We start from the raw sequence: 144,179 nt of genomic DNA on the forward strand, positions 1-144,179 counted from the left end.
CATACAAGATACAAGATGCTGGGTACGAACCAAGAGATGAGCCCTCATAATAATGTGATCAAGTTGGCATCTTGAGGTTGGACTTCCAGGCCCCAGAACTGTGGAAAATAAATTTGTTGTTTAAGCCCTTCAAAAAACAAAACAAAACAAAATGAAAAGAAACAAAGAAGTATTCTCTAACACTATACTGCAACAGCAGGAGATTACCACATAGAATTCTCCTATATTTACTGCATACTTTTCTCTAGTACACCAAATAAGAGTGCATCCTTATCTGTAACATGTTTATGAATTCACTGTATTTTGATGCTCATGCTTACTTCTTGCATAAATTTAGCTACTCTTTAAGATTGTCAATAAACTTACAAAAGAAAACATAAAGTTGATATTTTCACAAAAAGCTCAACATTAAAATTATGCCAGTGCTGTTATAGTCATCTTTTATAGAGCCTTTCTTTTCCATTATTCATGCTAATTGACAAGGAAAGTTAGAGAGAGGGAGAAAGATTGGTGATTCAGTATCTGCAGCAGTCCTAGGACAATAAAGTCTGGCTAGAAAAAACAAAGCAAGGGTTCTGAAGATTCATTAGCACCGTGTCTAGTCTCAGGTGTGTGATTGTCTGAAGCCTTTAAACGTAGGAAGAAGTAGAAGTAGAGAAGATATCTTTACTTTAGTGTCAATCATGACAAGTCCATTTGGAAACGCTGAAATAGCTAGAGAATTGAGTCCTAATAGCCAGTGATGGCTCTCATAAAATTCCTAGGAAGAATAATGTCTCTATAAAAGGTAAAACTATGAGTTAGCTGGGGGAACATAAATGGATCTACCACTGTAGACAAGGGACTGGCAACTTGAGCTTTTCAGGGACATTGGACATCATGGATTGGGCTCTTGTTTCTTCTGTAGCTCCAGTTCTGCAGCTTTTTGCACAGCTGCATCAACCAGCAGCTGGAAGCTACTGAAGTCCTTGTACTCCTCTGTTAACTCAGGTTTGGGAGATGTCATAAGCAAGGATTCACTAGTGGAAAACTTGACCATTTTATTTGGCTGGGCCTTTGGGGTCAGCTTCTGGCCTGGAGACAACTCTGAATCTAGCAGCTTCTCCTCTGTCTTCTGGCCCACTGGAAGGAGGCTCAAGGGCAGGCACTGCATCTTGTCTGGACCTCGAGGCCCTGACCTGGACTGTGGAGATAAATCTGTGCTCTGCTCATGGGTCACATCAGCAGCCTTGCCTTTTTGGTGGTATATGATGGTCTGGTTGAGGTCATTTCCATCCTGTTGAAGCATTTCTGGAAGAACACGTCTGCGGGCATTGATAAACCAGTTAGAGATCTGCAGGAAAGACAAATTAGTCTGCTCAGACAGCATTCGCTTCTCTGCTTCTGAAGGGTAGGCCTTAAACCGGTGTTCATACAGCCAGTCTCGGAGGATCTTCACTGACTCAGTTGGCAAGTACCCTTTTCTCTTCCTCTTGCCCTCTAGTGAAGCAAGAACTTTATCTGGACCAGTGTCCCTATTCAATGTGACTGAGGTGCCTTCAGTCAGGCTTTGGTTACCTGCTGGGGTTTCTTCAGTGTCTTCCATACTCATGAGGCTGGTCTTCACTATTTTGGGAATTAGGAATGGCTGAGTTAGGACTAACGTGGATCTGGAAGAACCAGTGAGGAAGACATGGGGCGTTCTCTAAGGGGAAGTCTCACCTTCTGCTTCCCAAGCAGATAAACAGTGCTAGTAACTGCTTTGAGCTAGTGGGCTTTGTGATGTCATATCCTTTCTGCCCTGTATGCTGCCCCTCCCCCCCCATTTCCTAGTTCTTCTTTTACCTGTTCTTTTTTCATAGATTCAAATGTATTTATTCTTATCTCATCAATTTAAAGCTCTCCAGATTTTTCTCTGCTGTTATCACTAGTTTCTGCTAATTAATGAGTTCTAATTCTATTGGTTAAATCTAGCTTATACATAGATACATAGGTTCCTCATTCCTTTTTGACTTTACTTTGATTATTGTTCTTCCTTCTTTTTCCTTATACTTGCGTATTGGCTCATATACATATATCAAAAGTAACTTATCTATTAAAAATTAACCACAATAAAAGGAGAGTTTAAGTGGTATATTCTGACCCCTTCCTTCCATATTTAAAGCTGATTTAAGAGTAATTTTTACCTAGATATATATATTTGACACCCTGTCCCTTCAATTTTTCTTTATGGCCTTGAAATGTTCAGCTTTGATATGACTTCACTATGCCATCAGGATCTTTATGTCTATACTTTGGGCTATGACATCCAGTTTGATAATTCTCTTTGAAGCTTCAGTCAGAAGTTCTTAAAAACATGGAGCAAGATAGGACTCAAGAAATAATGGTGATTACAGATTTAGATTATTTAAATCTCTATTGATAGTTTAAATATATAGAAATTACCTCTGAAGCAGATGAAAATAGTTTATAAATCATACATTTTAATTTCAGAGAGCTGAAGACAAGTGCTGGTTCTTTCAGAACACTATGATTCACTTAGAAGACAATCATAATCTCTGACTTCTTAAGGATATTCTATGGTATTACTGATTGCTAATTTCAGAGGTTTCTCAAGAGAAAACTCCAGGTCATCAACTTAAGAATTACATATAATCTACAGTTTCTATTTGGTAAGGACAATATCATTTCACCCTTAAGAGTTCTTATTTGGTGTCACTGGGCTGGGCATCAGAATATTATCTACTAATCCTTTGGCTGTTGGTAATCTTACCAGTGCTGACTTTCATTGTTTAAAACTTATTGAAAGGGGAACCAATTGAAATACACAATCAAATCTAATAGTCCTTTTAGCAAAGCTCCCAACAAACAGAGAATGCATATGTTGGCTAAATTGGAGGTCTTCATTGCAATACTCTGTGAGTGCTACTATTTCCATTGGTCTTTTGGGTTAATAGAATGTTTTCTATTCAGAATGAAAACTAATTTCCTATAGTTATTTCCTACCAATACATGCCCAGCCCATGCTCTCTGAAACTACTCTTGTCTGCCATTATGATTTCTAGTAACATATCCTCCATCACTTGTTGCTTGTATAATATTTTTGTATTTCTGTGATTCAGGTGTCTGCTGAAGGATTGACAGAATTGCACATATTTAAAATCACTGATTTATTCTAAATGACAAGATCTACATTCCTGACTTTTATTTAATTTATTTTTTATTGGTGTTCAATTTACTAACATACAGAATAACCCCCAGTGCCCGTCACCCATTCACTCCCACCCCCCGCCCTCCTCCCCTTCTACCACCCCTAGTTCGTTTCCCAGAGTTAGCAGTCTTTACGTTCTGTCTCCCTTTCTGATATTTCCCACACATTTCTTCTCCCTTCCCTTATATTCCCTTTCACTATTATTTATATTCCCCAAATGAATGAGAACATATAATGTTTGTCCTTCTCCGACTGACTTACTTCACTCAGCATAATACCCTCCAGTTCCATCCACGCTGAAGCAAATGGTGGGTATTTGTCATTTCTAATAGCTGAGTAATATTCCATTGTATACATAAACCACATCTTCTTTATCCATTCATCTTTCGTTGGACACCGAGGCTCCTTCCACAGTTTGGCTATCGTGGCCATTGCTGCTATAAACATCGGGGTGCAGGTGTCCCGGCGTTTCATTGCATTTGTATCTTTGGGGTAAATCCCCAACAGTGCAATTGCTGGGTCGTAGGGAAGGTATATTTTTAACTGTTTGAGGAACCTCCACACAGTTTTCCAGAGTGGCTGCACCAGTTCACATTCCCACCAACAGTGTAAGAGGGTTCCCTTTTCTCCGCATCCCCTCCAACATTTGTTGTTTCCTGCCTTGTAAATTTGCCCCATTCTCACCGGTGTGAAGTGGTATCTCATTGTGGTTTTGATTTGTATTTCCCTGATGGCAAGTGATGCAGAGCATTTTCTCATATGCATGTTGGCCATGTCTATGTCTTCCTCTGTGAGATTTCTGTTCATGTCTTTTGCCCATTTCATGATTGGATTGTTTGTTTCTTTCCTGTTGAGTTTCATAAGTTCTTTATAGATCTTGGAAACTAGCCCTTTATCTGATATGTCATTTGCAAATATCTTCTCCCATTCTGTAGGTTGTCTTTGAGTTTTGTTGACTGTATCCTTTGCTGTGCAAAAGCTTCTTATCTTGATGAAGTCCCAATAGTTCATTTTTGCTTTTGTTTCTTTTGCCTTCGTGGATGTATCTTGCAAGAAGTTACTATGGCCGAGTTCAAAAAGGGTGTTGCCTGTGTTCTTCTCTAGGATTTTGATGGAATCTTGTCTCACACTTAGATCTTTCATCCATTTTGAGTTTATCTTTGTGTATGGTGAAAGAGAGTGGTCTAGTTTCATTCTTCTGCATGTGGATGTCCAATTTTCCCAGCACCATTTATTGAAGAGACTGTCTTTCTTCCAATGGATAGTCTTTCCTCCTTTATCGAATATTAGTTGCCCATGAAGTTCAGGGTCCACTTCTGGATTCTCTCTTCTGTTCCATTGATCTATGTGTCTGTTTTTGTGCCAGTACCACACTGTCTTGATGACCACAGCTTTGTAGTACAACCTGAAATCTGGCATTGTGATGCCCCCAGATATGGTTTTCTTTTTTATTTTTTTTTATTTTTTATTTATTTTTTTTTTATTTTTTTTTTAATTTTTTTATTTTTTTTATTGGTGTTCAATTTACTAACATACAGAATAACACCCAGTGCCCGTCACCCATTCACTCCCACCCCCGCCCTCCTCCCCTTCTACCATCCCTAGTTCGTTTCCCAGAGTTAGCAGTCTTTACGTTCTGTCTCCCTTTCTGATATTTCCCACACATTTCTTCTCCCTTCCCTTATTTTCCCTTTCACTATTATTTATATTCCCCAAATGAATGAGAACATATAATGTTTGTCCTTCTCTGACTGACTTACTTCACTCAGCATAATACCCTCCAGTTCCATCCACGTTGAAGCAAATGGTGGGTATTTGTCATTTCTAATAGCTGAGTAATATTCCACTGTATACATAAACCACATCTTCTTTATCCATTCATCTTTTGTTGGACACCGAGGCTCCTTCCACAGTTTGGCTATCGTGGCCATTGCTGCTATAAACATCGGGGTGCAGGTGTTTTAAAATTCCCCTGGCTATTCGGGGTCTTTTCTGATGCCACACAAATCTTAAAATAATTTGTTCTAACTCTCTGAAGAAAGTCCATGGTATTTTGATAGGGATTGCATTAAACGTGTATATTGCCCTGGGTAACATTGACGTTTTCACAATATTAATTCTGCCAATCCATGAGCATGGAATATTTTGCCATCTCTTTGTGTCTTCCTCAATTTCTTTCAGAAGTGTTCTATAGTTTTGAGGGTATAGATCCTTTACATCTTTGGTTAGGTTTATTCCTAGGTATCTTATGCTTTTGGGTGCAATTGTAAATGGGATTGACTCCTTAATTTCTCTTTCTTCAGTCTCATTGTTAGTGTATAGAAATGCCACTGACTTCTGGGCATTGATTTTGTATCCTGCCACGCTACCGAATTGCTGTATGAGTTCTAGCAATCTTGGGGTGGCGACTTTTGGGTTTTCTATGTAGAGTATCATGTCATCGGTGAAGAGGGAGAGTTTGACTTCTTCTTTGCCAATGTGAATGCCTTTAATATCTTTTTGTTGTCTGATTGCTGAGGCTAGGACTTCCAGTACTATGTTGAACAGCAGTGGTGAGAGTGGACATCCCTGTTTTGTTCCTGATCTTAGGGGAAAGGCTCCCAGTGCTTCCCCATTGAGAATGATATTTGCTGTGGGCTTTTCATAGATGGCTTTTAAGATGTCGAGGAATGTTCCCTCTATCCCTACACTCTGAAGAGTTTTGATCAGGAATGGATGTTGTATTTTGTCAAATGCTTTCTCTGCATCCAATGAGAGGATCATATGGTTCTTGGTTTTTCTCTTGCTGATATGATGAATCACATTGATTGTTTTATGGGTGTTGAACCAGCCTTGTGTCCCAGGGATAAATCCTACTTGGTCATGGTGAATAATTTTCTTAATGTACTGTTGGATCCTATTGGCCAGTATCTTGTTGAGAATTTTTGCATCCATGTTCATCAGGGATATTGGTCTGTAATTCTCCTTTTTGGAGCAACTGCGCGCCCAGGAGAGTGCGCCGAGCTCCCTAAGGGCTGCAGCGCGCACGGCGGGACCCGGCGGGACCCGGAGCAGCTCTGAGGGGCTCGGGCGGCGGCTCCGCGGAGGGGGCTGCGCGGCCCCGGGAGCAGCTCGGAGGGGCTCGGGCAGAGGAAGAGGCTCCGTGCAGAGGGGGCTGCGCGGTTCCAGGAGCAGCTCGGAGGGGCTCGGGCGGCAGCTGCGCGGAGGGGGTTGCGCGGCCCGGGAGCGTGAATCCTACATTCCTGATTTTTAATGACTCCTTTATTAATCTCCTTGAAAAGGAATATCATGGTGGTTCAAAATTATCCCCTAGCAATTGGGAGATTTTTTTCCTTTAAAACTACCTATAGGTATATAGAAAAATCTGGAAAGTAAGGTGATAAAAATTAGTAAGAAACCCTTTAATAACAATCTAAAAAAACATGATTTTGTTTCATGATGTAACCATAGAAACACTGTATAGAATCTGGTTGCCTTTCTTTAAGTTTTTGAGGATGCAAAATATGAATTAAAAAGATATTTAAGACAGTGAGGTATTCTTTTCATCCAATTCTTTAAAATTTCTAAGGAGCTCAAATTATTTAAATGATTTCTATGAGATTTTTTCTTCCTTCATTGGTTCCTCCAACATAGAATATCATGGGATCTTATTGAAAATAATGTTGTATATCTATAAGCAATGATTTATTTGCATATAACTCTGAAAAAGTGTCTTCTCATGATTGTATAATAAGTGAACATGGTATTATGCTGTAATATGCAGCTTAATTTTCAAATTATGTAAAGCACGGCAAGACTGAAGTCTTTTATACCTTGCTGCTTATCATTTCTGGTAATCTACTTATAATTCAATATCAGTTTGAGTGTTCTACTTTCTAAATTACGTTAGTCTATCTGTAGAGTTAAAAAAAGAATAGCTTAAATTTTTACTTCCAGGAAATGAAATAATGCAAAGGAAAATTGAGAAAAGCAACAAAAAGCCAAAAACTAAACCTAAAACAAACAAACAAAAAAAAACATTTCCTCAAACAAAACACAGTGATATAAAAGAAGCAAAAATTGATGCTGTGGTAATGGGACTTTGCCAAGTCTGAAAATAGAGTATGTTAAGTGCATAGACTTTATCATACTGTAAAGTATCTGGATAATTTCTGCCAGATACTTTACACTTTGAAATGGATTGAAGGAATATTCAGGAAGCCATCAAAAAACTCCCCAAATAGGGCAGCTCTGGTGGCTTAGTGGTTTAGCTCCACCTTCAGCCCAGGGTGTGATCCTGGAGACCCTGGATCGAGTCCCACGTCAGGCTACCTGCATGGAGCCTACTTCTACCTCTGCCTGTGTCTCTGCATATCTCTCTCTCTCTCTCTCTACTGAATAATAACAAGAATCTTAAAAAAAACCTCCCCAAATTGAAGGAGTGTTGACAAGTTAGGAAGAGAAAATGTAGAACGTTCTGGTAAATTCAACTAACGCTTTCTTAGCCTAACTCAGATTTGTAAGGAGATAAAATCACCAATACCCCAATTCATACTTAGTAGTAAAAATTATTCTTTTTATTTCATGAGCAAGGAAAAAGTATCTATTTTCACGACTGTATCATTGTTTAGACATTGAAGCCAATGGAATTAATAAAAAATTTGTAATATATGTAAGAAAAGGAAATAAAATAGAATGATTAGTTGATGGTATAATGAGCCATTTAGGAAATATTTAAAAATCGATTGAGAAACTATTACAAATAATAAGAGTTAGGTGATGTACCCAGTTACAAAAAAACACACTATAAACTTTAACATACACCAATAATTATCATTTAGAAAATATATTGGGGAAATTATCTACTTCATAATCATAACAAGAATAAAGATATAAAATGTCTAGGAATAAAATTAGAAAGTATTATTCAGGGATCGTACTGAAACAAAATTTAAATTCTATTTAAGAACATAAAATGAGATGTTAATAAATTGCAAAATCATTTATTTCTTGGGTAGGAAATCTCAATATTGTAATTATGTCAATTTTCTTTAAATATTTCTTTGTGTCTTTTTTCAATCAAAATACAAGTACTGTCAACCTCCTTTAACCACTTACCTTATACTTGTGGAAAAATAATTCTAAAATTAATATGGTGGGATAAATGTGTGATATATTGTGGCATTTTTTGGGAAAGAATGAAATAATGTGGAAACATTTCTCCAACTAGACAGTATACTATATTTTAAAATAGAAAGTAATTAGAACAGTGTGATATACAGGCATAAACAGATCAATGAAACAAACAGAATATGGCAATAGGCTCAAGGACTTAATGGTACTGTGTATATAATTGGTATGGCTTTTCATATTATTGATGAAGATGCCTATTCATACTGAAAATAATGGGTGTTGCCAAAAATGTACCACAAACTTTGGATACTTTCTGCCAGATACCTTAGTTTTAAATAAATTGAAGAACCACCCAGGAAGCCATCTTTAAAGTCATTATATTGATAGAGTGGTATAGGTAGAAAGTATGAAGAATCCTGGCAAATCCCTTTAATTATGAGGAATTAAGGTGAGAGTGAGCAGACCGTAGAAGAAAGGAAAAGTTGGGATAAGTGACTGGCCTGTGAAAAAAGGAATAATTTTGCTTTATCATTAAGTATGAAGTTGGGTATTAGGAATTTTATCTATTGTGCATGTGCATACACACACACACATTTTCATGCACAATTGAGATAAAGGCATCACAAGTGTAAAGATTGTTAAATGTGAATATATAAATATTAATTAGAAACTGTTGTATGAAAGATCCCAACCTGTAGCCAAACAAAAACTTTTAAAAGCATACATTTTTAAAAATGACAAATGGTAAAATATATATATTGACAATGTATATGGCAGTCAAGTTTTTAGTCTATTTATCATTTTCATGTCCCCTACAAATCAATACAGAGTAGGTCACTCAAATAGGAAAAGTGAACAAAAAATATGGGCAATTTAACAAAGAATAAATACAAATGGACAATAAATAAATTAAAATTTGATTAGCTTTCATAGTAATCAAAAGAAGCATATAAAACATTTGGTATGGTTTTCTCCTATCAAATTACCAAAGACCAAGTAGATTCTAAAGAACATATTTTTGAGAGCTATATGTTGTAATAAATATATTGATATACTTCTGGTAGTAGTACAAAAGGGCAGCCTTTTTAGAGCTGTTTTTTTAAAGATTTTATTTGTTCATTCATGAGAGACACACTGAAAGACAGAGACACAGGCAGAGAGAGAAGCTTGCTCCCTCTGGGCACCCCCAAGTGGGGGTGCCCAACCACTGAGCCACCCAGGCGTCCCTGTTTAACCCAGGATTATTCAAGAAATTGAACACAAGGAAAATATTTGATAATATTATAGAGATTAAATATACAAAACCGTTTTTAAAGAATTAAATATACTTGTAAAAATTAAAAACAGATTTCCAGCATAATGGGATTGGTTAAATAAAGAGATACTTCTTTACAATTGATGAGAAGCTAGCAATTAATTTTGATGGCATAGACATACATCAAGGTGGGTGAGTGTGGAATATGAAAAGAACAATTAAAAATGGCATGCAAATTATCATTGTTTAGGAAAAAGGAAAGATAAAGAAAACAAAGTACATATATACATATAAACATGCAGTGTGCTTTTGTCTGTGTCTGTGTGTTCTTGTGGATACAAAAAAAAAAATACAAAATTAAATCCTCAGAAATTTCACCAAAGGAGACATAGACATGGCCAACAAGCATATTAGAAAATGCTCCGCATCACTTGCCATCAGGGAAATCCAAATCAAAACCACAATGAGATACCACCTCACACCAGTGAGAATGGGGAAAATTAACAAGAAGGAAACGAATGTTGGAGAGGATGTGGAGAAAGGGGAACCCTCTTGCATTGTTGCTGGGAATGTGAACTGGGACAGCCGCTCTGGAAAACTGTGTGAACGTTCGTCAAAGAGTTAAAAATAGAGCTACCCTATGACCCAGCAATTGAACAACTAGGGATTTACCCTAAAGATACAGATGCAATGAAACACCGGGACACCTGCACCCCAATGTTTATAGCAACAATGTCCATAATAGCCAAACTGTAGAAGGAAATTCTGTGTCCATTGAAAGATATCTATAATTATATATATATATATATATATATATATATATATATATATATATGAATATTACTCAGCCTTTAGAAATTATGAATACCCAACATTTGCTTCAAACGTGGATGGAATGGGAAGGTATTATGCTGAGTGAAGTAAGTCAATCAGAGAGGGACAGACATTATATGGTTTCATTCATATGGGGAATATAAAAATAGCGAAAGGGGTTATAGGGGAAAGGAGAGAAAATGAGTGGGAAAAATGAGAGAGGGTGACAAACCATGAGAAACTCCTAACTCTGGGAAATGAACAAGGGGTAGTGGAAGGGGAGGTGGGTGGGGGGATGGGGTGACTGGGCAATGGGCCCTGAGAAGGGCACTTGATAGGATGAGCACTGGGTGTCATACTATATGTTGGCAAATCAAACTCCAATAAAAAAAGATATACATAAAAAATAAATCCTCATTATATTGAGAGTTAAGAAGACCACACATTTTATATAAAATTAACATTTTTGGGAAATCCTTATATATATGATCGGGGGTCAGGAAAGACTCCTCAGAATTAAATGTTATATTCCCAAATAGGTATGAAGAATGAAGAATTACAGAGCCTAAGAGCCTGAAATCCCTTAGTCTCCCAACACTTAGCAGTAGGAAGAGAGGTCTGCACAGTGGGAATCTGAAACATTTTACTACTATCAACAAAGGTGGAAAAGGCACTTGGGAAGTTACTGTGACTCTTGACTTATTCAGGAATCTTCAAGTGCCTCAATAAGAACCTGCACATGTGGAGTAAAATTGCCTATTTTTCAATATTGTTCAAAAGTTGGCTAGTGAAAGGTGGCTAATACTTCTGTCCTAGGATTCTGCTCCAGTCATCAGGCTAAAGAGAAAACACTAAGAAAACTACCTCTCTCAAATATTCAACACACTCTTACTGTTATTAATGCCTTTGAAGTTTTGAAATTAATTTTCTTATGCCATCTATCTCTGTATTCACAAGCAACTACAATAAAATGTTAAAATATGAATAAAATCTGTACTTCAGTTACTAGCATTATACAAAAGTCAAAGTCATTTTGATAAAGTGCTATTATTTTAAAGGTATTATTATGGTAAACTGACTTAAAAGCACACAGGAACTCTGTACAATTTTTCAAATTTAAGCCATAAATAATTTTAAAAAAAGGAAAAGTGGGCTGTTTTCCAAAATAATTGTACCACTTTACATTTCCATCAGCAGTTTTTGATAGCTCCATTTGATCTATATACTTGCCATCACATGCAATTGACAGTTTCTTTAACTTTCATTATTTGATGGGGTATGAAGTATATCTAACTTTTTAAAAAATATATATTTATTTTCTGAGTAATGATGTAAACAAGGGTTGCCAAATATTTTCTTTAAATACCCAAATAGTAGATATTTTTGGCATTGAAAGTCATAAAGCCTCTTAGGCACTACTCGATTCTGTAATTGTACTGCAAAACAGCCATCATGAATAGTAAAAAATTGAGCAATGCTATGTACAATATAACCTTATTTGTAAAAATAAGCTTTATTTGGTTAAAAAAGCCATAGTTTGCTGTCCTTAGAAATAAAGCATTGTTTCTTGTCCTTGGCTATCATCTATACATTTTTTAATGTTTTGTACAAGTTTCATATACTAAAAGAAATTATGTCTGTATTACTATTGAGTTATAAAGTATTTTTATTTAATTGAAATGCAAGTAGCTTAGTAGATATCTGATTTGCAAATCATTTGTTAAATGTTTATATTTAATTTTTGGATTTTTTATTTTTTATAATAAATTTATTTTTTATTGGTGTTCAATTTACCAACATAACAGAATAAAACCCAGTGCGCATCCCATCAAGTGCCCCCCTCAGTGCCTGTCACCCATTCACCCCATCCCCCACCCGCCTCCCCTTCCACCACCCCTAGTTCGTTTCCCAGAGTTAGGAGTTTTTATGTGCTGTCTCCCTTTCTCATATTTCCCACACATTTCTTCTCCCTTCCCTTATATTCCCTTTCACTATTATTTATATTCCCCAAATGACTGAGACCATATGTTTGTCCTTCACCGATTGACTTATTTCACTCAGCATAATACCCTCCAGTTCCATCCACGTTGAAGCAAATGGTGGGTATTTGTCGATTCTAATGGCTGAGTAATATTCCATTGTATACATAAACCACATCTTCTTTATCCATTCACATTTCGACAGACACCGAGGCTCTTTCCACAGTTTGGCTATTGTAGCCATTGCTGCTATAAACATCGGGGTGCAGGTGTCCTGGCGTTTCATTGCATCTGTATCTTTGGGGTAAATCCCCAACAGTGCAATAACTGGGTTGTAGGGCAGGTCTATTTTTTTTAATTTTTTTTTAAATTTTTATTTATTTATGATAGTCACACAGAGAGAGAGAGAGGCAGAGACACAGGCAGAGGGAGAAGCAGGCTCCATGCACCGGGAGCCCGACGTGGGATTCGATCCCGGGTCTCCAGGATCGCGCCCTGGGCCAAAGGCAGGCGCTAAACCACTGCGCCACCCAGGCTCCCCGGGGCAGGTCTATTTTTAACACTTTCAGGAACCTCCACACAGTTTTCCAGAGTGGCTGCACCAGTTCACATTCCCACCAACAGTGTAAGAGGGTTCCCTTTTCTCCACATCCTCTCCAATATTTGTGGTTTCCTGCCGTGTTAATTTTCCCCATTCTGACTGGTGTGAGGTGGGATCTCATTGTGGTATTGATTTGTATTTCCCTGATGGCAAGTGATGCAGAGCATTTTCTCATGTGCTTGCTCGCCATGTCTGTCTTCCTCTGTGAGATTTCTGTTCATGTCTTTTGCCCATTTCAAGATTGGGTTGTTTGTTTCTTTGGTGTTGAGTTTAATAATTTCTTTATAGATCTTTGAAATTAGCCCTTTATCTGATATGTCATTTGCAAATATCTTCTCCCATTCTGTAGGTTGTCTTTTAGTTTTGTTGACTGTATCCTTTGCTGTGCAAAAGCTTCTTATCTTGATGAAGTCCCAATAGTTCATTTTTGCTTTTGTTTCTTTTGCCTTCGTGGATGTATCTTGCAAGAAGTTGCTGTGGCTGAGTTCAAAAAGGGTGTTGCCTGTGTTCTCCTCTAGGATTTTGATGGAATCTTGTCTCACATTTAGATATTTCATCCCTTTTGAGTTTATCTTTGTGTATGGTGCAAGAGAGTGGTCTAGTTTCATTCTTCTGCATGTGGATGTCCAATTTTCCCAGCACCATTTATTGAAGAGACTGTCTTTCTTCCAATGGATAGTCTTTCCTCCATTATCGAATATTAGTTGGCCATAAAATTCAGGATCCACTTCTGGGTTCTTTATTCTGTTCCATTGATCTATGTGTCTGTTTTTGTGCCAGTACCACACTGTCTCGATGACCACAGCTTTGTAGTACAACCTGAAATCTGGCATTGTGATGCCCCCAGGTATGGTTTTCTTTTTTAAAATTTGCTTGGCTATTCCAGGTCTTTTCTGATTCGACACAAATCTTAAAATAATTTGTTATAACTCTATGAAGAAAGTCCATGGTATTTTAATAGGGATAACATTAAACGTGTAAATTGCCCTGGGTAACATTGACATTTTCACAATATTAATTCTGCCAATCCATGAGCATGGAATATTTTTTCCATCTCTTTGTGTCTTCCTCAATTTCTTCAGAAGTGTCCTCTAGTTTTTAGGGTATAGATCCTTTACCTCTTTGGTTAGGTTTATTCCTAGGTATCTTATGCTTTTCGGTGCAATTGTCAATGGGATCGACTTCTTAATTTCTCTTTCCTCATGGTCAATGTTAGTGTATAGAAATGCCACTGATTTCTGGGCATTTATTTTTATCCTGCCATGCTACAAAATTGCTGTATGAGTTCTAGCAATCTTGGGGTGGAGGCTTTTGGGTTTTCTATGTAGAGTATCATGTCATCTACAAAGAGGGAGAGTTTGACTTCTTTGCCAATTTGAATGCCTTTAATGTCTTTTTGTTGTCTGATTGCTGAGGCTAGGACTTCCAGTATTATTTTGAATAGCGGTGGTGAGAGTGGACATCCCTGTCTTGTTCCTTATCTTAGGGGAAAGGTCCCAGTGTTTCCCCATTGAGAATGATATTTGCTGTGGGCTTTTCGTAGATGACTTTTCAGATGTCGAGGAATGGTCCCTCTATCTCTACACTCTGAAGAGTTTTGATCAGGAATGGATGCTGTATTTTGTCAAAGGCTTTCTCTGCATCTATTAAGAGGATAATATGTTTCTTGTTTTTCTCTTGCTGATATGATGAATCACATTGACTGTTTTACAAGTGTTGAACCAGCCTTGTGTCGAGGGGATAAATCCTACTTGGTCATGGTGAATAATTTTCTTAATGTATTGTTGGATCCTATTGGCCAGTATCTTGTTGAGAATTTTTGCATCCATGTTCATCAGGGATATTGGTCTGTAGTTCTCCTTTTTGGTGGGGTCTTTGTCTGGTTTTGGAATTAAGGTGATGCTGGCCTCATAGAACGAATTTGGAAGTACTCCATCTCTTTCTATCTTAACAAACAGTTTTAGTAGAATAGGTATGTTTTCTTCTTTAAATGTCTGATAGAATTTCCCTGGGAAGCCATCTGGTCCTGGACTTTTGTGTCTTGGGAGGTTTTTGATGACTGCTTCAATTTCCTCCCTAGTTATTGGCCTGTTCAGGTTTTCTCTTTCTTCCTGTTCCAGTTTTGGTAGTTTGTGGCTTTCCAGAAATGCGTCCATTTCTTCTAGATTGCCAAATTTATTGGCGTATAGCTGTTCACAATATGTTTTTAAAATCATTTGTATTTCCTTGATGTTGGTAGTGATCTCAACTTTCTCATTCATGATTTTATTAATTTGAGTCTTCTCTCTCTTCTTTTTAATAAGGCTGGCTAATGGTTTATCTATCTTATTAATTCTTTCAAAGAACCAACTCCTGGTTCTGTTGATCTGTTCCACAGTTCTTCTGGACTCGATTTCCTTGAGTTCTGCTCGAATTTTAATGAACTCTCGTCTTCTGCTGGGTGTAGGATCTATTTGCTGTTTTGTCTCTAGATCCTTTAGGTGTAATGTTAGCTTTTGTATTTGAGTTCTTCCCAGTTTTTGAATGGATGTTTGTATTGTAATGTATTTCCCCGTCAGGACTGCTTTTGCTGCATCCCAAAGATTTTGAATGGTTGCATCTTCATTTTCATTAGTTTCCATGAATCTTTTTAATTCTTCCTTAATTTCCTGGTTGACCCTTTCATCTTTTTTTAAAAATATTTATTTATTTATTTTTTTTATGATAGTCACAGAGAGAGAGAGAGAGGCAGAGACACAGGCAGAGGGAGAAGCAGGCTCCATGCACCGGGAGCCCGATGTGGGATTCGATCCCGGGTCTCCAGGATCACGCCCTGGGCCAAAGGCAGGCGCCAAACCGCTGCGCCACCCAGGGATCCCGACCCTTTCATCTTTTAGCAGGATGGGCCTTAACCACCAAGTGTTTGAGGTCCTTCCAAACTTCTTCTTGTGATTTAGTTCTAATTTCAAGGCATTATGGTCTGAGAATATGCAGGGGCCAATCCCAATCTTTTGGTATCAATTCAGACCCGATTTGTGACCCGGTATGTGGTTTATTCTGGAGAAAGTTCCATGTGCACTTGAGAAGAATGTGTATTCAGTTGTATTTGGATGTAAAGTTCTGTAGATATCTGTGAAATCCATCTGGTTCAGGGTATCATTTAAAGCTCTCGTTTCTTTGGAGATGTTGTGCTTAGAAGACCTATCGAGTATAGAAAGAACTATATTGAAGTCACCAGGTATAAGTGTATTATTATGTAAGTATTTCTTCACTTTGGTTATTAATTGATTTATATATTTGTCAGCTCCCACATTCAGGGCATATATATTGAGGATTGTTAAGTCCTCTTGTTGCATAGATCCTTTAAGTATGATATAGTGTCCCTCTTCATCTCTCACTACAGTCTTAGGGGTAAATTTTAGTTTATCTGATATAAGGATGGCTACCCCTGCTTTCTTTTGAGGACTATTTGAATGGTAAATGGTTCTCCAACCTTTTCTTTTCAGGTTGTAGGTGTCCTTCTGTCTAAAATGAGTCTCTTGTAGACAGCAAATAGATGGGTCCTGCTTTTTTATCCAGTCTGAAACCCTGCACCTTTAGATGAGGTCATTTAGCCCGTTCACGTTCAGAGTTACTATTGACAGATATGAGTTTAGTGTCATCATAATATCTATTCAGCCCTTGTTTTTGTGGATTGTTCCACTGGACTTCTTCTTAAAGGGGAATTTTAAGAGTCCCCCTTAAAATGTCTTGCGGAGCTGGTTTGAGGTCACATATTCTTTCAGTTCCTGCCTGTCTTGGAAGCTCTTTATCTCTCCTTCCATTTTGAATGAGAGCCTTGCTGGATAAAGTATTCTTGGTTGCATGTTCTTCTCATTTAGGACCCTGAATATATCCTGCCAGCCCTTTCTGGCCTGCCATGTCTCTGTGGAGAGGTCTGCTGTTACCCTAATACTCCTCCCCATAAAAGTCAGGGATTTCTTGTCTCTTGCTGCTTTAAGGATCTTCTCTTTATCTTTGGAATTTCCAAGCTTAACTATTAAATGTCAAGGTGTTGAACGGTTTTTATTGATTTTAGGGGGGGATCTCTCTATTTCCTGGATATGAATGGCTGTTTCCCTTCTCAGATTAGGAAAGTTTTCAGCTATGATTTGTTCAAATACATATTCTGGCCCTCTGTCCCTTTCGGCGCCCTCGGGAACCCCAATTAAATGTAGGTTTTTCTTCCTCAGGCTGTTGTTTATTTCTCTTAATCTATCTTCATGGTCGTTTAATTGTTTGTCTCTTTTTTCCTCAGTTTCCCTCTTTGCTATCAACTTGTCTTCTATGTCACTCACTCGTTCTTCCACCTTGTTAACCCTCGTCGTTAGGACTTCTAGTTTGGATTGCATCTCATTCAATTGATTTTTAATTTCTGCCTGAGTAGATCTAAATTCTGCAGTTATGAAGTCTCTTGAGTCTTTTATGCTTTTTTTCTAGAGCCACCAGTAGCTTTATAATAGTGCTTCTGAATTGGCTTTCTGACATTGAATTGTAATCCAGATTTTGTAACTCTGTGGGAGAGAGGACTGTTTCTGATTCTTTCTTTTGAGGTGGGTTTTCCTTCTAGTCATTTTGCTCAGTGCAGAGTGGCCAAAAACAAGTTGTATTGGGAAAAGGAGAAAAAAAGAGGAGAAAAAGAAGGAAAGAAAAGAGAAAAAGAAAAAAAAAGGATGAAAAAAGAAAAGAAAGAGAAGAAAAAGGAAAGAAAAAGAAAGAAAGGAAGGAAAAAAAGGGTGGGGGAAGCAAACAAATCAAAAAGCAAAACAAACAAACAAACAAACAAAAAAACAAAAACAACACGAGGGAGTATCTTCTGTATTCTGTGTACTTTACGTCCCTTGAGTTCCCCTGGAAGTTGTCCGTCTAGTTGGTCTTCTGGGGGAGGTGCCTATTGTGTTGATTTTCAGGTGTTAGCACTTGGGGGAGCTGCTCTGCCTCCTGCCTGGTGCAGGGCTCAGTGGGGGTTTTTTACCCAGTGTGGCCCCAGGAGGAACAACAACAGTGGCGGCAGCCAGCTCTGGAGCCCTGGATTCAGCTCCCGCAGTAACTACAGAGCTCTTGGTCTGCAGGGCCTGGAGGCTCTGGGGGCGGGGCCGCTGATCTGCTCAGCTCGGGGCAGGAGCGTCCTTGCTGTCCTGGGCCCTCCCGGCCTCTGCCTGTCGCGGGGGGAGGCCGGATCCTGAGCTGTGTCCCAGGGTCCCTGTGCTCCCGGGCCTGCGCTGTTGGATTCGGGATCCCAGCCGCCTAGCCCCATCTCTGCAGAGCCGCTGCCTGAGCCCCTCCGAGCTGCTCCTGCATCAATGCGTGTTCGCGCTGCAGCCCTTTAGGGAGCTCAGAGCACTCTCCCCGGGGTGCTGGTGTCTGTTAGTGTCCTAGGGAGCCTGAGGGCATCCCCACCCTCCTGGGGTCCTGCTCTAACTCCCTGTGGGCGCCTTTCCGCCCGGGAAGATTGGTGAAGCTCCTGTTTCTCTGGGACGGAGCTTTCCTGTCCTGGGGGCACTCACCCTGTGACCATAGCCTGGCTCCTCGCGGGGCCCCTCCCCCTTGGATGCCTTTTGTTTCTTTATTTCTCCCCACCCCCCCGTCTTCCTACCTTGATAGAAGCACGAACTCTTCTCACTGTAGCATTCCAGCTGTTCTCTCTTTAAATCTCAGGCCAAATTCGTTGATTTTCAGGATGCAAAAAGGTTATCTTAGGTATTTTGGTGGGGACAGGTGATTTGGGGAACCCTATTCTTCTGCCATATTGCCCTGTTTATTTTTATTTGAATTCAATTTGCCAACATACAGTATAACACTCAGTGCTCATCCCATCAAGTACCCTCCTTATTGCCCATCATCCAGTTACCTCATCCCCCCACCCACCTCCCCTTCATTGATGTAGTGAAATTCTGGGACACCTGTACCCCAATGTTCATAAATATAGTTTTTGAAAATATTTGACTCAGTACCCATTTTTACGTTGTATTTACATAAAATTGTATTATGTCATATATATCTATGGTGAAGTGTCTATTCAGATATTTTGCCTAAGTTTTGATCAAGTCATTTGTTTCCTTATTGTTAAATTTTAAAAGTTGTTTGTAACTTTAAGAATCAGTCCTTGATCAGATATATGATTTGGGGGGACATGGGTGTTTCATTCGGTTAAGAGTCTGACTTTTGTTTTCCGCTCAGGTCATGATCTCCTGGTCATAGGTTCCAGGCCCATGTCAAACTGCACTGAGCCCAGGGTCTGCTTCAGTTTCTTTCTCCCTCTCCACCTCCCCCCAGCCATTCTCCAAGTTCACACAAACTCTCTCTGTAATATAAATTATATATGCATATATAGTATATAAAAATATAATATGTATATTAGATTTTTTCAAATATATTATCCAAATCTAGCTGGTCAATTCTTTCCTTCACGTATTTAACCTATGATGTATCTAAAATGTATTTGCCAAATGTAGGGTAATCTAGATCTTCTCCTATATTATTTTCTAAGAATTTTGAAGTTTTTCATTTTACATTTATGTCTGTGATCTATTTTCAGGTAATTTTTGTGAAATTGTAAGGAATTTATCTAGATATTTATTTATTGATTGATTTCCTTGCTTGCTTGTGGGTATATAGTTATTTCAGCACTATTTGTTGAAAAGACTATTGTTTTTTTCATTGAATAGCTTTAGCTACTTTGTCAAGGATAAGGTGACAATAATTTTATAGGTTGACACCTCAGACTTCTATTCTGTTCCACCGATCTATTCCCCTTTCCTTTCACCAACAGCACACTATCTTAAAATCTTTATAGCTTTATAGGAAGACTTGAAATTGAGTACTGTCAGTCTTCTGACTTTATTCGTCTTAATTGTTGTGTTGTCTATTCTAGTTCTTTTGATCCCCCATTTAAAATTAGAATCAGTTTGTTAATATCCAAAAAATGGGCATTTTGATTGAGATTGAATTTTATCTGCAAATCAAGCTAGGAAGAATTAATAGTTTCAAAATATCGAAACTATGAACATGGAACATCTCTCCACTTATTTAGTTTTTATGTGACTTCTTTCATCATAGTCTTGTAGGCTTTTTAAATACAGATCTTGTACATATTTTTGTTAGATTTATATCTAAGTATTTTATTTTGGGGTGTACTGATGCAAATGCTATTGTTCTTAATTTTTATTTCCAATTGTTCATTGCTGGCATATAGAAAGAATTTGACTTGTATAATAAACTTGTATCTGGCAACATAGCTATAATTATTTATCAGTTTCAGCAGCTTTTTTGTCAATTCTTTCACATTTTTGAATATATACAAACATGCTATCTGTGAGCAAATCCATTTTTATGTCTATCTTCCCAATTAGTATATATTTTTAAATTTTCTTGTAATTGCATTAGCTAACTACTAATATAATGTTGAAAAAGAATGATGAGAATAAATATTATTTCCTTGTTCTTGACTTTATCGTAAAAGCTCCAAGTTTTTCAAAATTAAGAATAATGTAACCTATACGATTTTTGTACATCTTCTTTATGAAGTTGATAACATTCCCTAATATTACTATTTTTCTGAGAGATTTTATCATGAATAGTTATTCCATTTCTTTCAAATGTTGTTTTCTACATTTGTTGATATAATTATTATATTATTAAAATGTTATTAATTACATTATATTATATTAATTGAAATATGATTAATATACACTTATATTAGTTTCAGGTGTACAACATAATTATTCAACAATTCTGTAAATTACTAAGTGGTAACCAAGATAATTATACTCAATCCCATTATTTCATCCATCCACCTACCCATCTGCCCTTTGATAACCACAAGTTTTTTCTCTGTATTTAAGAGCCAGGTTTTTGTATCTCTTTATTCTTTTATTTGTTTTGTTTCTAAAATTCTACACTTGATTGAAATCTTATAGCATTTGTCTTTCTCAGATTGGTTTACTTCACTTAGCATTATACCCTCTAGGTCCATCCAAGCTCTCATTCTTTTTATAGCTAATATTTTCTTAATATTATAATGTTAATACTAGTTATATATATTATGATATGATGTGATATTATATATATCATATTTTCTTTATTCATTCAAGTATGGAAGCACTTTGGTTGCAGGTTATATAACAGGTTACACCTGTTTGCAATCCTGCTAATTTTAGCAATTCTGACAGGTATAAGGTGACATCTCATTGTGGTTCTAATTTGTATTTATCTGATCTTGAGTGATGTTGAGCATATTTTCAGTTGTCTGTTGGCCATCTGGAAATCTTCTCTGGAAAAATGTATATTCATGTTTTCTGTCATGCTTTGAATGGATTATTGTTTTTTGTGTCTTGAGTTTTAGAAGATCTTTAGATATTTTGGATATGAATCCCCTATCAGATATGTCATTTGCAAATCTCTTCTTCCATTTCATAGGTTGCCTTTTAGTTTTCTTTTTTAATTGTCTCCTGCACTGTTCAGACTATGTTCCATTAACCTATCTGTCCACTTCACTTTTGTGCCAGTACCATAGATACAGTCTTGATCACTCCACCTGTGTAAAATAGCTTTAAGTCTGTAATTTTGATCCCTCCAGCTTTGCTTTCCTTTTTCAAAGTTACATTAGCTATCCAGGTTCTTTTGTGGTTCTATACGATTTTAGGATTCTTTGTTTTAGAAGTGCAAAAAATGCTGTTGTTATTTTGAAAAGAATGGAATTAAATGTGGAGATAGCTTTGGGTAGAGTATACATTTTAACAATATTCGATCTAATCGATGAGCATGGAATATTTTTCCATTTCTTTGTGTCTTATTCAATTTCTTTCATCAATGTTTCATATTTTCAGAGTACCAATATTTCACCTCTTTGATTAGGTTTTTCTCAGGTATCTTTAAGTTTTTGTTCAATTGTAAATGAGATTGAGTCCTTGATTTCTCTCTGCTGCTTCATTATAGGTATATAGAAATGCAACTGATTTCTGCAAGTTGATTTTCTATCCTGCAACTTCACTGAATCCATGTATCAAGTTTCCAGTACTTTGATGGAGTCTTTCAGGGAGTTCTATATATAGCATCCTGTCATCTTCAAATAGTGACAGTTTTACTTCTATCTCATTGATATGTATGCCTTTTCTTTCTTTGTGTTGTCTGATTGCTATGGCTAGGACTTCAAGTATTGTTAAATAACACTGTTGAGAGTGAACATCACTGTCCTGTTCCCTGCCATTGAGGGAAACATCTCAATATTTCCCCATTGAGGATGATATTAGCTGTGGGATTTACTTTTTTAATATTTATTCAAGTATAGTCAACACAAAATGTTACATTATTTCAGGGCTACAACTTAGTGATTCAACAATTCTGTACATTACTCAGCTTTCCCCACGAGAAGTGTAATCACCACCTTTCCCCATACAAAATTATTACAAGAGTACTCACTCTATTATCTAAGCTGTATTTTTAAAATTCTTGTGGCTTATTTATATTATATATTTTATTTTATTTTATTTGTATATTTTTATTGGAGTTCAATGTGGCAACATATAGTATAACACCAAGTGCTCATCCTGTCATGTGCTCCCTTCAGTGCCCATCACCCAGTAACCTATTCCCCTTCCCACCTTCCCATCCACTACCCCTTGTTTGTTTCCCAGAATTAGGAGTCTGTCATGTTCTGTCACCCACTCTGATATTTCCAACTTATTGTCTCTCTTTCCCCTTTAATCCCTTTCAGTATTTTATATATTCCCCAAAGGATTGAAACCATATAAAGCTTCTTTCTTCGATTGACTTACTTTACTCAGCATAATGACTTCCTGTTCTATCCACCTTGAAGCTAATGGTGGGTATTCGTCATTTCTAATGGCTGAGTAATATTCCATTGTATACATAAACCACATCTTCTTTATCCATTATTCTTTCGATGGACACTGAGGCTCCTTCCACAGTTTGGCTATTGTGGACATTGCTGCTATAAACATTGGGGTGCAGGTGTCCTTCCATTTCACTGCATTTGTATCTTTGGGGTAAATGCCCAGTAGTGCAATTGCTGGGTCATAGGGTAGCCCTATTTTTAAATCTTTGAGCAACCTCCACATAGTTTTCCAGAGTGGTTGTCTCAGTTCAGATTCCCACCAAGAATGCGAGAAGGTTGCCCCTTCTCCACATCCCCTCCAACATTTGTTGTTTTTTCTCTTGTTATTTTCCACCTTTCTCCTGGTGTGAGGTGGTATCTCATTGTGAATTTGATTAGTAGTTCCCTGATGGTAATTGATGCAGAGCATTTTATCATGCGCTTGTTAGCCATGAAGTATGTCTTCTTTGGTGAAATTTCTATTCATGTCTTTTGCCCATTTGATGACTGGATTCTTTGTTTCTTTGCTGTGGGTTTAACAAGTTCTTTATAGATTTTAGATACTAGCCCTTTATCTGTCATTTGCAAAAATCTTCTCCCATTCTCTAGGTTGTCTTTTACTTTTGTTGACTGTTTCTTTTGCTGTGAAGAAGCTTTTTATCTTGATTAAGTCCCAATAGTTCTTTTTTTTTTGCTTTTGTTTCCCTTAACTTCATAGATGTATCTTCCAAGAAGTTGCTGTGGCCGAGTTCAAAAAGGGTCTTGCCTGTGTTCTCCTCTAGGATTTTGATGGCTTCTTATCTCACATTTAGATCTTTCATCAACTTTGACTTTATCTTTGTGTATGGTGAAAGAGAATGGTCTAGGTTCATTCTTCTGCACATGGCTGTCCAATTTTCCCAGCACCATTTATTGAAGAGACTGTGCTGTTTCCAGTGGGCAGTCTTTCCTGCTTTGTCAAAGTTGACCATAAAGTTGAGGACCCATTTCTGGGTTCTGTATTCTGTTCCATTGATCTATGTAACTGTTTCTGTGCCAGTACAACAGTGTCTTGATGATCACAGTTTTGTAGTACAATTGAAATCTGGCATTGTGTTGCCGCCAGCTCTGATTTTCTTTATCAATATTCCCCTGGCTATTCGAGATCTTTTCTGATTCCACACAAATCTTAAGATGACTTGTTCCAACTCTCTGAAGAAAGTCCATGGTATTTTGATAGGGATTGCATTAAATGTGTACATTGCCCTGGGTAGCATTGACATTTTCACAGTATTAATTCCTCCAATCCATGAGCATGGAATATTTTTCCAACTCTTTGTATCTTCCTCAAATTCTTTCAGAGGTATTCTGTAGTTTTTAGGGTCGAGATCCTTTGACTCTTTTGTTAGTTTATTCCTAGGTATCTTATGCTTTTGGGTGCAATTGTCAATGGGATTGACTCCTTAATTTCTCTTTCTTCAGTCTCATCGTTAGTGTATAGAAATGCCATTGACTTCTGGGCATTGATTTTGTATCCTGCCACACTGCCAAATTGCTGTATGAGTTCTAGCAAACTTGGCGTGGAGACTTTTGGGTTTTCTATGTAGAGTATCATGTCATCTACAAAGAGGGAGAGTTTGACTTCTTCATTGATGATTTGAATACCTTTTATTTCTTTTTGTGTCCTGATTGCTAAGACGAGCACTTTTAGTAGTATGTTGAATGGCTGTCTTGAGAGTGGACATCCCTGTCGTGTTCCTGATCTTAGGGGAAAGGCTCCCAGTGTCTCCCCATTGAGAATGATATTTGCTGTGGGCTTTTCATATATGGCTTTTAAGATGCTTAGGAATGTTCCCTCTATCCCTACACTCTGAAGAGTTTTGATCAGGAATGGATGCTGTATTTTGTCAAATGCTTTCTCTGCATCTATTGAGAGGATCATATGGTTCTTGTTTTTTCTCTTCTTGATATGATATATCACATTGATTGCTTTAGGAGTGTTGAACCAAACTTGCATCCCGGGGATAAATCCTACTTGGTCCTGGTGAATAATCTTCTTAATGTACTGTTGGATCCTATTGGCGAGTATCTTTTTGAGCATTTTTGCATCTGTGTTCATCAAGGATAGTGGTCTCTAATTCTCCTTTTTGGTGGGGTCTTTGTCTGGTTTTGGAATTAAGGTGATGCTGGCCTCATAATATGAGTTTGGAAGTATTCCATCCCTTTCTATCTTTCCGAACAGCTTTAGTGGAATAGGTATTATTTCTTCTTTAAAAGTTTGATAGTATTTCCCTGGGAAGCCATCTGGCCCTCGACTTTTGTGTCTTGGGAGGTTTTTGATGACTGATTCAAACTCTTCCCTGGATATTGGCCTGTTCAGTTTTTCTATTTCTTCCTGTTCCAGTTTAGGTAATTTGAGTTTTTTTTTTTTTCAGAAATGCATCCATTTATTATAGATTGGCTAATTTATTGGCATACAGCTGCTCATAATACTCTTTTAAAATCATTTGAATTTTCTTGGTTTTGTTTTTTATCTATTTTTTCATTTGTGATTTTTTAATTTGAGTCTTTTCTCTTTTGCTTTTAATAAGGCTGGCTAAAGCTTTATTATCTTATTAATTCTTTCAAAGAACAGACTCCTGGTTTTGTTGATCTGTTCTACAGTTCTGGTCTCTATTTCATTGAGTTCTGCTCAAATCTTTTTTAACTCTCTTCTGCGAGGTGTAGGTTTTATTTGTTGTTCTTTCTCCAGTTCCTTTAGGTGCAAGGTTAGCTTGTGTATTTGACTTTTTTTCCAATTTTGAGGATGCTTGTATTGCAATGTATTTCCCTCTCAGGACTGATTTTGCTGTATCCTAAAGATTTTGAACAGTTGTATCTTAATTTTCATTAGTTTCCATGAAACTTTTTAATTCTTCTCTAATTTCCTGGTTGACCCTTTTGGCAGGATGCTCTTTGATCTTTTAGCAGGATGCTCTTTAACCTCCACGTTTTGAGTTTCTTTGAAATTTCTTCTTGTGATTGAGTTCTAGTTTTAAAGCATTATGGTCTGAAAATGTGCAGGTGACAATCCCAATCTTTTGGTATCAGTTGAGATCTGATTTGTGACCCAGTATGTCGTCTATTTTGGAGAAAGTTTCATCTGCACTTGAGAAGAATGGGTATTTAGTTGCGTTTGGATGCAAAGTTGTGTATATATCTGTGAAATCCGTCTGCTCCAGTTTATCATTTAAAGCTCTTGTTTCTTTGGAGATGTTGTGCTTAGAAGATCTGTCATTTGCAGAAAGTGCCATATTGGAGTCTCCCAGTTTTCGTGTTTTATTATTATCTAAGTATATCTTAACTTTGGTTATTAATTGATTGATATACTTGGGAGCTCCCACATTAGGGGCATAAACATTCATGATGCTTAGGTCTTGTTTTTGGCTAGACCATTTAATTATGATAGAGTGTTCCTCTTCATCACTTACACAGTCTTTGGGATGGACTTTAATTTATCTGATATGAGGATTGTTTTTTATCTCATCTGAAACCCTGCGTAGTTTGATGGGATCATTTAGCCCATTCATGTTCACAGTTTGCATCGAAAGATATGAATTTAGTGTCATCATAATATTTATTAACTCGCTGTTTCTGTGGATTATGTCTTTGCGCTTCCTCTTTCTTTTACATGCCCCCCTTAATATTCTTGCAAAACTGGTTTGGTGGACACATATTCTTTCAGTTTCTGCCTGTCTTGGAAGCTCTTTATCCCTCCTTCTATTCTGAATGAGAGCCTTGCTGGATAAAGTATTCTTGGCTGCATGTTCATCTCATTTGGGACCTGAATATATCCTGCCAGCCTCTTCTGGCCTGCCAGGTCTCTGTGGAGAGGTCTGCTGTTAACCTAATACTTCTCCCCATTAAGGTTAGGGATCTCTTGTCTCTCACTGCTTTAAGAATTTTCTCTTTATAATTGGAATTTGCAAGTTTCACTATTTATTTTCGAGGTGTTGAATGGTTTTTATTGATTTTGGGGGTACCCCTGTATCTCCTGGATCTGAATCCCTGTTTCCCTCTCCCAATTAAGGAAGTTCTCAGCTATTATTTGTTCAAATATGCTTCTGTCCCTCTGTCCCTCTCAGTGCTCTCTGGAAACCCAATCATACATAGATCTTTCCTTCTGAGGCTATCACTTATTTCCCTTAACCTTTCCCCAAGTCTTTTAATGTTTTTTTTTCTTTTGTCCTCAGCTTCCTTCCTTGCTGTCAATCTGTCTTCTATGTCACTCACTCTCTTTCACCTCATTAACCCTTGTCCTTAGGACCTCCAGCTTGTATTGCATCTCATTTAATTGATTTTTAATTTCATCCTGATTAGATCTAAATTCTGCAGTCATGAAGTCTTTTGAACCCTTTATGCTTTTTTCCAGTACCACCAGTAGCTTTATAATTGTATTTCTGAATTGGCTTCTTGACATCAAATTGTAATACAATTTCTGTAACTCTGTGGCAGAGTGTACTGTTTCTGACTCCTTTTTTTGTGGTGAGTTCTTTCTAGTCATTTTTCTCAGTGCAGAATAGATGCATGCACATGCTGAGTCAAGAATATCAACCATGATATAAGTAAATTTCACCCTAGATGATTCTGATGAAGTCAGAGACCAGAAATTGAAAATAAATATCAGAAATTAAGTAAAAGGCCACTAAAGTGAAAAACAAATTTTAAAACAAAGTAGTAAAAAATAAAGGGCCAAGAATCCCAAGAAGAAGAGAAAAAAAGAAAAATAAAAGGAGAAGAAAAAAAAACGGGGGGACTGGGAGATGGTGGCGGTGATGAAGTTGTAGTAGAGGGAGAATGCATTCTACCTGATGGGTTCTAGAGGTTGATCTTCTTGGTTCTGAGTAGATTAAGTTCTGTATGATAGAAGATGCCCAGTCCACAATTTATATAAACCAGAAATAATTGTAGAAAGCCCCAACACTGACCACCAAAACATAAATGAGATAAAAGAGGAGGGCAGAATGGGAATGAGGAATCTCAAAGAATGAACCTGCATGGTATACCACTTGGTTCTGGGTGCATGCTGGTCATGTTTTAGAAGGTATTACCTTCTGCCATTGAAGAAAAAATGAGGCAAACAAAAAACACAAAACAAAGCAAAAAAAAATATCATGTATATCTCCCAAAATTAAGTTGAGTATGTTGAAGGCAATCTAGAAGTGGAAAATATATCTAGGACCTGTAATTGTAGAAATTCTAAAGTCAAAAGTCAAAAAGGAAGAATGTCAAAAATGAAGAGGTGGTAAAATATTGTAGTTAATGTGGGAAAAGTGGGAAATGTGGGAAATGTGGGAAAATGTGGTCTTCTGGGGAAGGGGCTGCTGTGCTGATTCTCAGGTATGTGCACCTGGGGGAGCTTCCCTTCCCCCTGCCAGGTGCTGGGCTCAGTGGGAGCTGTTTACCCAATGAGGCCTGTGTTCCCTGGCATCCCTGCCTCTCCCAAGTACAGTGTGAAACTAGGAGGAACAACTACACTGGTGGCGGTCTCCAGCCCTGGAGTCAGCTCTTGTAGTAACTATCACAGTGTCCCAGTCCCCACTGGCCTAGATGCTCCTCAGGCTGCATGGGTGTGCTGACCTGCATGGCTTGTAGGGCATCCAGTGGCAGAAGAGTATTCAATGTCCTATGCCTTCCCTGATCCTGCCTGTCCCAGGGGGAATGCAGGATCCTGGCCTGTGTCTGCTTGGAACCCTGGGATCTGGGGCCCTTTGCTACTGGAATGAAGTTTCCGGGGCGCCTCTCCTGAAGGCAGCAGGGCACAAACCCCTCTGTCTGGAACTTCCCTCCTGACCGACTGGCTTCTCCCCATGCCCCGCTGGGTATATCAATAGCCCTTTGCCGCTATTGGCCTGCAGTGCGCAGTGTGCTTCCCCCCAGGCACACTTCCTCTATTAGTGACTGGGAAACTGGAGGCTTTACTGCCCCTCCTGCAATTCTGTTCGATTTCCCTGGTAAGTACCTTTCTATGCAGGAAGAATCTGGTGCAGATTTTTTAAAGTTCCTGCTTCTCTGGGGTTGGGCTTTCCTGTCTTGGAGGCTTTCATCATTGGGCTTTAGCCTGGCTCCTTGTGGTGTCCTTCCCCTTCTTGACTCTTTTTTATTTTTTTCCACCTTCCTACCTTGTTAGAAGTGAAAACTCTTCTCTCTGTAGTGTTCCTGCTGTTCTCTATTTAATTCTCAAGTCATATTCCTAGGCTTCCAGGATGGTTTGAAAGTTATCTAGATAAGTTGGTGGCTCCATGTGAGTTGAGGACCCCTACTCTGCCAGCTTGCCCTGACCTCTAGCTGTTGGATTTTCATTTATGGCTTCATGATGTTGAGGCAGATTCCTTCTAAACCTACTTTATTGAGGGATTTTTTCATGAATGGATGTTGTACTTTGTCAAATGCTTCTTCCTTATTTATTGAAAGTACTGTATCATTTTTTTTAAGCTTTAATTCACTTTTATTTTTCTTGTATAAAACTAGTACTGTATCATTTTGATACTTACTTTTATTTTTTTTTAATTTTTTTATTTATTTATGATAGTCAGAGAGAGAGAGAGAGAGAGAGAGAGAGAGGCAGAGACACAGGCAGAGGGAGAAACAGGCTCCATGCACCGGGAGCCCGATGTGGGATTCGATCCCGGGTCTCCAGGATTGTGCCCCAGGCCAAAGGCAGGCGCTAAACCACTGCACCACCCAGGGATCCCCCTTGATATTACTTTTATTAATGTAGTGTATCACCTTGTTTGACTTGTGAATACTGAAACACCCTTGCAACTCAGGAGTAAATCCTACATGATTGGGGTGAGTAATGTTTTTTTTCTTAATCTTTATTTTTTTGAATAATATGTTTAATGTATATTGGATATGCCATTGTTTTATTGAGAAGTTTTGCATTAATATTCATTGGATATATTGACCTGTAGCTCTTAGTAGTTAATTTATTTATTTATTTATTTATTTATTTATTTATTTATTCATTTATTTACCAGAGTAATGCTGGCCTCATACAACATATTTGGAAATTTTACTTCCATTTTTATTTTTTCTGGAATTGTTTGAGAAGTATAGGTATTAACTTTTCTTTAAATGCTTGGTAGAGGGATCCCTGGGTGGCGCAGCAGTTTGGCGACTGCCTTTGGCCCAGGGCACGATCCTGGAGAACCGGGATCGAATCCCACATCGGGCTCCCAGTGCATGGAGCCTGCTTCTCCCTCTGCCTATGTCTCTGCCTCTCTCTCTCTCTCTCTCTCTCTCTGTGACTATCATAAATAAAAAAATAAAATAGAATAAAATAAAAATAAATGCTTGGTAGAATCCCCCCCCTTTTTTAAAGATTTTATTTACTTATTCATGAGAGACACAGAGAGAGAGAGGGAGAGAGAGAGAGAGAGAGGCAGAGACACAAGCATAAGGAGAGGCAGGCTCCATGCAAGGAGCCCCACATAGGACTCGATCCCGGGACTCCAGGATCATGCCTAGGGCCGAAGGCAGGAGCAAAAATGCTGAGCCACCCAGGGATCCCCCTAGAATTCCCCTTTGAAGACATCTGGCCCTTTAGATTGTTGAAAGATTTTTTGTCTAAGTTTTCTATGTCTTCTTTTTTAGTAATCTTAATTTATGTATTTCTAGAAATTTATCCATTTCTTCAAGTTATCCAATTTGTTGGCATACAGTTTTTCATAATGTTATCTTTTTTTTAACCTTTATTTTATTAATTTATTTTTTATTTTTTATTATTATTTTTTAATTTATTTTTTATTGGTGTTCAATTTACTAACATACAGAATAACCCACAGTGCCCATCACCCATTCACTCCCACCCCCCGCCCTCCTCCCCTTCCACCACCCCTAGTTCGTTTCCCAGAGTTAGCAGTCTTTACGTTCTGTCTCCCTTTCTGATATTTCCCACACATTTCTTCTCCCTTCCCTTATATTACCTTTCACTATTATTTATATTCCCCAAATAAATGAGAACATATGTTTGTCCTTCTCCGATTGACTTACTTCACTCAGCATAATACCCTCCAGTTCCATCCATATTGAAGCAAATGGTGGGAATTTATCATTTCTAATAGCTGAGTAATATTCCATTGTATACATAAACCACATGTTCTTTATCCACTCATCTTTTGTTGGACACCGAGGCTACTTCCACAGTTTGACTATTGTGGACATTGCTGCTATAAACATCGGGGAGCAGGTGTCCCGGCATATCATTGCATCTGTACCTTTGGGGTAAATCCCCAACAGTGCAATTGCTGGATCGTAAGACAGGTCTATTTTTAACTCTTTGAGGAACCTCCACACAGTTTTCCAGAGTGGCTGAACCAGTTCACATTTCCACCAACAGTGTAAGAGGGTTCCCTTTTCTCCGCATCCTCTCCAACATTTGTTGTTTCCTGCCTTGTTAATTTTCCCCATTCTCATTGGTGTGAGGTGGTAACTCATTGTGGTTTTCATTTGTATTTCCCTGATGGCAAGTGATGCAGAGCATTTTCTCATGTGCATGTTGGCCATGTATATGTCTTCCTCTGTGAGATTTCTCTTCAGGTCTTTTGCCCATTTCATGATTGGATTGTTTGTTTCTTTGGTGTTGAGTTTAATAAGTTCTTTATAGATCTTGGAAACGAGCCCTTTATCATATGTCATTTGCAATATCTTCTCCCATTCTGTAGGATGTCTTTTAGTTTTGTTGACTGTATCCTTTGCTGTGAAAAAGCTTCTTATCTTGATGAAGTCCCAATAGTTCATTTTTGCTTTTGTTTCTTTTGCCTTCGTGGATGTATCTTGCAAGAAGTTACTGTGGCCGAGTTCAAAAAGGGTGTTGCCACTATTCTTCTCTAGGATTTCGATGGAATCTTGTATCAAACTTAGATCTTTCATCCATTTTGAGTTTATCTTTGTGTATGGTGAAAGAGAGTGGTCTAGTTTCATTCTTCTGCATGTGGATGTCCAGTTTTCCCAGCACCATTTATTGAAGAGACTGTCTTTCTTCCAATGGATAGTCTTTCCTCCTTTATCGAATATTAGTTGACCATAAAGTTGAGGGTCCACTTCTGGGTTCTCTCTTCTGTTCCATTGATCTATGTGTCTGTTTTTGTGCCAGTACCACACTGTCTTGATGACCACAGCTTTGTAGTACAACCTGAAATCTGGCATTGTGATGCCCCCAGATATGGTTTTCTTTTTTAAAATTCCCCTGGCTATTCGGGGTCTTTTCTGATTCCACACAAATCTTAAAATAATTTGTTCTAACTCTCTGAAGAAAGTCCATGGTATTTTGATAGGGATTGCATTAAACATGTAAATTGCCCTGGGTAACATTGACATTTTCACAATATTAATTCTGCCAATCCATGAGCATGGAATATTTTTTCATCTCTTTGTGTCTTCCTCAATTTCTTTCAGAAGTGTTCTATAGTTTTGAGGGTATAGATCCTTTACATCTTTGGTTAGGTTTATTCCTAGGTATCTTATGCTTTTGGGTGCAATTGTAAATGGGATTGACTCCTTAATTTCTCTTTCTTCAGTCTCATTGTTAGTGTATAGAAATGACACTGATTTCTGGGCATTGATTTTGTAACCTGCCACGCTACCAAATTGCTGTATGAGTTCTAGCAATCTTGGGGTGGAGGATTTTGGGTTTTCTATGTAGAGTATCATGTCATCGGCAAAGAGGGAGAGTTTGACTTCTTCTTTGCCAATTTGAATTGCTGAGGCTAGGACTTCCAGTACTATGTTGAATAGCAGTGGTGAGAGTGGACATCCCTGTGTTGTTCCTGATCTTAGGGGAAAGGCTCCCAGTGCTTCCCCATTGAGAATGATTATTTGCTGTGGCCTTTTCGTAGATGGCTTTTAAGTTGTCGAGGAATGTTCCCTCTATCCCTACACTCTGAAGAGTTTTGATCAGAAATGGATGCTGTATTTTGTCAAATATTTTCTCTGCATCTAATGAGAGGATCATATAGTTCTTGGTTTTTTTCTTGCTGATATGATGAATCACATTGATTGTTTTACGGGTGTTGAACCAGCCTTGTGTCCCAGGGATAAATCCTACTTGGTCATAGTGAATAATTTTCTTAATGTACTGTTGGATCCTATTGGCCAGTATCTTGTTGAGAATTTTTGCATCCATGTTCATCAGGGATATTGGTCTGTAATTCTCCTTTTTGGTGGGGTCTTTGTCTGGTTTTGGAATTAAGGGGATGCTGGCCTCATAGAACGTATTTGGAAGTACTCCATCTCTTTCTATCTTTCCAAACAGCTTTAGGAGAATAGGTATGATTTCTACTTTAAAAGTTTGATAGAATTCCCCTGGGAAGCCATCTGGCCCTGGAATCTTGTGTCTTGGGAGGTTTTGGATGACTGCTTCAATTTCCTCCCTGGTTATTGGCCTGTTCAGGTTTTCTATTTCTTCCTGTTTCAGTTTTGGTTGTTTGTGGCTTTCCAGGAATGCGTCCATTTCTTCTAGATTGCCTAATTTTTTGGCATATAGATGTTCATAATATTTTTTTTAAATCATTTGTATTTCCTTGGTGTTGGTAGTGATCTCTTCTTTCTCATTCATGATTTTATTAATTTGAGTCTTCTCTCTCTTCTTTTAAATAAGGCTGGCTAATGATTTATCTATCTTATTAATTCTTTCAAAGAACCAACTCCTGGTTCTGTTGATCTGTTCCACAGTACTTCTGGACTCGATTTCCTTGAGTTCTGCTCGAATCTTTATTAACTCCCTTCTTCTCCTGGGTGTAGGATCTATTTGCTGTTTTTTCTCTAGCTCCTTTATGTGTAAGATTAGCTTTTGTATTTGAGTTCTTTCCAGTTTTTGAATAGATGCTTGTATTGCGATATATTTCCCCCTTAGGACTTCTTTTGCTGCATCCCAATGATTTTGAACGGTTGTATCTTCATTCTCATTAGTTTCCATGAATCTTTTTAATTCTTCCTTAATTTCATGGTTGACCCTTTCATCTTTTAGCACGATGGTCCTTAACCTCCACGCGTTTGAGGTCCTTCCAAACTTCTTTTTGTGATTTAGTTCTAATTTCAAGGCATTATGGTCTGAGAAAATGCAGGGGACGATCCCAATCTTTTGATATCAATTCAGACCCGATTTGTGACCCAATATGTGGTCTATTCTGGAGAAAGTACCATGTGCACTTGAGAAGAATGTGTATTCAGTTGAGTTTGGATGTAAAGTTCTGTAGATATCTGTGAAATCCATCTGGTCCAGTGTATCATTTAAAGCTCTCGTTTCTTTGGAGATGTTGTGCTTAGAAGACCTATCGAGTATAGAAAGAGCTAGATTGAAGTCACCAAGTATAAGTGTATTATTATCTAAGTATTTCTTCACTTTGGTTAATAATTGATTTATATATTTGGCAGCTCCCACATTCGGTGCAATATATTGAGGATTGCTAAGTCCTCTTGTTGAATAGATCCTTTCAGTATGAGATAGTGTCCCTCTTCATCTCTCACTACAGTCTTCGGGGTAAATTTTAGTTTATCTGATATAAGGATGGCTACCCCTTCTTTCTTTTGAGGACCATTCGAATGGTAAATGGTTCTCCAACCTTTTCTTTTCAGGCTGTAGGTGTCCTTCTGTCTAAAATGAGTCTCTCGTAGACAGCAAATAGATGGGTCCTGCTTTTTTATCCAGTCTGAAACCCTGAGCCTTTTGATGGGGTCATTAAGCCCGTTCACATTCAGAGTTACTATTGAGAGATATGAGTTTAGTGTCATCGTGATATCTATTCAGTCCTTGTTTTTGTGGATTGTTCCACTGGACTTCTTCTTAAAGGGGAATTTTAAGAGTCCCCCTTTAAAATTTCTTGCAGAGCTGGTTTGGAGGTCACATATTCTTTCAGTTGCTGCCTCTCTTGGAAGCTCTTTATCTCTCTTTCCATTTTGAATGAGAGCCTTGCTGGATAAAGTATTCTTGGTTGCATGTTCTTCTCATTTAGGACCCTGAATATATCCTGCCAGCCCTTTCTGGCCTGCCAGGTCTCTGTGGACAGGTCTGCTGTTACCCTAATACTCCTCCCCATAAAAGTCAGGGATTTCTTGTCTCTTGCTGCTTTAAGGATGTTCTCTTTGGAATTTGCAAGCTTCACTATTAAATGTCGAGGTGTTGAACAGTTTTATTGATTTTAGGGGGGTATCTCTCTATTTCCTGGATCTGAATGCCTGTTTCCCTTCCCAGATTAGGAAAGTTTTCAGCTAGAATTTGTTCAAATACATATTCTGGCCCTCTGGCCCTTTCGGCACCCTCGGGAACTCCAATTAAACGTAAGTTTTTCTTCCTCAGGCTGTCGTTTATTTCCCTTAATCTATCTTCATGGTCTTTTAATCGTTTGTCTCTTTTTTCCTCAGTTTTTCTCTTTGCTATCAACTTGTCTTCTATGTCCCTCACCTGTTCTTCCACCTCGTTAACCCTCGTCATTAGGAGTTCTAGTTTCGATTGCATCTCATTCAATTGATTTTTAATTTCTGCCTGATTAGCTCTAAATTCTGTAGTCTCGAAGTCTCTTGAGTCCTTTATGCTTTTTTCTAGAGCCATCAGTAGCTCTATAATAGTGCTTCTGAATTGGCTTTCTGACATTGAATTGTAATCCAGATTTTGTAACTCTGTGGGAGAGAGGACTGTTTCTGATTCTTTCTTTTGAGGTGAGGTTTTCCTTCTAGTCATTTTGCTCAGTGCAGAGTGGCCAAAAGCAAGTTGTATTGGGAAAAGGAGAAAAAGAGAGGAGAGAAAGAAGTAAAGAAAAGAGAAAAGGAGAAAAGGGAAAAGGAAGAAAAAAAGAAAAAGAGGAAGAAAAAGAAAGAAAGGGAAAAAAAGGGTGGGGGAATCAAACAGAAATAAAGAAAAAAGAAAAAAAAGAACAAAAACAAACCATCGGGGAGTGTCTTCTGAATCTGTATACTTTAAGTCCCTTGACTTCCCCTGGAACTTGTCTATCTAGCTGGTCTTCTGGGGGAGGGCCCTGCTGTGCTGATTTTCAGGTGTTAGCACTTGGGGGAGCTGCTCTGCCCCCTGCCTGGTGCGGGGCTCAGTGGGGGTGGTTTACCCCTTGAGGCCCCAGGAGGAACAACCCCAGTGGTGGCGGCCAGCTCTGGCTCCCTGGATTCAGCTCCCGCAGGAACTACGGAGCTCTCGGTCTGCAGGGCCTGGAGGCTCCGGGGCGGGGCCGCTGATCTGCTTAGCTTGGTGCAGGAGCGTCCTTGCTGTCCTGGGGCCTCCTGGCCTCTGCCTTTCCCGGGGGGAGGCCGGATCCTGGGCTTGTCCCAGGCGCCCAGTGATCCCGCGCCTGCACTGTTGGATTCGCGCTCAGGGTAGTGTAGCCGCCTCTCTGTGGAGCCGCCACCCGAGCCCCTCCCAGCTGCTCCCGGCCGCGCAGCCCCCTCCGCACGGAGCCTCTTCCTCTGCCGGAGCCTCCTCCGAGCTGCTCCCTGGGCACGCAGCCCCTTCCGCAGAGCCTCCGCCCGACCCCCTCAGAGCTGCTCCCCAGTCCATCCCTGCATGCACTGCAGCCCTTTAGAGAGCTCGCCGCACTCTCCCGGAGCGCAGGTGTCTGTTAGTGTCCCAGGGAACCCGAGGACATCCCCGCCCTCCTGGGGTCCTGCTCCAACTCCCTGCGAGCCCCTTTCCGCCCGGGAAGGTCGGTGCAGCTCCTGCTTCTCCGGGATGGGGCTCTCCTGTCCTGGGGACACTCGCCCCAGCCTCAGCCCGGCTCCTCCCGTGGCCCCTCCCCCTTGGATGCCTTTTGTTTCTTTATTTTTTTTTCCCCCGTCTTCCTACCTTGATAGAAGCGCGAATTCTTCTCACTGTAGCATTCCAGGTGTTCTCTCTTTAATTCTCAGGCCGATTTCATAGATTTTCAGGATAATTTGAAGGTTTTCTAGGTAATTTGGTGGGGACAGGTGATTTGGGGACCCTACTCTTCCGCCATCTTGCCCCTCCTCCATAATGCTCTCTTATAGTTGTTTGTATTTGTGTGGTATTGGTTTTTATCTCCTCTGTCATTTTTTATTTTATTTATTTGATTTCTTTCTCTTTTCTTTGTCATTAGCCTGGCTAGGGGGTTATCAATTTTACTATTTTTTCAAAGAACCAGCTCGTGGATTCATTGATCATTTCTATTGTTATTTTTAGTCTCCATATCATTTATTTCTTCTCTAGTCCTTATTACTTCCAGTCTTCTGATGTCTTTAGGCTTCATTTATTATTCATTTTCTACCTTCTTTATTTTCAAAGTAGATTGAGGTTTTTCTTTCTTCTTAAAGTGGGTCTATATTGCTATATATTTCCCTCTTATGATTGCTTTTGCTGAATCCCAAAGTTTTTTTTCTGTCTTGTTTTCTTTTCATTTATTTCCATGCAATTTTCCTTCGTTTGTAATTTCTTTACTAGGATATGTTTTAACCTCTATGTATTTGTGGACTTCCAAATGTTTTCTAGTGATTTACTTCAAGTTTTATATTGTGCTGAGAAGCAATGCAGGGTATGATCTCAATATTTTTGTATTTTTGAAGCCTGATCTATGACCTAGTATGTGATCTATTCTGGACGATGTTATGTGTACACTTGAAAATCATGTGTTTTCTGCCACTTTAGAATGGCATTTTCTGAATATATTTGTTAAGTCCATTTGGTCCAGTGTGTCATTCAAAGCCAGTATTTGCTTGTTGAGTTTATGCTTTGATGATCTGTCTACTACTGTAAGTGGGGTGTTGAAATCCCCTACCATAATTTTATCATTATCAATTTGTTTCTTTAAGTTTCTTATTAATTGTTTAATATATTTGGATTTTCTTGGGGACTTAGTTACAATTGTTAACTCTTCTTTTGGATTTTCCCTTTTATTAGGATAGAGTGCCCTTTTCATCTCTTGATATTGTCTTGGATTTAATGTCTAGTTTATCTGATATATGTATTGCTACTCTAGCTTTTTTTTTTACATCCACTTGTAAGATAAATGTATCTCCATCCCCTCACTCAATCTGCAAGTGTATATAGGTCTTGAATGAGTACCTTTATATTCTTTTTTATCCATTCTTAAGCCCCATGTCTTTTGATTAAGGCATCTAGTCCATTTTCATTCAGAGGATTCATTGACAGATATGCATTTAGTTCCATTTTAGTACTTTTTTTGCTGTTGTTACTGAAGATTTTGTTTTTCTTGTCTTTGTCACTTTTATTCTGTCCTTTCCACTCAAAAAGTCCCTTTTAATATTTCTTCTAGGTTTTAATTAGTGGTCATGAACTTTTTTTAGATTCTGTTTGTCTGGGAAACTATTTATCCCTCCTTCTATTCTGAATGGTAGTCTTACTGGAAAGAGTATTCTTTGCTGCAAATTTTTCCCATTCATCACATTGAATAAATCATGCTACTCTCTTCTGGCTTGTAAAATTTCTGAGGGATCTACAACTAGCTTTATGGGTCTTCCTTTCTAAGTTAGAGGCTTGTTATGTCTTGCTTCTTTTAAGATTTTTTTCTTTGCCTCTCTATTTTTTTATTGGAGTTCAATTTGCCAACATATATCATAATATCCAGTGCTCATCCCATCAAGTGCCCCCCTCAGTGCCTGTTACCCTATCACCCCAACCCCCCCACCCACCTCCCTTTCCACCACCCCTTGTTCATTTCCCAGAGTTAGGTGTCTCTCATGTTCTGTCACCTTCACTGATATTTCCCACTAATTTTGTCTCCTTTCCCCTTTATGCACTTTCACTTTTTTTATATTCCCCAAATGAATGAGACCATATAATGTTTGTCTTTCTCCGATTGACTTACTTTACTCAGCATAATACCCTCCAGTTCCATCCACCTCGAAGCAAATGGTGGGTATTTGTCATTTCCAATGGCTGAGTAATATTCCATTGTATACATATACCATATCTTCTTATATTTTGCAAATTTAATTACAATGTGTCTTTATGTTGGCCTGCCTTTTTTTTTTTTTTTACTTTGATAGGAGTTCACTGTATCCCCTGGAAATGGATGTCTGTTTATTTCCCTAGATGAGGGAAGTTTTCTGTTATTATTTACTCAAATAAATTTTCTGTCCCCTTTTCATTCTCTTCTTCTTATGGGAGTCCTATAATATGAATGTTAGGTGTTTGATGGAGTCAATGAGTTCTCAACATCTATTCTCATGTTCAATAATTATTTCTCTCTATGTTCAACTAAATTATTTTCCATTATTTTAACTTATATACCACTTATTATTTCCTTTGCTTCTTCAAGCCTTTGTGTTCATTGCATCAAGCTTATTTCAAATATCGGTTATTGCACTTTTCCTTGTGACAGTTTTTTAACTCTTACTTTGTGGCAAAGACCTCTCTAAAGTCTTTCATTCTTTTCTCAAACCCAGTGAGTATCATTATGATGGTAGCTTTAGTTTATCCATTCGGCATGTAATGTATATCTGTTTTCCTTAGATCTCTGGCTGTGACCTTATTTTGTTGCTTCATTTGGGATGTGTTCCTCTGTCTTTTCATTTTTTTCTAAATTTCCATCTTCTCTGTGTAAGAAGCCTGTCATGTTTCCTGATTCTGAGAGTATTGGCTTTGTGAAGAAGAGGTCTCAGAATCTCCAGGGCCTGGTGCTTCAGGAGTTGTTTTTTGTGTGTCTGCCTGCACTCTGCTGTTGTGTTTTGGCTGCTCCAAATCTCAGGTCAGTTGTCACTGCTTTCAAAAGCTGTAAAGGTAGTTGACTCACATAGTAAAGTACACAGACAGGCAGAAAATATGAAGATACAGAGCTCTACTAGCCAAATGAAAGAATAGGACAGCCTTTTACGAAGATGGTGCTGAAGGCAAAGAAGAAAGCCCTGCCCCTCCCAAAGCTGAAGCCAAAGCAAAAGCTTTGAAAGCTAAAAAAAATAATAATAATAAAAATAAAAAAATAAAAAAACGGTGCTGAAAGGCATGCACAGTCAGAAAAAAAAAAAGAAGATCCGCACATCACCTACATTCCAATGACCCAAGACCTTGCATCTCCAAAGGCAGCCCAAATATCCTCAAAAGAGTATCCCCAAGAGAAACAAACTTGATCACTATGCCATCAACAAGTTCCCCCTGACTACTGAGTCAGCCATGAAGAAAATAGAAAACAACGGCACACTTGTGTTCATTGTGGATGTCAAGACCAATAAGCACCAGATCAAACAGGCTGTGAAGAAGCTCTATGATATTGATGTGGCCAAGGTCAACACCTTGATAAGGCTTGATAGAGAGAAGAAAGCATATGTTCAACTGGCTCCTGACTATGATGCTTTGGATGTTGCCAACAAAGTTGGGATCATCTAAACTGAGTTCAGCTGGCTATAAATCTAAATATAAATTTTTTCACCATAGCGACACCTGAGTGGCTCAGCGGTTGAGCATCTGCCTCTGGTTCAGCGCATGATCCCTGAATCTTGGAATTGGGTCCCACATCAGGCTTCCTACATGGAGCCTGCTTCTCCCTCTTCCTGTGTCTCTGCCTCTCTCTCTGTGTCTCTCATGCATTAAATAAATAAAATCTTTAAAAAATAAATTGTTTACTGTAAAAAAAGAAATAACAGGACAAAATAATAACAAGACAGCTAATTGAAATAGAAATAAGTAATAAGCCTGATAGCGTTTAATATAACGGTCTTAAAAACACTTGCCTTAAGAAAAAAAACATGAAACTACATGAAACCCTTAACAAAGAGATTAAAAAATAAAAAGAATCAATTATTGAGGAAGAATTCAATAATCAAAATTAAAAATGCATTATATGGAATAAGTGGTAGACTAGAAGAAGCAGGATGAATTGCCAACATGAAGAAGAGAGAAATGGAAAACAACCAAGATTAATAGGAAAGAGAAAAAATAACAATAAATGAAAGTATATTTAGGGAACCCAGTCACACCTTCAAGTGTAATACTATTTGCTTTTGAGGAATCCCAGGACAGAGAAAAAGATGCAGAAATTTATTTCAAGAATAATACTAAAAACTTCCTGAAAGTGTGGAAGAAAACAGAAATCCCAATTCAAGAAGTACAAAGATTCCCCCAAGAAAGTCAAACTATGGAGATCCACACTAAGATATGTAGTCATTAAAATGGCAAAAAGTAGTGATAAATATAATTTTAAAATCAGCAAAAGAAGAGTTATATACAAGGGAAACCCATAATGAGATCAACTGAATTTTTAGCATAAACAACGCAAGACAGAAGGGAGTGGTATAATATGTAAAAGACACTGTTAGAAAAAAACTGCAGCCAAGAGTACTCTATCCAGCAGGCTATTATTCAAAATTTAAAGAGAGAGAGAGAGACATTGAGTTCCCCAAAGAAAAGTTTAAAGAATTCATAACCCATATACCAGCCTTACAAGAAATGTTAAAGGGGAAAAGAAAGACCATACATATGGATAAGAAAAGTACAAACAGAAAAGCAGTAAAATTAAATATAAAAATTAGTAAAAGGATTCACAAAATAAAAAGAAATATATCTATATACCTAAAATGTTGAGGGGAAAAGGGAGTAAATAATGGGTTCAACTATAAGTGACCATCAATGTAATATAGACTAATAAACACATAAGATGTTATGTGCAAACTTAATCATAACCAGAGATGAAAAACCAGTGATAGAAGCAAAAAAATAGTAATAATGAGAAAGGAATGAAGTGCATCACTAAAGAAAGCCAGGAAACCATTAGAGAGAAGCTTAAGAGAAAAAAATTAACAGCGAAGTAAATAACCACCATAAAGCAAGTAACAAAATGGCAATAAGTACATATCTATCAGTAATCACTTTGAATGTAAATGAACTCAATTCTCCAATCAAAAGACAGGGCAAAGAGCAAAAGTGTAAGACCCTTCTATATGCTGCCTACAAGAGTCTCATTTTAGACCTTAAGACAGGTGCAGATTGAATGTGGAGAGTCAGAAAAGTATTTATCAGGGGAATGGAGTGAAAAGAATGTGGGGCTAGCAATAAATACATAGACAAAATGGACTTTAAAATGAAGACTATGATAGGAGATAAATAAGGGCACTATATAATTATAAAGGGAACAACACAACAAGGAGACATAGCACTATAAATATTTATGCAGCCAACATGGATTCTTCCAAATATATGAAATATTTAATAAGATACATAAAGGAAGTTAATAAAAAACATAAAGGAAACATATAAGAAAAATAAGAAACATAAATATGTAGTAATAATAATGGTAGGAAACTTTAATAGCCCACTTACATTAATAGGTAAACCATCCAAACAGAAAATCAACAGAGAAAAGGTGGCTTTGAATGACACATGGGACCAAATTAATCTAACAGATATATTCTAAATATTCCATCATAAAACAACAGAATATACATTCTCCTCAGAGGTAAATGAAATATTTTCTAGAACAGATCACATATTAGGCCACAAAAGGAATCTCAACAAATTAAAAAGGAGTGAAGTCATACTGTGCATTTTCTTCAACAACAACTCTATGAAACAAGAAATCAACTACAATTAATAAATTTGGAAAAGACACAAATATATTGACATTATATAACATGCTAGTAGAAAATAAACGAGTCAACCTAAAAATTAGAGGAAAAAATGAAACATAGTAGTCCAAAATCTTTGGGATCAAACCAGTCTATAATGTAAGTTTATAGCAAAATAGGCCTACCTCAAAAACCAAGAAAAATTTCAAATAAACAACCTAATCTTTCACTTAAAGAAGTTAGAAAAGGAATAAATTAAACCAAAAACCAATAGAAGTAAGGAAATAATAACAATTACAGTAGTAACTAAAAAATAGAAAGTAAAAAAAACAAACCATAACAGATTAATAATATTATGAGCTGGTTCTTTGAAAAGATCAATAAAATTGGGAAACTTTTAGCCAGAATCATCAGAAAGAGAGAAACAGACAGACAGAGAAGATTCAAATATACAAATTCAGAAAAGAAGGAAGAGAAATAACAACTGAAATCACAGAAATACATAGGGTAATGAGGTATTATGAAAAATTATATGCAAAAATTAGACAATCTAGATAACATTAATAAATTCCTGGAAACATAGACTCCCAAAACTGAATCAGGAAAAAAAATATAATATTTAAACAGACCAATTACCAGCATTGATTCAATCTGTAATAAAAAAAACTCCCAAAAGCAAAAATCCAGTACCAGAGAGCTGATTAGGTGAATATTACCAAATATTTAAAGAACAGTTAATACATATTATTCTCAAACTATTCCAAAAAAGTAGAAAAAGAAGGAAAGCCTCCAAATTTATTTTAGGAGGCCAGCATTCCCCTGATAATAAATCCCCAATTTTATTCTATAAGGCTGGCATTACCCTAAAAATAAATCCAGATAAAGACAGTAGGAAAAAAGAGGACAACAGGCCCATATCCCTGATAAACACAGATGGAAAATCATCAATGAAATATTTGCAAACAAAATCCAACAACACATTAAAAAATCATTCACCACGATCAAGTGAGATTTATTCCTATGATGGAAGAATGTTTCAATAGTCACAAATCAATCTACATGATACATCATATCAACAAGAAAATGACTGAAAACCACATGATCATTTCAACAGATGTAGAAAAAGCACTTGTCAAAGTACATTAATTCATGATTTAATTATGCATCATTGAATAAAATTGGATCTTTTTAAATGAAAAATACTTCAGATGCACAAAAAAATTTATATGTATACACACCTAGGTATAAACTTAGCCCAAGAGATAACCTATGCTCTGAAAACTATAAATATTGATGAAAGAAATGGAAGATGATGCAAATAAATCAAATTATATTCCATGTCCATGGTTTTGAAGACCAATTATTGTTAAAATGTCTATACTACCCAAAGCTATCTACAGATTTATTGCAATCCTTACCATAATACCAACAGAATTTTTATAGAACTGAGGAAATAATCTTAAAGTTTGTATAAAGTAATAAAAAAGACCCCAAATAGCTGAAACAATCTTGTAAAAGGTGCACAGAACCAGAGGTATCACAATCCTAGATATCAAAATATAATAAAAACTGTAGCAGACAAAACTGTATGGTACTGGCACAAAAAGAGACTAATAGATGAGTATAACAGAATAGAGAGCTCAGAAATAAACCCAGAATTATATGGCAAATTAATCTTTGACAATATAGGAAAGAATATGCAATGAGAAAAAGACAATGTCTCCCACAAATCCCATTGGAAAAGCTGGACAGCTACATGCAGAAATGAAACAGAACATTGTCTCATACCATACACAAAAATAAATTCAAAATGTATTAAACACCTAAATGTGAGATGTGAAACCGTAAAAATGCTGGAAGAGTGCACAGACAGTAATTTCTCTGACATAGTCAGTGTAACATTTTAAGATATGTTTCCTCAGGCAAGAGAAACAAAAGCAAAAATAAACTATTGGGACTGCATCAAAATAAAAATCTTCTGCACAACAAAGGAAACAACCAACAAAGCAAACAGGCATTCAATGAATGAGAGAAGATATTTGCAGAAGATATATTTGATAAAGTGTTAATATTCATAATATTATAAAGCACTTATAGAACTCAACTTTAAAAATAGGTAAAACAATCCAATTAAAATGGAGAGAAGCTACAGATATTTTTTGAAAAAAGACACAGATGGCAAATAAACATGTGAAAAGATGCTCAAAATCCCTCATTATTAGGAATATGTAAATCAAAACTGCATTAAGATACCTCACATCTATCAGTGTGGTTAAAATTATATATAAATATTATATATAAAATATTATATAATTTTATATAATAATATAAATAATATAATTATATAAATAATAATTTTATATTTTATATATAATATTATATATGATATTTATATATGATTATATATATATATGAAACAATAAGTGTTGGCAAGGATGTGGAGAAAAGGCAACCATCCTACAATTTTGGTGAAATGCAAACTGGTGCAACCACTGTGGAAAACTGTATGGACATTCTTAAAAAAAATAAAAATAGAATTACCATATGATGCTCTAATTCCACTACTGGATATTTACCTAAAGAATACAAAAACACAGGATGCCTCTGGGTGGCTCAGCGGTTGAGCATCAGCCTTTGGCTCAGGGCATGATCCCAGGGTCCAGGGATCAAGTCCTGCACTGGGCTTCCTGTGGGGATCTTGCTTCTCCCTCTGCCTATGTTCTGCCTTCTCTGAGTCTCCTATAAATAAATATTTTTTCATTTTTCTGGACAGGGGATATACCATCAACTCCCTGATCATCCCACGATATAAATGGGCAGGCAGAAGATTTACTCCCTGTTCTGCACAGCAATACCATTGGAACTACTGAAGCTTTCTTGAGTGGTGTGAGGGTAGGTTGGGATATTTTCCTCTGGCTTAGCCCCTCTGAAATCACAAGGGAAATTATTTTATTTGGTATTTTCCTGAAGTAGGGTGGAGATTGATAGGAATATTTTCTCTTAAAAAAAAGATCATTTATTTATTTTTATTTATTTATTTATTTATTTATTTATTTATTTATTTATTTATTTATTTATTTATGAGAGAGACAGAGCACAAACAATGGGAAGGAGCAGAGGGAGAAGCAAACTCCCCACTGAGCAGAAAACCCAACTTGCGACTCAATCCCAGTAACCTGTGATCATGACTTAGCTGGGGCAGACACTTAACCAATTGAGCCCCTCAGGCACCCCAGAAATATTTTCTCTTGTTAAGCCACCCTTTTCCAGGTCCAAAACTCTCACATATAACAAAGGCTTACACTTAGAAGAAATTCTTGGAAATAAATTTCGAACAGAAATACTAGGAAACAAAGGCAAAAGAGAGAAGAAAATCTAGATAGAACAAGAGAAAAGAGGCAGAGGAATCTCAGAAAACAACTAAATAACTTTGAACTATTTAAAACCATAAACTTCAAAGGACCATCCTGAAGAAATGTTTCTAAAAGTTCAGAAAAATAATTTTGCATTACAGGACGCCTGGGTGGCTCAGTGGTTGAGTGTCTGCCTTTGGCTCAGGGCGTGATCCCAGTCTGGGGATTGAGTCCCACATCGGGCTCCCTGTGAGGAGCCTGCTTCTCTCTCTATGTCTCTGCTTCTCTCCGTGTCTCTCAGGAATAAATAAATAATCTTTAATAAAATGAGCAAGTGGGAGTCATTGAGTTCGAATTCTGCAAGCCAGGAAGAGAGCCTTCACCATAAACTGACCATGCTGGCACTCTGATATTGGACCTCCAGGTTTCAAAACTGTAAGAAAATAAATTTATACTGCTTTAAGTCACCCAGTCAATGGTATTATGTTATGGAATTCCAAAGTAATGCAAACTGAAATGAACCCTTTTCAGTTTATTTCCTCACAGCAGACTAGGATACATTAGCACAAAGTCCCCTGTTAGCAAAGAAAAATAAATAAATACATTAATTAATTAAATAATCAGAATGGGTTTTTTTTTCCTTCTCTCTTTTTTTATTGGAGTTCAATTTGCCAACATATAGCATAACACCCAGTGCTCATCCCACCAAGGGCCCCCCTCAGGGCCCATCACCCAGTCAGCCAACCCCCTGCACATTTCCCGGTCCACTAGCCCCTATTCATTTCCCAGAGTTAAGTGTCTCTCATGTTTTGTCACCCTCACTGATATTTTCACTCATTTCCCTTTATTCCCTTTCACTATTATTTATATTCCCCAAATGAATGAGGACATATAATGTTTGTCCTTCTCCGATTGACTTATTTCACTCAGCAAAATATCCTCCTGGTCCCTCCACGTCGAAGCAAATAGGGGGTATTTGTTGTTTCTAATGGCTGAGTAATATTCCATTGTACACATAAACCACATCTTCCTTATCCATTCATCTTTCTATGGACACTGAGGCTCCTTCCACAGTTTGGCTATTGTGGATATTGCTGCTATAAACATCGGGGTGCAGGTGTCCCAGCGTTTCACCGCTTCTGTATCTTTGGGGTAAATCCCCAGCAGTGCCATTGCTGGCTCGCAGGGCAGATCTATTTTTAACTCTTTGAGTAACCTCCACAGTTTTCCAGAGTGGCTGCACCACTTCACTTTCCCACAAACAGTGCAAGAGGGTTCCCCTTTCTCTACATCCTCTCCAATATTTGCTGTTTCCTGCCTTGTTAATTTTCCCCATCCTCACTGGTGTGAGGTGGTATCTCATTGTGGTTTTGATTTGTATTTCCCTGATGGCTAGTGATGCGGACCATTTCTCATGTGCTTGTTGACCATGTCTATGTCTTCCTCTGTGAGATTTCTCTTCATGTCTTTTGCCCATTTCATGGTTGTATTGTTTGTTTCTTTGCTGTTGAGTTTCATAAGTTCTTTATAGATCTTGGATACTAGCCCTTGATCTGATACATCATTTTCAACTATCTTCTCCCATTCTGTAGGTTGTCTTTTAGTTTTGTTGACTGTTTCTTTTGGTATAAGAGAGTGGTCTAGTATCATTCTTCTGCATGTGGATGTCCAATTTTCCCAGCACCATTTATTGAAGAGACTGTCTTTTTTTCCAGTGGATACTCTTTCCTCCTTTGTCGATATTAGTTGACCATAAAGCTGAAGATCCACTTCTGAATTCTCTATTCTGTTCCATTAATCTATGTGTCTTGGGGTGGAGTCTTTTGGGTTTTCTAGGTACAGTCTCATGTCATCTGCAAAGAGGGAGAGTTTGACTGCTTCTTTGCCAATTTGAATGCCTTTTATTTCTTTTTGTATTAAAACCATCTGATCCAACGTGTCATTCAAAGCCATTGTTTCCTTGTTGATTTTCTGTTTAGATGATCTGTCCAGCAATATAAGTGAAGTGTTAAAGTCCCTTGCATTATTACCAATTAGTTCCTTTACATTTGTTATTAACTATTTAACGTATTTTGGTGCTCTTATGTTGGGTGCGTAAATATTCACAATTATATCTTCTTATTGGACTGTCCCCTTTATTATTATATAGTGTCCCTCTTTATCTCTTGTTGCAGTCTTTGTTTTAAAACCTATTTTGTTTGATATAAATATTGCTACTTTGGCTTTCTTTTGACATTCATTTACAGGATCAATATTTTTTTATCTCCTAACTTTCAAACTGCAGATGTCTTTAAATATAAAATGAGTCTCATAGGCAGCATATAGATGTGTCTTGTTTTTTTAATCTGTTCTAATACCTTATGTCTTTTAATTGAAGCATTTAATCCACTTATATTCAAAGTATTTATTAATAGGTATATATTTATTACCATTTTATTTCTTGTTTTGTGGATATTTCTGAAGATTTTTCTCTGATCTTTTCTTGTCTTCCTCTGTTTCATGATTTACTGGTTTTCTTAAGTGATATATTTGGATTTCTTTCTCTTTATACTTTGCATATTTATTACTGGTTATTAATTGGTAAGTACCATTTGGTTTCTATATAACACCTTCTGCATTTAGCAGTCTTTGTTAAATCAATGCTCATTTGTGTTTGAACATATTCTTTACTCCTCTCCTCGCCATTTTAGACATGTCGAATTTTACATCCTTTTATTTTATGAGTTCCTTTGCTGATTTTTTATAGAAAAATTCACTTTTTACTGCTTTTGTGTTTCTGTTTTTTCCTACCTTCAAACTCTCACTTTTGGTCTTTCCTTCCCACTCACAAAATCCCCACCTGCAGGGCTACTTTGTCATCATGAACTGCTTAATTTTTGTTTGTCTGGGAAACTATCTCTCCTTCTATTCTGAGTAATAACTTTGTTGGTTGGAATATTCTTGGTTGTAGGTTTTTTTTTCTTTTTTTCCTTTTGGCAATTCAAATATATCCTCTCACTCCCTTGTGGCTAGGATAAATTCTACTGAAAAATCTTCTGATAGCTTTATGCAGTTTCCTTTGTATGTAACTGTTTACTTTTCTCTTGCTGTTTTTTTTTAATTTTTAATTCTTTCTTTCTTTCTTTCTTTCTTTCTTTCTTTCTTTCTTTCAGAGAAGAGGCAGGGCAGAATGAGAGAGAGAGAGAAAGAGAAAGAGAGAGAATCTTAAGCAGGATCCATGCCAGCACAGAGCCTGATGCAAGCAAGGCTCAATCTCACAACCCTGAGATCATGACCTGAGCTGAAACCAAGAGTTGAATGCTTAATCAACTAAGCCACTCAGGCACCCCTTTCAGCTTTTAAGATTTTTCTTTATCAATATATTTTGTCATTTCTCTTGCAATATGTCTTGGTGTGAATCGGCTTTTGTTGATTTTGTTGGGGATTCTCTATGCCTCTTGGATCTGGATATCTGTTTCCCAGATGAGGGAAGTTTTCAATTATGATTTCTTCAAATAAATTTTCTGCCTCCTTTTCTCTCTTCTTCTGGGTCTCCTATAATATGAATATTATTATATTTGATGGAGTCTTTCAGTGCAATAAGCCTATTATTCTTTTGCATAATTATTTTTCTGTCTTTTGTTCAGCTTGATTAATTTCTACTATTTTGTCTCTGAGATCATTGATTCATTGCTCTGATTCTTCCAGGCTGCTAGTCATTCTATCAAATATGCTTCTGAATTCATTCATTGAGACCTGTATATGTATGCTATGTTATTCCTATGTCTGTGTTAATGATCTTACTGATGCCTTTCACTCTTTTCTCAAGTCCAGCAAGTATATTTATGATCATTATTTTAAATTTTCTATCAGTCATCTTACTTATATCTGTTACACTAAGATCTCCAGCCTTGTCTTTTTCTTTCATTTGGGCCAATTTCCTCTGTTTCCTCATTTTGTAAACTAAACATCTCTGTTCCTGCTTCTCTGTGTTAGAAAAGTCAGATATATCTTTTGTTCTTGAAGGTAGTAGCCTTAAGAAGAAATAGGGTCTTGCAGTATAGAGTTTCCTGATCCCCAAGGCCTGAAAATTCAAGAGTGTCTCCATGTGCATTATTTGCACTTTGCTGTTTGTGTCCTAGCCACTTTATCCTTCAGGCCAGTCACCTGCAGAGGCCCTCTTTGCATGTTGTGCATGGTGTTTATTCTCTGGTCTGAATGTGTTGAATTTTAACTGTGTGCTCTGATTTTTTTGAGAAATGAGATCTGTTGCTACCACCACTGGAACTGAGACTGTAATACTCCTGTATAGGCAGCACTTTGGGCAAGTCTTTTGGGGATATCCCCCACACTGGGACTGAGGCACATATGACAGGGAAAGGTATATTCAGGGGATCCCTGGGTGGCGCAGCGGTTTGGCGCCTGCCTTTGGCCCAGGGCACGATCCTGGAGACCCGGGATCGAATCCCACGTCGGGCTCCCGGTGCATGGAGCCTGCTTCTCCCTCTGCCTGTGTCTCTGCCTCTCTCTCTCTCTGTGACTATCATAAATAAATAAAAATTTAAAAATATATATTAAAAAAAAAAAAGAAAGGTATATTCACCAGAGCCGGGGGGGAGGGGCTTGGTGTAAGCAAGTTAGGCCCAGGTTGCACTATTTTACACAGGTGGCCATGTGCTTATGTTGAGGGGTGGGTGAAAGGAATAGCATCTGCCAGTTCTTTTGTTCCTAGAAGGATCTCTCCATGAATGCTACTTTTCTGGGATACACTCCAAGATGAACAAACAACTTCTCCACTGTGTTCCAGTGCTCCCACACAGTACAGCTGCGGGTTGTTTACCCCACCTTCTTTTCTAAGAGCAGCACATTGTCTTTTGGACTCTCCTTGTGCCAAGACTGCTGAGTTTTAAAACTCCAAACTTTAAGCCATGGTGGTCACAAGAACTCACAAAATTTAACTGGTGTGAGGTATTAATCTCATTGTAGTTTTCATTTGTATTTCCCCAATGTCTAAGTGATCTGGGGCATTTTTTCATATATTTGTTGGCTATTTGTATGTCTTCTTTGGAGATATGTCTGTTCATGTCTTCTGCTCATTTCTTGACTGGACTTTTTATTTTGTAGGTGTTGAGTTTGATAAGTATTTATAGATTTTGGATACTAGCCCTTTATATGATAAGACATTTATAAATATCTTCTCCTATTCCATTGTTGACAGTTTCCTTTTCTGTGCAAAAGCTTTTAATTTTGATGCTATCCCAATAGTTCATTTTTGCTCTTGTTGCCCTTTGATTTGAAGACGTGTAAGGCAAGAAGTTTCTGCAGCTGAAGTCAAAGAGGTTGCTGCTGTGTTCTTCTCTAGGATTTTAATGGATTTCCGTCTCACATTTAGGTCTTCCATCAATTTTGGGTTGATTTTTTTTGTATGGTTTAGGAAAGTGCTCCAGGTTCATTCTTCTGCATGTGGCTATCCAATTTTCCCAGCACCATTTATTGAAGAGACTGTCTTTTCCATTGGATATTCCTTCCTGCTTTGCAAAAGAGTATTTGACCATAAAGTTGAGCGTCAATTTATGGTTTCTGTATGGTGTTCCATTGATCTATCTGTCTGTTTCTATGCCAGTACCACACTATCTTGATGATTACAGCTGTGTATTACAGCTTGAGTCTAGAATTGTGATGTCTCCCACTCCCCCCCCCCTAACATTTGAGTGTGTTGCTGAATAACATTCTTTGTTTCTTTTCTGTTTGGATGATGTGTCCATCAATTTAAGTGCATTCTTAAAGTCCCCTACTATTGTTTTATTGCTATTGACTGGCTCCTTTATGTTTGTTATTTACTGTGTTATGTATCTAGGTGCTTCCCTTGGTTGCATAAGTATTTACAATTGTTATATCTTCTTGTTCAATTATCCCCTTTATAATTATATAGTGCCCCTTTTTTGTCTGTTATTATAGTCTGTATTTTAAATTTTGTTTTGTCCTATATAAATATTGCTACTCTGGCACTTTTGGACATTAATTTGCATGATAAATGTTTCTCATCCTCTCACTTTCATCTCCAAATGTCTTTAAGTCTAAAATGAATCTCTTTTAGGCAGCATATAGATGGGTCTTGGTTTTTTATCCACTCTGTCACCTCACTTCTTTATTTGATGGAATCAGTCCATTCACATTCAAAATATTTATTGATGGATATGTATTTTCTTGCCATTTTGTTACTTGTTCTCTGCATTTTTGCAGTTTTTCTCTGTTCTTTTCTTCTCTTACTCTCATGGTTTATTGTCTTTCTTTTGTGATAAAACTTGTATTACATTCTTTTTATTCTTCGAGATCTGTTACTTTCTTTTGAATTGTGGTTACCATTAGGCTTGTATATAACTTCTTATGTAAATAGTAGTTTTTATTATATTGGAGTTTTTTGCTTAAATTTGAAACCGTTTTTACTCCCAACATACATATTTTATGTATATGGTGTCATATTTTACATAATTTTATTTTGTGAGTTTCTTGACTGATTTTTACAAAAATATTTATTTTTACTGCTTTTGTGATTTTTTTTATTTTTACTTTTTTTTTTTACTTTTCATTATTTCACTTATTGTCTTTCCTTTCCATGCACAATATTACTTTTAATATTCCTTGTGTGGCTGGGTTAATCGTCATAAACTCCTTCAGTTTTCCTTGTCTGAGATACTTTTTATTTCTTCTTCTATTCTGAATGATAGCCTTACTGGATAAAGTATTCTTGGCTAGAGATTTTTCCCTTTCGGTACTTTGAGTATATAATACCCCTATCTTCTTGCTTGCAGAAATTCTGCTGAAAAATCTGTTGAGAGCCTTATGCATATTCCCTTGTATGCATTTGTCTTGTTTTCTCTTGCTGTTTTTATTTTTTTCTTTATCCCTACTTGTTACCATTTTAATTATGTGTCTTAATGCAGGCATCCTTGAGTTGATTTTGGGGTGGGCGATCTCTGTGACTGCTGAATCTGGATATTGGTTTCTCTATTCAGAATAAGGATGTTTTCAGTTATTGTTTCTTCAAATAATTTTTCTGTGCTTTTTCTTTCTGTTTTTGTGGGATCCTTATAAGGGGAATGTTATGCTTGATGTAATCCCTGAGTTTCCTAAGACTATTCTCAATTTGCATATTTTGTTGTACCTCTCATTTGCTCAGCTTGATTGCTTTCCATTAATCTGTCTTTCACATCATGACTTTGTTCCTCTGCTTCCTCTAGTCTTTTATTTATTCCATCAAGTATATTTTAAAATTTGGGTATTGAGTTCTTCATCTCTGATCATTGTATCTCTCTGTTAAGGATCTCATGATGTCCTCCACTCTTTTCTCAAGTCCATTGAGTAACTTTATGATTGTTACTTTAAATAGTCTTTCTGCCATATTATTTATATCCATTTCACTTAGGTCTATTGCTGTGATTTTGCCCTGCTTTTTCATTTAGGGCATATTCCTATGTTTCTTCATTTTCTCTAAATCTCTGTATCTTTTTTTCTGTATTAGGAATGTTACCTATGTCTCCTGCTCTTGAAGGTAATGGTCTTATGAAGAAAAGGTCCTGTAGTGTCCTGCAATGCAGCGTCTCCTGTCCTTCAGGATCTGGTGCCTCAGTGGGAGTCTCCTATGTGTATTTCATGTGTCCTGTTGTTCAGTTCTGGCTTCTTTCTCCTTGAGTCAAGTTGTCTACAGAGACTCTCTTTGCCTGTTGCAGGCATTGTTTGGTCACCAGCTAGGGGAGTCACATTTTAACAAGTTATAAACTAGTCTGATTTCAAACTGCCACCTGCCACCACTGCTGCTGGAATTGAAGCCCTGTAAAAGGCAGTAGTTGGGAAAAATGGTGCTGGGGAGATTTGCACAGGTCTTCTGTGGGAGGGACTTCTCAGTGCCAGAAGTGAGGCAAATATGGCTGGAACGTGTGGATCTGCCAAAGTGCATGGTTATATGGCTTGGTGTAAGCAAGTTAGATAGTGAGTGTTGGCACCATGCTAGTTTCAACAGGTGACCATGAATTTATGCTTAGGAGCTGTAGAGGGAAATAATATGTGGTAGCTTCGTTATTCCTAGAGAAAGTCTCAGTGACCCCTGCTTCTCTTGGACACATTAAAATGTGTAAATAACTCTCCCTTTCATCTGCTCCCTGCATTTTTCAAACTGCTGCTTCCAGGCTGTATCTCTACTAGCTGTTTGTCATGCTGTCTCTTTAAGGGCAAGAACTCAGCTTCCTAATGCCCTCCTCTGTAGTATGTCAGAGAAGAGCCCACTGATTCTTAAAATTTCAAGCTCTAAGACCAACTGGTTGCAAGAAATAACAAAATTCAATCCCTCTCACTTTTAAAGCCACATGTTATGGGGATTTGCCTTCTTTGCACAGCCTCCTTGCTAAGATAATCTGTATTTTTCTTTTCTCTGTAACCCCGGCTCCCTTCCAACGATGAACAGCCATGTTCCCTTTTGCTCTGAAACCACATTCTCACCTTCCCTACCTTTTTTGTATGTGGCATGTTCTCTACTTCAGTAGTGGAATTTGTTCTACTGGTGTTCCAGACATTTTTCTAGTTATTTACCCTGCTATGTATGTATCTAGTTTCATCCATAAGACAAGGCAAGCTTAGGATACTTACTTCACTCTGACATCTTTCTAGCCTCCTCTCCTATTGTTTGGTTTATTTAAGAATATCATATTAGTAGAATTATAGAGAATGTAGCCTTTAGGGTTTTTTTAAAATTTTATTTACTGAAGTTTGATTTGTCAACATATACTATAACAACCAGTGCTCATCCCATCAAATGTTCTCCTTAATGCCCATCACCCAGTTACCCCAACACCCCATGCACCTCCCCTTCTGCAGCCCGTTGTTTGTTTCCCAGAGTTAAGAGACTCTGATGATTTGTGTCCCTCTCTAATGTTCCCCATCCCCTAATAATCCCTTTCACTATTTTTTATATTCCCTGTATGAGTGAGCCTATATAATGATTGTCCTTCTCTGATTGACTTACTTCACTCAGCGTAATACCCTCCAGTTCCATCCACATCAAAGCAAATGGTGGGTATTAGTCCTTTCTGATGGTTGAGTAATATTGGAGTGTATACATATACCACATCTTCTTTATCCATTCAACAGTCGAATGACATCAGGACTCCTTCCACAGTTTGGCTATTGTGAACATTGCTGCTATGAATGTTGGGGTGCAGGTGGACCAACGTTTCACTACATTTGTATCTTTGGGCTAAATCCCCACTAGTGCAATTGCTGAGTCATAGGGTAGCTCTATTTTTAACTTTTTGAGGAACCTACAAACTGTTTTCCAGAGGGGCTGCACCAGTTTCCATTCCTGCCAACAGTGCAAGAAGGTTCCCCCTTCTCCACATCCTCTCCTACATTTGTTGTTTCCTGTGTTAATTTTAGCCATTCTCACTGTTGTGAGGTGGTATCTCATTGTAGTTATGATTTGTAGTTCCTTGATGGCAAGTGATGCAGAGCATTTTCTCATGTGCTTGTTGGCCATGTCTTTATCTTCTTTGGTGAAATTTCTGTTCAGGTCATCTGCCCAGTTCATGATTGGATTGTTTGTTTCTTGGGTGTTTCATTAGTTCTCTATAGATATTGGATACTAGCCCTTTATCTGAAATGTCACTTGCAAATATCTTCTCCCATTCTGTAGGTTGTATTTTAGTGTTGCTGTATGTTTCTTTTGCTGTGCACAAGATTTTTATCCTGATTAAGTCATAGTTCATTTTTGTTTTTGTTTCCTTTGCCTTTATAGATATATCTTGAAAGAAGTTACTGTGGTTAAGTTCAAAAAGGTTGTTGCCTGGGTTCTCCCCTAGGATATTGATGGATTCTTGTCTCACATTTAGATATTTCATCCATTTTGAATTTATCGTTGTGTGTGGTGTAAGGGAATAGTCTAGTTTCATTATTTTGCACATGGCTGTCCTATTTTTCCAACACCATTTATTTAATAGATTGTATTTTTTCCAGGGGATATTCTTTCCTGCTTTGTTGAAAATTAATTAACCATAGAGTTGAGGGCCCATTTCTGGGTTCTCTATTCTGTTCTGTTGATCTAGGTGTCTGTTTTTGTGCCAGTACCATGCTGTCTTGATGATCACAGCTTTGTACTACAGCATGAAATCAGGCAATGTGATGCTTCAGCATTCTTTTTCTTTTTCAATATTTGTCTGACTCTTCAGGGTCTAAATCTTAAGGTCCTTTGTTCTAACGCTGTGAAGAAAGTCCAAGAAATTATGATAAGGATTGCATTGAACATCTAAATTGCTCTGGGTAGCATAGACATTTTCACAATATTAATTCTTCCAATCCATGAGCATGGAATGTTTTTCCATCTATTTTTGTCTTCCTCAATTACTTTCAGAAGTGTTCTGTAGTTTTTAGGGTATAAGTCCTTTACCTCTTTGGTTAGGTTTATTCCTAGGTATCTTATGATTTGGGGTGTAATTATACATGAGATTTATTCCTTAATTTCTTTCTTTGGTCTCATTGTTCCTGTATAGAAATACCACTGATTTCTGCGCACTCATTTTGTATCCTGCCACATTGTTGAATTGCTATATGAGTTCTAGCAATTTTGGGATGGAGTCTTTTGGGTTCTCCATATACAGTATCATGCCCTTTGCAAAGAGGGAGAGTTTGACTTCTTCTTTGCCAATTTGAATGCCTTTTATTTCTTTTTATTGCCTGATTGCTGAGGCTAGGACATCAAGTACTATGTTGAACAGTAGTGGTGAGAGTGGACATCCCTGTCATGTTCCTGATCTTAAGGGAAAGGCCCTCAGCTTTTCCACTTTGAGAATGATATTCACTGTGGGCTTTTCATAAATGGCTTTTAAGATATTGAGGAATGCCCCTCTATCCCTACACTTTGAAAAATTTTAATCAGGAATGCATGCTGTATTTTGTCAAATGCTTTCTCTGCATCTAATGAGAGGGTCATATTGTTCTTGTTTTTTCTCTTATTGATGTGACCTATCATGTTGATTGTTTTACTAATACTGAACCACTCTTCAATCCCAGGGATAAATCCCATTTGGTCATGGTGAATAATCTTCTTAATGTACTGTTGGATCCTATTGGTTAATATGTTTTTAAGAATATTTGCATATGTGTTCATCAGGGATATTGATCTCGAATTCTCCTTTTGGTGACATCTTTGTCTGGTTTTGAAATCAAGGTAAAGCTGGCCTCATAAAACAAGTTTGGAAGTATTCTGTTCCTTTCTATCCTTTGAAACAGCTTTAGTAGAATGGGTATTCTTCTTTAAAAGTTTGGTAGAATTCCCCTGGGAAGCCATCTGGCCCTGGATTTTTGTGTCTTGGGAGGTTTTTTGATGACTGCTTCAATTTCCTTCCTGGTTATTGGCATGTTCATGTTTTCTGTTTCTTCCTGTTCCTGTTTTTGTAGTTTGTGGTTTTCCAGAAATGCATCCATTTCTTCTAGATTGCCTAATTTGTTGGCATATAGCTGCTCATAACACGTTATTAAAATTGTTTGTATTTCTTTGGTAATGGTTGCGATCTTTCCTCTTTCATTTGTGATTTTATAAATTTGAGTCCTCTTTTGTTAATAAGGCTGGCTAATGGTTTATCTATCTTATTAATTCTTTTAAAAACCAACTCCTGGTTTTGTTGAATGGTTCTACAGTTCTTGTCTCTATTTCATTGAGTTCTGCTCAAATATTTATTATTTCTCTTTTTCTGTTTGCTGTAAGTTTTACTTGGTGTTCTTTCTCCAGTTCTTTATGTACAAGGTTAGCTTGTGTATTTGAGTTTTTTCCCAGTTTTTGAGGGAGGCTTGTATTGACAGGTGTTTCCCTTTTATGACTGCTTTTACTGCATCCCAAATATTTTGGTTTTATCTTCATTTTTCTTAGCTTCCATGAGTCTTTTGAATTCTTCTCTAATTACCTGGTTGACCCACTCATCTTTTGGTAGGATGATCTTTAACCTCCACGTGTTTGAATTTCTTCCAAATTTCTTCTTGTAATTGAATTCAAGTTTCAAAGCTTTATGGTCTGAAAATATGCAGGGGACAATCCCAATCTTTTGGTATTGGTTGACACCTACTTTGTGACCAGTATGTGGTCCATTCTGGAGAAAGTTCCTTGTGCACATGAGAAGAATGTGCATTCATTTGCATTAGGAAGTAATGTTCTGTATATATTTGTGAAATCTGTTTCATCCACTGTATCATTCCAGGCCTTGTTTCTTTGGTGATGTTCTACTTAGAAGATCTGTCATTTGCAGAATGGCCATGTTGAATCTTCTACTATTAGTATATTATTTTCTAAATATCTCTTTATTTTGGGTTATTAATTGATTGATTGATTTGGCATCTGCCACATTAGGAGCATAAATATTCATGATTATTAGGTCTTCTTGTTGGGTAGGCCCTTTAAGTATGATATAGTGTCCCTCTTCATCTCTTACTATAATCTTTGATGTAAACTTTAAGTTATCTGATATGAGGATCATACCCCAGCTTTATTGTGAGGACCATTTGAAAGGTAAATGGTTCTCCACCCCTTCATTTTCAGGCTGGAACTGTCCTTAGGTCTACATTGAGTCTCTTATAGACAGCATATAGATGGGTCTTGCTTTTTTTATCCAGTCCAATACCCTGCATTTTTTGATAGAATCATTTAACCAATTCATGTTCAGAGTAAGTATTGAAAGATATGAATTTAGTGCATTGTAATACCTATTCAGTCCCTGTTTTGTGGATTATTTCTTTGGGCTTCCTCTTTCTTTTATAGGGTTCCCCCTTAATATTTCTTGCAGAGCCAGGTTGGTCCTCACATATTCTTTCAGTTATGTCTATCCTGGAAGCTCTTTATCTCTCCTTCTATTCTGAATGACAGCCTTGCTGGATCATGTATCTTTGGGTGCATGTTCTTCTCATTTAGTACCCTTTATATATCATGCCAGGCCCTTCTGGCCTGCCAGGTCTGTGTGGAGTGGTCTTATGTTAATCTGATATTTCTCCCCATATAATTTAAGAATCTCTTGACTCACACTGCTTTAAGAAACTTTTCTTTATCTTTAAAATTTGCAAGTTTCACTATTAAATGCTAAGGTGCTGAACGGTTTTTATTGATTTTGTGGGGGTGTCCTCCCTATCTCTTGGGTCTGAATGCCTAATTCCTTCCACAGATTTGGAAAGTTCTAAGCTATGATTTGCTCAAGTATTTGTGGTCCTCTCTCTCTCTCTCTCTCTTAACCTCTTCTGGAATCCCCAGTATATGTATATTCTTCCTTCTCAAGCAATAATTAATTTCCCTAAGCCTTTGCTCAAGGGCTTTTAAATGTTTTTTATTCCTTTTATCCTCAGCTACCTTCCTATCATCAGCTTCTGTGCTACTTACTGTTTCTTCCACCTCATTAACCCTAACAGAATATCCAGTTTGGATTTTATCTCATTTAATTTTTTTAAATTTATTTTTTATTGGAGTTCAATTTGCCAATATATAGCATATCACCAGTTCCCATCACACAGTAACCCAATCCCTCACATACCTCCCTTTCCACTACCCCTTGTTCATTATCCAGAGGGAGGAATCTCCCATGTTCTGTCACTATCACTGATATTTTCACTCATTTTCTCTATTTTCCCCTTTATTCCCTTTCACTATTTTTTATATTCCCGAAATGAATGAGACCATATAATGTTTGTCCTTCTCCGAATGACTTACTTCAATTAGCATAATACCCTCCAGTTACATCCATGTCGAAGAAAATGGTAGGTATTTGTCGTTTCTAATGGCTGAGTAATATTCCATTATATATATATCTACCACATCTTCTTTATCCATGTATCTTAGGATGGGCACAGAGGTTTCCTCCACAGTTTGGATATTGTGGACATTGCTGCTATAAGCATTAGGGAGCAGGAGTGCCAACGTTTCACTGCAACTGTATCTTTGGGGCAAATCACCAGCACTGTAATTACTGGATTATAGGGAAGTTCTATTTTTATCTCTTTGAGGAACTTCCACACAGTTTTTCAGAAAGCTGTACCGGTTCACAATCCCAACAGTGCAAGAAGGTTCCCCTTTCTCCACATCCTCTCCAACATTTGTTGTTTCCTGCCTTGTTAATTATCCCCATTCTCACTGGTGTGAGGTGGTATCTCATTGTGGTTTTGATTTGTATTTCCCTGATGGCCAGTGATGCGGAGCATTTTCTCATGTGCATGTTGGCCATGTCTATGTCTTCCTCTGTGAAATTTCTGTTCATGTCTTTGCCCATTTCATGATTGGATTCTTTGTTTCCTTGCTGTTGAGTTTAATAAATACTTTATATATCTTGGATACTAGCCTTTCTCTTATACGTCTTTTGCCAATATCTTGTCTCATTCTGTAGGTTGTCTTTTAGTTTTGTTGACTGTTTCTTTTGCTGTGCAGAAGCTTCTTATCTTGATGAAGTCCCAATAATTCATTTTTGCTTTTGTTTCCCTTGACTTCATGGATGTATCTTGCAAGAAATTGCTGTGCCCAAGTTCAAAAATGGTGTTGCCTGTGTTCTCCTCTAGGAATTTAATGGATGCTTGTCTTGCATTTACATCTTTCATCCATTTTGAGTTTATCTTTGTGTATGGTGTAAGAGAATGGTCTAGTTTCAGTCTTCTGCATGTGGCTGTCCAATTTTCCCAGCACCATTTATTGAAGAGACTCTTTTTTCCACTGGATAGTCTTTCCTGCTTTGTTGAATGTTAGTTGACCATAAAGTTGAGGGGGCATTTCTGGATGCTCTATTCTTTTTCACTGATCTATGTGTTTGTTTCTGTGGCATTACCACACTGCCTTGATGATCACAGATTTGTAGTACAACCTGAAATGTGGCATTGTGATGCCCCTAACTCCGGTTGTCTTTTTCAATGTACCCCTGGCTATTAAGGGTCTTTTCTGATTCCACCCAAATCTTAAGATGATTTTGTTCCAACTCTGTGAAGGAATTCCATGGTATTCTGATAAGAATTGCATTAAATGTGTACACTGCCCTGGGTAACACTGACATTTTCACAATATTAATTCTTTCAATCCATGAGCATGGAATATTTTTCCATCTCTTTGTGTCTTCCTAAGTTCTTTCAGAAGTGTTCTGTAGTTTTTAGGTTATAGATCCTTTACCTCTTTCGTTAGGTTTATTCCCAGGGATCTTATGCTTTTGGGTGCAATTGTAAATGGGATTGACTCATAAATTTCTCTTTCCTCAGTCTCATTGTTAGTGTGTAGAAATGCCATTGACTCCTGAGCATTGATTTTGTATCCTGCCATACTGCTGAATTGCTGTATGAGTCCTAGAAATTTTATGGGGAAGTCTTTCGGGTTTCCTACATACAGTATCATGTCATCTGCAAAGAGAGAGAGTTTAACTTCTTCTTTGCCAATTTGAATGCCTTTTAGTTTTTTGGGGGGCCTGATTGCTGAGGCTAGGACTTCTAGTACTATGTTGAATAGCAGGGGTGAGAGTGGACATCCCTGTCTTGTTCTTTATCTTAGGGGAAAGGCTCCCAGTGTTTCCCCATTGAGAATGATATTTGCCGTGGGCTTTTGGTAGATGGCTTTTAAGATGCTGAGGAATGTTCCCTCTATCCCTACACTCTGAAGAGTTTTGATCAGGAATGGATGCTGTGTGTTGTCAAATGCTTTCTTTGCTTTTATGGAGAGGATCATATGGTTCTTGTTTTTTCTCTTGCTGATATGATCTATCACATTGATTGCTTTACCAGTGTTGAACTAGCCTTGCATCACGGGGATAAATCCCACTTGGTAATGGTGAAGAATCTTCTTAATGTACTGTTGGATCCTATTGGCTGGTATCTTGTTGAGAATTTTTGCATCTGTGTTCATCAGGGATATTGGTATCTAATTCTCCTTTTTGCTGAGGTCTTTGTCTGGTTTTGGAATTAAGATGATACTGGCCACATAAAACGAGTTTGTAAGTATTCCATCTCTTTCTATCTTTCAGAACAGCTTTAGTAGAATAGGTATGGTTTCTTCTTTAAATGTTTTATAGAATTCCCCTGGGAAGCCATTTGACCCTGGACTTTTGTGTTTTGCGAGGTTTTTGATGACTGCTTCAAATTCCTCCCTGGTTATTCATCTGTTCCCTTTTTCTATTTCTTCCTGTTCCAGTTTTGGTAGTTTGTGGCTTTCCAAAAATGTGTCTATTTCTTTAGATTACCTAATTTATTGGCATACAGTTGCTCATTATATGTTTTTAAAATCATTTGTATTTCCTTGGTATTGGTGGTGATCTCTCCTTTCTCATTCATGATTTGATTAATTAAAATTTTTTCTCTTTTGTTTTTCATAATGCCGGCTAATGACTTATCTATCTTATTAATTCTTTCAAAGAACCAACTCCTGGTTTTTTTGATCTGTTCCACAGTTCTTCTGGTCTCTATTTCATTGAGTTATGCTCCAGTCTTCATTGACTCTCTTCTCTGCTGGGTATAGGTTTTATTTGCTATTCTTACTCCAGTTCCATTAGGTGCAAGGTTGCCTGGTGTATTTGAGTTTTTTCCAGTTTTTTGCGGGATGCTTGTATTGCGATGTATTTCCCCCTCAGGACTGCTTTTGCTGTATCCCAAAAGATTTTGAACAGTTGTATCTTCGTTCTCATTAGTTTCCATGAATATTTTTAATTCTTTCCTAATTGCCTGGTTGACCCTTTCATCTTTTAGCAGGATGGTCCTTAACCTCCACGTGTTTGAAATCCTTCCAAACTTCTTCTTGCGATTTAGTTCTATGTATAAAGTATTATGATCTGGAAATATGCATGGAACAATCCCAATCTTTTGGTATTGGTTAAGCCCTGTTTTGTGACCCACTATGTGGTCTATTCTGGAGAAAGTTCCATGTGCACTTGAGAAGAATGTGTATTCAGTTGAGTTTGGATGTAAAGTTCTGAAAATATCTGTGAAATCCTCTGGTCCAGTGTATCATTTAAAGCTCTCGTTTCTTTGGAGATGTTGTGCTTAGAAATCTGTCGATTGTAGAAAGTGCTGCATTCAAGTCACTAAGTATAAGTGTATTATTATCTAAGTATGTCTTAACTTTGGTTATTAACTGATCGATATACTTGGCAGCTCCCACATTCGGGGCATAAAAATACATGATTGTTAGGTCTTATTGTTGGCGAGATCCTTTAAGTATGATATAGTGTCCCTCTTCATCTGTTACTACAGTCTTCGGGATAAACTTTAATTTATCTTATATAACGATGGCTACCCCTGCTTTCTTTTGAGGACGATTTGAAAGTTACATGGTTCTCCAACCTTTCATTTTCAGGCTGGAGGTGTCTTTAGGTCTCAAATGAGTTTCTTGTAGACAGCAAATAGATGAATCTTGCTTTTTTATCCAGTCTAAGACCCTGCACCTTTTGATGGGGTCATTAAGCCCATTCACGTTCAGAGGTACTATTGAAAGATATGAATTCAGTGTCATCATGATACCTGTTCAGTCCCTGTTGTTGTGGATTGTTTCCTTGGACTTCCTCATTCTTTTACAGAGTCCCCCTTAATATTTCTTGCAGAGCCAGTTTGGTGGTCACATATTGTTTCAGTTTCTGTCTATCTTGGAAGCTCTTTATCTCTCCTTCTATTTTGAATGAGAGCCTTGCTGGATAAAGTATTCTTGGCTGCAGGTTCTTCTCCTTTATGACCCTGAATATATGTTGCCTTCCCTTTCTGGCCGGCCAGGTCTCTGTGGAGAGGTCTGCTGTTATCCTAATGCTTCTCCCCATAAAAGTTAGGGATTTCTTTTCTCTTGCTGCTTTAAGGCTTTTCTCTTTATCTTTGGAATTTGCAAGTTTCACTATTAAATGTTGACGTGTTGAGAGGTTTTTATTAATTTTAGGCGGGATCTCTCTATCTCCTGGATCTGAATACCTGTTTCCCTTCCCAATTTAGGGAAGTTCTCAACTATGTTTTTTTCAAATACACATTCTGGACCTCTGTGCCTTTTGGCGCCCACTGGAACCCCAATTACATGTAGATTTTTCCTTCTGAGGCTGTCATTTATTTCCCTTAACTCATCCTCATGATCTTTTAATTGCTTTTCTCTTTTTTCCTCAGCTTCCTTCCTTGCCATAAACTTGCCTTCTATGTCATTCACTCATTCTTGTTCCTCATTAACCCTCGTCTTTAGGACCTTCAGTTTGGATTGCATCTCCTTTAATTGATTTTGAATTTTGGCCTGATTAAGTCTAAATTCTGCAGTCATGAAGTCTCTTGAATTCTTTTTGCATTTTACAGAGCCACCAGTAACTTCATAATTGTGCTTCTGAATTAGCTTTCTGACTTCGAATTGTAATCCAAATTCTTTAACTCTGTGGGAGAGAGTACTATTTCTGATTCTTTCTTTTGTGGTGAGTTCTTATTTCTAGTCATTTTGCTCAATTCAGAGTGGCTAAAAACAAGTTGTATTAGGAAAAGGAAGGGAAAAAAAAGAGAAAAACAGGGGGGAAACAAAGAACAAAAACAAAAACACAAAACAATACAAGAAAGATAAAGAAAAAGGAAAAACAAGAAGGGTTATCCTCTGATTCTATATACTACAAGTCCCTCGACTTCCCCTGGACCTTTCCAGCACTGCTCAGCCAAGAACTTGCTCTTCCCCTGTCCTTCCAGCTGGTCTTCTGGGGTGGGGCCTGCTGTGCTGATTCTCAGGTGTGTGCACCTGGGGGAGCTGCCCTGCTCCCTGCCAGGTGCACGGCTCAGTGGGAGCTGTTTATCCCGTGAGGCCCCTGTTCCCTGGAAGCTCTGCTCCATCCCATGCACAAGGTCACACAGGGAGGAACAACCACAGCTGTGGCGGCCAGATCTCCAGCCCTGGATTCACCTCCGGCAGTAGCTACTGCAGTCTCCCAGTCCATACTGGCCTGGATGCTCCAGGGGCGGGGTCTCTGATCTTTACAGCTCAGGGCTGGTGGTAGCAGGAGTGTCCTCACTGTCCTGTGCCCTCCAGGCCTCCCCGTATCCCGGGGGAGAGTGCAGGATCCTGGACTCTGTCCCCCTGCGGCCGGGGCTCCGGGGCCTGGGCGGCTGGAATCGTACTCATGGGGCCACTCATCCCCTTCCATGCAGAGCCCCCGCCTGAGCCCTCACCTGAGCCACTCCCGAGGCCTCACCCGGCACGTGTTCCAGCCCTTTAGGGAGCTCGGCGGGTGGTGGGTGGCTCGCTCTCCCGCGGGGCGCACTTCCTCTGTTAGTGACCCTGGGAAACTGGGGGCTCCACTGCCCCTCCTGTGGTCCTGCCTGAGTTCCCTGGGAGCGCCTTTCTGTCTGGGAAGATTTGTAAAGTTCATGCTTCTCCGGGTCTGGCTTTCCTGTCCTGGAGGCTCTCGCTGCCCGACCTTAGCTGGTCTCCTCCCGGGGGCCCCTCCCCTACTGGATGTTTTTTTATTTATTTATTTTCTATCTCCCTACCTTGATGGATGCATGAACTCTTCTCACTGTGGCATTCCAGCTATTCTCTCTTTCAATCTCAGGCCTAATTCGTAGGTTTTCAGGATGATTTGAACCTTATCTAGGTAAGGTGGTGGAGACAGTTGACTTGGGGACCCAACTCCTCTGCCCTCTTGCCCCGCCCTCATTCAATTTATTTTTAATTTCGCCCTGATTAGATCCTAATTCTGCAGTAAGGAAGTCTCTAGAGTCCTTTATGCTTTTTTTTTCCCAGAGCCACCAGTAGCTTTATAATCATACTTCTGAATTGAATTACTAACATCATATTGAAATCCAAATTCTGAAACTCTGTGGCAGAGAATACTGTTTCCCGTACTTTATTTTGTGGTGAAATCTTCCTTCTAGTCTTTTTGTCTATTAGAGAGTGGCTGTATGAGTGGTCTGAGTCAAAATTATCAACCACAACCTAAGTAAAATACACCCTAGATGACTCCAAAGAGGTCAGACTGGAACATAAAAGAATAAAAAGAACAGAACAAAGAAAAACAAAATGACCACTAAAGTGAAAACCAATTTTCAAATCATAGTAGTAAAAATAAAAAGCTAAAAACCAAAAAGAAAGAAGAAGAAAAAAGAAAAAAGAAAAAAAAGTAAAGAAAAGAGGAAAAAGAGAAATAGAAAAAGGGAGGATGGTGGTGGTGAGTAAGTGGTAGCGGAGAGAAAATCTAGACTCCTTGAGGGGGTTCCAGAGGGTGATCCTATTGGTTCTGAGTGTTTTGTTCCTTATGTTAGAAGATGCTCAATCCAAAATTTATATAAACCAGCCATACTTATATAAAGACCCAACACTGACCACCAAAACATAAACAAGATAAAAAGGGGGGGGGGGGCAGAATGGGAGATAATATAATTTCACATAATGAACCAAAACAGAACCACTTGGTTCTGGGTGTATGTTGGTCATGTTTTAGGAGATACTAATTTCCACTATTGTGAAACAAAATGAGGCAGAAAAAGCAAAAAAACAAAGCAAATACTCATATGTCATATATCTCCCAAAATTAAATTGAATACATTGAACAGAATCCAGAAGTGAAAAATATATCTAAGATATGTAATTGTAGAAATGTGAAAGTCAAAAAGGAAAAAAAAAACCTTAAAAATGAAGAGCTGGTAAAATATTATAGTTGAAGTGAAATTGGCAATTTCTAGTTTGCTATAAAAATGAGTCATAATGGGGATCCCTGGGTGGCGCAGCGGTTTAGCGCCTGCCTTTGGCCCAGGGTGCGATCCTGGAGACCTGGGATCGAGTCCCACGTCAGGCTCCCGGTGTATGGAGCCTGCTTCTCCCTCTGCCTGTGTCTCTGCCTCTCTCGCTCTCTCTGTGTGTGACTATCATAAAAAAAAAAAAAAGTCATAATGGAAGAAGAAAAAAAAACTAAGAAAAAAAAAAAAACGGACCCTCTAGTTTTATATAGTATTTTCCCTCAGTTCTGGAGTTTTCCAGTGCTGCTTGGTCAATAAATTGGTCTTCCCTTGTTCTTCCAGCTAGTCTTCTGGGGGAAAGTTATGCTGTGCTAATTCTCAAGTTTCTGTGCCTAGGCAGAGATGCCCCACCCCTTGCCAGGTGCTGGACTCAGTATGAGCTGTTTATCCTGTGAGGCCTTTGTTCCCTAGAGGCCCTGCCTCTTCCAGGCACAAGGTGAATCAAAGGGGGAAAACAACAATGGCGACAAACAGATTTCCAGCTCTGGAGTCCAGCTCTCTGCGGGTAATTTCAGTCTCCCAGTCCGCACTGGCCTAGATGCTCCCGGGGCCGATTCCAGTGCACTGATTGGCACAGCTCACAGGGCACCCAGCGACAGGAGAGTTCTCACTGTCCTGTGCCCTCCTCGCTTCTGCCTGTCCCAGGGGGAATGCATCATGGGCTTTGTGTGTTTGGGCTTCTTGTGCCATTGGACTGTGCTCCAGGGGACCGCCTCTCCGAAAGGGAATGGGGCACAGCCACCTCCAAACAGAGCAGCCTCGCCTAACTGACTGGCTTCTCCCAAATGCCCCAGAGGGCTGCAGCGCTCCAACCCTTTACCTATATCTGACCAAGGTTTGCGTTGAGATTTCCCCTGGTCTACCCTCCCCTTATAGTGACTTCGGGAATCTTCGGGCTTCACTGTCCCTCCTGCAATTCTGCCCGATTTCCCTGCTTAGCACTTTTCCATCAGGGAAAACTCTGGCATGGATTTTTAAAGTTCTCCCTTCTCCAGGGATGGACTTTCCTGCCCTGGAGGCTTTCCTGATCTGCTTTAGCAGGGCTACTCACGGTTCCCCTCCCCCACAATTTATTCTTTTTCATTTTTTTTTTTCACCTTCCTACCTTGTTAGAAGCGAAAAATTTTCTCTCTGTAGCACTCCAGCTGTTCTCTCTTAAAATCTCAGGTCAACGAGCAGTCGGTGGCTCAGCGGTTTAGTGCTGCCTTTGGCCAGGGTGTGATACTGAGGACCTGGGATTGAGTCCCACATCGGGCTCCCTGCGTGGAGCCTGCTACTCCCTCTGCTTCTGTCTCTGTCTCTCTCTGCATCTCTCATGAATAAATAAATAAAATATTAAAAAAACAGAGAAAGAAATCTCAGTTCGAATTCATAAGTAAGTGTTCGGAATATTTTGAAAGTTATCTAGGTAAGTTTGTGGGGCCAGATGAGTTGAGACAGCTACTTCACCATCTTGCCCCTCCCTAGAATGTAGCGTTTTGACAATGTTATTGAATGGATTCATAGTCTTTTCTTTTTAGTTTTTTCATAGTTTATTCTTTTTAAATTTCTGAGTCATATTCAACTCTGCATGTACTACACTGTGTTTACTCATTTATTCATGGGTTTCCAGAGGTATTTGTGTTGTTCCTGGTGTCTCATAATTATGAATAAATTAGCTATAAACATCATTGTATTGGTTTTTGTGTGAAGTAGAATATTTATTCTACATGGGAAAATACATGTTAATGGGATTACCAGATCGCATGGTAAGTACATGTTCAAGTTTTTAAGAAACAACCTTTTTTTTTTCTCAAGTGACTGTATTATTTTGCATTTTTATATGCAGTGTATAAGAGCTCCGATTGGTTCCATAAATTCATAAGCCCTTAGTATATCATTAAAAATTATTTAAACCATTTAGGTGTATAGAGATATCTCATTGTGTTTCTCACCTGCTTTTCCATGAAAACTGAAAATGATTATTTTGTGTGCTCATTTGCCATCCATATATTTTGTTAAGTGTTTATTAATATATTTCCTCCTGTTTGTAAGTTTATTGTTTGTATGTTATTGATATCTGAATGTTCTTTTTATATTTTGGTTATGAGTCCTTTATCAGACATATGTTTTGTAAATATTTTCTCCTAATATGTATCATGTCTTTCTTTTTTATTAAAAGAATTTATTTATTTATTTATTTATTTATTTATTTATTTATTTATTTATTTATGAGAGAGAGAGGCAGAAACATAAGCAAATAGAGAAGCAGGCTCCATGTAGGGATCCTGATGTGGGACTTGATCCCAGAACTCCAGGATCACGTGAAGCTGAAGGCAGACACTCAACTGCTGAGCCACCCAGGCGTACCTGTAGCTTGTCTTTTCATTACCTTGGCAATGTCTTTTGGAGAAAAGTTTTTTTTTTTTTATAATGTCCATTATTTATTTTTATTCTCCTGTGAATATAATTTTGTTAAATATTTATAAATATTTTCCTAATCCAGCCACATAATTTTCTCTTTGCTTTCTTCTATTAGTTTTATGATTGTTGGTTGCTGAAACATTTTGAGACAGTGTGTGTGTATATAATATTAGTTTTCAATCAAGTTTACCTTATGTTATGTTATTTTATTTATTTTGGATAGAGATATCCAATTCTTCCAGCACCATTAATGAAAAGACTATTGATTCTTCATCAATTTGCTTTGAACTTTTGTTTTAAATGAACTGCCTATTTATATGTAAATCTGTTTCTTGATTTGCATCATTTTTTAACAAAGAGAAATGCATTAAATATATAGGAAAATGTATGAGCAAAGGTATAGGGGGATAAGAGTAAAGTCCCACCCTTTTGGAATAGTAAAAATAACCTGATATGGGTTTAGTGGAAACACAAATAAAAGTATAGTAATTGGATTGTTAGATTGATATAAGGTTTTGGATTACCTTGAATATGATGTTCTCTTCTGATTTTCCTTTTCAGGCAACTTGTAACAATGTATTGACACAAACAGCGAAGTATTTTTTAAGGATCATCTCCATGACCATATAGAATATAATTGAGTATGTAATTAGACTGAAAAAGGGACAGCAGTTATCATAATTTCTGCAATCAAGGTAAGAAATGATGAAGGCCTGTATTAGGGCATTAGCAGTGACAAGGAAAATTTTTAAAAAATTGAAAAGAGGTATAGACATGAAACATTTCAGATTAAAATTTCCTGGGGTCTCTTAAGTGTGTAGTTAAGGGATTGAGGCTAACAGAGAAAAGAAATAAAAAACTAAAACCAACTCCACATTTTTGAATATGACTGGGAGTTAACATGTCATAATGCAATGTACTTGAGACAAATTCATTCAAATTCTGAATCTAACACCTAATGTCATATGAATATAAACAAGTGATAAAATACTATTCACATCCCTATATATAAAAGGAGAGTATTATCTGCCTCATAAACTTATGAGGAAAGATGAAATACCATTGATGCAATAGTAGATAATTAATATATTGTTGTAACTTTGAAAATTTCTGATCTGGGGCACCTGGCTGACTAATTTGATAAAACATGTGACTCTTGATCTTGGAGTTGTAAATTTGACACCACATTGGGTATACAGGTTACAGACAAAAATTAAATATTTTTTAAAAATAAAAAAATGGTTCTACAAACACACATAATAAAAATTATACATGTGGGAGAATAATGATATATATTTGGATTTGGACATGCTGATATCTAAATATCAATATGGCAGTATTCAAGGCAATTGAAAATACATGACAAAATCTTACAACAGAATTAGAAATGTGGATTCGTATTCATAGAAATGTGACAATTGAAATTTTAAGAGTGGTTTAATTTGCTTAGGTTGGGCAGGGGCCAGAGGCCAAGAAAAGACCTTGTGGCAGTAGTTTTAAGACAACTTTGACATAAGGGGAAAATGAACAAAGAAGAGTCAGTGAAGAATGAAAAACAAGTTAGAGGTGGAATAAGAAATAGAAGAGTGCACAGTCAATGAAAGTAAAGAGAAAGAAATTTTCAAAAAGTGGCTTGTCATTAGAGTGGTATATTCCAGATTTAGATTATGTGAAGTACTGAGAATAGGCTTTTGAATTTTTATTTAGGGTTTTCTAGCTGACTTCTGAGACAACAATTTCTGTAAGTGTGATAAAGGCAGAATTCAAAATCACATAGATGGAAATCTTATCTTAAAGTAAAATAAATGCATAACTTATTCTTTTCATATGTTTGTTGATAAAAGGAAGAAGATAGATTTAAAAATGTAAATTTAGGTATTAAGAATGATGACAGCAATGTTTTCTGTTTTGCTTTGTTTTGGTCGTTGTTGTTTGTTTGTTTGTTTTCATAGGCCCACTATATATTTGATGGTAGAAAGGAATGAAGAGAGTTTAGAGATGAAAAATGACTGAAGATGAGTGAAGAATCAAGGAAATATAAAATTAACCAAATAGCAGGGTTATTTTTCAAAGGAACATGTCCTCTTAAATAACATTAAAAAAACAGAAGATGAACATGGCTTAAAGATTTTAAAAAGGGAATTTAGGAATTTTGCAAGTTTTCAGAAAAGTATTTGATATTCTTATCCTTATGTTTGAAACAGATGAAAAGCTAAAAAAATCCCTCATCTTCAAAATCACTGATAAGTACTTTCAGTATATTTAATGATGCAAATGTTCACTCTATGACACTCTACTTATCCTTGAAACCAAGGGAATTTTAGTAATTTATACTACTTTTCTTTCCTCACACCCTCTTAACAGAGCCATCACTTGTCAGCTTCAACTATGCTATGTACATATCACCTGTAGAGAATAAAATGTATTGATAATGACATATCTTTATTGGTGTCACTGATTAACTCATAGGGCAACAATAATGAAATGCTATTTGAAGAGTGAGGTATAAAAGCTGCTAGCTGCTCACAAGCAGTAAGGTTTGACATAGTTAAGGAATCAAAACAGGAAGCTCAATTCAGAGTTGGAAGATTTAGTAAGAGTTTTTAATGAGCAAAATCAATACTTTAAATGATAGATAATACTTTGTATTACGCTCATCATATTTTTAAATATTTATTTATTTATGTATTTATGTATTTATTTATTTATTTATGAGAGAGAGAGAGAGAACAGCAGGGAAGTGCAGAAGAAGAGAATCTGAAGCAGAATCCATGCTAAACATGTAGCCTGACATGGGGCTGTATCTCATGACACTGAGATCATGACCTGAGCCACGACCAAGAGTCAGATGCTTAACTGACTGTGCCACACAGGTGCCTGAGCTTGTCATATTCCTTAAAAAGAACATTGTATATGAAATAAACATTCCTTAACTAAATTAAAAGAGACAGCCATGAGTTTTCTCACTCATTTTAAGAGTCTGTAATACAAATAATTGTGAACTAGGAAAATTAAGTAAGTGACTCAAGGTTTGGTCACACAGACAATACTACAGCTGATTTTCAAACTGCATATCCAGAAGTCTTTTCTTTAGAACACAGGTTAAGTGGAGTTTGATATTGTTTCACAGTTCTTGTACTCACTGAACATTTTAGTCAACACCACCACTCCCAGCTTCTCTTCCAACACTTTGGAACTTCAGACGATTTTTACTGGAAAGGGATATAAATCTATATTTTTATTGTTGCTACCTTTTCTTTCTGAGGAAAGAAACAATTCAGTATTAATTTCACTGGAAAAAACTCAATAGGAAATAATAAAATTATTCCCTTGGCATTAAATATTTATTGAAGACAAAGTGGAAATATTCTGAAGTTACCCTTCTTAGGGGGTGGGGCACCTGGCTGGCTCAGTTGGTTTAGTGAGCAACTCTTGATTACAGGGCTGTGAGTTTCAGCCCTTTGTTGAGTGTGATTACTTTAAAATGCATTTGGTTCAGATCATGATCCTGGAGGGCCAGGATCAAGCCCAGCACTGGGCTTCCTGCTCAGCAGGAAGTCTGCTTCTTCCTCTCCTCCCATTCATGCTCTCTTTCTCTCTTGCTCACTCTCTCTCCTCAAATAAATACAAATTTTAAAAAATCATTAGCTATCTTTCTTGGTGTACTTTTTCAGATTGCCCTCAGAAGCAAGTTTTAAAAGGAGAATTTTAAAGTAGCACATTATTTATGCAAAATAAACTGATGTTTCTACTTCACTGGATTATTTTCTTATTCATAAACTTCATAAGGCATTGTAAAAACTACCTAATAGACTTTTCTATTATAAACTCTAGAAGATGGCATTAAATCATTTATTCTTATCAAAAATATGTACTATGCTGATACTATGCATCAGACACTGTTTATTCTGGATAAACAAAAGTGAATACAACAGAAATTATCTTGGCAGTATGGAGCTTATATTCCAGTGGTAAAAGATGGAAAATAAACAAATAAAAAAGCAAATATCAAAGTAATAAGAATTAAATAAAACTAGGGAAAGATATCTATTGAGTCTCATTATTAAAGAACAAATAATGAGTAAAATGGCCATATTTCTTACTTCTGCTGCTGATTAATCAATGATATTGCTGTGAAGATAAATCCTATTCCTCAAGGAGCTTCAAACTGTAAGAAACCTGACAATAAGTGAATAGTAGACTAAAAGGAATAAATTCTATAGATCATGTAACTCTTTCAGTTTCTAAATTGAAGATGATGATATATTAGAGGCCTTGCCAGAAGTATAGCATCAGAGGCAATATCTGGCCTATCCTAAACCTTTTTAATTATGAGCATGTAAAGCTATATTATTTATTATGAAATAACCCCCATAATTAAGGAACTGACAAATAATCATCATGTATCAAAATAGCTAAGCAAATTATAAATACACATTTTTAAATCCTGAAACTACCCTGCTTTATATGTAATCATTATATGTATCATAAAACATATGAAATCCTAGATGCTTAGAGATACTGAGTATCTTATACAAAGTCACACATCTAAGATAGCAGAAATATAATTAAAATTGCAATATTTCTGAGTGTAAAGTCTGTGTCTTTGACTCTACAATGTATTGTCATCCTTTCTCACTGGCAAAAGTTATGCCATAAATATATATTTGTGGTAGGAGAAGCACCTACCATTTTGTTCCTTCTGTAAAAGGAGTCAAAAGGAAAGGACAGTATAGGGATCCCGGGGTGGCGCAGTGGTTTGGCGCCTGCCTTTGGCCCAGGGCCCGATCCTGGAGACCCGGGGTTGAATCCCACGTCGGGCTCCCGGTGCATGGAGCCTGCTTCTCCCTCTGCCTGTGTCTCTGCCTCTCTCTCTCTCTCTCTCTCTCTCTCTGTGACTATCATAAATAAATAAAAATTTAAAAAAAAGGAAGGGACAGTATAAAACATGAAATAAATAGAAGTTTTATTCAGATAAATGAGTATTAATTTATTTTGGTGGAATAAAAAACACAGGCAATATGGTAAAATAGTGAGAATTTGTTTTTTTTCTTTTTTTAGTTCATTATCTACCTTATTATGACTTCTTTATTCCCTCCAGTCCCCTTTTCCTGCAACCTTGAGCAAAGCTTCCACTTTCATTATGTAGAAAATGTCATGTTGCCTTGTGGTTTTCTTTGGTATAAATATCTGTTACACTAGCTCTTACCCTCAACAAGACCAGTTTGTTAATGTTTTCCAAGGTTACAATTGCTTCATGAAAGTGAATACATATAAAAAAATATATATGACAAAAGTCTTGTATATGGAACAAAAACTTTTATACTCCCCTCAATAAAAAATGGGTAAACACAAAGGACTTATGAACAAATGTTTGCAGCTAATTTACTCATAATAACAAAAAACTAGAAACTAAATTTCTATCAAATGATGACTGGATAAAGACACTAGTATAGCCATAACTACATTGCAATAAAAATGAATAAACACTGATACATATAACAACATGAATAAATCTCAGAAACAACATGTTTAAAGAAACCAGTTAAAAAGCAATGCCTTTTGCATTACTCCATTTTGCATTATTCCATTTACATAAAGATCTAGAAGTGACAAAATGATTTATATTGATAGAAACCTCATTAGTGGTTAACTGCATTAGGTATGTAGGAAATAAATATAAGTGCCAAAACTCATGTTATTTTTATTTAAAGATTTTGTTTCTTTATTTGAGAGAGAGAGTGTATGAGTGAGGAAGAGAAGGATAAACAGGCTTCCCGCTGAACGGAGAGCCCAATTCTGGGTTTGATCCCAGGATCAAAGTAACTTAGGGAGAGTAGCTACAATTATGGATTAGTAGGAGGATCGTAGGCGTTTATCATCCCTTGAACACAACTAGATAAATATCAAAATATTCTGAATACACAGGAAATCATTCTGAGGATTGACATAACAAACTACACAACTAAAGGGAGAGAAGAGACCACATCATGGAAGGTAGGAGGTGCAGAGAAATGGTGTGGGGAAGAAATGGGTCAAGGGTGCTACAGAAGGGAAGGAGCACCGATTAGGGAGAGAGGAGCACACAGGGGGATCACACAAGGAAAACACTTTCCCAAAGACATTGAGGAAATGAGAGGGGATGATTTTCATGAGATTTTGCCACCAGTAAGGCTCAAAGGCTGGAGTTTTAGACGTCTATGTCTTGGCTGGTATAGACCCCAGAAAGCATTTCAGTGTTCTTGTAGAGAAGGCAAGCAGGTAACCTCAGACAGATGGAAATATCTGAGGCTCACCTAAGACACACTGGAAGAGATGGCTCCCTCTTCTTGAAGCACATCGGAGAGGGGTGCCATTTCCTATTCTGGGACAAAAGAGTGTGTGGACACCTTTTCTTCCCTTCCACCTTTCAGCATAGGTACAGAGACACCTCCCAAAGGTGGCCAACCTGGACACTGGCTCTTTAGTATGCTTTGTTCCAAACCCCATGTTATTGTACTCTAGTGTAACTGCCCTTCTGCATCTAACTTGAATCAATCTCAGTGTGGCGAGACACTGCCCCAGAAGACTAGTGAAGGCTCAGGCCAAATCAGGTCCTTAAAGTTGGGAGTTTTAAGTGAGCCAACCTAGATGGGGTAGGGAGCCCAAAGTGCACTGCACTTCTCCAGGCAGGCAAGCAACCTGGACACAGTGTGAAAACAGTGATCTGAAAAATACCTAATATTCATTTGGGCTAGGTTTTTCTGAGAGGGCTTCCCTGACAGCAGCAAGCATAAATTCCTCTCCAGGGCAAAGAAGCTGGCTAGTACCACTTACGTTCCTCATCTGTCAGCATAAACTAACTTCAGTAAACAGTACAGCACCAACAGTGGCTGCCTAAACTGTTTACACCAAGCCCTGCCGCTATGATCTTTACTGGTACTGCTTTTCTCAGGCAAGTGTGTCTGAGAAATAACATAGCAGGCCCCTCCCCCAGAAGACAGAACAAACCCCATACTTACCACATCTACTGACTATAGAGTTCTACAAAGCTTCAGCTCTCCTGGAAATAGCATCAGGTTCCTTAACAAGCAAACCAGAGCACACTTAGTAAAAACTCACCACACTCTGATCAAGTTCTAATCCCACTGCAGGGACACCTGGGTGGCTCAGTGGTTGAGCATCTGCCTTCAGCTCAGGGCATGATCCTGATGATCCTGGAGTCCTGGGATTGAGTCCTATATTGGGCTCCCTGCATGGAGCCTGCTTTTCCCTCTGCCTGTGTCTCTGCCTCTCTTTCTCTGTGTCGCTCATGAATAAATAAAATCTTTAAAAAAAGAATCCCCACTGCAGGGAAGGAAAAAAATCTGCAGAATACTGAGCTGAGGGAAAGAACAGCCATAAAACAGCACCAGAATGCATGTAGCTGACACCAGGCCATGGGCATTATATGACCTCTTCTTCAGAAAGCAATTACTCTCAAGAGCAGGAAACATAAAAGGTTTTCCTAACACAGAAAAGACAGAGACCTAGACAAAATGCCAAGAGTGAAGAATCCATCCCCCAAAAAAGAACAACAAAAGTCATGGCCAGGGATCTAATCAAAACCAGTTAAAGTAATATGCTTGATCCAGAATTTAAAGAAACAATCGTAAGGGTAGTAGCTGAACTTGAGAAAAGCATAGAAAATATCAGGGATATGCTTAGTGCAGAGATAAAAGAGTTGAAACCAAATAGGCTTAAATGAAAAATGCAATTATCAAGATTCAAAACCAAGTGGATGAAATGACAAGTATGTAAGAAACAGAGGAATATAAATAAGTGATAGAGAACATAGAATTATGGAAGATAATATAGCTGAACAAAAGAGGGAAAGAAAAACTTGGACCATGAAAGTATACTTAGAGAACTGAGTGATTCCATGAGACATAATAGTATTTATATCATAGAAGAAGAAGAGAAAGAAAAAGGGGCATAAGGTTTATTTGAGGAAATTATAGCTGAAAACTTAAGGAAGTTAAGAACTTGAAATGAACTTTCAAAACTAGGAAGCACAGAGACTCCCATCAAAATCAACAAGAGCAGACCAACACCAAGATATATTATACACAAATTTTAAAAATACATAGATGAAAAAATACTAAAAGCAGAAAGACAAAAGAAGTCCCTAACTTCCAAAGGCAGACAAATAAGATTAGCAGAAGAACTACCCACAGAAACCTGCAGGCCAGAAGAGAGTGGTATGATATATTTGACGTGTTAAATGGAAAAAAAAATCTGCAGCCAAGGATACTCTACTCAGCAAGGCTACCATTCAGAATAGAAGGAGAGATAAAGAGATTCCCAGATAAACAAAAATTAAAGGAGTTTGTGACCACTAAACCAGCCCTGCAAGAAATAGTAAAGGGGGTACTTTGAGTGGGAAAGACCAATAGTGAAAAAGACTACAAAGAAACAGAGAAAATCTCCAAAAACAATGACAAAAGAAGCAACAAAGTGGGACTAAGTAATGAATGGGTCAACCAGGAAATTAAATAAGATAGAAATAAATAAATAAATAAATAAATAAATAAATAAATAAATGGCAGTGAACGGGTCTAAAACTTTGGGATGCAGCAATAGCAGTGATAAGAGGGAATTATATACAAGCCTACCTCAAGAAGCAAGAAAAATTACAAATACATTAATTTACACCTAAAAAAGCTAGAAAAAGAACAACAAATTAAGCCTAAGGGCAGCAAAGAAGGGAAACAGCAAAAATTAGAACAGAATTAAATGACTAGAATGGAACCAGAACAAAATAGAAACAAACAAACAGTAGAACAGATCAATAAAACCAGGTGCTGAAAGAATTAATAAAAATGACAAACCCCTAGTCAGATTTATCAAAAAGAAAACAGATAAGAACCAAATAAATAAAATCATGACTGAGAGATATCACAACCAACACCAGAGAAAAACAATAAGAGAATATTATGAAAAATATGTGCCAATAAATTGGGCAATCTAGAAGAAATGGATGCATTCTTAGAAACATATAGACTCCAAAATAAATAGAAAGAAATAAAAAACTTGTACAGACCAAAAAGAAGCAAAGAAACTGAATCAGTAATCAATAATCTCCCAAGAAACATAAGTCCATGGCCAGATGGCTTCACAGGTGAATGTTATTAAATACATAAGGAAGAGTTAAAACCTATTCTCAAAATATTCCAAAAAAAAAAAAAGAAATGGAACAAAGATCTCTAAACTCATTCTACCAAGCTGGCTTTACTCTGATTTGAAACCAAAGATTCCACTATAAGATGAAACTACAGACCAATATCCCTATGAACATGGATGCAAAAATACTAAGAAAGTGCTAGCAAATCTAATCCAATAGTACCTTAAAAGAATCATTCACCACAATCAAGAGCAACTTATTTCAGGGCTGCAAGAATGGTTCACTATTCACAAATCAATCAGTGTGATACATCACATTAATAAAATAAAGGTTAAGAGCTATATGATCCTCTCAATAGATGCAGATAAAAGCATTTAGCAAAGTACAGCATCTTTTCTTGATAAAAAGGGACAGAGGGAACATACCTCAACATCATAAAGGACATATAGAACAACCCACAGCTAATATTATTCTCAATGAGGAAAAACAGAGACCTTTTCTTCTATAGTTAGGAACAAGACAGGCATGTATACTTGCACCACTGTTATTTAACATGGTACTGGAAGTCCTAGCCTCAGGAATCAGAAAAAAAGATAAACAAAAATCATCAAATCAGCAAGAAAGAAGTCAAACTTTCACTATTTGTGGAAGACATGATATTCTGAAAGACTCCACAAAAAATGCTAGATGTGATACACAAATTCAGCAAAGTTGCAGAATATAAAATCAACATACAGAAATCTGTTGCATTTGTATACCACCAATAATGAAGCAGCAAAAATGGAAATCAAGGAACCGATCCCATTTACAATTGGGTCCAAACCATAAGAAACCTAGGAATAACCCAACTTTAATTGGGTTAAAGAGGTAAAAGATCTCTATTCTGAAAACTATAAAACACCAATGAAAGAAATAGGAGATGACAAAATTAAATGGAAAAACACTCCATGCTCATGGATTGCAAGAATAAATAGTGTTAAAATGTCTATAATAGGGAGCCTGTGTGGCTCCACTTGTTAAGTGTCTATCTGGCTCAGGTCATGATCCCAGATTCCTGGGATTGAGCCCCACATTGGGCTTTCTTTCCAGTGGAGGGCCTGATTCTCCCTCTCCCTCTGCAGCTCCCCTTGCTTGTGCTCTCTCACTCCCTATCAAATATTTTTTTAAATCTTAAAAAATAAAATATCTCTAATACCCAATGTTATCTATACATTTAATGTAATCCCTATCAAAATACCACCAGCATTTTTCACAGAGCTAGAACTAACAATATTAAAATTTATATGGAATCCCAAAAGTCAAAACAATCTTGAAAAAGCAAAGCAAAGCTAGGTGCATCACAATTCCAGACTTCAAGCTATATTACAAAGCTATTATATAATGCTGACATAAAAGCAGATGTAGATCAATGGAACAGAAGATAAAATCCAGAAATGGACCAACACCTATACGGTCAACTAATTTTTAACAAATCAGGAAGAACTATCCAATGGAAAAGACAGTATCTTCAAATGGTACTGGGAAAACTGGACAGCAACATGAAAAATAATGAACCTGTATCAACATACACAAAAATAAATTCAAAGGTGAAATAACTAAGTGTGAGACAATAAACCATCAAAATTCTAGAGGACAACACATGTAGCAACCTCTTTGACCTCAGCTATAGCATATTCTTGCTAAAAATGTCTCCTGAGGCAAAAGAAAAAAAAGAAAAAAATAAACTATTAAGGCTTAATCAAGATAAAAAATCTTCTGCATGGTGAAAGAAGCAATCAACAAAACTAAAAGGTAACCTTCAGAATGGGAGAAGATATTTACAAATGACATATCTGATAAAGGGTTAGTATCCAAATTATATAAAAGGTTGTAAACTCAATATCCAAAAAACAAATAATCCACTTAAAAAATAGGAAGATGTCATAAATGCACATTTTTCTAAAGAAGACATTCAAATGGCTATCAGACACATGAAAAGATGTTCAACGTCACTTATTATCAGAGAAATACAAATAAAAACTACAATGAGATATCACCTCACACCTGTTAGAATGTGTAAAATTAACAATACCAACAGATATTGGTGAAGATGTGGAGAAAGAAGAACCCTCTAAAAATGTTGATGGGAATGCAAAATAGCAGAGCCACTCTGGAAAACACTATGGAGGCTTCTCAAAAAGTTAAAAATAAGACTTGTCTACGATCCAATAACCACAATACTGGGTATTTATCCAAATGATACAAAAATACTTATTTGTAGTGGTCGATGTACCCTTATATTTATAGCAGAATTATCAATAGTCAAATCATGGAAAAGCCCAATCATCCGCTGGCTGATGAATGGATAAAGAAGTTGTAGTATATATAATGGAATCGTAGCCATAAAAAGGAATGAAATCTTGCTATTTCCAATGACATGGATGGAACTAGATAATATAACAATAAGAAAAATAAGTCAGGAAAAGACAAATACCATATTATTTCATTCATATGTGAAATTTAAGAAACAAAACAGATGAACATTGTGGAGGAAGAGAGAAAGGCCAAACGTAAAGCAGCCTCTTAACAATAGGAACAAATTCAGGGTTGCTGGTGGGAGGTGAATGAGGGGATGGGTAAAATGAGTAATGAGTATTAAGGAAGCACTTGTGATGATCAATGGATGTTTTATGTAAGTGATAAGTCACTAGATCCTATACCTGAAACTAATATTACACTGTATTTTAACTAACTGGGATTTATATGAAAACTTTGGAAGAAAAAATATATGTATCTTATTTTATATAAATTATTGCTCCAACAACATTGAATTTTTGCAACATATCAGTAATTGAACTTCATAAAGAAGTTTTATTGGTACAAAATATAACATCAAATTAGTAAAAATACAACTCACAGAATAAAATAAATATTTGAAAATCATACACCTGAAAAAGAATTTATATCTAAAATACATAAATAGTTATATCTCAATAAGAAAAAGATATATATCCCAATTAAAAATGATTAAACAATCATCTAAGCTATACATACAAACTGCCAATAAGACAGTTAAAAATATCCTATATTGTTAGCTATCTGAAAAATGCAGATCAAAACCATAGTGAGGTAACCCTTCATACCCACTGAAATGGGTAAGATAAAAATACAAATAATAATAATTTTTGACAACAAAGTGAATATATTTTAACCTTGTACACTATTGGTTACAGTGTAAAATTGTGTAATGCATTTAGAAATATTTGGCATTTCTTCAAAATTCAAATATGAAGCTACCATACAACCCAGAAGTTCTACTCCCAAATATATAATCTAGGGAATTAAAGCATATATTAAAAAAAATCTGTACGCAAATGTTCATAGCATGTTATTCATAGTAGCTAAGAAATGAAAACAATTCAAATTTTCATTAAGTGAGAAATGTATAAGAAAGATGTGGTATATATATATATATATATATATACAATGCAAGTCAGCCATAAAAAAATGGAGCACTAAGATATGCTAACATGTGAAAAAACACCTAAAATGTTTTTCTATGTCTAAGAAGTCAGTCAGAAAATATTTAAAAATTCTATAATTCCATTTATATGAAATATTCAAAATAAGGAAATCATATGTACAGACAGAAAGTAGATTGGAAGATTCCTAGGGAAAATTATATCTCAATAAAGCAGTTATAAAAGTACTTGAAAAAAATTTGAAAGATTTTAATAAACTCAAGAGATATACTCAACAACATTGGACCCATGAGTAGGTACTCAATATTACTAACATTAGAGAAAATGTAATTTAAATCACAATGTGAATCTTATATTACTTCACAGACCATCAGAATAGAAAGACTGACAATATCAAATATTAACATGAATAAATGTAGTAAACGATTCATTCCTATATAGTGGTGAGTGTATAGTAATATTATAACAAATCTGGGGAAAATCGGCATTTTATTATAAAGCTAATGATAATTTGCTCTAAAGCCAGGAAATCAACTGTTTGGTATTTAATCAAAAGAATTGAAAATGTGTCCATAGAAACACTTGTCACCTGGGCAAAAATTATAATAGCAATTGTAAAATAAGAAAGAAAAAAGAAAAAAAGCCACAACTAAAAAATTGATATGTCCATTAATAAGCAAATAGGTGAGAAATTAATGGTATCTTCAAAGTAATGCCACTCAGCAAAGTAAGTAAATAAATAAATAAATAAATAAATACAAACAATTTACCAACACACATTCCGTTTATATGAAGTTTTAGAAGAAGAAAAACTAATCTATAGACATGGAAATCACATGAGTGTTTATGTGTAGTGGGAATGTAGAGATTAAACAGAAGCAGGAATGAAGTTATTAGAGTGATAGAAGTTTTCTGTATCTTGTTTGGTATCATGGTCACATATGTGTACCCATTTGTCAAAACTCATCAAACTGCATGCTTAAAACATAGTTAAATACAATAAAATGTATATATCTCAATAAAGATAATTTTTAAAATACTTGGAAGTTTGTAACACATAATAGTTATTCAAGTAGCATTACTTTCTGACACTAACCAAAACTAGTTTTATTGGTTTGAATTTTGTACAAAACACATAATTTGAAAAGGGAAAGAATTTATTGGTTAGTAGATATTTGGTATTTCTTCAAATCTTTCCATAATGGCTACTTCCTGCTTTATGCACAGAAAAAGATGGTTGAATTCATTGAATGTTTCAGCAATTTGGACCGGAAGAGCAAATGAGCACTTTATACTATGGATTGGAGTGTGGGACACATGTCACATTTAAGAGTAGCCTCTGGATAATTGTTTCAATATATCTCTATAAAGGGGGACAACATAATATTTCAGAAATAGATTGAGAATTTTAACAGACACCAAACAATGAAAATTCATTTTTGGAGTCACATAATAACTCTAGTAAGAACACATTTTCCTTCACTATTTTAAAAATATGAGAGAAGCCAAAAACTTAACCTCAGTCTTTTTTTTTAATTTTTATTTATTTATGATAGTCACACACAGAGAGAGAGAGAGAGAGAGAGAGAGAGAGAGGCAGAGGCATAGGCAGAGGGAGAAGCAGGCTCCATGCACCGGGAGCACGACGTGGGATTCGATCCCGGGTCTCCAGGATCGCGCCCTGGGCCAAAGGCAGGCGCTAAACTGCTGCGCCACCCAGGGATCCCCTCAGTCTTATTATATATGTACAAAAATCAATTTTGAGGGGTTCCTGTGTGGCTCAATTGGTTAAGCATCTGCCTTCTTTCAGCTCAGGTCATGATCTCAGGGTCCTGGGATTCAGGCCCAATATGTGTGATTCAGGCCCAAACTGTGTTCAACTGCTCAGTAACAAATCTGCTTCTCCCTCTCCTCCTGCCCCTCCTCCACTCATGTACACACTCTCCCTCTCAAATAAATAAATTAATTAATTAATTAAAATCTTTAAAAAAATAAAATATATTTTGAGTCACAGGATTTGAAAACAGAAAAATATAGAAAATCAAGTCCAGTGTGGAATTTTATTTTATGCATGGTCATTATAGAGATGAGATTTTTAGTTTTAGTAGCTTAATATTCTAATGAAAGTTATTGGACTGTGAAAGATGAGTAAAGTAGGCAGAAAGATCATCATTCAAAAATGTTTATTAGGTGCAGAATGTGTGTAGAAGACAGCACGCAAAATATTCATTATGAACATAAAAAAATTCTACATCAACCCATGCATACATGCAATGAATGTTTTTGGAGGCCCTCTATGCTACCAGACTCCATGGTAGACTACAATTACAAAGATGGATTAAACAAGTACAGTATCTGAACTCTTACACTTTCCAATGAAAATTTCATATTATCATTTTTTAAGCATATAAGCTATTTTTTAAAAATTTTATTCATAATATGCTATTATTTAATTATTAAGAATCCTGGACCATGGGATGCCTGGGTGGCTCAGGGGTTGAGTGTCTGCCTTCCGCTCAGGGCTTGATCCTGGGTCGGGGAATTGAGTCCCACATCAGGCTCCCTGTGAGGGGCCTGCTTCTCCAACTATGTCTCTGCCTCTCTCTGTGTGTGTCTCATGAGTAAATAAATAAATAAATCTTTAAAAACATATTGGATCATGTGTCATGCCACCAATCTTTAGAAAAAATAACAATCTAGGTCTTATGACAAAGGTAAATAATGCTACTATAATATGACCAACAAAAGCCCTCACAATCTAACTCCTTCCCACTACTCTAACCTCTTCTCTTTTTTTTGCTTACTTTTTTAAATTTAATTTTTAAATTTAGAGTTAGTTAAAATACAGTAGAATTCAATGATCCATCACTTACATAAAAACACCAAGTGTGGGATCCCTGGGTGGCGCAGCGGTTTAGCGCCTGCCTTTGGCCCAGGGCGCGATCCTGGAGACCCAGGATCGAATCCCACATCAGGCTCCCAGTTCATGGAGCCTGCTTCTCCCTCTGCCTGTGTCTCTGCCTCTCTCTCTCTCTCTCTCTCTCTCTGTGACTATCATAAATAAATAAAAAATTAAAAAAAAAAAACACCAAGTGTCCTCTTTAATGCCCATCCCCCATCTAGCCTATCCCCCCACCTTCCTCCAACAAAACTCACTTTATTCTCTACATTTAAGAGTCTCTTTTGCCTTATTTACCTTCCAATTTTTCTTTTCCCCCTTCCCATATGGCCACCTATTTTCTTTCTTAAATTCCACATATGAGTGAGATCATATGATATTTGTCTTTCTCTGACTGACTTGTTTCAGTTAGAATAATACACTCTAGCTCCATTTACAATGTTGCAAATGTACAGATTTCATTCCTTTTGATGCCTAACTAATATTCCATTGTGTGTGGTATATATAACTCTTCTTTATCTATTCATCAGTCAATGGACATTTGGGCTCTCTCCATAGTTTGGCTATTATTGATTGTACTGCTATAAATGGTGGGGTGGGTGGACTCCCCCAGATCTGTAGTTTTGAATCCTTTGGGTAAATATATACTTGTTCAATTACTGGATCATAGAGTAGTTCTATTTTTTTTTAATTTTTAAGGAACCTCCAACCTGTTTCCAGAGTGGCTGTACAAGTTTGCATTCCCAACAACTCTGGAAGAGTGTTCCCCTTTAATAAATTAAAGTTTTATTTATGTTTTTATGTATTTATTTTAGAGAATGAGAGAACGTGAAAGCAGAGTGAGGAGCAGAGAAAAAAGGAGAAAGTCAGAAAAGAATCTCAAGCAGACTCCACTCTGAGCATGGAGCCCAATGCACGGCTTGTCTCACAACCCTGAGATCATGAGCTGAGCTTAAACCAAGAGTTGGAGAATTAAGTGAATGAGACACCCAGGGGCCCCTCAACTATGGAAATTTTTGAACCTATATTGCCAACATTTCAAGCAACAATAGTTCCACCCTCCCTACACTTGAGTCATTATTTCTGTATATAAGAACACAAGAATAACTACAATATCATTCAACTTGGATGAATAAAGATAATGTAGAAATTAACTGACAATAAGTGGTTATACAACAGTCTTATTTCAAAGTTTCAACTATTCCTGATAACAATGAATTTTAACAGGGATATTTACTAACCTAAGTAAATTTTATGACCACCAACTAAATGTCATGGTCAATGTAGTTGTAAAATCTATTTCATCAGACAGGTATCCTAGTATGCTTCAAAATTTACAATATATTCTGCCCCTCCTAGAGATAAGACTGATTTTGATTACAATATTTTTCCTCTCATTAAGCAAATCATTGTCTTATTAAGATGTTAATATAACTATGACCTGTAATTGTGTTATATTATCAAGGACTTCCTTAGCTATGGAATATAATTAAGTGCTTGAAACTTAAAGATCTTTAGACGTTATAAGAAAAGTTAAAGTAATGGGAAGTCAACTGTTATCAGAATCAACAAATATCCACATAGTTCAGCCTCAGGCATAAATAAGAACTTCTATATAGAGATATTCCATGGTTCAGACATAATACTTAAAAGTTATTTTAAAATAATTTTTATACATTTGTATTATGCAAAGCACAAGTTTTAATGTTTTTATTTGTAAGTTAAAATTTGCAGGGAAATTGTGACTTACATTTTATTTAAAAATATTATTTCAGCAATATAGGTGGTATTTTATTTATTTATTTTATTTAAAATGAATTAGCCAACATATATTACATATTTATTTTCAGATGTAGTGTTCAATAATTCATCAGTTGCCTAAGACACCAAGTGCTCATCACATCATGTGCCCTATTAATGCCAATCATTCAATTAACTCCTCCTCCCAACCACCTCCCCTCCAGCAACCCTCAGTTTGTTTCCTATAGCTAAGAGTTTCTCATGGTTTTTCTCTCTGATACATTCCCATTCAGTTTTTCCTCCCTTACTCTATTATCCTCTGTGCTGTTTCCTATATTCCACATATAAGTGAAATCATATGATAATTGTCTTTCTCCAATTGATTTCACTCAGCATAATACCTTCCAGTTCCATCCATATTGATGTAAGTGGTATTAGTCCTTTCTGATGGCTGAGTAATATTCTAATATGTATTGATATATATGATATATATATATACTATATACATATGTATAGCTAGAATACTCCTTTGCTAATTTGAACGTCTTTTATTTCTTTTTTGTTGTCTGATTGCTGATGCTAGGACTTCTAGTACTATGTTGAACAACAGTGGTGAGAGTGGGTATCCCTGTTGTATTCCTAACATTTTAGAAAAGATCTCAAGTTTTCCTGATTGATGATCATATTCACTCTGGGCTTTTGGTAGATGGCTTTTTTGATGTTGAGATATGTTCCCTCTATCCCTATACTGTGGAGACTTTTAATCAAGAAAGAATACTATATTTTGTCAAAGGCTTTTTCTGCATCAATTGAGAAGATCATATATAGCTATTGTCCTTTCTTTCATTGATGTATGTATCACATTGATTAATTTGTGCATATTAAACCACCCCTGTACTGCAGGAGTAAACCTAGTTGGTCATGATAAATAATCCTTTTAATGTACTGTTGGATCCTACTGGCTTGTATCTTGGTGAGAATTTTGGCATCCATGTTCATCAGGAATACTGATCTGTGATTGCCCTTTTTGATGGGGTCTTTGGTTTTGGGGTCAAGGTAATTTTAGCCTCATAGAATGAGTTTGGTAGATTTTCTTCCATTTCTATTTTTTGAAAGAGCTTCAGAAGAAAAGTACTATTTCTTCTTTAAATATTGGTACAGTTATACTGGGAAGCTATCCAGCCCTGGACTCTTATTCATTGGGAGATTTTTTATTATTAATTTTATCTCCTTGTTGGTTATGGGGTGTTCAGGCTTGCTATTTCTTCCTGTTTCAGTTGTGGTAGTTTATAAGTTTCCAGGAATGCATCCGTTTCTTCCAGGTTGCCTAATTTTGGCATATCATTGTTTATAATATGTTCTAAAATCATTTTTGGGCAGCCCGGGTGGCTCAGTGGTTTAGCGCCACCTTCAGTCCAGGGCGTGATCCCAGAGACCTGGGATTGAGTCCCGCATCAGGCTCCCTGCATGGAGCCTGCTTCTCCCTCTACCTGTGTCTCTGCCTCTCTCTCTCTCTCTCTCTCTGTGTGTGTGTGTGTGTGTCTCACGAATAAATAAATAAAATCATTTATATTTCTTTGGTGTTGGTCATGATTTCTCCTCTTTCATTCATGATGTTATTTATTTGGGTCCTTTCTCTTTTCTTCATGAATACTCTGGCTAGGGATTTGTAGATCTTATTAATTCTTTCAGCTAACCAGCTTCTACTTTCATTGTTCTTCTCTCAAGTACTTCTGGGTTCTATTTCATTGATTTATGCTCTAAACTTTATTTCTCTTCTCCTGCTTGGTTGAGGCTTTATTTGCTGTTCTTTCTCCAGTTTTTTAGGTGTAAAGTTAGCTTATGTCTTTGAGACTTTTCTAATTTTTTGAGAAAGTCTTGTATTAAAATTTACTTCCCTCTTAGGACCACTTTTGCTTTATCCAAAAGACTTTGAACATTTATGTTTTCATATTCACTAGTTTTCATGATTTTAAAAAGTTTTTTTTTTTTTAATTTCTGGGTTGACCTCTTCATTCTTTAGCAGGATGCTCTTTAACCAACAAGTGTTTGAGTTCCTTCCAAATCTTGTGATTGGGTCCAAGATTCAAAGCACTGTGGTCTGAAAATATGTAGGGAATATTCCTAATCTTCTGGTATTGATTTGTGACCTAGTATGTTTTCTATTCTGGAGAATAATCCATGTGTGCTTGAGAAGAATGATTATTCTGTTGTTTTAAAGTGGAATGCTCTGAATATATCTGTGAATTCCACCTGGTCCAGTGTGCATTCAAAGCCCTTGTTTCCTTGTTGATCTTTTGCATAGATGATATATCCATTGCTATGAGTGGGGTGTTGAGGTCCCCTACTATTATTGTATTATCATCTGTGTGTTTCTTAAATTTGGTTAATTGTTGGTATAATTGGCTGCTTCAAGTTAGGAGCATAAATGTTTGTAATTGTTAGAAATTCTTGTTTGATAGACCCTTTTAGTAGGATATAGTGTCGCTCTTCATCCCATACTACAGTCTTTGGTTTAAAATCTAATTTGTCTTATATGAGGTTGCTACCCCAGCTTTCTTTTGAGGTCCATTAGCATGATAAATAGTTCTCCACCTCATCACTTTTAATTTTTTTTAAAGATTTTATTTATTAATTCATGAGAGACACAGAGGGAGAGGAAAAGACATAGGCAGAGGGAGAAGCAGGCTCCCCATGGGGAGCTTGATGAGGGACTTGATCACAGAACTTCAGGATCATGACCTGAGCTAATGGCTGATGCTCAACCACTGAGCCATTCGGGTGCCCCTCCACCCCATAACTTTTAATCTATAGTAGCCTTTAGGAATAAAATGAGTCTTGTAGACAGCATACGGATGAATCTTGCTTTTCTAGCCAATCTGATATCTTGTGTCTTTTTCTTAGAGCATTTTGCTCATTTCAAAATAGCAGAGTAAGTATTGAAAGGTATGAATTTAGTGCCATTTTATTACTTGTAAAGTGCTTGTTATTGTGGATTGTCTGTTTCTCTCTGGTCTATGTTACTTCGGGTTCTCTCTTTGCTTACAGGGTCCCCCTCAATATTCATTGTGGGGCTGGTGTAGTGGTTACAAATTCATTAATTTTCTGTTTGTCCTGGAAGCTCTTTATCTCTTCTTCCATTTGGAATGACAGCCTTCCTGGATAAAGTTCTTGTCTGCATGTTTTTCTCACTTAATACCCTGAGTATATCATGCCATCCCTTTCTGTCCTGCCAGGTCTCTGTGGATAGACATTCTGCCAGTCTAATATTCCTACCCCATTATACTAAGGGCTTTTTTGCTTCAGCTTCTCTCAGGATTTTGTCTTTATCTCTGAAATTTGCAAGATTCATTATTACATGTTGAGGTATTGATATATTTTCACTGCTTTGGGGAGGGGTCCTCTCTATCTCTTGACTTTGATGGCTTTTTCCCTCCCCAGATTAGAGATTTTCTTAGCTATGATATTCTCAAAAATCTATTCTGCCTCTCTCTCTTTCTTCTCTCTCAGTGATCCCAATAATTCTAATATTGTTTTATTTTGTGTCATCACTGATTTCTTGAAGCCTCCTCTCTTGGTCCCTTAATTTCTTTTCTCTTTTCTTCAGCTTCCTTCCTTCCCATCAACTTGCCTCCTATGTCTCTCTCCCACCTTATTTATTCTACTTGTTAGAGCATCCAATTTTGACTACATCTCAGTTAAAGAATTTTTCATTTCAGACTGATTGGATTTCATTTCTGCACTAAGTGATTTTCCAATGTCTTCTTCTTTATTTTTTCAGTCCAGCTGGTAAGGTAACTTTATAATTGTTATCCTGAATTCCAGCTCTGACATTTTACTTATATACATATGGTTTAGATCTGTAGCAGAGAGTATTGCCTTTGATTCTTTCTTTTGTTGTGAATTTCTCCTTCTAGTCATTTTTCCCAGAGAATAATGGATGAACAAAGAACAAAATAAAAAATGTCAACCATGGCCCAAGTGGAATACACACTAGAGAAATCCAAAGAGTTCAGAAACCAAAAGAGAAAAGAACAATAACCAAAAAATGGGCGGGGGAGGGATAATATAAGCTCCCAGGATGGACAAGACAGACTGATCCACTTCATCATGTGTGTATTTTGGTCCATGTGTTAGAAGGCACTAAATCCCTTAATTGTAAAGAAAGCAAAACGTATATACATACAAAAATAAAATTGAATAGAGTGAAAAGAAGCCAAAAATGAAGAATACATCTAAAAAATGCAAACACATAAAAATTTTAAGTTAAAAACGGCTTAAAAATGAAGCGTTGATAAAATAAGATACTGGTTCTAAAGGGGGAAATTGAACATTTTAAAATGAAAGATACGGGGATCCCTGGGTTGCGCAGCCGTTTGGCGCCTGCCTTTGGCCCAGGGCGCAATTCTGGAGACCCGAGATCGAATCCCACATCGGGCTCCCAGTGCATGGAGCCTGCTTCTCCCTCTGCCTGTGTCTCTGCCTCTCTCTCTCTCTCTCTGACTATCATAAAGTAAAAAAAATAAATAAATAAAACGAAAGATGCATGAATCATGATATAAATCCTTGTATTCTGTATACTCTTTTCCACTGGCACTGAAGTCTTGCCCTCCTGTTTGGTCAGTAAACTTGATGTTCACCTGTTCTTCCAGCTGGTCTTCTGGGGGAGGTACCTGCTGTGCTTATTCTCAGGTGTCTTTGTCTGGGTGTAGTTGCACTGCCTCTTGCAAACAGGCCAGACTCAGTGTAAGCTGGTTACTCTGTGTGGCTTTTGTTCCCAAGGATTCCTGTGCCTTTTTAGAGGGTGAAAATAAAAATGGCAATGCAGAATCTCAGCCCAGAGCTGAAAGTTTGAGATGTGTGGCAAACATAGCAGACTCCTGCAGTGTGCACCCACTGATCCTTCTGGCAGAAGGCAGAAGGTCAGTGCATTTCTGCATTTTGCAGGACCTGGGCAAAAAGAGTGTTAGCTCGATAATGCATGCATCTGCCCCACCCCTTCTGGAGAAATGGAGAGGATTTCCCCTTTTCAATTCTTTACAGGGCCCCAGCACTGAGAACTGTCACCGAATTGTGCACATTGTTCCGACCATCCTGGGGGAAGATGGAGGGTAACAATGTTCCTGTCCTTCTCAGGGCCCTGGCACTGAGAACTGTTGTCTAGTTGTGTGCACACCTGCTCCACCTCTCCAGGGGGAATGCAGAGAGTTGTCACAATATTGCCCTTTGCGGCCCCCCCAAACAGTTGTTACTCAATCATGATGCAGTTCTCAGTTTATGACAACCCAAGCTGAGAACCCACTTCTGGGCCTACTGGTCATAACCTGTTTCCCTGATCCAATGCTTGAGAACTCTGCTGGCTCAGGCACCTCTGTTCTTTCTGTTATTCTGGGGATCTTGAGACCACACTGTCCCACTTAGGATTCTGCTCCCCTCCACGACTGGGGACCTTTCAGGCAGGGACATCTCTCCTTGGAGCAGTTTTTAAAAGTTCCTGTTTTAAGATTTTATTTATTTATTCATGAGAGACACATACAGAGAGAGAGAGAGAGAGGCAGAGACACAGGCAGAGAGAGAAGCAGGCTCCATGCAGGGAGCCCGATGTGAGACTCCGAAATCACGCCCTGAGCCAAAGGCAGGTGCTAAATTTCTGAGCCACCCAGGCTTCCCTAAAGATTCCAATTTTACACTGTGATGTTATATCACTTTCCAGTAGCTAGTTTTTATTATTATTTGTAAAGATTTTATTTATTTATTCATGAGAGACACAGAGAGAGAAAGAGGCAGAGACACAGGCAGAGGGAGAAGCAGGCTCCATGCAGGAAGCCCAAAGTAGGACTTGATCCTGAGACCCCAGGACCATGTCCTGGCCCAAAGGCAGGCGCTAAAACATTGAGCCACCCAGGAATACCCCTCCAGTAGCTAGCTTTTAGAAGCTCCTTTTCCCTTATTGTTTATCTTCTGATATATCCCCTCAGTTTAACTTTTCTGCACTCCTACCTTGCAAAAAGTCATAGCTTTTCTCTTTGTAGAATTCCAGCAATTCTTTTCTTGCATCTCAGATTGAATTCATAGGTGTTCAGAATGATTTGATAGTTATCTAGCTAAGTTTAGAGGACCAGAGGAAACGAAGTCCTCTATCCTGCCATCTTGCCTCCCTCTCCTCTACTGTATGTTAATTATAATTCAAAACATAAGCATTAGCGTGAATAAAGAAACAGAAGTTTCTATTTATTTTTTCCCAGTTCATTAATATTCATTCTGCAAATTTTCTTATACGTCGTATGTAAAAATTTGAAATATTTTTTAAATGTGTGTGTGGAAGTCCAGGAAGAGGGGGCAAGGTGGCGGAAGAGTAGGGTCCCCAAGTCACCTGTCCCTACCAAATTACCTAGATAACTTTCAAATCATCCTGAAAACCTAGGAATGTGGCTTGAGATTTAAAGAGAGAACAGCTGGAATGCTACAGTGAGAAGAGTTCACGCTTCTATCAAGGTAGGAAGACGGGGAAAAAAATAAAGAAATAAAAGGGGGAGGGGCCCGTGAGGAGCCGGGCTAAGGCCGGGACGAGTGCCCCCAGGACAGGAAAGTCCTGTCCCGGAGAAGCGGGAGCTTCACCAATCTTCCCAGACCCAAAGGCACTCGCAGGGAATTGGACCAGGATTCCAGGAAGGGCGGGATGGCTTCAGGCTCCCAGGGTCACTAATAGAGGACCTGCACCCCGGGGGAGAGCGCTCCACACCCCACAGCCGAGCTCCCTAAAGGGCTGCAGCGGCGCCAGTAGGGCAGGGAGCAACTCGGAGGCAGCTCTGAGGGGAGGGGGCTGCGCAGCACCAGGAGCTCAATTCCAGCAGCATAGGCCCCAGAGCCCAGGGCACCGGGGGACACGGCCAGGATTCGGGGTTACCCCAGGACAGGCAGAGGTTGAGAAGGCACAGGACAGCAAGGACACTCCTGCCCCGTGCGGATTGATGGCCCCTGCCCCGGGAGCATGGAGGCCCCTGCAGATTAGGAGCTGCGGTAGTAACTGCGGGAGCTGACTCTAGAGCTGGAGAGCTGCCCACCACACTGCTGTTGTTCCTCCTGGGGCCTCACAGGATAAACAACCCCCACTGAGCCTCACAGAGGCCTCACAGGATAAACAGGAAAAACAACTCCAACTGAGCCGGGCACCAGGCAGGGGGCTGAGCAGCTCCCCCAGGTGCTCACACCTGAGAATTAGCACAGAAGGCCCTTCCCCCAGAAGACCAGCTAGACGGACTGGGGAAAAGCAAGTTATTGACCAAGCAGCAGTGGAAAGTGCCAGGGGAAGTCGAGGGATTTACAATATATAGAATCAGAGATTACTCCCTCTAGTTTTTTGTTTTCTGTTTGCTTCCCCCCCTTTTTCCTTCTTTAATTCTTTTCTCTTTTTTTTCTTTTTCTTTTCTTTTTTCTCTTCTCTCTTTTTCTCCTTTTCTCAGAACAACTTGTTTTTGGCCACTCTGCACTGAGCAAAATGCCTAGAAGGAAACTCACTTCAAAAGAAAGAATCAGGGATCCCTGGGTGGCGCAGCGGTTTAGCGCCTGCCTTTGGCCCAGGGCGCGATCCTGGAGACCCAGGATCGAATCCCACGTCGGGCTCCCGGTGCATGGAGCCTGCTTCTCCCTCTGCCTGTGTCTCTGCCTCTCTCTCTCTCTGTGACTATCATAAGTAAATAAATAAAAATAAATAAATAAATAGTTTAAAAAAAAAAACAAAAGAAAGAATCAGAAACAGTCCTCTCTCCCACAGAGTTACAAAATTTGGATTACAATTCAATGTTAGAAAGCCAATTCAGAAGCACAGTTATAAAACAACTGATGGCTCTAGAAAAAAGCATAAAAGACTCAAGAGACTTCATGACTGCAGAATTTAGATCTAATGAGGCTGAAGTTAAAAATCAATTAAATGAGATGCAATCCAAACTAGAGGTGCTAACGACGAAGGTTAACTAGGTAGAAGAACGAGTGGGTGACATAGAAGACAAGTTGATAGCAAAGAAGGAAACTGAGGAAAAAAGAAAAACAATTAAAAGAGCATGAGGATAGATTTAGGGAAATAAATGAAAGCCTCAGAAAGAAAAATCTATGTTTAATTGGGGTTCCCGAGGACGCCAAAATGGACAGAGGTCCAGAATATGTATTTGAACAAATCATAGCTGAAAACTTTCCTAATCTGGGAAGGGAAACAGGCATTCAGATCCAGGAAATAGAGACCCCCCCCCCAAAATCAATAAAAACCGCTCAACACCTCGACGTTGAATAGTGAAGCTTGCAAATTCCAAAGATAAAGAGAAGATCCTTAAAGCAGCAAGAGACAAGAAATCTCTAAATTTTATGGGGAAAAATATGAGATTAACCGCAAACCTTTCCAAAGAGACCTGGCAGGCCAGAAAGGGCTGGCAGGATATATTCAGGGTGGTAAATGAGAAGAACATGCATCCAAGAATACTTTATCCAGCAAGGCTCTCATTCAGAATAGAAGGAGAGATAAAGAGCTTCCAAGACAGGCAGAAACTGAAAGAATATGTGACCATGAAGCCAGCTCTGCAAGAAATACTAAGGGGGAATCTGTAATAGAGGAAGTCCAAGGGAAAAATCCACAAAAACAGGAACTGAATAGGTATCATGATGACAATGAATTCATATCTTTCAATAGTACCTCTGAACGTGAATGAGCTTAATGACCCCATCAAAAGGCGCAGGGTTTCAGACTGGATAAAAAAGCAGGACCCATCTATTTGCTGTCTACAAGAGACTCATTTTAGACAGAAGGACACCTACAGCCTGAAAATAAAAGGTTGGAGAACCATTTACCATCCAAATGGTCCTCAAAAGAAAGCAGGGGTAGCCATTCTTATATCAGATAAACTAAAGTTTATCCCAAAGACTGTGGTGAGGGATGAACAGAGACACTCTAACATTCTTAAAGGATCTATCCAACAAGAGGACTTAACAGTCATCAATATTTATGCACCGAATGTTGGAGCTGCCAAGTATATCAATCAATTAATAACCAGTTAAGACAAGCTTAGAAAATAATACACTTATACTTGGTCACTTGAATGTAGCGCTTTCTAATATCAATAGGTCTGTTAAGTACAACATCTCCAAAGAAACAAGAGCTTTATTATTTTTTAAATATTTTATTTATTCATGAGAGACACACACAGAGAGAGAAAGAGAGAGAGAGAGAGGCAGAGACACAGGTGGAAGGGGAGCAGGCTCCACGCAGGGAGTCCGACGTGGGACTCAATCCCGGGTCTCCAGGATCATGCCCTGGACTGAAGGCAGCGCTAAACTGTTGAGCCACCCAGGCTACCTGAAACAAGAGCTTTAATTGATACACTGGACCAGATGGATTTCTAGATATTTACAGAATTTTACATCCAAACGTAACTGAATACACCTTCTTCTCAAGTGCATATGGACTTTCTCCAGAATAGAACACGTAGTGGGTCAGAAATCAGGTCTTAACCATACCAAAAGATTGAGATTGTCACCTACATATTTTCAGACCATAGTGCTTTGAAACTAGAACTAAACCACAAGAGGAAGTTTGGAAGGATTAAAAACACATGGAGGTTAAGGACCATCCTGCTAAAAGATGAAAGGGTCAACCAGGAAATTGGAGAAGAATTAAAAAGATTCATGGAAACTAAGGAGAATAAAGATACAACCGTTCAAAATCTTTGGGATACAGCAAAAGCAGTCCTGAGGGGGAAATACATTGCAATAGAAGCGTCGATCCAAAAAACTGGAAAGAACTCAAATACAAAGCTAAGCTTACACCTAAAGGAGCTGGAGAATAAAACAGCAAATAGATCCTACACCCAGCAGAAGAAGAGAATTAATAAAGATTTGAGCAGAACTCAACGAAATAGAGACCAGAAGAACTGTAGAACAGATCAAGAAAACCAGGAGTTGGTTCTTTGAAAGAATTAATAAGATAGATAAACCATTAGCCAGCCTTATTAAAAAGAAGAGAGAGAGGGCTCAAATTAATAAAATCATGAATGAGAAAGGAGAGATCACCACCAATACCAAAGAAATACAAAGGATCTTAAAAACTTACTATGAGCAGCTTTGCGCCAATAAATTAGGCAATCTAGAAGAAATGGATGCATTTCTAGAAAACCACAAACTACCAAATCTGGAACTGGAAGAAATAGAAAATCTGAATAGGCCAATAACCAGGGAGAAAATTGAAGCAGTCATCAAAAACCTTCCAAAACACAAAAGCCCAGGGCCAGATGGCTTCCCAGGGGAATTCTATCAAATGTTTAAAGAAGAAACCATACCTATTCTACTAAAGCTGTTCAGAAAGATAGGAAGAGATGGAATACTTCCAAATCCTTTCTATGAGGCCAGCGTCAACTTAATTCTAAAAACAAAGACCCCACCAAAAAGGAGAAGTATAGACCAATATCCCTGATGAACATGGATGCAAAAATTCTAAACAAGATACTAGTCAATAGGATCCAACTGTACATTAAGAAGATTATTCACCAAGATCAAGTGGGATTTATTCCCGGGATGCAAGGCTGGTTCAACACTCACAAAGCAATCAATGTGATTCAGCATATCAGCAAGAAAAAAACCAAGAACCACATGATCCTCTCAATAGATGCAGAGAAAGCATTTGACAAAATACAGCATCCATTCCTGAATAAAAACTCTTCAGAGTGTAGGGATAGAGGGAATATTCCTCAGCATCTTAAAAGCCATCTATGAAAAGCTCACAGCAAATATTCTAAATGGGGAAACACTGGGAGACTTTCCCCTAAGATCAGGAACAAGTCAGGGATGTTCACTCTCACCACTGCTATTCAACATAGTATAGAAGTCCCAGCCTCAGCAATCAAACAACAAAAAGAAATAAAAGGCATTCAACTTGGCAAAGAAACAAACCTCCCTCTTCACTGATGACATGATACTGTACATGGAAAACCCAAAAGACTCCACCCCAAGATTGCTAGAACTTGTACAGCAATTCGGCAGTGTGGCAGGATACAAAATCAATGCCCAGAAGTCAGTGGCATTTCTATACACTAACAATGAGACTGAAGAAAGAGAAATTAAGGAGTCAATCCCATTTACTATTGCACCCAAAAGCAGAAGATACCTAGGAATAAACCTAACCAAAGAGGTAAAGGATCTATACCCTAAAAACTACAGAACACTTCTGAAAGAAATTGAGGAAGACACAAAGAGATGGAAAATTATTCCATGCTCATGGATTGGAAGAATTAATTTTGTAAATGTCAATGTTACCCAGGGCAATTTACACGTTTAATGCAATCCCTATCAAAATACCATGGACTTTCTTCAGAGAGTTGGAACAAATCATCTTAAGATTTGTGTGGAATCAGAAAAGACCCCAAAAAGTCAGGGGAATATTGAAAAAGAAAACCATATCTGGGGGCATCACAATGCCACATTTCAGGTTGTACTACAAAGCCATGGTCATCAAGACAGTGTGATACTGGCACAAAAACAGACACATAGATCAATGGAACAGAATAGAGAATCCAGAAATGGACCCTCAACTTTCTGGTCAACTAATATTCGAAAAAGCAGGAAAGACTGTCCACTGGGAAAAAGACCATCTCTTCATTAAATGGTTTTGGGAAAATTGGACAGCCACTTGCAGAAGAATGAAACTACACCATTCTCTTACACCATACACAAAGATAAACTCAAAATGGATGAAAGATCTAAATGTGAGACAAGAATCCATCAAAATCGTAGTTGAGAACACAGGCAACACACTTTTTGAACTTGACCACAGCAACTTCTTGTAAGATACATCCCTGAAGGCAAGAGAAACAAAAGCAAAAATGAATTATTGGGACTTCATCAAGATAAGAAACTTCTGCACAGCCAAAGAAACAGTCAACAAAACTAAAAGACAACCTACAGAATGGGAGAAGATATTTGCAAATGACCTATCAGAGAAAGGGCTAGTATCCAAGATGTATAAAGAACTTATTAAATTCAACAGCAAAGAAACAAACAATCCAATCCTGAAATGGGCAAAAGACATGAACAGAATTCTCCCAGAGGAAGACAGAGACATGGCCAACAAGGACATGTGAAAATGCTCCACATCTCTGGCCATCAGGGACATATAATTCAAAACCACAATGGGATACCACCTCACACCACTGAGAATGGGGGAAGTTAACAAGACAGGAAACCACAAATGTTGGAGAGGATGTGGAGAAAGGGAAACCCTCTTGCACTGTTGGTGGCAATGTGAACTGGTGCAGCCACTCTGAAAACTGTGTGGAGGTTCCTCAAAGAGTTAAAAATAGATCTGCCCTGTGACCCAGCAGTTGCACTGCTGGGGATTTACCCCAAAGATACAGACGCAGTGAAACGCCAGGACACCTGCACCCCAATGTTTATAGCAGCAATGTCCACAATAGCCAAACTGTGAAAGAAGCCTCAGTGTCCATCAAAAGATGAATGGATAAAGAAATTGTGTTCTATGTATACAATGGAATATTACTCAGCATTTAGAAACGACAAATACCCACCATTTGCTTCGATGTGGATTGAACTGGAGGGTATTATGCTGAGTGAAATAAGTCCATCAGAAAAGGACAAACATTTTATGGTCTCATTCAGTTGGGGAATATAAAAAATAGTGAAAGTTAATAAAGGGTAAAGGAGAGAAAATGAGTGAAAACATCGGTGAGGGTAACAAAACATGAGAGACACCTAACTCTGGGAATCAGTGGAAATGGAGGTGGGTGGAGGGTTGGGTGACTGGCTGATGGGCACTGAGGGGCCACTTGACAGGATGAGCACTGTGTGTTTGCTATTTTTTTTTTGGCAAATTTAGCTCCAATAAAAAAATTGAGAAAGACTAGAATGGGAGAAGAATTTTGCAAATGACCTATCAGATAAAGGGCTAGTATCCAAGATCTATAAAAATACTTATTAAACTCAACAGCAAAGGAACAAATAATCCAATCATGAAATGGGCAAAAGACATGAACAGAAATTTCACAGAGGAAAACGTAGATATGGCCAACAAGCACGTGAGAAAATGCTCCGCATCACTGGTCATCAGGGAAATACAAATCAAAACCACAATGAGATACCACCTCACACCAGTGAGAATGGGAAAATTATGGGGAATGCTCTTGCACTGTTTATGTTCAGAGAAACTATTGAAATATATGAACTTAGCGTCATCAGATTACCTATAGTCTGTGATTTTGTGGATTGTTTCTTTGGGCTTCCTCTTTCTTTTACAGTGTCCCCCTTAATATTTCTTCCTGACATGGTTTTGTGTTCACATATTCTTTCAGTTTCTATCCTGGAATGTTCAAAATTCGGAATGTTCAAGAAGGGGAACACTCTTGCACTGTTGGTGGGAAGGTGAACTGGTCCCACCACTCTGGAAAACAGTGTGGAATTTCCTTCAAGCTTTAAAAATAGAACTACCCTATGACCCAGCACTTGCACTATGGGGGATTTATCCAAAAGAACTAGATGCAGTGAAATGCCGACACACCTGCACTCCAATGTTTATAGCAGCAATATCCAAAATAGCCAAACTTTGGAAGGAGCCTCAATGTCCATTGACAGATGAATGGATAAAGGAGTTGTGGTATATATGTCGATGGAATATTACTCAGCCAGTAGAAACGACGAATACCCACTATTTTCTTCAATATGGATGGAACTGCGGGGTATTATGGGAGTGAGGTAAGTCAGTCAGAGAAGGACAATCAGATCGTTTTACTCATATGGGGAATATAAGAAATAGTGAAAGGGTTTATATGGAAAAGGATGGAAAGTGAGTGGGAGAATCAGAGAGGATGACAAAACATGAGAGACTCCTAACTCTGGGAAATGAGCATGGGGTAATGGAAGGAGAGCTTGGAGGGGGGGATTAGGAGACTGGGTGAAGGGGCACTTGACAGGATGAGCAGTGGGTGTCATACTATATGTTGGCAAATGGAACTTTAATTTTAAAAATAAGAAAAGCTATATAGTTTTAAAATTTTGCAGAACATTGTAGGACCAGTTAAGCTTTACTTTTTTTTAAATTTCCTGGCCTTTTTTTTACTTAACTCCCAGAAACTTGAACCAACAATTCAAAACATATTTTCTTCCCATGCTTGAAATTGTTAGTTACTACTCTCCAACTTTGATTGCATTTATTTCTTCAAAGACCGTCTATCCAACTTTAACATGTCTCTTTTTGCTTATTTACTTATGAACATCTTAAATGAGTTTAAGCAAAAATGAGTGAATTTAAATAGAAATATTTTGAAAATAATGCAAGTGTTATTCAGATATGGTAAACATCTTCAGGGTTAATACAATTAACTGGCACTTTGCAAATTTACTTAATCTACCTAACAGATTGCTATGCACATAGCAGGAGTCAAGTAAAGTTGATTCGTTTTCCTCCTAGATTTTATGTTTTATAATTAACCACATTAGAATTTCATGAATATGTTAAAGAATTCAAGTCTCAATTCATATGTATTCTCTCATCAAAATAGTTGAAGGATTTCCTAATACTCATATCTCCTTTCAGGAAAAAGATATAACAAATGAAATAGGAATATGACTGAATAGAAAATTGATTAGTAGTACAACTTGTGAGTATTAAATTGCTATATGAATGTTCACTGGAATTTTTACGTTTTTTTAAATTATAGTTATATAACATATAGTGTTATGTTGGTTTCAATAGTAGAATTTAGTGATTCATCACTTACATGTAATACTCACTGTTCATCAAAACAAGTGCTCTCCTTAATGCGATCCTTCCCCACCCACAACCCCTCCAGCAACCCTCATTTTTTTATATATTTGAGAGTGTCTTATGGTTTCCCTCCCTTTCTTTTATTTTTCCCTTCCCTTATGTTCATCTGTTTTGTTTCTTAAATTCCACATATGTGTGAAATCATATGGTACTTGTCTTTCTCTGACTAACTTATTTTGCTTAGCATATTATACTTTATCTTCATCTTTGTCACTGCAATGGCAAGATTTCATTCTTTTGATGGCTGATTAATAGTGCATTGTGTGTATACTACTTCTTTATCCATTCATCAGTTGATGGACACTTGGACTCTTTCTATAATTTGGCTATTGTATATAATGCTGCTGTAAACATTGTAGTGCATGTCCTCATTCAAATCAGTTTTTTTATTCTTTGGATAAATATCTACTAGTACAATTTGTTGAGTCATAGGGTAGTTCTATTTTTAACTTTCTGAGGAACACTCATACTGTTTTCCAGAGTGGCTGCTCCAGGTTGCATTCCTATTAGTACTGTAAGGGGATTCCCCTTTTTCTGCATTCTCATAAAAATATGTTGTTTCCTATGTTGTTAATTTTAGCCATTATAGCAGGTGTGAGGTAGTATCTCATTATTGTTTTGATTTTTATTTCCCTGATGATGAGTGATTGTAAGCGTCTTTTCAAATGTCTGTTCACCCATCTGTATGTCTTCTTGGAAACATGTCTATCCATGTCTTCTGCTCATTTTTTAAACCTGTATGTATGTATGTATGTATGTATGTATTTTGAGAGAGAGAGAGAGAACACATGAGTGAGGAGAGAGGCAGAGGGAGAGGGAGAGGGAGAGGGAGCCAATCTCAAGTAGATTCCCTTCTGAGCACAGAGACTGATGCAGGGCCCGATCTCATGAACCATGAGATTATGACCTAAGCCAAAATCATGAGTCAGAAACTTAAGCAACTAAGACATCTAAGTTCCCCCTTCTGCCCATTTCTTCACTGGATTATTTGTCTTTTGGGTGTTGAGTTTGATAAGTTCTTTAGAGATTTCGGATATCAAGCCCTTATCAGATATCACTTGCAAATATCTTCTCCCATACCATAGGCTGCCTTTTAGTTTGGTTGATTATTTCCTTTCTGTGGAGATGCTTTTCTCTTTTTTGTATATTTTTTATTGGAGTTTAATTTGCCATCATATAGTATAACACCCAGTGCTTTTCTCTTGATGAAGTTTCAGTAGCTCATTCCTGCTTTTCTTTCCCTTGTATCTAGAGATATGTCTGGTAAGAATTTGCTATCGCTAAGGTCACAGAGGTTGTTGCCTGTGCTTTCCTCTAGGATTTTGATGGTTTCCTGTCTAATATTCAGGTCTTTGATGCATTTTTCATTTGTTTTGGCTATGGTTTAAGAAAGTGGTCCAGTTTCATTCTTTTACATGAAGCTGTCCAATTTTTCTAACTGGACATTTGTTGAAGGGATTGTTTTTCCATTGGTCATTCTTTCCTGCTTTCTCAAATATTAGTTGATCATATAGTTTTGAGTTCATTTCTGGATTTTCTATTCTATTCCATTGATCTGTGTGTCAATTTCTGTTCTAATACCATAATGTCTTGATCACTACAGCTTTTTAGTATAGCTTTGTAATATAGCTTGAAGTCTAGATTTGTGATGCTTCCAGACTGTATTTGTTTTGTTTTGATTTCAAGACTGCTTGAGATATTTGGTGTCTTTTGTGGTTCTATAGAAATTTTAGGGTTGTTGGTTCTAGATGTATGAAAAATGCTGTTGGTATTTTGATAGGGATCACATTAAATGTGCATCAGCCTGGTTTGGATAGGATAGACACTTTAACAATATGTGTCCTTTCAATCCATAAGCATGGAATGACTCTCCATTTCTTTGTGTCTTCAATTTCTTTCATAAATATTATATAGTTTTCTGAGTAGAGATCCTTTACCTCTTTTACCTCTTTGATTAGGTTTATTCTTAGATATATTATTGGTTTTACTTATTATTTTATTTATTTACTTTAGAGAGAGAGGGCACACATGCAAGGAGAGCGAGGGAGAGAGAGAATCTCAAGCAGACTCTGCACTGAGCACAGAGCCCAAAGCAGGGCTTGATCTCATGACCTTAGGTCGTGACTTGAGCCAAAAACAAGAGTCAAACAGTTAACCTACTGAGCCATCCAGGTGCCCTCATCTTATTGTTTTTGGAGCAATTGTAAATGGTATTGATTACTTGATTTCTATTTCTGACTCTTCATTATTGATGTATTGATATATTGCTGAATTCATGTATCAGTTCTAGCAATTTTTTTGTTGGAGTCTTTTTGGTTTTCAACATAGTGTATCAAGTCATCTGTGAATAGTGAAAGTTTGACTCCTTTGCTGATTTGGATCCCTTTTATTCTTTTTTGTTATCTGATTATTGAGACTAGGACTTCCAATACTACGTTAAATAACAATGGTGAGAGTGGACATCCCTATCTTGTTCTTGACTGTAGAGTAAACCTACCATGCCTATTGGAGATGATATTAGCTGTAGGTCTTTTATATATGACTTTTATGATGAGGAGGTATGTTCCATCTATCCCTACTTTGTTGAGTATTTTTACCAAGAATGATTTACTTTGTCAAATGCATGTTCTGCATCTATTGAGAGGATCATATGATACTAGAAATTTTAAAACAGTATAGGTGATAAATGTAGGGAATGTAGATTTGTGAGAGGGGGATGGTGTGACAGTTGTTTTATCTTTAGAGTGGAGAAAAGTTAATCTGATATATATCATTTAATATTCACTTTTTAAAGTTATGTGCACTTAGAAAGCTGTACTGTTGTTTATATTTATCCAAATATGTGATCTGTGATTTTCTAAATTTGTTCTAAGTTTACATTTACTTAGTAGTTATGACTTTTAGTGATTATGATTATCCATTTACCTCTCCTGTTTCTTGCCTCACAGATTTCCCAGATGGTTTACTCTTATTAAAAACCCTATTCATGCCTTTGAATTACATTCACTTTAATGCTTCTGACATTAGATCATATTATCTCTTTTTGCCTTTTTAATTGTTCTTGCCTCTTTTCCTTGTTACAAACTATCTTTGTATAGTTTAGGTTTTGTATAGACATGTTCATAGCTGTCTCTTTATAATAAGACATTGTATAGATTATTCAGCATCAATGCTACTCTATAGAGAATATATTGGAAGAATGTATTTGTTGTTACTCCATGCTGTATGTTGATATAATTACATTTTTTCCAATATTTTATTTTTAAGTGATATTTACAACTGATATGGGGTTCAGATTCACAACTGTGAGATCAAGAGTCACATGCTTTATAAATTGAGCCAGTCAGGAGCTCTGATATAATTAGCTTTTAAGAAAAATAATTTTGAAATGTTGTTAGCAGTACAACTATACTTTCATATTTATATACATTGCATTACTATATGCTATTTATTCAATGATATTTTAAATTATAATACTTTTATTGAGAAACGAATATTGGTAATAATAAAACATTATGAATAATTCTCTAACAGGATATACTTTCCAACACTTAGTAAAGATAAATAATACATTGCAGTGCCAAAGTTGGTAATATAATATTTCAGACTTTGGCATTAATTTTGAAACTGATTTTTCTCTACTCTCTATTAATAAGTATTCTAGCATTTTTCATGAAATAATACAAATTTCTTCCTTGCTGTTTTTGTTATTATTCTTTTTGTGACTGACAGAAATCTAGAGATTATCAAGAAAGATTGTATAAGTCATAAGAATATCCAGATGAAGATACTGTTTTCTAACATTTAATTTAGTGAGAGTTAAGTCATATTTATATTCTATAAGCACAGATTTAGAAGCAGTAACAAACATATCTTATTTTATTCATAGAAATAGTTTCTGGTGAAGATTAGAATGGTAAACTCTTAAATTATCCCAATGTTTCTTCCATTAAGTTGTGTGTACTCACACATTCATACAAATATTTTATCCCAGTTAATGTTAAGCTTTCAACAATTTTGTGCTTTGAGTCTACTGAGTAAATAGGTATCGCTTAGTTAAAAAATAACAAAATTCAGTTATCAATAACTTAATTCACTCAGCTCTCTTTCAGATATCAAAAACTATTTATTTTATTCTGTTTCAAAACAAAGTAAGCCCATCACATTTCATATCAATGCTGACTAAAGACACTAAAGACACTAGACACTAGACTCCTAGGTAAGAGACAAAGCAGTATTAGTCATATTAGAGCAGCATAAGCTTTATATTTGCACTATATTCCCTTGTCTCCTAAGTCACATAGGATGGATACAAAGTAGCACAAACAGATAATGTGCACACAGTGGGTTTATGTCATAAGTGAGGAACCTCAAGTTTAGGAAACACCCAAACTCAAATTTGCAAGCTCATCCTTTGCCGTTGAGGGATATATTATGTTTATCACCTTGGTTAGGAAAGAAACCTAATCTATCTGCCCTGTGCTCTGGGGGGTGGGGGTGGCGGTGGGAATGCTATTTCTAGCTTCCAAGGTTATTTGCTATATAAATGTGTGAAAAGTTATGAAGAAAAGCCTCAAGTGCCTCTTCACAAGATATAGACCGGGAGCTTATGTTCTCTAAACAAATAAACAAACAACCAAAACCTACCCACTAGCTATTATAAGCTAAGTGAACCCAGAAAAGTTTGAGGTTTACACAATTAAACCATACGTTAATATCCCTATTTATTCAGCTCAGATAATTAGAATATAATAAGAACAAAAGAGTTAATTATTCTTTATCAAATCTATAGATAATCCTAACAACTGTTGTACAATAATTACTCTATTTTTCTTAGCAAATTAGAAGATGGAATAAATTATAGATAATTATTATCCAAGTTTTCATTTTACAAAAATGAAAGTTTATAAAATTTTTAAGAAAGTGTTAATATCATAATAGTCAAACTTTATATTGAGGTTTGTAAACTCACTTTAATATAATGATTTGATTAATAAAATAAGTAATTTTTATTTCAAATTTACAATTGAACAAGTAACTACTATTTGCATTTTAGTGTAACATATGACTTATGTTACACTACCTGGGAATTTATGTTACATACCTGGGAATTGAATAATAAAAGTCTGCTTGACATTACAATCAGTTTTATTAAATGTGAATGACTGTAGTACTAGACTCTTAGTTTATAAATCTACAGTTTGGGGGATTTCTTTTTTTTTCCTTTTTTTATTATTATTTATATTATAAATTTATTTTTTATTGGTGTTCAATTTGCCAACATACAGAATAACACCCAGTGTGCATCCCACATCCCCCCTCAGTACCCGTCACCCAGTCACCCCCACCCCCCACCCACCTCCCCTTCCACCACCCCTAGTTCGTTTCCCAGAGTTAGGAGACTCTCATGTTCTGTCTCCCTTTCTGATATTTCCCACTCATTTTTTCTCTTTTCCCCTTTATTCCCTTTCACTATTTTTTATATTCCCCAGATGAATGAGACCATATAATGTTTGTCCTTCTCCGATTGACTTATTTCACTCAGCATAATACCCTCCAGTTCCATCCACGTCAAAGCAAACGGTGGGTATTTGTCGTTTCTAATGGCTAATATTCCATTGCATACATAAACCACATCTTCTTTATCCATTCATCTTTCAATGGACACTGAGGCTCCTTCCACAGTTTGGCTATTGTGGACATTGCTGCTATAAACATCGGGGTGCAAGTGTAGTTTGGGGGACTTCATCTCCAAACTACAATGCAAGAATAAATCCAAAAATCAGCCATCAGGGAAACCTATACTCTCAACCCATTTATTTTATTAAATGAGTCATCTCAGATTGTTTCTAGGTAAAAAAAAATGACTTTACACACTAAATATACCCGTTGAAAGTGTAAATAAAATAAAATATTATTTGAGAATTCACTTTTGTTGTAATTTTAGAAGATGCTTCAGAATATTTTTCATGCTTTCAATTTAACTTTTAAAATATCTTGCATAAATTAAAATAAAATTATTATCACACATTTGATGGACTTTGATTCTTTCAAAGACCTAAAATTGTTATATTTAATATGTCTAAAACATAACTTAGAAGGAATATCCAAAACATTGTTGACAAATAAATAATGTGAGGCAAATATAAAACTTTGTTTTAAGACACAATTTTGAAATACAATATGAGAATATAATCTTAAATTCTAACTAGTCAAAGTTCAAGAACATTCAAATGGTAAAAGGCTGTCATTTTCAGAGTTCTATAAGCTTATTTATTCTAAAAATATATTCTATTCTGTGACTATATAATTTGCTGGTCTTGGTGATGTTAATATAATCTATTATTTTAGATCCTAGTTACTGTGTTTATATGAAGTAAAGGTATTATAGTATATATATACATATATTTTAAAATATAATGTTTTGTAAAGGAATTCTGAAAATTACTAATATAATCATAAAGAAACAAAATGCATGTTTGGCCTTATATCTTGAGGAAAGTCAAGTACACTTGTGAGATATTGAATTAGTTTCTAAGCTTAAAAAAAGAAATCTCAAACTTTTTTATACATTAAATTGTATTCCTTTATCTTTTCCTAGGTAAAATATTGCCCTTTCTCCCTATAGAAACTGAGAATATCTTTCAAGTGTCTGCTAGTGAAGGATGTATCTATGACTTTTTAGATTCCTCTGATTTCACTACTTTGACTTAATTTTATTTTCATTTGTCATTTCTAAAATATTGGCTCAATAGATACCTTTGTATTTATGGAAAAATTTGAGTAATATCCAATGTAATTACTTTGTTCTGCATTTAAATTATGTTTTTGAAATATGTGGAGGTTTACTATGTAAAATATTAATTCTATAGATGGTAACAATGATAATGATAAAAGCTGCTTTTTAATCTGTTATTTTTACTTTATTCGTAGGAAAAAAGAATAAAATATTTTTTCTATTTTATTTTTATTGAAATCTATCTGATGGCTTATAGCTTATATCTTTGTAAAATATATTTTGCATTTCCTGAAAAAAGGCATGTGGATGTATTATTACTAAGCTTTCTCAGCTTTATGTATAGTTTATCACACCTTTAATGTCAAAGTCACAGACCTACAAAATAAAATAGAAATAAATAAAAACAGGGTAAATGACTCCTATTAAATAAGTGTTCCCATTAGTTAGCTTTGGAACTTGTATAAACCTGGAGTAACATAAAATTTCATCTGACTAATATAGGAATACATTTCATGCACTACAACACGTGTGATTCCCAATGGGAAGCCCAGTTTTTTTCTTTTGGATAATGAATTAAATAAAATTTTAATTTAATAAGATGGATCTGAATTACTGACCTGGGATTTAAGGTGAGGCTAAAGTAGAAGGCATTTCTTTATGAGTATATATGTGTAAAATAGAATTAAGACCTACATGAAAGTGAAATGTGTTAAAATTTTCCTGAAAAGCAAGCAGTTCTATGCTTTAAATTTTTCTTTGTTTTATTATTTTATCTGCTCATTTTAAACAATACCTATGCAAACGGCAACAACTATGAATTATGTAAGAGAGGAAGGTGGAGAATGTAAGAGAGTAGGAAGCTGAAGAGTTACATCTAACCCATGTCATTTATTAAAGTATGACTTAAATATACTATTTTCTTTTCATTCTCATTGCTTCAGCACTAATTAAGCTAATAATTACATCATGTTTGCTTTACTGCTAATATCTCATTTCCTTGATTCAAACTTTTGGCTCATACCTCTACTTTTACCTTTTTCTTTAATATATGTCACCTACCTGCTCAAACACCTTTAGCATATCCTAGTTATCAGACCCCATTCTCAATATATTATATATTAAATATATTTCATTCTTCTGTATGAGGGGACTTGGGACAATGCAATTTGCAAATTTTCTTTTTTTAAGGTTTTATTTACCTTATTTTAGATACATTAAGAGTAAGTTCTAGCTGAATAAGGGGCAGATGGTGAGGGAGACTGACAAGCAGACTCCATGCTGAGCATGAATCTTGTGCCAGGGCTTAATCTCCCGACTTAGAGATCATGACCTGAGGCAAAATCAAGGGTCAGATGCTTAACCAACTGAGTCAACAAGGCATCCCTGGAGAATCTATTTAGAATAGGAAGATAGGGTATGGCTGGGTGGCTCAGTCGGTTGGGCATCAATCTCTTAGATTGGGCTCAGGTGATGATCTGAGGGTCATGGGATTGAGCCTGAATTGGACTCCACACTCAATAGAGAGTCTGCTTGGGATTCTCTCTCTCCCTTCCCTCTGCCCCTCCTCCTGCTCAAGCTCTTCTCTCTCTCTCTCAAGTAAATAAATTTTTAAAAAAGAATAGGAAAATAGGGGCATTTTTACTGAAGTCAGTGGTAGAGAAAGGCAAATACAAGTGGACTAAAAACAAACCTGGAGGAAGTTAAGAATTAAAAAAAAAAACATGGTTTCTATTCTTTTAAATGTCTAGTTTTTAATTTTCTCTGTCTTGCTATTCTAGGAATAATTTAAGAATAGGTCATCTGGATTTAAAGAAAGTGGTGTGAGAGGGATTTATATTGATCCTATGGGGGTGGAGCATACTGTGCTGATCCTCAGAAGGACTTGTTTTATTGGAGATGCATCTGCAGGGCACAGGAGCTTGCTGTATATGGCTCCAGCCTCCACTGGGTGGTGTTGTTTTGCTCACACAAGTCTACTGAAGTCTACTGATCATAGAGTGTTGCAAATCTTTGGCTCTGGGGAAATAAGATCTAGCTTCCTTTTCTGTTTTAGATATCTTCTTAATATACCCACTACTATCAAGAGCAAGATTGCAACAGGATTTCCTAACAATCACATGGAAAATAAGTGTCGCAATCAAAATGACAAGAGATAAAAATTTACCCCAAATGAAAGAAAAAGAATTAATGGCCAGTGATTCACTTAATATAGATACAAGTAAGATGTCTAAAGCAGATTTTAATAAAATAATAAGCATAAGGACACTAGTTGGGTGTGAGGAAATCATAGAAGACTGTAGAGAATCCCTAACTGCAGAGACAAAAGAACTAAAAACTATTCAGACTGAAATAAAAAAAATTATAACCAAGATGCAAAATCAAATGGATACAATGGAAATGAAGATCGATGATGCAGAGGAGTAATCCAGTGTTATTAGAAGATAGGATTTTGGAAAATGATGAAGCTGAATAAAAGACAGGAGAAAAGTATTAGATTATGAATGTAGACTTAGGTAACTCAGTAACTCTTTCAAGTGCAATAATATTTATATTATATGACTCTCAGAGGGAGAAAAAGAAAAAAAAGGGGTAGAAGATTTATATGTGCAAATTATAGCTGAAAACTTCCCAATCCTAGGGAAGGAAAGAGACATCAAAATTCAAGAAGCACAGGCAACTCCCATTAAATTCAACAAAGCTGGCCATCACCAAGATCTTTCATAGTCAAATTCACAAAATAAAAGGACAGAGAAAGAATCCTGAAAGCAGAAAGGCAAAACAAAGTCCTTAAACTACAAGGGAAGTAAGTTCAGCTCACAGTAGACTTGTCCACAGAAACTTGGTAGGCCAGAAGAAAGTGGCATGATATATTCAACATGATGAATGGGGAAAATATGCAGCCAAGAATAATTTATTCAGCGAGGCTATCATTCACAACAGAAGGAGAGGTAGAGTCTCTCAGACAAATAAACTGAGCCCAGCAAGAAATTTTAAGAGGATCTTTGAGAGGGAATAAATAAGCATGCAAAGCAACAAAGATTACAAAGAACCAGGGAACATCACCAGAAACATCAAATTCACAGGTAACACATCAGCAATAAATATGTATCTTTCAATAATCACTCTGAATATAAATGGACTATGTGGTCCAAACAAAAGACATAGGGTATCAGAATAGATATTTTTAAAAAGACTCTTCTATATGTTGCTTACAAGAAAGACTAATTTTAGAACTAAAGACACTTGCAGATTGAAAGTGAGAGTATGGAGAAATATCTATTACACTAAAAGGCATCAAAAGAAAGCCAGGGTAGCCATATTTATATCAGACAAACTATATTTTAAAACAAAGTCTGGGAGGAGGGGCAAGATGGCGGAAGAGTAGGGTCCCCAAATCACCTGTCACCACCAAATTACGTAGATAACCTTCAAATCATCTTGAAAATCTACGAATTCGGCCTGAGATTTAAAGAGAGAACAGCTGAAACGCTACAGTGAGAAGAGTTCGTGCTTCTATCAAGGTAGGAAGATGGGGAAAAAGAAATAAAGAAACAAAAGGCATCCAAGAGGGAGGGGCCCCACGAGGAGCCGGGCTGAGGCCGGGGCGAGTGTCCGCAGGACAGGAGAGCCCCGGCTCAGAGAAGCAGGAGCTGCACCAACCTTCCCGGGTGGAGAGGCGCCCGCAGGGAGTTAGAGCAGGTCCCCAGGAGGGCGGGGATGCCCTCAGGCTCCCTGGGACACTAACAGACACTTGCACGCCCAGGAGAATGCACCGAGCTCCTGAAGGGCTGCAGCGCGCACACATTGACCCGGGAGCAGCTCGGAGAGGCTCCGGTGGCGGCTCTGCACGGAGGGGGCTGCGCGGCCGGGAACACGAATCCAACAGCGCAGGCACCGGAGCACAGGGCGCCAGGACACAGCCCAGGATCCGGCCTCCCCCTGGGACAGGCAGAGGCCGGGAGGGCCCAGGACAGCAAGGATGATCCTGCCCCGAGCTGAGCAGATCAGCGGCCCCGCCCCGGAGCCTCCAGGCCCTGCAGACCAAGAGCTCATTCATTACTGTGGGAGCTGAATCCAGGTTTCCAGAGCTGGCCGCCGCCACTGTGGTTGTTCCTCCTGGGGCCTCACGGGGTAAACAACCCCCAATGAGCCCTGCACCAGGCAGGGGGCAGAGCAGCTCCCCGAAGGGCTAACACCTGAAAATCAGCACAACAGGCCCCTCCACCAGAAGACCAGCTAGACGGACAAGTTCCAGGGGAAGTCATGGGACTTAAAGTATACAGAATCAGAAGATACTCCCCTGTGTTTTTTTTTTCTTTTTGATTTCTGATTGCTTCCCCCACACTTTTTTCCCCCTTTCTTTCTTTTTCTTTCTATTTTTCTTCTCTTTTTTCCTTTTCTTCCTTTTTCTTTTTCTCCTTTCTTTCCTTCTTTCTCTCCTCTCTTTTTCTCCTTTTCCCAATACAACTTGTTTTTGACCACTCTGCACTGAGCAAAATGACTAGAAGGAAAACCTCACCTCAAAAGAAAGAATCAGAAACAGTTCTCTCTCCCACAGAGTTACAAAATCTGGATTACAATTCAATGTCAGAAATCCAATTCAGAAGCACTATTATACAGCTACTGGTGGCTCTAGAAAAAAGCATAAAGGACTCAAGAGACTTCATGACTGCAGAATTTAGATCCAATCAGCCAGAAATTAAAAATCAATTGAATGAGATGCAATCCTAACTAGAAGTCCTAACGAAGAGGGTTAACAAGGTGGAAGAATGAGTGAGGGACATAGAAGACAAGTTGATGGCAAAGAGGGAAACTGAGGAAAAAAGAGACAAACAATTAAAAGACCATGAAGATAGATTAAGGGAAATAAACGACAGCCTGACGAAGAAAAACCTACATTTAATTGAGGTTCCAGAGGGCACCGAAAGGGCCAGAGGGTCAGAATATGTATTTGAACAAATTCTAGCTGAAAACTTTCCTAATCTGGGAAGGGAAACAGGCATTCAGATCCAGGAAATAGAGAGATCACCCCCTAAAATCAATAAAAACCGTTCAACACCTCAACATTTAATAGTTAAGCTTGCAAATTCCAAAGATACAGAGAAGATCCTTAAAGCAGCAAGAGACAAGATATCCCTGACTTTTATGGGGAGGAATATTAGGGTAACAGCAGATCTCTCCACAGAGACCTGGCAAGCCAGAAAGGGCTGGCAGGATATATTCAGGGTCCTAAATGAGAAGAACATGCAACCAAGAATACTTTATCCAGCAAGGCTCTCATTCAAAATGGAAGAAGAGATAAAGAGCTTCCAAGACAGGCAGGAACTGAAAGAATATGTGACCTCCAAACAAGCTCTGCAAGAAATTTTAAAGGGGACTATTAAAATAACCCTTGAAGAAGAACTCCAGTGGAATAATCCACAAAAACAAGGACAGAAGAGATATCATGATGACACTAAACTCATATCTATCAATAGTAACTCTCAACATGAACGGGCTTAATGACCCCATCAAAAGGCACAGGGTTTCAGACTGGATAAAAAAGCAGGACCCATCTATTTGCTGTCTACAAGAGACTCATTTTAGACAGAAGGACACCTACAGCCTGAAAATAAAAGGTTGGAGAACCATTTACCATTCAAATGGTTCTCAAAAGAAAGCAGGGGTAGCCATCCATATATCAGATAAACTAAAATTTACACGGAAGACTGTAGTGAGAGATGAAGAGGGACACTATCTCATACTTAAAGGGTCTATTCAACAAGAGGACTTAACAATCCTCAATATATGTGCCCCGAATGTGGGAGCTGCCAAATATTTAAACCAATTAATAACCAAAGTGAAGAAATACTTAGATAATAATACAATTATACTTGGTGACTTCAATCTAGCTTTTTCTACACTCGACAGGTCTTCTAATCACAACATCTCCAAAGAAATGAGAGCATTAAATGATACACTGGACCAGATGGATTTCACAGATATCTACAGAACTTTACATCCAAACTCAACTGAATACACATTCTTCTCAAGTGCACATGGAACTTTCTCCAGAATAGACCACATACTGGGTCACAAATCGGGTCTGAACCGAAACCAAAAGACTGGGATTGTCCCCTGCATATTCTCAGACCATAATGCCTTGTAATTAGAACTAAATCACAACAAGAAGTTTGGAAGGACCTCAAACACGTGGAGGTTAAGGACCATCCTGCTAAAAGATGAAAGGGTCAACCAGGAAATTAAGGAAGAATTAGAAAGCTTCATGGAAACTAATGAGAATGAAGATACAACCGTACAAAATCTTTGGGATGCAGCAAAAGCAGTCCTAAGGGGGAAATACATCGCAATACAAGCATCCATTCAAATATTGGAAAGAACTCAAATACAAAAGCTAACCTTACACCTGAAGGAGCTAGAGAAAATAAAGCAAATAGTTCCTACACCCAGGAGAAGAAGAGAGTTAATAAAGATTCAAGCAGAACTCAACGAAATCGAAACCAGAATTGTGGAACAGATCAACAGAACCAGGAGTTGGTTCTTTGAAAGAATTAATAAGATAGATAAACCATTAGCCAACCTTATTAAAAAGAAGAGAGAGAAGACTCAAATTAATGAAATCATGAATGAGAAAGGAGAGATCACTACCAACACCAAGGAAATACAAACGATTTTAAAAACATATTATGAACAGCTATACGCCAATAAATTAGGCAATCTAGAAGAAATGGACACATTCCTGGAAAGCCACAAACTACCAAAACTGAAACTGGAAGAAATAGAAAACCTGAACAGGCCAATAACCAGGGAGGAAATTGAAGCAGTCAACAAAAACCTCCCAAGACACAAGAGTCCAGGGCCAGATGGCTTCCCAGGGGAATTTTATCAAACGTTTAAAGAAGAAACCATACCTATTCTCCTAAAGCTGTTTGGAAAGATAGAAAGAGATGGAGTACTTCCAAATTCGTTCTATGAGGCCAGCATCATCTTAATTCCAAAACCAGACAAAGACCCCACCAAAAGGAGAATTACAGACCAATATCCCTGATGAACATGGATGCAAAAATTCTCAACAAGATACTAGCCAATAGGATCCAATAGTATATTAAGAAAATTATTCACCATGACCAAGTAGGATTTATCCCTGGGACGCAAGGCTGGTTCAACACTCGTAAACCAGTCAATGTGATTCATCATATCAGCAAGAGAAAAAACAAGAACCATATGATCCTCTCATTAGATGCAGAGAAAGCATTTGACAAAATACAGTTTCCATTCCTGATCAAAACTCTTCAGAAGGTAGGGATAGAGGGAACATTCCTTGACATCTGAAAAGCCATCCACGAAAAGCCCATAGCAAATATCATTCTCAATGGGGAAGCACTGGGAGCCTTTCTCCTAAGATCAGGAACAAGACAGGGATGTCCACTTTCATCACCGATATTCAACATAGTACTGGAAGTCCTAGCCTCAGCAATCAGACAACAAAAAAGACATTAAAGGCGTTCAAATTGGCAAAGAAGTCAAACCCTCCCTCTTCGCCGATGACATGATACTCTACATAGAAAACCCAAAAGCCTCCACCCCAAGATTGCTAGAACTCATACAGCAATTTGGTAGTGTGGCAGGATACAAAATCAATGCCCAGAAGTCAGTGGTATTTCTATACACTAACAATGAGACTGAAGAAAGAGAAATTAAGGAGTCAATCCCATTGATAATTGCACCCAAAAGCAGAAGATACCTAGGAATAAACCTAACCAAAGAGGTAAAGGATCTATACCCTAAAAACTATAGAACACTTCTGAAAGAAATTGAGGAAGACACAAAGAGATGGAAAAATATTCCATGCTCATGGATTGGCAGAATTAATATTGTGAAAATGTCAGTGTTACCCAAGGCAGTTTACACGTTTAATGCAATCCTTATCAAAATACCATGGGCTTTCTTCAGAGAGTTGGAACAAATTATTTTAAGATTTGTGTAGAATCAGAAAAGACCCCGAATAGCCAGGGGAAGTTTAAAAAAGAAAACCATAGCTGGGGGCATCACAATGCCAGATTTCAGGTTGTACTACAAAGCTGTGGTCATCAAGACAGTGTGGTACTGGCTCAAAAACTGACACATAGATCAATAGAACAGAATAGAGAACCCAGAAGTGGACCCTGAACTTTATGGGCAACTAATATTTGATAAAGGAGGAAAGACTATCCATTGGACAAAAGACAGTCTGTTCAATAAATGATGCTGGGAAAATTGGACATCCACATGCAGAAGAATGAAACTAGACCACTCTCTTTCACCATACACAAAGATAAACTCAAAATGGATGAAAGATCTCAATGTGAGAGAAGATTCCATCAAAATCCTAGAGGAGAACACAGGCAACACCCTTTTTGAACTCAGCCACAGTAACTTCTTGCAAGATACATCCATGATGGCAAAAGAAACAGAAGCAAAAATGACCTATTGGGATTTCATCAAGATAAGAATTTTTTTCACAGCAAAGGATACAGTTAACAAAACTAAAAGACAATGTACAGAACGGGAGAATATATTTGCAAATGACATATCAGATAAAAGGCTAGTTTCCAAGATCTATAAAGAACTTCTTAAACTCAACACCAAAGAAACAAACAATCCAATCATGAAATGGGCAAAAGACATGAAGAGAAGTCTCACAGAGGAAGACCTAGACATGGCCATCATGCACATGAGAAAATGCTCTGCATCACTTGCCATCAGGGAAATACAAATCAAAACCACAATGTGATACCACCTCACACCAGTGAGAATGGGGAACATTAACAAGGCAGGAAACCACAAATGTTGGAGAGGATGTGGAGAAAAGGGAACCCTCTTACACTGTTGGTGGGAATGTGAACTGGTGCAGCCACTCTGGAAAACTGTGTGGAGGTTCCTCAAAGAGTTAAGAATAGACCTGCCCTACGACCCAGCAATTGCACTGTTGGGGATTTACCCCAAAGTTTCAGATGCAATGAAACGCCGGGACACCTGCACCCCGATGTTTCTAGCAGCAATGTCCACAATAGCCAAACTGTGGAAGGAGCCTCGTTGTCCATCGAAAGATGAATGGATAAAGAAGATGTGGTTTATATATACAACGGAATATTACTCACCCATTAGAAATGACAAATACCCACCATTTGCTTCAACATGGATGGAACTGAAAGGTATATGCTGAGTGAGGTAAGTCAATCGGAGAAGGACAAACAGCGTATGTTCTCATTTATTTGGGGAATATAAATAATAGTGAAAGGGAATATAAGGGAAGGGAGAAAAAATGTGTGGGAAATATCAGAAAGGGAGACAGAACATAAAGACTCCTAACTCTGGGAAACGAACTAGGGGAGGTGGAAGGGGAGGAGGGTGGGGGGTGGGGGTGAATGGGTGACGGGCACTGAGGGGGGCACTTGACGGGATGAGCACTGGGTGTTATTTTTTTTTAATTTTATTTATTTATGATAGTCATACAGAGAGAGAGAGAGAGAGTGAGAGAGAGGCAGAGACACAGGCAGAGGGAGAAGCAGGCTCCATGCACCGGGAGCCCGAAGTGGGATTCGATCCCGGGTCTCCAGGAACGCACCCTGGGCCATAGGCAGGCGCCAAACCGCTGCACCACCCAGGGATCCCTGTTATTTTGTATGTTGGTAAATTGAACACCAATAAAAAATTAATTTATTAAAAAAATTAAAAAAAATAAAGTCTGTAACAAGAGCTGAAGAAGGGCACTGCATCATAATTAAGAAGTCTACAAAAAAAAGTCTACCCATCAGGAACATCTAATAATCATAAATATTTATGCCGCCAACTTGGGAGCACAGAAAGTTAGAAGTCAAATAATAACAAAGTTAAAGAAACTCATTGATATTAATACAATAATGGTAGGGGACTTTAAAACTCCATTTACAGCCAAGGACAGATTATCAAAACAGAAAATCAACAAGGAAACAATGGTTTTGAAAGACCAACTGGACAAAGATGGACATAACAGATATAATAAGAATATTTAGTCCTAAAGTAGCAGAAAGAAATTATTTTTGAGTGCATGTAGAACATTCTCCAGAAGAGATCACATCCTGGGTCACAAATCAGGCCCCAACTCATACAAAAATAATTGAGACCATATGATGCATATTTTCATACAATAATGCTATGAAATTTGAGGTTAACCAAAAGAAAAATAATTGAAAGACCACAAATATGTGGAGGTTGAAGAACATCAGAAAATTAAAGATGAGATAAAAAATACATGGATGTAAATGAAAATGAAAACAGAACAGTCCAAGACCTTAGGGATGCAGCAAAGTAGGCCATAAGAGTGAAGTACAGCTATACAGAACTACCTCAAGAAGCAAGAAAAATCTCAAATACAGAGCCTAACCATGCACCTAAACAAGCTAGAAAGGGAAAAGCATATAAAGCCTAAAACCAGCAGTAGAAGAAAAATAATACATTTTAAAGAAGAAATGAGTGATATAGACACATAAAAACTGTATAATATATCAACAAAACAGAGTTGATTCCTTGAAAGACTTAATAAAATTGAAAAACCCTTACCCAGACATATCAAAAAGAAAGGATAGAGGATCAAAGAAGTAAAATCACAAATGAAGGAGGAGAAATCACAAACAATACCACAGAAATACAAGCAATTATGAGAGAATATTATGAAAAATTATATGTCAACAAACTGGGCAAACTGGAGGGAATGGATAAATTCCTAGAAACATACAAACTACCAAACCTGGAACAGGAAGAAATAGATGAGTTGAACAAATGCAAAATTGGCAAGGGAATTTAATCGGTAATTAAAAATATCTGAATAAACAAAAGTCCGGGACTGGATGGTTTCCCAGGGGAATTATAACACATATTTAAAGAGATAATACCTATTCTTCTCAAAGGGTCCCAAAGCATAGAAATAGAAGGAAAATTTCTAAACTCATTCTTTTAAGTCAGCAATTTCTTGATTCCAAAATCAAAGACCAGACTTATAAAAATCATAAGCCAATATCCCTGAACATAGATACAAAGATTCTCAACAAGATACTAGCAAATAGAATTCAACATTTAAAGATTTATTCACCATGATCAAGTAGGATGCACTCCTTGCCTGGAGGGGTGGTTCAGATTTGCACATCAATCAACATATTATACAAGATTAATAAAAGAAAGGATAAGAACTATATGATGATTCAAAACCAAGTGTATCCCCATTTGGTCCACCCATGAGATTATATTCTCTCTTTTGCACCATTTCCCTCCCTACCCACCCCTGATTTCTTAAAATTTGTTTTTCTTTTATTTTCTGATCCCTGAAGTGTTTGGAATTGTCTAGGGTGTATTATGCTTGGGTCATGGTTGATATTTTCAACTCTACTCACACATACAGCTATTCTGTACTAAACAAAATGACTAGAACAAGGAAACCACCACAAAAGAAAGAGATAATAGTCTCTGTCACAGATTTAATGAATGTGGATTTAAGTAAGATATCAGAGGTAGAATTCAGGATTACAATTATAAAATTACTAGTAGGACTTGAAAACAACAAGAAAGACTCTACAGAATCTCATACTGCAGAAATGAGATCTACTCAGGATGAAGTTAAAAAGTATTCTATCTGAGAAGCAGTCTAAATTGGATGCTCTAACAGCTAGAGTAAATGAGGCAGAAGAGAGTAACATAGAAGACAAGTTGATGGAAAAGAAGGAAGCTAAGGAAAAGAGAGAAAAATGGCTAAAAGCATATGAGGAGAGACTCTGAGAATCAAGTAGTAGTTTGAAAAAGAATAGCATCCATATTATTGGGATTCCATAGGGCATGAAGAGAGAGGGAGGACAAGAAGGTATGTTTAAACAAATCATAGCTGAGAAATTACCTAATCTGGAGAAGGAAACAGGCATTCATAACCAAGAGATAGAGAAAACCTTGCTCCAAAATCAGCAAACACTGATCAACATGCCAACATATAAGAATGAAGCTTGCAAATTTCAGAGATAAAGAGAAAATCCTAATAGCAGCTTAAGACAAGAGATTCCTAAATTATATGGGGAGAAATATCAGATTAACAGTCAATTTATCCATAGATACCTGGCAGGACAGAAAGGGCTGGCATGAGATATCCAGGGTACAAATTGGCAAAAACATGTAGACAAGAATACTTTATCCAGTAAGGATGTCATTCAGAATAGGAGAGATAAAGAGCTTCTGGGATAGAAACTAAAAGAATATTTGACCACTAAATAAGCACTGCAAGAAATATTAAGGGAGATTCTGTGAGCGAAAAGGGATCCCAAAGAAACAGAGACAATCTGCAGAAACAGGGACTGCACAGGTAATAAAATGACACTGAATTAATAACTTTCAATAGTTACTCTGAACGTGAATGGGATAAATGCTCCAGTCAAAAGACACGGGTTTCAGACTGGATAAAAAAGCAAGATCCATCTTATATCTACAGGAGACTCATTTTAGATCAAAGGACACCTTCAAACTGAAAATGAGGGGATGGAGAACAGTTTACCAGGCAAGTGTACCTCAGAAGAAAGCTGAGGTGCCAATCCTCATATAATATAAATTAGACTTTAAAACAAGACTGTACTAAGAGTGGAAGAGGGACAATATATCATACTTAAAGGGCCTATCCAAAAAGACCACCTAACAATTATAATTCCAATCCATAAGCATGGGACTATTTTCCTTATTTCTTTGTGTGCTTTTCAATTTCTTTTGTCAGTATTCTATAGTTTGCAGAATACAGATCATTTACATCTTTGTTTATGTTAATTCTTATGTATCGTACTGTTTTTGGTGCTTAACATAAAGACGTAAAAGATCTGTAATTCCTTGATTTCTCTTTCTGTTGCTTCCACTATTGGTGTATAGAAATTAAACAGATTTATTTTACATTCAGACTGAACTATAGTGAACAAACTGAGAGTTGCTGGAGGTGAGGTTCAGGGGGGATGTTTTAAATGGGTGATGGGTATTAAGGAGGGTGATCACTTTTTGTGATGAGCACTGTGTGTTACATGTATGTGATGAGTCACTAAATCCTACACTTGAAACTAAATTGCACTGTGTTAACTAACTGAAAGTTAAATAAAAGCTTGGAAGAAAAACTAAAAAATAATGTTCTTAACATTTATTTATTTTTATTTTTTAACTCTTCCTAACTTTCAAATTTAGACATTACTTAAGACTCATTTCCCAATCCTCTAGTCTATTTTTCTTACTCTCTTCTTCAGTGTCTTCAACATACTCCCCAAATTTCAAGGAGTGTGTCCTTGTTGAGTGTCACAATTTGATTTGTTCAAGACTGTCAGAGAATCTATCAATATATCTCAACATGAGCAGAGTTATAATCAAGGTAAGGTAATAAAGTCTAGATTTAAAAGGATGTGTAAAATAACCAAGTTGAACTCACCAAATTTGAGGTTAATATGACTACTTCTCAGTAACGCTGAGAACCAGCAATTTTATGGAGATTGAAGTTACTGGTGGTCATCTAGATCTTGTCAGGTGCACCCTGAAAACAAATCAAGATATTTTCATAAAACAGAGGGAGGCTTTCCAGCTTCTGTCTCTTCTATCTCCATGTAAAGCACCTTTTCTGCTTTGTTCCTTGATAGGGTCTGCCACTTGTATATCCCAGGCTATGAGATTCATTGTATGCTTCCACATTCTATACTGGCATTTTATGTAATATATATCCATTGCATAGACTCATGGCTATCACAGATATTTATGCCATTAAACTATCTTAAAATGGGTTTGTCAAGAGAATATAAGTTATATATAAAGTCTAGTTGTCCTCTGCAAAGGAGTTACATCAGAAATTTATGTACTTAAGGTCCCTATTGTTTATTTAAAAAATAAATCCTTATTGATATTGCACATGAAACAAATGGGGTATTCTATTTAACATCTTAATCTTTATTTATGTGATAGATATAGCCAAGAGTTGTATGCCTTCTTATTTTATCATTTACAAATAACTTAGACAAATATATATTCCTTTAATCAATATAATAATATAGTCTTATAATCTCTATTCCTGTATTTTGTTCCTTATGTTGGATTTTTTTACTCACCTAGAGCATTTCTATATAATTCATGTTAATAGATCTATATTTATTGAAAGCACAATTTCAGTTTCTTATAATACCAAATTTGTTATATTTTACAAACATAAATATACAAAGAAAATATATAGGTTATATTTTACAAAGATGAATACCAAAACTGTTATATTTTACAAAGATAAATGTGATGCAGGGCCTGGGAGGCTCTGTTGTTTGAGTGTCTGCCTTCAGCTTAGGTCATGATCTCACAGCCCTGGAATGGAACCCCACATCAGGCTCCCTGCTCAGTGGGGAGTCTGTTTCTCCTTATGCCCCTCTTCCCCTCATGCACACACACACTCTCTCTCAAATAAATAAATAAATAAATAAATAAATAAATAAATAAATAAAATCTTTTTTAAAAATACAAAGATAAGTGTAAATGTGCATGATAGCTTTTAGAACTGTAATTTTTCAAACTACTTAAGACACATTTGGAATTGGTAACTGGGTACTTGAGGAGCTACAATATCATGTCTCTATCTTTATAAAAGTTAACTTTGTAAAAAAAATACTATAAAAGAAAAACTCTAACTAAATACCAGGGTTGGTATTTCCAATTATTCTCTCGTCTGCTTCATATTTTTACATGTAAAGCTGTTGAAGTAAAAAATATACTTATATGGAGTATGAAATGAACATGGCTATTTTGAAGCTTTCTATATAAGATTCAGTTAGCCTCCAAACTGAGGGGCATGTGTTTACATTCTAGTCAAACTGTGTCATCCAATGCCCACATGCTCTGGAAAGGATGTTTTGTTTTCCTCCTACCAAATATTTAAACAATTTACACCAAATTGCCTGAATCATTCATGAGCTCTGTCAAAACTTCTTTACATAAATTGAACTTCTCACCTTTCCCTTTTGACAAAATCTTCAAACTACATTACCTTATATAAAAGGTCCTCATTTAACATTTGCCTTTTTTATATGCCCCATGCACTTAGGAGCATCAGGAAAACCCCTATGCCCCACTTACTTCATTTGACGGGCTTTAACTTTTCTTGCCCAACCAAGTCATTAATTTTACTTTTAAAATACATACATATATTTTAACATTTTATTTTTAAGTAATCTCTACAACCACCATGGTACTTGAACTCATAACCTCAAGATGAATCACACATTCTACCTACTAGGCCTACTAGGTGCCCCGAATTTTACTTTTAAAATATTTTTGTAACTAAAAGAGTTAATGAAAAAAGGCAGTTTTCTTCATTTTAGGTATATTCACAGAATCATATTGAAAACATATTGAAAGTTTGACCCAAAGAACAGATTTCAAGGTAGCATCTTTAACAAAAAATAACAGTTCAATCAACAAGTTATTTTCAAAATAATTGCTAAGCATTATAAAAATAACATATAGACTAAGAACTACTTATTAAGATCCTGTATATTTTTATTTTCACTTTCAACATACACTTTATCTCCACTCTCAGTAGAACAATTCTCTCCAAACAATGTGCTCCACTAAGCCTAGCCTGCTCTCTTCCTTTTTCTCTACCCTCTATCTTTCCATTTATACCATTTTCACAGTTCTTTTGACTCTGCATCACAATATCTACAGAACGTGGCAACCTAGCAACCAAACAGAACCCACTGTAGAGGGTGGAAGGAGGAAAGAACTGAAATGGTAAACTTAGAATTGTTTTCAGATAGCAAGAAAAGAATAAAGGCTGGAAATACTCCAAGTTTATCATTCTGCCTCATCACATATAACAACCTAATTATATACTATTCCTCAAATTGAAATATTGTGAAGATAGTATTTCCAGATAAAGTACTGGGCGCTCAGTAAAATTTGAATTTCTGATAAACAATAAATATGTTTCTAGAATAAGTGTACCAAATCCAGTCAAATGTTTTGAGACATACATGTACTAAAAATATTTTATTTAATTGGAATTCAATTAACCAACATATAGCATAACACCCACTGCTCATCCCATCAAGTGCTGCCCTCAGTGCCTGTCACTCAGTCACTCCCACCCCCTGCCCACCTCCCTTTCCACCACCCGTTGCTCCTTTCCTAGAGTTAGATGTCTCTCATGTTCTGTCGTCCTCTCTGATATTTCCCACTCATTTTCTCTCCTTTCCCCTTTATTCCCTTTCACTATTTTGATATTCCCCAAATGGATGAGACCATATAATGTTTTTCCATCTCTGAATGACTTATTTCACTCAGCATAATACCCTCTAGGTCCCTCCACGTCGAAGCAAATGGTGGGTATTTGTCGTTTCTAATGGCTGAGTAATATTCCATTGTATACATAGACCACATCTTCTTTATCCATTCATCTTTCGTTGGACACCGAGGCTCCTTCCACAGTTTGGCTATCGTGGCCATTGCTGCTATAAACATCGGGGTGCAGGTGTCCTGGCGTTTCATTGCATTTGTATCTTTAGGGTAAATCCCCAACAGTGCAATTGCTGGGTCATAGGGCAGGTCTATTTTTAACTGTTTGAGGAACCTCCACACAGTTTTCCAGAGTGGCTGCACCAGTTCACATTCCCACCAACAGTGTAAGAGGGTTCCCTTTTCTCCACATCCTCTCCAACATTTGTGGTTTCCTGCCTTGTTAATTTGCCCCATTCTCGCTGGTGTGAGGTGGTATCTCATTGTGGTTTTGATTTGTATTTCCCTGATGGCAAGTGATGCAGAGCATTTTCTCATGTGCATGTTGGCCATGTCTATGTCTTCCTCTGTGAGATTTCTGTTCATCCTTCAATGGACAGGTGAGGCTCCTTCCACAGTTTGGCCACTGTGGACATTGCTGCTATAAATATCGGGGTGCAGGTGTCCCAAAGTTTCTCTGCATCTGTATCTTTGGGGCAAATCCCCAGCAGTTCAATTGCTGGGTCATAGGGCAGATCTATTTTTAACTAAATAATGGTCTAGTTTCATTCTTCTGCATGTGGATGTCCAATTTTCCCAGCACCATTTATTGAAGAGACAGTCTTTTTTCCAGTGGATAGTCGTTCCTGCTTTGTCGAATATTAGTTGACCATAAAGATGAGGGTCCACTTCTGGATTTTCTCTTCTGTTCCATTCAACTATGTGTCTGTTTTTGTGCCAGTACCACACTGCCTTGATGACCACAGCTTTGTGGTACAACCTGAAATCTGGCACTGTGATGCCCCCAACTATGGTTTTCTTTTAAAAAATTCCCCTGGGTATTCAGGGTCTTTTCTAATTCCACACAAATCTTAACATGATTTGTTCCAACTCTCTGAAGAAAGTACATGGTATTTTGATAGGGATTCCATTGAATGTGTAAATTGCTGGGTAGCATTGGCATTTTTACAATATTAATTCTTCCAATCCATAAGCATGGAATATTTTTCCATCTCTTTGTGTCTTCCTCAATTTCTTTCATAAATGTTCTGTAGTTTTTAGGGTACAGATCCTTCACCTCTTGGTTAGGTTTATTCCTAGGTATCTTAAGCTTTTGGGTGCCATTGTAAATGAGACTTGCTCCTTAATTTCTCTTTCTTCAGTCTCATTGTTAGTGTATAGAAATGCCACTGAATTCTAGGCATTGTTTTTGTATCCTGCCAAACTGTCGAATTGCTGTATGAGTTCTAGCAATCTTCGGGTGGAGTCTTTTGGGTTTTCTATGTATAGTATCATGTCATCTGTGAAGAGGGAGAGTTTGACTTCTTCTTTGCCAATTTGAATGCCTTTTATTTCTTTTTGTTGTCTGATTGCTGAGTCTAGGACTTCTAGTACTATGTTAAATAGCAGTGGGGAAAGTGGACATCCCTGTCTTTTTCCTGATCTAGGGGAAAGGCTCCCAGTGTTTCCCCATTGAGAATGATATTTCTGTGAGCTTTTCCTGGATGGCTTTTAAGATAAGGAGGAATGTTCCCTCTAACCCTACACTCAGAAGAGTTTTGATCAGGAATGGATGCTGTATTTTGTCAAATGCTTTCTCTGCATCTAATGAGAGGATTATATGGTTCTTGTTTTTTCTCTTGCTGATATGATGAATCACATTGATTGTTTTACGAGTGTTGAACCAGCCTTGGATCCCAGAGATAAATCTCACTTGGTCATGGGGAATCATCTTCTTGATGTATTGTTGGTTCCTCATGGCTAGTATCTTCTTGAGAATGTTTGATCCCTGTTCATCAGAGTTATTGGTATACAATTCTCCTTTTAGGTGGGGTCTTTGACTGGTTTTGGAATTAAAGTCATGCTGACCTCATAGAAGGAGTTTGGAAGTATTCCATCTCTTTCTATCTTTCCAAATAGCTTTAGTAGAATAAGTATGGTTTCGTTAAACATTTGATAGAATTCCCCTGGGAAGCCATCTGGCCCTGGACTTTTGTGTCTTGGGAGGTTTTTGATGACTGCTTCAATTTCCTCCCTGGTTATTGGCCTGTTCAGGTTTTCTATTTCTTCCTGTTCCAGTTTTAGTAGTTTGTAGTTTTTCAGTAATGTGTCCATTTCTTCTAGATTGCCTAATCTATTAGAGTATAGCTGCTTATAATAAGTTTCTAAAATCTTTTCTATTTCCTTGGTATTGGTGGTGATCTCTCCTTTCTCATTCATGATTTTATTAATTTGAGTCTTTTCTCTCTTCTTTTTAATAAGGCTGGCTAATGGTTTATCTATCTTATTCTTTCAAATAACCAACTCCTGGTTTTGTTGATCCGTTCCACATTTCTTCTGGTCTCTATTTCATTGAGTTATGCTCGAATCTTTATTAATTCTCTTCTGCTGCTGGGTGTAGGATCTATTTGCTGTTTTTCTCCAGTTACTTTGGGTGCAAGGTTAGCTTTTGTATATGAGGTCTTTCCAGTTTTTGGATGGATGCTTTCATTTTGATGCATTTTCCCCTCAGGACTGCTTTTGTGTATCCCAAAGATTTTGAACGTTTGTACCTCCATTTTCATTAGTTTCCATGGATCTTTTTAATTCTTTTGTAATTGCCTGGTTGACCCTTTCATCTTTAGCAGGATGGTCCTTAACCCCCACATGTTTGAAATCCTTCCAAACTTCTTCTTGTGATTTAGTTCTAATTTCCAAGCATTACAGTCTGAAAATATGTAGGGGACAGCCCCAATCTTTTGGTATCAGTTAAGACCTGATTTGTGTCCCAGTATGTGATCTATTCTGAAGGAAGTTCTATGTGCACTTGAGAAGTAGGTGTATTCAGTTGCGTTTGGATGTAAAGTTCTGTAAATATCTGTGAAATCCATCAGGTCCAGTGTATTATTTAAAGCTCTTGTTTCATTGGAGATGTTGTGCCTAGAAGATCTGTCGATTGTAGAAAGCGCTAGATTGAAGTCACCAAGTATAAGTGTATTATTATCTAAATATGTCTTAACTTTGGTTATTAATTGAATGATATACTTGACAGCTCCCACATTCGGGACATAAATATTCAGGATTGTTAGGTCCTCTTGTTGGATAGATCCTTGAAGTATGATATAGTGTCCCTCTTCATCTCTTACTACAGTCTTCGGGATAAACTTTAGTTTATCTGATATAAGGATGGCTACCCCTGCTTTCTTTTGAGGACCATTTTAATGGTACATGGTTCTCCAACCTTTATTTTCAGGCTGTAGGTATCCTTATGTCTAAGATGAGTCTCCTATAGACAGCAAATAGATGGATCTTGCTTTTTTATCCAGTCTGAATCCCTGCACCTTTTGATGGGGTCATTAAGCCAATTCACGTTCAGAGTTACTATTGACAGATATGATTTTAGTGTCATCATGATACCTATTCAGGCCCTGTTTTTGTGGATTGTTCCCTTGGACTTCCTCTTTCTATTAGAGAGTCCCCCTTAGTATTTCTTGCAGAGCTGGCTTGGTGGTCCCATATTCTTTCAGTTTCTGCCTATCTTGGAAGCTCTTTATCTCTCCTTCTATTTTGAATGAGAGCCTTACTGGATAAAGTATTCTTGGCTGCATGTTCTTCTCATTTACAACCCTGAATATATCCTGCCATCCCTTTCTGGCCTGCCAGGTCTCTGTGGATAGGTCTGTTGTTAATCTAATATTTCTATCCACAGAAGTTAGAGATTTCTTTTCTCTTGCTGCTTTAAGGATCTTCTCTTTCTCTTTGGTCTCATTTAATTGATTTTTAATTTCGTCATGATTAGATCTAAATTCTGCAGTCATGAAGTCGCTTGAATCCTTTATGCTTTTTTATAGAGCCACCAGTAGCTTTATAATTGTGCTTCTGAATTGGCTTTCTGACATCAAATTGTAATCCAAATTTTGTAACTCTGTGGGAGAGAGGACTGTTTCTGATTCTTTCTTTTGAGGTGAGTTTTTCCTTTTAGTCATTTTGCTCAGTGCAGAGTGGCCAAAACAAGTTGCACTGGGAAAAGGAAAAAAAGAGAGAAAAACAAAATATGAGGAAAATAAAAGAGGAGAAAAAAAGGGGGGGAGCAAACAGAAAACAAAAAAACAAGGGGGAATATTCTCTGATTCTATATACTGTAAATCCGTCGACTTCCCCTGGAACTTTCCAGTGCTGCTTGTCAATAACTTGCTTTTCCCCTGTCCTTCTAGCTGGTCTTCTGGGGGAGGGGCCTGCTGTGCTGATTGTCAGGTGTGTGTACCTGGGGGAACTGTTCTGCCCCTGCCAGGTGCATGGCTCAGTGGGAGTTATTTATCCTGTGAGGCCCCTGCTCAGCCCCAGGTACAAGGTGACACCAGGAGGAACAACAACAGTGGGGCTGCCAGCTCTCCAGCCCTGGAGTCAGTTCCCACAGTAACTATCACAGGTCCCAGTCCGCAGGGGCCTGGATGCTCTGAGGGCAGGTTGCGCCGATCTGCGCAGCTCGGGCCGCCTGGTGGCTGGAGTGTCCTTGCTGTCCTGGGCTCTCCTGGCCTCTGCCTGTCCCAGGGGAAGGGCCAGATCTTGGACTGTGTCCCCGGTGCCCTGGGCTCCAGGGACTGCACTGCTGGAATCACACTCCTGGCTGCGCAGCCCCCTCTGCAAGGAGCTGCAGCTGGAGCTCTTGCTAAGCTGCTCCCGGAGCCCCGCAGGGGTGAGGTCCAGGCCTTTAGGGAGCTTGGCAGTGGCGTGCTGTCCCCGGGGCGCAGGTCCTCTGTTAGTGCCCCTGGGAGCCTGAGGGCATCCCCACCCCTCCTGGGATCCTGCTCCAACTCCCTGTGAGCGCCTTTCAGTCCGGGAAGATTGGTAAAGCTCATGCTTCTCTGGGACTGGGCTTTCCTGTCCTGGGGGCACTTGCCGCTGTGCCTTAGCCCAGCTCCTCGTGGGGGCCCCTCCCCCTTGGATGCTTTTTTATTTCTTTATTTTTTTTCTGTCTTCCTACCTTGATAGAAGTGCAAACTCTTCTCACTATAGCATTCCAGCTGTTCTCTCTTTAAATTCCAGACCAAATTCATAGGTTTTCAGGATGATTTGAAAGTTATCTAGGTAAGTTGGTGGGGACAGTTGACTTGGGGACCCTATTCTTCTGCCCCTTCCCCCCTAATTTAATAAATAATTGATTTTTTTTAATTTAAGAGAAAATGATTCAGGGATTGGGGAGTAGAATGCACCACAAGCAGTACAATATTCTTTCTGAATGAATTTGTGAGCAAGAGCAAGTACTATAGAATGAAATATATATATATATGTATATATGTTATGTATATATGTATGTATATGTATATATATAGAATATATATGCTATATAGTATATATTATATATATTCTATAAAGTATCAAAGTGTCAACATGGAGACAGGGCATGACTGGTTGGGGTTTCATACTAACTTTATTTAGAAAGATCAAGAAATGAAGAAATAAGTACAGAACCCAGAGATGGGTTGCATTTGGGCATTGGCTACTGGCATATACTGCATTTCTGGTTAAGCAGAGCATTTACAGGAATATAAAAGTTTGATTTGTAGGCCTGGCATCCTAAGCAAGAGGAACTCATTTGGGTGCTAGCCACTTATTCCAACAGCCCCCCCATCCAACCTATTGATCATTTCCTTGGTTTTTTAAGAGGTTAGGATAAAATATTCGCCTTGGGGCACCTGGGGTGAGGACTCACTCTGTTAAATGTCTGACTCATGAGTTTGGCTGAGGTCATGAAAATTTTTTCTCAGGTCATGAAATTGAACTCTAAGTCAGGCTCTGTGCTCTGTGGGGAGTCTGCTGGAGATTCTCTTCATCTCCCTTTCCCTCTTCCCCTCCCACCCCATGCTCTTTCTATCTCAAATAAGTAAAATAAAATAAAAAAAAAACAATTAAAAAACAAAAACACTGGCCTTAAAACTATTGACCTTAATGTAACTGAATAACTATAGTCTCTTCAGATTTCAGTGCAATAATCACAAGAGATGATGCTATGCTGATATTCTTGGAATCGGTTATGTTCTATTATTTTTGTCATCCCAGTCAAAAAGAGGCTCTCAATCAGTTGATCAAAGACTATCTACACTCACTTAAAATTTTTGATAGGATGTAGTGTATTAGAAAGATGATAATAATTATTAACAACAAGACAATGACCATGATTTGGATAACACTACTGAGTCAAGGTCTTTATAACCCAAATGAGCTATAATCAAATAAGTCAAGAAATTATTATAAAGAAGGGAATACGTCCTTAAGCCAGCTGGCTTATGTATATATTTCTTGCAACTCTGTCTCCATTTCCCAAGCAATATTTGTCCAGGCACAGCAGGTACTGTTGGCCATTACACATGCTCACCTTAGTTCTATAAGTAGGTAACCGGGGGGAATTACATTGTCTAGAATAACATTTGCAAGTGAATCTAATAATCTTGGCTGGGCAACTATAGATTTGAAGGTGGAACCCTCCCTGTTTCCTAGAGGAAGTAGTGGGCCCCTAGGGGTTAGGGAGTCTGACACAATAGAAAGGAGATTGAGTTTTTTTTCCCAGAGAATCAGAGGCATCTTTCCACTCAGAGAAATCAAAATGTGGGCCAAAAACCATAATGATCTTTAATGTGTAAAAATTAGAGAACAGATGGTCACAGAGGAAAAGAGGAATCAAAACATTCTTGATATAACATCTTGGGAGGGAACAGTCCATCTCAATGTCAGGTACTTCTGTTCCTACTCGATTTGGTTTTGAGGTCTCCAACATTTCTACATAATGAGATGCCATATGGAGCCTTCTTTTGTTGTGAAGTATGCCCCTAAGATCTAACAGTTTGTAATCTGGCAGTAATGTTGATATGGAATCATACTTGGTAGTCTTTTCCATTAACCTCACTTTTGTAAAAAGATCAAAACAATAGCTGTCTGCATATTAAAAAAAAAGGATTTAAAAATGCCTATGGTTAAAGATGTGATGACAGTTAATTATATTTTATTTGATTTTAAAAAGTATGGTTATGTCTATTACTTAATTTTAAGGTATCCAGAATTATTATTATTATAACAGGACATAATTTTCTAGGAATGTCATTCAATTTCTTGAATGCTTATATTAATAACAAATCTAACCGAAAGAAAATTTAGTATTTATATTTGACCATGCTTCTCAGTAATTTAACTCATCAAATAAGCCTACATATTTCCAGGTACCCTCTGGAAAACCCAAAGTTAGTTCTAGGTTATAAAAAAAACAACTTCCTGTAGAATCTGATTTTGAGGGATTTGTCTAAAATATCAAAAGTTTAGGACACTTGATTAAGCAGGATCAGAGATCATTATCAAATAATGCTTGGTTATATAGTTAACCAAAGTGATGATAAAAATTTTAAAGATAAATATAGAAGGTAAAATAATTGTGAGTAAAACTTAATTATTTTTTTGTTTTTTTTTAAGATTTTATTTATTCATGAGAGACACCAAGAGAGAGAGGCAGAGACACAGGCGGAAGGAGAAGCAGGCTCCACGCAGGTAGCCCAATGTGGGACTCGATTCTGGCACTCTAGGATCATGCCCTGAGCTGAAGGCAGATGTTCAACTGCTGGACCACTCAGATATCCCTTTTTTCTTTTTTTTAAAAGACTTATTTTAGAGAGAGAGAGAGAAAATGGGAGGAAGGGCAGAGATAGAGGGAGAGAACATTTCAAGCAAGGCTCCAAGATGAACACAGAGCCAGATGCAGGGCTCGATCTCATGCCCTGAGATCACAACCTGAGCTGAGACCAAGAGTCTGAAGTTCAAAAAACTATACCACCCAGGCACTGCAAACTTAACGCTTAATATTGAGAAGAATCGGTTTCCTTAAACAAAGACCTGATGGTAAAGGCAACAAGCATAGGAAATTATTTTGATAAACATAATTTTTTTTCTTTCTAGGAAGAATACTTAAGGATTTAGAAAAACCTTTCGGAATCTCTTGTTGGGAGCAGACCAATAGTCTGAGAATACTTTTTCCTTTTTGCAAATGAAGGAAAATTAAATTTTAGTTTTTCATAAGTACACTGATATTAAAGCTTATTTTTAATGAATATTTATGTTAGAGAGAGAGAGTGCATGAGTGGGGGACTGGCAGAGGGAGAGGGAGAGAATCTTCAAGCAGACTCCCCACTGAGCATGGAGCCAAACATGGCACTCAATTCCAGGACTGAGATCGTGACCTAAGCCAAAATCAAGAATTGAAAGCTTTACCAACTGAGTCGCCCTGATGCCCTGATATTAAAGCTTATCTTTTAAAAAAAAAAAACTAATACATTTGTAGTACACTTATTTGATTTTAACCATCTTCTTTACACAAAGTCAAATTCTCTCTCTCCCTTCCAAACTATTTATATCCATTTAGTCCTTTATTTTTCTGTCTCTCATTCTGAAACCACCAATTGTTATGCTTTAGGATGAAATTACTTTTTCTCTTAAAAAAATCACATCTCTGTACCTCACACTATCTTTCAGTCACATATACAGCCTTCTTTAATTTCATACAGAATTCTTTCCCTTATTTCTAGTAATTTTATTTACCTATATTAATTAGAATTAACTCTTTGCTTCTGTTGTAAAAAAATGGTCCAGTTTTATTCTTCTTCATGTGGCTGTTCAATTATTCCAGCACCACTTATTGAACAGACTGTCTTCTTTCCAATGGATATTCTTTCCTGCTTTGTCAAAGATAAGTTAGCCATACAGTTGAGTGTCCATTTCTGGGTTCTCTATTCTGTTCCTTTGATCTAGGTGTCTATTTTTGTGCCAGTACAAAACTGTCTTGATTATCACAGCTTTGTAATACAAGCTTGAAGTCAGGAACTGTGATGCCCCAAGCTTTGGTTTCTTTTTCAACATTCTTCCAGCTATTAAAGGCCATTTCTTGTTTTATACAAATATTAAGATTATTTGTTCTGACTCTGTGAAGAAAATGCATGGTATTTTGACAGGGATTGCATTGAATATGTAAATTGCTCTGGGTAGCATAGACATTTTCACAATAGCAATTCTTCTAATCCATGAGCATGGAATATTTTTCCAACTCTTTGCATCATCCTTAATTTCTTTCAGAACTGTTCTGTACTGTTTAGGGTATATATCCTCTACCTTTTTGCTTAGGTTACTTCCTAGGTATCTTATTCTTTTTGGTGAAATTGTAAATAGGATTGACTCCTTAATGTCTCTTGCTTCAGTCTCATTATTAGTGTGTAGAAATGCAACTGATTCTGGGCATTAATTTGTATCCTGTCACATTGCTGAATTGCTGTTTGAGTTCTAGCAAATTTGGGGTGGAGTCTTTTGGGTATTCTATGTACAGTATCATGTCATCTGCAAAGAAGGAGAGTTTGACTTTTTCTTTGTCAATTTGTGTGGGGGGAGGGGTTGTACATTTTTATTGGAGCTCGATTTGCCAAAATATAGCATAACACCCAGTGCTCATCCCGTCAAGCGTCCTCTATGCCCATCACCCAGCCACCTGAATCCCCTGCACACCTCCCTTTCCACCACCCTTTATTCGTTTCCCAGAGTTAGGTGTCTCTCATGTTCTGTCACCCTCACTGATATTTCCCACTCATTTTCTCTCCTTTCCCTTTTATTCCCTTTCACTATTTTTATATTCCTAAAATCAAGGAGACTATATAATGTTTCTCTTTCTCCGAGTGACTTACTTCTCTCAGCATAATACCCTCCAGTTTCATCCATGTCAAAACAAATGGTGGGTATTTGTCATTTTTAATGGCAGAGTAATATTCCATTGTATACATATACCACATCTTCTTTATCCATTCATCTTTCAATGGACACCGAGGCTCCCTCCACAGTTTGGCTGCTGTGGACATTACTGCTATAAACATCGGGGTGCAGGTGTCCAGGCATTTCACTGCATCTGTATCTTTGGGGTAAATCCCCAGCAATGACATTGTTGGGTCATAGGGCAGATCTATTTTTAACTCCTTGAGGAACCTCCACACAGTTTTTCAGAGTGGCTGTACCAGTTCACATTCCCACCAACAGTACAAGACGGTTCCCCTTTCTCCACATCCTCTCCAACATTTGTGGTTTCCTGTCTTGTTAATTTTCACCATTCTCACTGGTGTGAGGTGGTGTCTCATTGTGATTTTGATATGTACTTCCCTGATGGCAAGTTATGTGGAGAATTTTCTCATGTGCTTGTTGTCTTCTTTGGTGAAATTTCTGTTCATGTCTTTTGCCGGTTTCATGATTGGATTGTTTGTTTCTTTGCTGCTGAGTTTAAGAAGTTCTTTATAGATCTTGGATACTAGCCCTTTATCTGATATGTCATTTGCAAATATCTTCTCCCATTCTGTAGGTTGTCTTTTAGTTTTGTTGACTGTTTCTTTTGCTGTAAAAAAAAAAAGATTCTTATCTTGAGGAAGTCCCTGTAATTCATTTTTGCTTTTGTTTCCCTTGACTTCATAGATGTATCTTGCAAGAAGTTGCTGTGGCCAAGTTCAAAAAGGGTGTTGCCTGTGTTCTCTAGGACTTTGATGGATTTTTGTCTCACATTTAGATCATTCATCCATTTTGAGTTTATAGTTGTGTATGGTGTAAGAGAATGGCCTAGTTTCATTCTTCTGCATGTGGATGTCCAATTTTAGCACCATTTATTGAAGAGACTGTCCTTTTTCCAGTGGATAGTCTTTCCTGCTTTGTCAAATATTAGTTGACCATAGAGTTGAGGACAGATTTCTGGGTTCTCTACTCTGTTCCATTGATCTATGTTCTACTCTTGTGCCAGTACCACACTGTCTTGATGACCTGAAATCTGGCATTGTGATGCCCCCAGCTATGGTTTTCTTTTTCAGTATTCCCGTGCTATTTGTTTTTTTTTCTGACTCCACACAAATCTTAAGATAATTTGTTCCAACTCTCTGAAGAAAGCCCATAGTATTTTGATAGAGCTTGCATTAAATGTGTAAATTGCTCTGGGTAGCATAGACATTTTCACAATATTAATTATTCCAATCCATGAGCATGGAATATTTTTCCATCTCTTTGTGTCTTCCTTAATTTCTTTCAGAAGTTTTCTGTAGTTTTTAGGGTATAGATCCTTTACCTCTTTGGTTAGGGTTTTCCTAGACACGCAAATTCTTGAAACATTCCATAGTTTTCTCTCTTTGCAGATGACTTAATACTGTTCATAGAAAACCCAAAAGACTCCACCCCAAGATTGCTAGAACTCATATAGCAATTTGGCAGTGTGGCAGGATACAAAATCAACTTCCAGAAATCAGTGGCATTTCTATACACTAACAATGAACCTGAAGAAAGAAAAATTAAGGAGTAAATCCCATTCTTTGTCAATTTGAGTATCTTTTATTTTCTTTTTGTTTTCTTATTGCTGAGGCTAGGACTTCTATTACTATGTTGAACAAAATTGGTGAGAGTGGCATCCTTGTCATGTTCCTGAACTTAGGGGAAAGGCTGTCAGTTTTCCCCATTGAGACTGATATTTTCTGTGAGCTTTTCATGGATGACATTTGTGATATTGAGAAATGTACCCTCTCCCTACAATTTGAGGAGTTTTAATAAGGATTGGGTGATATATTTTATTAAATGCTTTCTCTGCATCTATTGAGAGGATCATATTTTTCTTGTCTTTTTTTTATCGATATGGTCTACCATGTTGAATATTTTATGAATGTTGAACCACCCTTGCATCCCACAGATAAATCCCACTTGGTTTACTTGAATAAACCTCTTAATGTACTGCTGTATTATATTGGCTAGTGCTTGGTGAGAATTTTTGCATCCATGTTAACCAGGGATATTGGTCTGTAATTCTCCTTTTTGTGGAGTCTTTGCCTGGTTTGGAGACCAAGGTAATGCTGGCCTCATAGAACAAATTTGGTAGTATTCTTTCTATTTCTATGCTTTTAAACAACTTTAGTAGAAAAGATATTATTTTTTTCTTTAAATATTTGGTATAATTCCCCTGAAAAGCCAACAGGCCCTGGACTTTTAATTCTTTGGAGATTTTGATGATTACTTCAATTTCCTTGTTGGTTATTGACCTGTTCAGGTTTTCTATTTCTTCCTATTTCAGTTTTGGTAATTTGTAGGTTTCCAGGATTGTTTCCATTTCCTCCATATTGCCTAATTTGTTGGCATATAGTTGCTGATAATACGCTTTTAAAAATTATTTGTATTTCCTTGGTATTGGTTGTCATCTGCCTTATTTCCTTCATTATTTCATTAATTTGAATTTTTTTCATTTTAATAAGTCTATCTAGACAGTTATGCATCTTATTAATTCTTTCAAAGAACAAGCTCCTGGTTTTTTGCATCTGTTATACAGTTCATCTGATCTCTATTTTATTGAGTTCTGCACTAAACTTTATTATCTCTCTTCTTCAGCCTGGTTTAGACTTTATTTGTTGTTGTTTCTCATTCCTTTATGTCTAAATTCAGTTTGGGTAATTGATATTTTCCCAGGTTTTGAGGGAGGTTTACATTGTGATGTATTTCCCTCATAGGACCACTTTTTCTGTATCCCAAAGATTCTGAACTGTTGTTCTTTCATTTTTCTTATTTTTCATGAATCTTTTTCATTCTACTCTATTTTCCTGACTGACCCATTCATCTTTTAGTAGGATGATCATTAACCTCCATGTGTTTGAGTTCCATCCAAATGTCATCTTGTGATTGAGTTTTAGTTTCAAAGAATTGTATTCTGAAAATATTCAGGAGATAATCCTTAGCTTTTGCTATTGGTTGAGACCTGTTTTGTGACACTGTATGTAATCTATTCTGGAGAAAATTCCATGTGCACTTGAGAAGAATGTGTATTCTGTTGCATTAGGATGGAACATTCTGTATATATTTGTGAAATCCATTAGTTCCCGTATGCCATTCAAAGCTTTTGTTTCTTTGATGATCTTCTGCTTAGAATATTTGTCATTTGCTGAGTTTGCACTGTTGAAGTCTCCAACTATTAATGTATTATTATCTGTGTATCTCTTTACTTTGCCTATTAATTTATTGGTATAATTCACTGATCCCACATTAGGGGCATAAATATTCATGATTTTCAGATCTTTATGTTGGATAGATCCTTTATGTATGATTTAATGTCCCTCTTCATCTCTTAGTACAGTCTTTGTTTTAAAATCTAAGTTACCTGATATGAAGATTGCTACCCCAGCTTTCTTGTGAGGACCGTTCAAATGGTAAATAGTTCTCCACACCCTCATTTTTAGTATGGAGGTGTCCTTAGGTCTAATATGAGTCTCTTGTAGACAGAATATACATGGGTCTTGCTTTTTTAACCAGTCCAATACCCTGTGCCTTTTGATTGGTTCATTTAGCCCATTCACATTCAGAGCAAGTATTGAAAGATATGAATCTGATGTCATACTATTACCTTTTTAAAAAAATAATAAATTTATTATTTATTGGTGTTCAATTTGCCAACATACAGAATAACACCCAGTGCTCATCCTGTCAAGTGCCCCCCTCAGGGTCCGTCACCCATTCACCCGCACCCCCTGCCCTCCTCCCCTTCCACCACCCCTAGTTCGTTTCCCAGAGTTAGGAGTCTTTATGTTCTGTCTCCCTTTCTGATATTTCCCACACATTTCTTCTCCCTTCCCTTATATTCCCTTTCACAATCATTTATATTCCCCAAATAAATGAGAACATATATTTGTCCTTCTCTGATTGACTTATTTCACTCAGCATAATACCCTCCAGTTTCATCCACGTTGAAGCAAATCGTGGGTATTTGTCATTTCCAATGGCTGAGTAATATTCCATTGTATACATAAACCACATATTCTTTATCCATTCATCTTTCAGTGGACACCGAGGCTCCTTCCACAGTTTGGCGATTGTGGACATTGGTGCAGGTGTCCCGGCGTTTCATTGCATCTGTATCTTTGGGGTAAATCCCTAACAGTGCAAGTGCTGGGTCGTAGGGCAGGTCTATTTTTAACTCTTTGAGGAACCTCCACACAGTTTTCCAGAGTGGCTGCACCATTTCATATTCCCACCAACAGTGTATGAAAGATCTAAATGTGAGACAAGATTCCATCAAAATCCTAGAGGAGAACACAGGCAACACCCTTTTTGAACTCAGCCACAGTAACTTCTTGCAAGATACATCCACGAAGGCAAAAGAAACAAAAGCAAAAATGAACTATTGGGACTTCATCAAGATAAGAAGCTTTTGCACAGCAAAGGATACAGTCAACAAAACTAAAAGACAACCTACAGAATGGGAGAAGATATTTGCAAATGACGTATCAGATAAAGGGCTAGTTTCCAGGATCTATTACTTTTATGGTTGGTCCCTGTTTCTGCGAATTGTTTCTTTGGGCATCCACCTATGCTTACATGGCCCCCCTTAATGTTTCTTGCACAGCTGGTTTAATGATCACATAATCTTTCAGTTTCTGTCTTTTCTGGAATCTCTTGATCTCTTCTTCTATTCTTAATGACAGCCTAGCTGGATAAAGTATACTTGGCTGCATGTTTTTCTCCTTTAGTATCCTGAGTATATCATGCCAGCCCTTTTTTCACTCCCAAGTCTCTTTGGATAGGTCTGCTGTTAATCTGATATTTCTACCTATATAAGTTAGGAGTCTCTTGTCTCAAGCTGCTTTCAGGAAATTCTCTTTATCTCTGAAATCTGCAAGCTTCACTATTATATGTCTGGGTGTTAGTTGGTTTCTGTTGATTTGGGGTGGTGGCCCTCTGTATTTCTTGGATCTGAATGTCTGTTTCCTTTCCCTGATTAAGGATGTTATCAGCTATGATTTGTTCAACCATAGTTTCTGGTCCTTTCTTTCCACATCTTCTGGAATCTCAATAAGATGAATATTATTCCTTGTCAAACTATCACTATTTCCTAGAGTCACTCCTTGTTAGCTCTTGTTTTTCTCTTTTTTTCTCATCTTCCATCCTTTCCATCAACTTGTCTTCTATGTCACTCACTCTCTCTTCTATCTCATTAACCAGTTTAGACTGTATCTCAGTTAAAGTATTTCTAATTTCAGCCTGATTAGATCACAATCCTGCAGTAGGAAAATCTCTAGACTCCTTTATGCTTTTTTTCATAAACCACCAGTAATTTTATAATTGTACCCTGGAATTATATCTCTGACCTGTTACTTAAATCCACATCCATTAGATCTATGGCAAAAAGTATTACTCTGTTTCTTTCTTTTGTCATGAATTCTTCTTTCTAACCATTTTGTCCAGTGCAGAATAGCTGTATGAGTGAGCAGAGTCAAAATTATCAACCATGACCTAAGTAAAATACTCCCTAGACAATTCTAAAGATGTCAGGAACTAGAAAATATTAAAAATTGAAAAATGACCACAAAAGTGAAAAACAAATTTAAAAAATAGTAAAAATTTTTAAAAATCAAGGGAGGAAATTGTGGAGGAGAGAGGATATAGTCCAATGGAGTGCACTAACATGATCATCCTCTTGGTTCTGAGGGTATTTGTTCTGTAGGTTAGAAAGTGCTAAATTCCAAATTTTTATAAACCAGCAAAACCTATATAGAGAAACAATAGCAAGAATAAAAACAAAAATAAGAAAACAAAAGAAGGGGTCAGCATGTTTTTTTGTTTGTTTGTTTGTTTTTTTTTTTTTTTCAGCGGGAAGGTAACATGTCTGAGGCCACACAGAAGCACTGAGCTTTATTTCTGGAAGTGACACTAGAACAGACTGCCTGCCTCCCACGCTGGTGCCTCAGGGTCCCGCCTGATCCAGGCTGCATTAGCTAAAGAGAGGCGGTGGTGACCATGACTTCTTCCAGCTGCTGCAAGAGCTCCTCTGGCTGCAGAAAGAACATACTAGTGTCCAGTCTCTGGAAGTCCGGGTGGGCCACCACATATGCCAGCACCTCTGCAATCTGGCTGACATCAAAAGCAGCCTGCTGGGGGCCCAGCCCAGTGTCCTAACTGTCCTCCACTTCACCATGGCCTGTCCCTTTGGCCAGGAGGAGGAGCCTCCTTTCAGCGATGATCTTTAGGAAATGGTAAAATTCTTCAAAACTGATCCCAGAGCAGGACCGCATGATGACCTGGAAGTGTTGGTGCCAGTCAGGCATCGTGTCCCTCCACTCACTGACCTCCTGCTGCACAGCACGGAGCTCTTGCTATAGGAAGTGCCACATATTGGCCAAGTTACAACCATTGACCCAGTTGTAGTTGATGAAAATAGTGTCATCCAGGTTGTGGATTTGGTGGTGCCACCCGCTGGGCAACATGGTGCTCCACTTGGTACTGGATGTATTTTAATCCATATGTTAGAAGGTACTAAATTCCAAATACAAATAAAAACAAGCCCTAAAAACCCCTATAACTTATTATCTACAAAAATTAAATTGGCTACGTTAAAAGGAAGCCAAAAATCAAGAATATATCTATGAAATGTAATTGTAAAAATATTAAAGTCAAAAAGGGAAAAACTTAGAAATGAAGAGTTGATAAAATATTGTAGTTAAGGTAGGAAAGAGGAAAGAATATTGGAAATGTTTAACCTGAAAGATAAACAAATCATAAGAAAAAAAAAGCCTTTAGTTCTGTATAATATTTTCCATCAGTCTTGGAGATTTCCAATGCATTTGGTCAGTAAAGTTGTTTTTTCCCCTCTTTTTCCCAGTCTTCATCTGCAGGAGGTGACTGTTCTGCTGATTCTCAGGTGTCTGTGCCTGGGCAGAGATGTACTGCACCTTGCCATGTAGCTGGACTCAGTATAAAGCTGTTTGCCCTTTGAGGCCTTTGTTTCCTAGAGGCCATGCATCGCCAGAGTGATAGGAGGAACAAATCTCTAGCTCTGGAGCCAAGAGTTCCCCATGTGTACTGAACTGTAGTCTCTCAGTGCACACTGCCTCAGATCCTCCTGGACATTGGTGTGAGGGCACTGATTCATACAAATTGGAGAGCCCCTAGTGGTGGAGGAGCCTTCACAATCTTGTTCACTACCTGGTTCCACCTCTCCTGGAGAGAACAGGATAGTCTGCTTCTGTCTGCTGCCATGCCTGAGGCAGAGAACACCCAGCTGCTAAACTGTGAACCTGGTCCACTTCTCCCATATGGCCTAGGAAGGTTGCTGCATTCCAGTCCTTTACCGGGACCTAGGACAGCATCTGTTCGTGATCCAAACATGGTTTGCATTTTATGGCTCAAGTTGAACTTTCTCCTGGGTGCCCCTATTCTTACTGTATCTCCAGGAATATTGAGACTTCACTGCTCCTTCTGTGATTCTACCTTATTTCCCCACTGAGCACTTTTCAGGCAGGGAGGACTCTCACGAGTAGATTTCTAAAGTTCCCAATTATGTGCTGTACCACTTTACGGCAGAGGCTTACAAAATCTTCCCCTTCCCCCACCATTTATCTTCTGACATATCCCCTCCTTTTCTCTTCTCTGTACTCCTACCTTATAAGAAGTGATCACTTTTCTCTCTGTAGTGTTCCAGTTCTTCTCTCTTTACATCTCAAGTTGAATTCATAAGTATTCAGGATTGTTTGAAGGTTATCTAGGTAAATTTAAGGGACCAGATAAAATGAGGACCCCTACTCTTCCACCATCTTGCCTCTCAGTGTCTATTTCCTCCATTTTGCTTGACTTTCTATGTTTGTTTCTCTAGATTAGATGTAACAGCTTCTTGTTCTAAACTTGAAAGTATGGTCTTATGTATATCTGTCCCCTGTGTAGAATGGTTATGCTCGGTGACTTTTACTGACTGGGTGGAGATGTGGCTGGTTTGGGATGGAGGTTCCGTGACTCTCCATGCAGTGGGTGCCCTGGCAAGTCAGCCAAGGCTAAAGCTGGTCCAAGCTGAGGTTTCCTGAGTGTCTACATGTGTCAGGTAAATTGGAAAGAGAGCTAAAGCTGAAGCAGGTGTTATCTAAGTTGTCCTAGGGCTTTCTGAGCAGAGTGACCTGACTTGGTGGCTAGTGCTCAGGTCTGTATAGGTTGGGTGGTCCCAGGGCTTTCTGTACAACAAATATCATTGTTGGACACCTAAAACTAAAGTAGGTATCCTGGCTTTCTATGTACCAATGGTACCCTAATAGGATAACTGAAGATTAAATGGATGCATGCAGGAGTGTCATAAGGCAATCTGTGCAGGGGGTGCCCTTGTTGAGTGTATGGAGCTGAGTCAGTTTGTGGGATTGGAAGTTCCTGAGCTCTTTGCACATAGGGTGCCCTAACACGATAGCTGAAACTAAAATATGTACAAGGCTGTGGGAAAGCCCAGGACTTTATATACACAGGACACTTGTCACAATAGCTGAACTTAAAATGGATGTAAACTGGAGTGTTCCAGTACTCTCCATACAAAGTGTGTCCTGAAGGGGTGGCTAGAGATGAGGCCAGACAGGCTAGGGGATTTGGAGCACTCTACATAGGACCCACACTGGTAGAAGAGCTAAAGCTAAATTAGGCATGGCCTGGTGTGGTCCCTGGGCTCTTCATGCAAAATTTGCCATGGCAGGACAGCTGAAGCTGAATTGGGTGCAAGGCAAGGTGTCCCAGAGTGCTCAGCCTAGGGGATGCCCTTACAAGGTGGCTGAAATTGATGCATGCATGATTTGGTGGTTCCTGGGGCTCTCCACACAAAGGGCATCATGGCAGCTGATTGGATCTGCAGCAGATGTCAGCTAGGAGGTTCTAGAAATCTCTGTACCAGGAATGCCCTTGCAAGCTGTCTGAAGCCAAAGTGTGAGTCTTGAGTGTTACTGGGTTCTTTACACCTTTATCATCTTAGCACAAAGGCTGGAGGTGTAGTGAGTACAAACTAGGGGTATTTCAAGTACTGCCCTTTGGCTGCCTTGGCGGGATGACTGAGGCTGGTATGGGCTAGGGGTCAGGGGCTTACTGAAACAGCAGGCTGGTTTGGGCACTGGGACTGTGCACTGGCCTATGCTTTCAAGTTGAGGCGAGACATAGACCATGTTTGTCAGCCCCTCTCACCTAGAGGGAGTTCCAGCAGCTTTCTTGCCATTTGGCAGTTCTAGGTCTGGGATTTTCATGTAGTATTTATTCTTTTAAACCACGGCATTTTTCTTTGCCCCAGGGCATCTGATACTTGTGTGGGCTAGAGGATCCTGTGCTTGCTGAAGTGGCAGACCAACTAAGCTCTGCTCTTATTAATGTTATTAAGGTGGAGGTAGAGCTCAAATTGTGTCCTTTACCCCTCTCACTTAGTTTGAGTTTCTAACAGTTCCTTCACCATTTGGCAGAATTATAGGGCTGGCTATCTTTTATGCTAGTTGCTCTTTTAAACTTTGGCTATTTTTTCCCCTGTGTCCCAGCATATGACTGGAGCTGGTGTGGACTAGGGAACCGAAGGCATGCTGAAACTGCAAGATGGCTAAGGCATCCAGATCCTACTCCAGTCTATGCTTTCAAAGTGGAGGGGGAGCATGAACTGTGTAACTTTCTAGTCCTGATCTCCCTACTCTTATTAACCCAACAACTTCAATTTTGAAAGATTTTATTTCTTGAAAATTGAAGTAGAGAGTTTACACGGTCCTAAATCAATGGAAGATTTAGGTGTGTTTACTTTGGGAATTGTATAAGCTCTCATAAATAAGATTCCAGGGTAGTTGGTGGATAATTGAAATACAAATATTTTTTAATATGCTTTTATAGTGTTTCATGTATTTGAAAGAAAAAGAAAGAAAAAAAGCATATATATAGGTATTTTGCCATTGCATGGATGCTATATATCATCCCCCCAAACTGCCTTTCCAATTATTTCTGTCATATTTATATTCATGACACACATGTAATTAATTCAATATTAAACAATTTTAATCTGCTTTCTTCATTAAAAATAGTTTTTTGTGTATTTTTTATTGAAGTTCAAATTGCCAACATAGTATAACACCCAGTGATTGAAAATATTGTAAGTGTATGTTGCAGAATAGCTCCATCTGCTGACAGTTTGCAGTGCCCTGAATTCATCTTGAATCAAAATTTTACATTTGATTTTTCCAACTGGCTTAAATGAAGAATAGATTAAATTGAAGTCTGATACTTGATGTGTATAATTTTAAATATTTGTGCATGATCATTTTGTTGGTAAAGGGAGTGCATGTCTTCTGAGCATTCTACTTTCCATTTTATAGGAAAAAT

At 37.5% G+C, this 144,179-nt stretch overlaps 1 protein-coding gene and 1 long non-coding RNA gene across 2 annotated transcripts; one reads left to right on the forward strand and one right to left on the reverse strand.

Moving 5' to 3' along the window:
* Positions 1-423: 423 nt before the first annotated feature.
* TGIF2LX (TGFB induced factor homeobox 2 like X-linked) lies at positions 424-1,759 on the reverse strand. Its single transcript, XM_077887748.1, has one exon. The coding sequence runs from the start codon at positions 1,589-1,591 to the stop codon at positions 878-880; it is 714 nt and encodes a 237-aa protein (XP_077743874.1). The 5' UTR covers positions 1,592-1,759; the 3' UTR covers positions 424-877.
* A 474-nt stretch (positions 1,760-2,233) lies between these two features.
* Positions 2,234-71,153, forward strand: LOC144307768 (uncharacterized). Its single transcript, XR_013374485.1, has 5 exons — positions 2,234-2,365; positions 2,473-2,651; positions 45,071-45,189; positions 69,312-69,445; positions 70,703-71,153. It is a non-coding gene; the product is annotated as an uncharacterized LOC144307768 (long non-coding RNA).
* Positions 71,154-144,179: the final 73,026 nt, after the last annotated feature.

Source organism: Canis aureus, chromosome X (assembly GCF_053574225.1).
Source record: "Canis aureus isolate CA01 chromosome X, VMU_Caureus_v.1.0, whole genome shotgun sequence".
NCBI lineage: Eukaryota > Metazoa > Chordata > Mammalia > Carnivora > Canidae > Canis > Canis aureus.

What these genes read in the sequence shown, in the direction of transcription:
- TGIF2LX (XM_077887748.1), bottom strand. Translation starts at nt 1,591, where the DNA reads ATGAGTATGGAAGACACTGAAGAAACCCCAGCAGGTAACCAAAGCCTG.